This window comes from Cryptomeria japonica, chromosome 3, assembly GCF_030272615.1.
Source record: "Cryptomeria japonica chromosome 3, Sugi_1.0, whole genome shotgun sequence".
Taxonomy (NCBI): Eukaryota; Viridiplantae; Streptophyta; class Pinopsida; order Cupressales; family Cupressaceae; genus Cryptomeria; species Cryptomeria japonica.
This window is the reverse complement of record NC_081407.1, coordinates 318,179,905-318,324,083: the sequence shown is the minus strand read 5'-3', so window position 1 is coordinate 318,324,083 and position 144,179 is coordinate 318,179,905. Positions and strand designations below refer to the sequence as shown.

The window sequence follows — 144,179 nt, the reverse complement described above, 5'->3', positions numbered from 1 at the left end:
GAGGAGAATTTCACAGTTAAATCTTCATACAACCTAAATGGTATAATCTATTTTGGAAAAACACTTGTATTAATTAAGATGTAAAGAAACCTTATTTGAAAAAATCAAATAGTTGCAAATGGAAATGGAACCAAAATTGTTATCGTTTTACAAGATATTGCTAAACTTGACCTTATCTTGAAGAATCTCAAATTCCGTACTCATCTTTTGTGAATGTTTAATGAAACTTAGCTTTGAAGATGAAATAAGTTATAATTTATTTCTTACCTTAACATGAGTTTTTGAGATATCTATGCCATGATCTCTTAGAAAGTTAAACACCAATTTTAATTGAGGGAAAATCTAGGAGCAAACCTTAGCTATCTTCTAAGAATTTGAAATTTTTAAGGTTATTATTTGTAGAAAATATCCAAGGGTAAAGTTAACATAGCTTCAAGTGGAAGGAATAGTTAGTTATCTCTTTATATTCTTGCAAAGGATTTGGCATTAGCCCAAAAACAAGTAAAAGAAGATTGATTAGAATTATTTAGGAGCTTTACTTATATTGGTTAATTAGCAAGAAATTAGACTCCCTCCTAATCTTACGTTCAAACTTTGGTAATTAAAAGTAATGTGGTTATTTTGAAGCCTATTATTAAATAGTTGTTCCCTTCAAACAAGTAAGCGTTAAATTCGTCTTGCTAACATTTAATTTTCTTTCAAGTAATTTAGTACCTTTACAGTATTGTGATTCATATTTAAAGTAAGATAAATAATGTGGTTATTCTCAAGCTTATTATTAAATATTTTTTCCCTTCAACAAGTAAATGTTAATTTCTTTTTCCAAAGTCTTGTTATTTAATCATTTAATTTTCTTTCAATCAATTTAGTATCTTTCGAGCATTATGATTCATACTTAAAGTGTGATGGTCATTTTTATATGCTATCTTCTATAAGTATCATAGTTTTCAAGCGAATAGTACTTTCATGCATTTAGTTCAAGTTTTAGAATTTTAATTATTATTATAGTTTTCTTTCAAGAAAATACTATTCCAAAGTAGATGATTTGTTTATGTTCCTTGCAATTACACAAAAAATTAATATCTTAGTTTAAATTTTAAGAAATAATTCCTTGCATATTATAGCTTCATCTTCATGGTTGTATTAGTATGTTGCTTTACTTAAGATTCATGAATTCAAAGTTAAATTCCTAGTTAGGCAACTAAACAAGAGGAGTTGAAACCAAAAACCTCAGCAGCGTTCAGTATCTACGTTGCCTCTAGGTCACGCTTACAGGTAATGTCATTGTGTTGAACTACTGCACTTAACGCCTAATAAAGCTGCAACAATGACGTCTCTGGTATCGTCCCTCTAAATCGTCGGGGAGAAATAAGGGTCATTTGGAAGCTAAAATCCAAGGGGCAGGTAATCCCCCTTGGATCGATAATCTAAAAAGATAAATCTTAAATGAATTTACATCCGCTCAGTTAAACCTTAGAAAATCCCATTTAGGCCACAAGTAGAGGGCCACCTTGAGCCTTTTTGCTATAAAGCTACCATCATGGGTAGCAACTGTAGAGAAACTGTCTCGGACATTGACCCTAGAAAGGGTTGTGTACCCACCAAACAGTTTACATTAAACCATAGCTAGAAACCAAAACTACATACTTTACGCCTTGATCTCGTGTCGAAACGGGTATGTAGGCAGTCTAGGGACAAAGTTGTCCCTTGTACTCAGGCGTTCGAGGATGGAGATTCGGATTTGGTTATGGGTGAGTAGTTGGGTCTCGAATCTCCTTGGTCTTTAAATCAAATGGTGCAAATACTAATTGAAAGGTTAAAATTAATTCAATGCATACTCAGAAGGAATTCTGCATGGATTCACTTGACTTCCCGAGGCTTTAGGCTAAATTCTAAGGCGGAACTCAAGCTTGTTTATGTAATTATTTTTATACTCCTAAGGACGGCGACCTCGGTGCACTCCTAGTAGGGGAGTGTAGTGTTTAGAGAGTGGCTCAAGACCCGGATGGTCTTGATGAGTCTAAAGTCTCTGGCCAGAGCATATCCTATTCTTATGAATAGATGCCTACCCAATTTGGGTAGATGCCTATCCTGGATTGGATAGACCAATATTTATATATAAAAAAAAATCAGTTCAAATTTTGTGTTAAGTTGAGTGGGTTATTACATTTTCAAACTAAGATATGGGATCATGATAGGTTAACATTATGGGGAAAAATTTATACAAGAATATGTCATTTGTAAACTTATTATCACCTAAAAAATAGTTCAATTAAAATGATTCCAATATTTAAAGTAAAAAAATATGTGTGTACGATTTTCACCAAGACAAATATAAATTGTAAGACATTGCTTGATAAATACACAAACAAAGATAATAAGATTGAAAGAAAAAATATATATTTTAATGCAAGATCATTGAAATTTTGTATAAGAGGTGAATCATTTGCTATTAAATTTATCCCAAAAGACAAGGATTACATAAATCTTGTAAAAGAAAGAAAATTTTAATATTACAAACACATATTTGAATCTCTTTTCACCACCACATCGTATACAAGTGAGCCTTTTATTGCATGCAAATGAACTAATCGGAGATAGCATCAAAACAAGACTACCTCAAGCCAAATACATGCAAACCTCAAAAAGATTTATGTGATGTGTTGACAAATGGAATGTGGTTGCTTGTCAAACTAGTAGAATAATAGTCTAATGAAAGTGTATTGATAGAAAATGGGACAACATAATGATATGATTAAGGAAGGTTAGATAGAAAATGAAGCAACATAAGGCTATGATAAGAGTAGATTATCAAATGGGATGAGAGGCCTTCAACTTATACGTTATCTAAGATGAAAATCAAGATCCAAGATGCACTGGTTGATGGATTCCTAGGATTTGAGGAAGATAAGGCATTCATTAAAGTTGAAATCTTGTGACAAGTGGCACATGAGATGTAAGAGATAGGTATAAAAAATGGAGGGATCATAATTGATGAGAACTTTCAAGAAAAATGGATTGGAGAAGTGTCAGAATGAAATTAATTGGAAAAGGTGGCTACGGGTTCAATGGTGGCGATTGGACATAGGAAATTGAGGATGGATAAGATTTGGTGGGATATTTAAAAAAGTCATCTTGGGAGTCAAGATTTGTTTTCTAAATTTGGAAAGATTTCTCTCATTACACATTCTCAAGAAGGTGGGGAATTTAAAATTGAGATTAATTGAAAAGGGGATCGTCATCACATGTGCACATTAATAAGGATTAATTACACTGATTAGTTGATTTAGTTGGATAATTTGGGGGATAATGTTGAATTAATTAAATAAATATGATTTTTTTTAATTAAGGTAGAGGATAAAGGTGAGCATTTAAGAGGGATAAATTAAATGATTGATTAATTAATTAAAAAATTATTATTTATTTAATTGGCTAGTAGTTTAAAGTCAAATGTGGTAGGGTATGAGCTAATTTAGGTATCTACATTTTTTACCTCTTTGATATAACATAATGACTATAAGAAATATTTTTTCAAAGAACAATGAAATATAGTACATAGGAAGGGATGAGTACTAGTGTCATTATGCCCTATTTGTTGGAAGGATAATCACGATGGAGTTTGGTATGCCTCCTTGAGAGGACAAGTGGATTCAAGAACACATGTGTGCTCTAAAAATGAATAGGAGGACTAGAGGATGAAGGATAAGAGGACATAGGAGAAGATGGCAAGAAGGAGATAGAGAAGATGAAGAGATGGATAAAGGGGGAGAATGGATGATAATCATGCTACATTGGTATAATCAACCTTGGTTTGATATCGTACTTGACATTATGCACTAAGATACAAAGGACCAATATGACAATATTTCAAGTATGCGATCAAAAAGTCAAATACAAAAATATGCCCTATGACACCATGATATGAAACACCATGATCGCCATGTGCCAATATGGTGCAAAGACCATGATAAAGAAAACAATGATAACACACAAGAAACAAACAAGCATGCACAACAAAATAAGTCAGGTTAAAAAATCTATTGATTGATAATGATGAGGATAAAAAAGTTAATGATAAGAAAAATACATATTCCAAGTATTGTTTTTTTAATGATAAGAATGAAATGATGATTGAAAATGATGCATCCCTATGATGATAATTGGATTGAAGTGCACCAATAGATTATAAACTGATTTGGATCAAAATTGATTGATGCTTTTGGACGATGTGTTAGATTACAAAATTGAATTGTATGGATTAGGATTGAGTGTATTGGATAGATTGGATTGGGATGCTTAAATTAAAGAGACATGGGGAGGATAAATGGATTAGATGAGATGAAATTGAATGGAATGTAGTTGATGTGATGGTGAGGATAGTAGAATAAATAGGAACCAATGACTAGGTAGAACCAAGGTTTGGTAAAGGATGAAAGGATGGAAGGATTACTTAAATAGGAGACATATATGGAGTGAGTAGATGGACGATGATGAGAGATGAGGAATAAAAATTATTCATGCAGGATTTAGGATGTGATCACCAAGGATTATTCCACATAGTAATAACATGTTTTTTTTCGAAATACAAAGTTTGATAATGATATGTAGGCAATGACTTTATAGTAAATGGTGTGTGACCAAACAATGAATATGTCAAGAATTTTCCAAAGAATAGTTTAATTTTGTCTCCTATTCCTTATCAAGATCAAGGTGGGTAGGGGAGACGAAGGGAAACGATATGGATGGTAATTTCATGACAAAAGATATAATTGATGAAACAACTTTCCCCTAAGTGTAACTGTATACATAGATAATTGATCTTACACGTGACACTTTTTTGCCATTTTTTCATCATGGTACTTACCCAAGGCACCACGAGAAGTACTAGTGTCATTATGCCCTATTTCTCTTTACTTTTTTTTTAGATTTTTGGATTTTTCATTTTTATCTACTTTTTCGGTAATATTGATGTTTAGATGAACTTTAAATTTTTTTGTGCTAGTGCAATGGTATGCCAATAGTGACCTAAACAGATGATTTTCCTTGTCAATATAACGACACTTGTCTATAATCTATGGATGTTATTGTGATACTTTATGATATTGGGGTTTGTCTTGCCCAAATATGCATATTGTAATAGAGAACCATGAGAGTCCTTATGATAAAGTGTTGGCAAGACATAGTGGATTTGTGAAGTAGGATTTTTAGATTTTAATGAGATGTTCAATTGTGGTAATGGATGCTATATGTGGATGGATTATTTTTCATTTTAGATATAGGATTTTTTATTGCCAAACTTGGGATGGTGGATGGTGGAGTTTAGATTTTAGATTAAGATTTTGTTTGGAACCAACATTTGTATACATCTCAAACATGATGGAATCGATGACCATTTTGAAGGAGGTGGACACTTGTTATATGTGGGAGTGTTTTCTCTTGTGGCTCCACATTTTAATTGACTCTTTTTTAATACTTGGCTTTGTTTGCTCCAGTTTCTCCACTTGGATGTAAGTGTATGCGAGAAAAGCGGGTCGATAGAACTCAATATGTGAAAAACGGAGCTCTAGGGAGCCTTGCTCACACACCCACAGGACTTCTTGGTGCAAGCTATGGAGTTATGAAGTATAACTCAGCTTCCCAAGGATGGTTCCATGGTTCTCTATCTTGCACGGTCCCTCAAACCAATGTTTTTGCTCTGAGATCATTGAGCAAAATGGTTTAGGGATGGAAAATGCAAGAACGAGGGATGCTTTTGTTGATTTTAAGATGAAATGAATCCTAAGCTATGCATGATTCTAGAAATGCAATAAACTAGCTATAAGATGACAAGATTAGTAAACAATACTATCCTAGCATGCTATATTAGTTCATGATTTAAGCTAAATGATAAGGAACATACTCTAAATGTGCATATTTAGATTAATTCCTATTGAAAAGAGAAGCTAAATGATGAGCATATAAAATATGAAAGTTTGAATGGATTTAAGTATAAGTGAGATGCTAAAGTCTTGGATGATCTTAAAATGGAGGAATGAGAGCTCTATTTATAGCAAAAATAGGGCAATGGATGGCCAGGATTGAAAGAGGCAATCAAGGGCCAAGTTTGAAAGTTGAGAATCCATGTTTGCAATTGGCACCAATGAAATGGTGACAATTGTCAACATAAGACTGGGTTGAGAGGAGAGGTAGGAAGCATTAAATGCTTGAGAAGACCTCATGGTTACCCTAGGGGTTAAGGGTTAAGGTTAAGTTAAGATTACCCATTGGATAAAGCTTTTACCCAAAGGATAAACTCTTGTGCAAAGGTTTAAGGATAACCATGGTCAAAGCAATAAATGCTTGATGAGACCCTTGGGTTACATGGAGGTTGAGTTTATGGAAATTCTTTAACCATGTAAGAAGGTTTGAGTTAACCATTAATGGTTATGAAGACTTTGGGGACAAATTTGTAAGAGTCCTTCCAAATTTGGGGGCTTTCAACAAGTTAGCTTGTTGAATGGATAAAGGCTTTAATGCCTTTTGAAGACTTTACTCCAAATTTGAGAAGTGACCTACTCAAATTTAGGGGAAAGGGATAATGGATGGGTTTTGGGTTAATTGATTAGGTTTAGAAGAATTCTAGAAGAATTAGGAATGGGATTTAGGATGCAAGTGGGAGGTGTAGGAAAATGCAAGTGGGTGAGGGAAAATAGGTTTTATTTAAAATAAATTGCTTTATTTCAATTTGGTTGAAATTAAATAAATTAGATTTATTTAATTTAGGATAACTATTTTAATTAAATTTGAATTTAATTAAAAAGTGGATAGGGGCTTTAATTGAATAAAATGAATTATCCTATTAAATGGTATAGTGAATTTAATTGAGTAATTTACTTAATTTAAATAGAGGAATGCGGATAATTTAATTAAATTGGATTTAATTAAACATAGAAATGAACATAAAATATTCATTTAGGAATATGGTCATTTTTATACATCTACATTTTGCCCCTCTTTGAAGTGACGTGTGTGCACATGTTATTTCAAATAAAATGGTGTGTCATCGTGATTTTATGGTCGATGTTATTTTTATGATTTTTAAGTCGTGCCCCAGATTTGATGTGTGATGCCCCAGATTCGATATTTGATGGTGATGCCCCCTCGGGAGATGAATCAATATTTTGAAAATTTTGATTTGATTGGATGATTTGCATTTGGTGTGTATGATTTTGGCTATGTGAAACGTTTAAATTGATTCATCTCTCGATAATTTACACGCTTTAGGGTATAGGGGAGACCGCGAGCAAATTACATGCCCATTTCCCTAACCCTAATTTCATTTTTCTCCTATAAAAGGGGAAAAGTGCTTTGATTTGATTCATTTGTGCATTGTTGACTTTTGAGAAAGAGATTTTGGAGAGAAGTCAAAATGCCCATTCCGAATTCCAGGCATCATTTTGAGCGCGTTCGGAGGTATCAGAGACCTGCCGCATATGGACCACTAGTAAGTCAACCTTTTTGACCCTTTCTTGATTTTTTATTTTGTCGTTTTGGTCATTTTTTTGGAATTTTTCACGCGGGGTTCACGGTTTAGCGCATAGGGGTCTTAGATTGGCGCATACGAAAACTGTTGTAGTGCATGGGGTTTTAAATTTTGGGTGCATCCGAACTTTTAGGGTAGCGCATCTGTTTTCTAAGTTAGCGCCTTGAGTTTCTAGGTTAGCGCATGGTATTGGATTAGCTTATTAGGGACACTAGGTAGCACAGAAAGTGAAAAGGTTAGCGCGTCAGGCTCACCTAGCGCATAGGCTGCTTAGAGGCTCGCATGTGTAAGGGGAAGTAGCGCATAGATTAGATCTAGCGCAGAGGGTTAAATAAGTAGCGCGGACGTAGGATAAATTAGCGCATAGAGTGAGTCTAGCGCATAGGGTGGATAGGATAGCGCATGGAGAAAACAGTTTAGCGCATGGATGGGTTTTAGCGCGTAGACAATCTATTTTAGTGCATCAGGAAAAATTGGTGAGATAGGGCGATTTTGCGAATGAGACAAAGTGATAGGACAAGGCCAGTTTTGTCAGGATAGGTGTAATTTGTGCATTGTTGTGTCTGTTGTCATGGTGTTTTTTAGTTTGTCCAATATGGGTGTGGATATAACTTGTTTTGATTTGCGATATTTCAAGTTATGCATGGGTATTAATGTGTTGTTTTGATCAGAGTATGATTTGTTTTTGCACTGTGTTTCAAGTTCATTGTGTGAAGCCTGATTTGTGTTACAAGCTGATATGGGTTGGAAACTTGATTTGTTTTTCAAGCCGATATGAGTTGGAAACTTGAGTTGTTTTACAGGCTGATATGGGTGGGAAACTTGAGTTGTTTTACAAGTTTATGCAATGTGGAGACTTGAGTTGTTTTACAAGTTTTGATATGGTTTTTGATAACTTGAGTTGTTTTACAAGTTGATATGGAATGATATGATGTTGAACTTGATTAGATGAGCAAATTGTTTCATGTTTTTTATGTGATTTTGATTTGGATATCTTTGGTTTGATGTGGAAACTGATATTGGACTTGGTTTGTTGTTTGACAGGAGCGATTGGGAGTGGTTTAGTCATGGGAGCGGTTTCCTAGACCTTGGACATTGATACCATGTTTGGCACAAGCTGACCTTGACATTATTGAGAGATGCAGCCTTACTTCCCTATTGGATATGCCTCGATTCACTGTGAACCGGGGTTTACTCACAGCGCTTGCAGAGAGGTGGCACAGCGATACGAACACATTTCACTTTGCCATGGGTGAGATGACAGTCATGCCAGAGGACTGTTACAAGATCCTGCGCATACCAGTAGTAGGTTCACTACTACCTTACAAGCAGTCGGAGGAGGGCGGGACAGAGGCACTTCGCCGTATATTCCAAGATGAGACAGTTTGTGGATATGAGATCCCCTGGCAGGAGTTCCTGGACTTGGATTATGCACCTCTCCCATCAGTATTGGCAGGGTTTATAGGTGGCTTTCTATGTCCCGAACGCAAGTCGAAGGGACTATCTGTGGGATGGGGGCTGGTTTTAGAGGATATGGTGACACAAGGTCGCAGGTTCACGTGGGGGTTGGCTATGCTAGCCCATCTATACAAAGATTTGCACGAGGTGGTATACCTAGGTTACGGCAGTTTATCAGCTGGCGTGACGCTGCTACAGGTATGGTGCTGGGAGCACATTCCCGCAGCTAGGCCATTAGCAGACAGAGATAGGCCCGTTGGACTTGCCTATGCATACGGTTATAGGGGTCTAGTTGTCCAGTGGAAGCTGGGCAAATTGGAGCATTGAAGGAGGGTTTTGGACGACATTGATACGGTCACTTGGCAACCGTATACAGGTTGTGAGGTATGGGCGGAGGACGGGCTGGAGATGCCCTATGTTTTTATGACTCGATACCTGATAGGGAGGACCCCGTTTGTGATCGAGAGATTCGTGGTCACCAGAGTTTTGCGGCAGTTTGGTCGACAGCAGGGTATACCACAGGGGGCCTGCTTGTATGCGCGCCGAAGGCAGGACATACCAGACTGGGGTCCGACTATTGACAGTGCAGCGGCTATAGAGGAGTTTGTGAGCCTAGTGGGCTAGATATGGGATTATGCCCCAGATATTTTGGATGTTGCAATGACAGATGAGTTCGCGAGATTGTTCATCGCGCGGGCAGTGGCGAGGATATCAGATCTGGAGGAGATGCGACCTTTGTTTGATGATGATGAGGACGAGGGAGGTGGAGATGATGAGGATGATGGAGATGGTGGAGGAGGACGACGAGGGAGAGGAGATCGGAGGAGGAGAGGAGATAGAGGGAGGAGAGGAGATAGAGGGTTGGAGAGAGCAGTTAGACAAGTTGTGATGGATAGAGGGAGAGGCGGGTTGACCATTGGAGCAGGTGGTGAGGGGATGGTGGGGGAGGTTATAGCTGCAGTAGGAGGGACTGACGAGGTGACATGGCCAGTTCAGAGGAGGAGGACTGATGTGCTACCGCCTCCAGCACCGAGGACAGGCAGAGGGAGAGGGGATACCGCTTCACAGGTACCCCTACGAGTCCGGATCCCTACTCATGTGGAGGATGCACAGATTAGGACCCTATAGATGACGGTACAGCAGCTATAGGCACAGCTATTGACACATCAGCGGCAGATTGCTCAGCTGACCACTGAGCGAGACACGAAGAAAGAGCGGCGGGGTCGAGCGGAGGAGCTTGCAGCGAGTGTGAAGAGAACAGCAGCAAGTGGTCTGATGAGAGACACCTTGAGAGAGCTTTCTTTGAGAGCTCAGGAGGTGGAGTACTACCATTGTCATTATGAGGCTGCGGTACCTAGGGATCGTCGAGTACAGAGCTTTACATAGTTGAGATCTAGTCGATCTTGAGAGACCGGGTCGCGGTCAAAGAGCCGAGGTGTGATAGGGCCATCGAGACATGATCCTCCTGGAGATCCAGGAGCGGGGAATTTTGTAGCGAGACCATCTCCGTCAGGAGATAGTCATACTTGAGAGATGTTGTCTTTGTTGTATTTTGATCATTGTATTTGTTTGTACTGGGCACAGATATGACAGATTTTGTACATTTTGATCATTTTTGAGATATATATATATATATATATATACGACACCATTTTCTTTGATCATGTGGTGTGTTATGTGGATGCATGTTCTATGTGTTCTTTCTTTACTTTATGATAATGCAATGCTTAGATAGATGATATGATGCATGATGTATGATGTATGCTTTGATATACTGTGAGATGTATCTTGAAAATGAGATGTATGATAATGATATGTTGTGAGATGTATCTTGAAAATGATATGTATGATAATGATGTGTAGCTAATGCAAAATGATATGTAACTATTTGTAAAATGATAATGCAACTATGTTAAAATGATATGCAACTTATGTTAAAATGATATGCAACTATGTTTTTGGAGCATCCTCATTCTGCATTTGCCATCCTGATATAACCATATGTTATTTGCTTTTGAGACAAGTATCATCATTGAGCATTGATTTGTTTGGGATATGTTGAAAATTTATACAAGCACAATGGTATAATTGAACCATAATGCCTGAGAAAAATTTACATGATGTTCGATTTTGCAAGATAGCACAAACGTAAAGGTATAATTGAACCAGGACGACCTGAGTGCGGATTGCGTATAAACAAACAAGATTAAACCATTTGTATGCGTGAAGTGGAATCATGCCTTCAGTGATATTCGATGTATCACATCTCAAGACAAGTATTCACAGAGTACAAATGATCGCCTCCCAGACAGAAGACTAAGAAAATATTGGAGTTGCCCCATGATCTCTAGCTTTGAAGCTTTGAGTGAGAAAATGCAGAGAATCCAATAATTGAAAAAGTTCAAATGCAAAAAGAGTCAAGATTTTATGCTATAATGCAACATTTATTACTTCATAAAATCATCCATCTTTGGTATTTCTTGTGATGCTTTGTTTTTGCTTTTGCGATGAAGTTTAGCTTTGGTCGTTGGATGCGATGTTTCTGAGTTTTGCAAATAGTTTTGATGTCTTGAATGTGTTGCAAGTTTTGACGATTCATTGCCTCTAGCTGAGTGTGCCTCTTGACGTGAATATGTACAGCGATTTCCAAGCCATAGTGGAAGGTGGTAAAAGGATATATGGATAGACCAGGATAGTGACTACGCTAAGTATGTCCTGAATAGATATTTGCTAAGTGTCGGGTGATGGCCGATAGTGTTTTACGGCAAAGATAAGGATGTGGATATAGATAGAGGAGCCGTCCTCTCACAATAGCGCCTGTTACCAGGTTTTCACCAGTTGCTTTTATTGTACCTTTTTATTTGCTTTTTCTGGACTTTGCTTTTTCCGTGCATTTAGACTACTCAAGTGTAGTATTTCTTCAGGTGAATGTTGTTAGTTGGTTCTTTGAGCACATCTCCTTCTAAGGTTGTGAGCTGATAGGTACCTGATCCATAGACTGATATGATGACATAGGGACCCAACCAGTTAGGTTCAAACTTCCCTTTCTTTTCTCGATCTTGTTGATTTCTTGGATTTTCTTTGAGGACTAGGTCACCAACTTTGAAGTTGCGAGGGATGACCTTGTGATTGTAGCTCCTGCACATGCGTTGCTGATATGCTTTGAGATGAGTGTAAGCATGCTGATGTCTTTCATCTAATAGTTCTAGTTCTTGCAGTCGGTTGACCCGATACTCTTCATCTAGGATTAAGCCTTTTAGAGAGACTCTGAGAGATGGAATTTCTACCTCCAATGGTAAAATAGCTTCGGATCCATAGACCAATGAGAAAGGTGTTGCTCCTGTAGGTGTACGGATGCTGGTTCTGTATGCCCAAAGTGTTGGATTGAGTTGGATATGCCAATCTTTGCCTGCATCATTGACTATTTTCTTGAGAATCTTCAGTATTGTTTTGTTGGATGCTTTTGCTTAACCATTTCCCTGTGGGTAATATGGTGTAGAGAACCGATGTTGTATTTTGAATTGTTCACATAGTTCTCGGACATCTTGGTTTTTGAATGGGCGTCCATTATCGGTGATGATGGAACTTGGAATACCATATCTGCAGATCAAATAGTTTAGGATAAAAGACGCAATTTGTTTTCCAGTCACTGTGGTCATTGGGACTGCTTCTATCCACTTGGTAAAATAGTATGTTGCAGTTATAATGAACTTGTGTCCATTTGAAGATGAAGGATGAATTTTGCCAGCCAAGTCTAACCCCCACTAACAAAAGGGCCAGGATGTTGTAAATGGCTGCAGTTCCTGTGCTGGCACATGTATCAGATTGCCATGGATCTAGCATTTAGGACACTTCTTGGCGAAGTGGTAAGAATCTTTCTCCATTGTAGGCCAGTAGTATCCCATCTTTAGAAGCCTTTTAGCAAGAGTAGTCCCACTTTAATGTGTTCCACAAATACCTTCGTGAAGCTCGTGTAAAGCGGAATCAGAATCATTACGATCAAGGCAACGAAGAAGAGTACCATCTAGACCTTGACGGTACAAAGTGTCAGTGGTAAGGGTATAACGGGTAGCTTGTCGGATAAAATTACGTTTCTGGTTACGGGATTGGTCAATGGGTAAGATGTTGTTCTTGAGATAATCATATATCGGTCCATACAAAGGGGAATCCGAACCAGTTAAGGCGTAGATGACATGGGATTCAGAGTGGTCATTGGCTGGGGAGAACAGTTGCTCTACCAGAAACTCATAACGACTCTGTTGCTCTGGAATTTGTAGTAATGAAGCGATAGTAGCCATGGCATCGGCTGCTTTGTTGTTCAACCTTGGTATTTTCTCGAAGGTGATGTGTACAAAATACTGTTTGAATTCATCCACCATTCGTTTGTAGGGTAGTAGCTTGTCATCCTTTGTCTGATAGTCATCGTTGATCTGATTGACGACTAGTTGTGAATCCCCATAGACCATTAACTCTGTGATTTTCCATTCTACGGCTATTTTGATGCCTATAACCAATGCCTCATATTCAACCACATTATTCGTGCATGGGAACATAAGCCTATATGATCTTGGTATAGTCTGTCCTTCAGGAGTGATGAATAGAACCTGAACTGTGTTGTGTGTAGGATCCATCAAAGTATAGGGTCCATTGCATGGTAGAAATAGCAAGAACGTCCCTGTCCGGAAATTCAATCTCCATAGTTTGTTTTCCTGGTAGCGGTGCTTCAACTAATTGATCTGCAATTGCTTGTCCTTTGATGGCTCTTCTTTCTGTGTATTGGATGTCGAATTCACTAAGAATCATGACCCATTTAGCCAATCATCCAGTAAGAGCTGCTTTGCTGAGTAGATATTTGAGAGGATCAATTTTTGCTACTAGCTTAATGGTGTGTGCTAGCATATAATGTCGGAACTTCTGAGATGTGAAGACCACTGTTAGACAAGCCTTCTCAATGAATGTGTAGTTGAGTTCATAGCCATTCAATGTCATGTTGATGTAGTAGATGGCTCGTTCCTTTCCTTGTTGATCTTCTTGTGCCAATAGTGCCCCCAGCGATATATCTGTTGTTGAGATATATAGTATAAGGGGCTTTCCTACGACTGGTGGTACTAGAACTGGTGGATTTATTAGGTACTTTTTGATTTGATAAAAAGATTCTGCACACTTGGTCTCCCATCTGAAAGGTACATTTTTATGGAGCAAATGATTGAATGGTAGACTTTTATCAGCTAATTGAGCGATGAATCGCCTGATTGATTGAAGTCATCCTTGTAGAGATCTAAGTTGACTGATATTCTTTGGTGGTGGCATTTCCATAATGGCTTGTACCTTTGCTGGATCTACTTCAATACCCTTAGCTGAGACAATGTAGCCTAGTAATTTTCCTGATGTAACCCTGAAGACACACTTCTTAGGGTTGATCCTGACTTGGAATTTCTCCAATCAATCAAAGATCTTTGTTAGGATGTCGAGATGTTCTGCTCTAGTGAAGGATTTAGCTAGTAAATCATCCACGTAGTCTTCCATAAATGTGTGCATCATGTCATGAAAGATTGTTGTCATTGCTCTCTGATAAGTAGCCCCTGCATTCTTTAAGCCAAAAGGCATAACATTCCAACAGTATGTGCCCCAAGGACAGGTGAACGCGGTTTTATCTTGATCTTCTAGGGCTATTTTGATATGATTATAGCCTAAGAAATCATCCATTAGTGAGAGCATTGCATGGCCCGCTGTGAGGTCTACAATTATGTCGATGTTGGGCAGAGGAAAGTCGTCTTTTGGATAGGCTTTGTTGACATCTCTAAAATCATTGCAGATTCTGATATTGTCGTCTAGTTTTGATACTGGTACTATATTGGAAATCCATTCTGCATAGTCAATGGGTCGGATGAATCCAACATCAAATAGTTTCTTCAATTCAGCTTTGACCATGAGTGCCACCTGGGGATTCATCTTTTGTAGCTTTTGTTTGACTGGTTTAACTCCTGGAGAGATGGACAAGTGATGCATGATTAAGTGTGGATCTACTCCGGGCATATCAGCATATGGCCAAGCAAAGTTAATTTGCTTTTCTTTAAAGAAAATGATAAATGCTAATCATTCCTCCTCTGTCAGAGATTCTGCAAGGTCTATATTTTTGACTGCTTATGTGGTACCAATGTTGATTGATTGAGTGGGCTCAATCAATATGGGTGATCGCTCATGAAAGTGCTCTGGAAGAGTGTAAAGTTTCCCATCTTTAGGTGCCTGGAAAAGGTTTTCACCCTCAGATACGTCCTTTATTTTTACTTTTTTGTGATCTAGAGCTGCCATTGATTGGTTTTCAGCGTTAGATCTTTTACTTGGTTCATTTTTGCGACTGAGAGACTTGGCACTCCCTGATTTGCAGATATCGTTACTTTGTTCGTTGGTAGAGCCTGTCTCCGAATTAACACTACATAGGTAATGGATAATAGATTCATCGTCTGGAAAAATTGTTATATCATGTATTTCGGGTTCGTCCCAGTTAATGAGGTTAGGAAAGACAAGCGGTAAGGAATCGTTCGGTGGATCAAGTTCTGCTACTGTAAGTGTCAAGATAGAGGTTTCATCGTGATTGGTCTTGGTTTTAAAGAAGTCAAGGATTTCGTCGAGGTCTTCGATGGTATTATCTTCCATATAGACTTGTTCATAATGCTTTTGTTCACTTTCCTTGGTGTCATAGATATGTTGTGGTCCAAATTCAAGAGGTCTATCTTTTGCGTTATGTTCTTCTTGAGAAAGTGGTACGGCGCTAGTATTATTAGGGATATCTATAGTAGTATTTGAGCAGGTACCCCATTCATATTCATTGGAATCAGTCTCTGAGGCATCATCCTAGATTCTATCACTGCTGTAAACAGGTATGTTGTATGGTGAAAATAGATTTTTGATGATGGATACCATTTTGGTAGTTTTTGTTGATTTAGTGTCAGATCTTGCTTCTACTTTCTGTATTTGTTCATAAATTGTGCCCCCTTGGGGAGGAACAATGGTATCAAGAGATGATATTATCAGTTCTTGAGATATTGGTGTTTGAAGATGAGCTATTGCTGCAGATATGGCCTTCTTGTGGCTTAGAAGCTTTTGCAGATGTAACTTATGTTCTTGACATTCACGTGCCCTGCAGATTGTTTCTGCTGACTCAAATAGTGCTTCCTGTCAGGATTCTTCTTTGTACTTCTTCTTTGCTTTCCATTGAGGTTTTGTAGTTATGCGTGGCGTCTTTCTTAATAGGAAAGTGAATTTACAACCTAATCTGGTTTTGTCTCTATTGGGTTGTGAAGGAAGATCTATGGGTTCAGTGACTCCTTCTTTGCGTTTTCTAATATGCCCTTTACCGTCATATCCCATTTGCTGCATGATTAAGTATCATTTTCCATATAGGTGTGTTGGTAGAACAATGTCCAGAGCAGCTGCTCTATTATCTTCTTCCTCATCTTTGTATAACCAGCTAAGAATGTCCTTATCTTCTGATTCATGTGCTAGAGTCCCTAGTTGAATGAAGGTACCATCAAATTTGGTGATGGGCTGAGTTACCAAATGCGTTGACATAGTAGGCAATCCATGAGATCTGGTTGATTTTGGTAATTTGGCCAAACACAGGGGTTCCAAAGAGTATTCTCCCATACCTTGGTCTTTGATTTGCATTTGCTGCTTGAAATCTCCAGATAATGAGTTGGGCTTTGCTGTCTGTAGATCTGATGTTGAGGATCGTTGCTTTTCTCTATTATGAGGAACTAAACTGTCTTAGGTTGCCCCCATTGCATTACAATGTTGAAAGGGGTTGTGATCAGCAGATATGGAGATCTCTTGTCCGTCATAAGGAAATTTGACACACTGGTGATACGTAGAAGGCACTGCTTGTATTTCATGTATCCAAGGTCGCCCTAACAAAATATTGTAGGTGAGATCTATGTCTAAGACCTGACACATAGTATCCTTTTGCACTAGTCCAACTTGAATGGGTAACATCACGGTTCCTTTAGACGACCTTTCCTCATCATCATATGCCTTTATGGTAATCTTCTTACGGGGATCAATAGACTCTTCTAAGAAGCCTAATGCACGGATAAGCTTTAAAGTACATATATTAAGTCCACCTCCTCCATCTATTAAGACTCTTTTTACTCGATGTTTACAAACAATGACTTCAATATGGAGAGGAGTGTTGTGCGGATGACCCAAGGAAGTATTATCATGCTCTAAGAAGGTGAGATTATGAGGTCCTTTCATATGGGCGACCATGGCTTGAAATTTGTCTGCATCCAGATCTTGAGGTACATTGGTTTCCAATAGCACTTGTTCCAATATGTTTTTGTGAAATGGGTGATAGTTTCAGCATTTCTAGTATAGATATCTGAGCTGGAGTTTTGCGTAGTTGGCTAACCAGGTCATATTGGATTTTTGATGTAGTAGTTGTAGGTGCGGTATGTCCTTTTAAGACATATTTCAGAGTTCGGGTTGTTACATTGACGGATTCATGATCACGATGATCTCGGATGGTGATGACATTTACCTGATGATATTCAGCTAATATGTGATTTATGGTGTTATTGTAGATATGGTTGATATGAGCTTCGTGTGTATCATTCAAGGTTGAAGCTCCATCTTTGTTGTAATTTGGAAGAGGATTTTTAAAGGCCTCATGATCACCATTTGTTTTGAGACTATCTACCGTTAAGTCACATTGATCAATCATGTCTTGCACAATGTTTTTCAATCGCATGCAATCGTTCGTCAGATGACCCTTGTTACGATGGAAATCACAATAGTGTGAATCATTCCACCAAGGTGGTTTGATTTGGGGTTCATAGTTGCTGATTGAAGGCAATGAGAGAATCTTGTTTGCCAGAAGTTCTCTAAATGCTAATTCTAGTGATTGCCCCAGTGGTGTGAAGACACGCTTTTGGAAATTGTTCGTGTTGTCGCGTGAATTGTTGTTAGGTCCTGGATTCATGTTTTTGCTTTGAGTATCGTTGGTGTTGTTTGTGTTGAGTTGTCCTTGATTGGTGTTTGGTGCATATGTGTTAGCGTTTGGATTAGCACCTTTAGGATTTTTCGTAGCCTGAGGATTTCCGAATAATGCAAGCACTAGTTGCTTAGATTTTGGATCATGCGTTTCATTGTTACCTTCATTTTTGTTTCGAGTCCAGAATCGAGACTTGTCCAAGTTGTTGTTGTTCTGGTTATTGTAGTTTGATGAGTTTGTTCCTTCCTTGAAGAATTTGAGTGTTCCCTTTTTGACACATGCTTCCTCTACTTGAATGTCATTTTCAATCAATTTAGCAAAAGACGATATGCATTGGATTTTGAGCCTGTAACTCATTTCACCATTCAAGTTATCGATGAAGATTTCCATTTTCTCCTTTTCGAGAATATCTCGAGGATATCATGATACCATACGTCGCCAGCATTGAAGGAATATCATGAATGTTTCGTTGTTCTTTTGTTTGGTGTTGCAGACGTCTAGCATGGTTATAGTGTGTTGAATGTTATAGGAGTATTGTGTTATGAACTTGTTAACCAATTCATGAAATGATCTGACAAGTGGCGTAATTTTGGATAGCCATTCCATTGTTTGCCCTCCCAAGCTTCTTGGGAATAACCTCATCAGATAGGTGTCATCATGAGCAAACTCAAGACTCATGGTACAGAATTCTCTGACATGATCACGGGGATCACTTTTTCCATCAAACTTGTCAAATTTAGGCACATTTGAGTTTGGAGGAAAAGGGATAATGTGCAATCTCCTGTGAAAAGGATAAGGACAGATTTCGTTTAAAGAGTACCGTATTGTTGTCCCTTGTTGCATGTCTAGCATTTTTCTTTGCAACATTTGCATTTGTTGAGTAAGGGCAGCCAAAGGCACATTGTTTTGCCAAGGGAAAGGTTCTTCCCTTGTATTGATCCTAGGTTGAAACGGTGTTTGGAACGGTATGTTTTGCTTGGGAATGTATTGTCTTGGTGTATGTTGCTCTGGTACGTTTTGATCCAGGATGTTTTGCATTGGTGTATGTTGCTCTGGTATGTTTTGATCCGGGATGTTTTGTTCAGGGTCACGTGCTTCCCTTTCCTATTGTCGTTCTTGATATTCGTAATACTGAGGTTGTGTTCTAAATACATCTGTGTCAAGGTTTTCAGGAAGTTTTACTCCTTTACTTGTGAGCATGAGCAAATATTTTTCTTTGTCATTTTCCATGAGCCTTTCTACAAGCTTTTGGAATGAAGCGCTTTCCTGACATTCCTAAAGAAGCTCTTCAGAAATTTCAGTATCCTCTAATTGTGGACCCTCAAAAGGATTTGACAACCTTTGATTCATACTAGACTCTGTGTGTGTCTCGTTTTGTCGGTTTTGTTGAGAGCGAGTAATAGGCATTTTAGTAGAAACTTTCAGTGACGAAGGGGACAAAATCCTCTTCAATATGTTGCTCGAGGGTTGGTGGTTCTGGTTGGGGTGTGTTATAAGTGATACACTCGTCGGGTAAGAATACTAGATTGATCCTTCCTCCATGGTTTATGATTTTATTAAAAGCGGATTTTTGACAATATGCCCTAGTCTTTAAGGCTCTTTGTCAAATTCGTTGGATTTGTTTTGGATATAATGTTTAACGTGATGAAGGAATACTTGATGAGATTTGAAGAGTTGACGATTGATGTATAAAAACTTATTTCTCTTGATGAATTTGGAAAAACTAGGTTGTTGTTTCTTCAACGTGATGTTACGATAAAGATTATTTCTTCTCAGAATATGGGGATTAGTCATGCATAAGTGATCAATGGTTTCCTTTGATTTGTTTGGATTCAGTTGATCTTGTTTTGAAAATTCAAGTCTTACTCTATCAAAATGAAGGTTTAGATGCCCCTTCACGACAAAGTGTCTCAAATGATATGGATAAAAGCCTCCCGATATGGAGACTTGATTTGACAACCTGAAATATTTTAAACAAGTGTTTTTGAGATGAAATCAGTAGGATGGTAAAGGATTCTTTTGACACTCGTGATGAGGTTTCCGGATTATGATAGGATAGATATGTTTTACCGTGCGATCAGTTTCAGATTTTTACAACGTTTGTTTTGACACAAACTTGGCTCAAGAAATAGCTTTTAAAGTTTTGTTTTTGCTACTCTGCTTTCATGAAAAATGATGTTGATGGAAAAAGGCTTCTGAAAATGTTTTAAAATTTTTTAAAATTCCTCATTATTTTGCCCCCTGCTTTTTTGATTTTGGTCACGCGCTAAAACAGAGATAGGATGCGCTACCAAATTTACTTCACGTGCTAAAATAAGGACCACACGCGCTAGGCTTCCCCCAAGCACGCGCTAAAGTTTTGACTGTTTAAAATTTTGTTTTCTTTGTTTTGAAAAGTTATGCGCTAGTATGGGTCTGTGACGCGCTAACTGTTAAACCCGATGCGCTAAAGTTTGGTTTCCACGCGCTAAGCTGATGCTTCAACGTGCTAGACTGTTTTCTCGATGCACTAATTGTTTAACATTGTTTTGGACTCTGGATAAAACGCTATTGTTTTGAACAGACACGCTAACTTGATGCTTGGATGCGCTAACAGAAATACTCTACGTGCTAAGGAGTTGTCCCCACGCGCTAATCTGCCCTGATTTTTCCTTTGATTGGTTTTTCTGCAATTTTTGGATTTGATTGTGAGTTTTTCAGCTTTTATGGATGATTTTCTGAAGTAGTAAATGCAAGTACAGCACAAAGAAGACAACCATTTTTGCTTAATCTAACAAAAAATGTATGTTCTGTGAGGATGTGTTCAAATCCTCAATGTTTTAACAAGTTTGGATACGAAAAATACACTTCAGAAAGACTCTTTATTCAAAGGTCATAAATAACATCATAGCCCACTAGTCTCGATACTCCGTCAGCTCAAAGAGTCGTGTCACCCTCTAGAGGGCACCCGTTTTTTTGCCTTTTGCCAAAAATTAACCCAAAGTGAATTGCTTCACAATTGAGTAGTTATCTTGGGAGATATATGGTGAGTAATCTTGGGGGCGGATTCTTCCCCACCCTTGCACTATGATGTTATAAATGTCTGGTTACTGACTCGGTTCAAAGTTTCTATTTCTATGGCTTGTAATCAGGCTTCCTATTCGGTCGTCAGTGATAAACTCCCTCACGAGGCTTCCCAACCTTTAGAACAAAGGCTTTACGTATCTCAAGGATACTGGGGGAAGGCTAATCGTTGTGCGCAACCATTGAAAAGGACTTTCGTCACTTTCCACTTTTGATTATAGTGGGTTGGAACACTTGGCGTCAAAGTCGTTCCCCACTTAGGTCGTTCCCTTCACACCGGCCATAAACGGTTGTAAGAGTTGATTCCAACTCCTCGAGAAGGCAGGCCTGCTAAAGGATGTAAATGCTTGAAGTAAAGAAAGCTTTTAAGAGTGGTTTGGCTTTTTGATCACCCAGTTAAGGGGAGAGCATATACCTTCCACTTTCGAGACAAGGCAAACAAGGTTCCTTTTAAGCCCTCAATTCAGTGATTTGCTAACCTCTACCTAGAGATGTTGCTCCAGAAAAGCATGGTGTTAATTTTACTTCTCCAAATCAGTGATTATTTAATCTAAGGAAATAACCGAGTCAACAAAGCAAAAGGTTCGTTTTGGTCAACAAAGAAAAATTGGTAAACAAAAGGGGAATTACTTCCCTCTTTGATTGCAACAACTTTTTAGGTGAGGTTCTTTCCTTTGCACAAAAATTTGAAGATGAATCCTTTTATACACCAAAGGATAGTGAGGTTCTTTTTATAGCTCTATTTTTGCAAAAAGAAAATTTTGTCTTGTTCTTTTTAGAGCCAAAAAAATAGGTTTTCTCCTATGAAAGCAAGAAATGTTCGGTTTAGTGATTCTTTTTATAGCCCAAAGGAAATAAGTGAGTTTAATTCTCTTAAGAATAGAAGAAGTTTAAAAATTTAAACTAACTTACTAAGTTAGTGAAAATCCTAACTATCTTAAATTTTTAAAATTTAAGCTCCCATCTGCAACAAATTTTGTTAGAATCCTGCAAGAAGACAAGTTGAAAATGTTAGATGGTTGGTGGACTTCAACAAGTCTATTTTCTTATTCCCGGTTACAGATTTTGGAACTTTGATTTCTGTCTATTTTTGGATGCGCTACAGAACAAACTGTATGCGCTACATAATAGTCGTGATGCGCTAAAAGAAGTCTTCAACGCGCTACACTATTTTCGGGATGCGCTACTCGATGTGCCGAAAGCGCTGCTCTATTTTTCTCCCATGCCGAGACCTATAGGAAAAATTTAATATGCTTATGCGCTAATAAACGAACTTGACGCGCTAGGTGATGGACTCCATGCGCTGAACAATGAACTGGATGCGCTAAGCTGTTAACTGGATGCGCTAGGGAATGATTTCCACGCGCTGATTTTCATTTTCCGCGGACCTGCAAAAGTGGATATATTTCAAAACTGATTAGATATATGGGGTAAGGCCCCATGGTGGGCGCCAAAAATGTATGCGGGAAAAGCGGGTCGATAGAACTCAATATGTGAAAAACGGAGTCTTGCTCACACACCCACAGGACTTCTTGGTGCAAGCTATGGAGTTATGAAGTATAACTCAGCTTCCCAAGGATGGTTCCATGGTTCTCTATCTTGCACGGTCCCTCAAACCAATGTTTTTGCTCTGAGATCATTGAGCAAAATGGTTTAGGGATGGCAAATGCAAGAACGAGGGATGCTTTTGTTGATTTTAAGATGAAATGAATCCTAAGCTATGCATGATTCTAGAAATGCAATAAACTAGCTATAAGATGACAAGATTAGTAAACAATACTATCCTAGCATGCTATATTAGTTCATGATTTAAGCTAAATGATAAGGAACATACTCTAAATGTGCATATTTAGATTAATTCCTATTGAAAAGAGAAGCTAAATGATGAGCATATAAAATATGAAAGTTTGAATGGATTTAAGTATAAGTGAGATGCTAAAGTCTTGGATGACCTTAAAATGGAGGAATGAGAGCTCTATTTATAGCAAAAATAGGGCAATGGATGGCCAGGATTGAAAGAGGCAATCAAGGGCCAAGTTTGAAAGTTGAGAATCCATGTTTGCAATTGGCACCAATGAAATGGTGACAATTGTCAACATAAGACTGGGTTGAGAGGAGAGGTAGGAAGCATTAAATGCTTGAGAAGACCTCATGGTTACCCTAGGGGTTAAGGGTTAAGGTTAAGTTAAGATTACCCATTGGATAAAGCTTTTACCCAAAGGATAAACTCTTGTGCAAAGGTTTAAGGATAACCATGGTCAAAGCAATAAATGCTTGATGAGACCCTTGGGTTACATGGAGGTTGAGTTTATGGAAATTCTTTAACCATGTAAGAAGGTTTGAGTTAACCATTAATGGTTATGAAGACTTTGGGGACAAATTTGTAAGAGTCCTTCCAAATTTGGGGGCTTTCAACAAGTTAGCTTGTTGAATGGATAAAGGCTTTAATGCCTTTTGAAGACTTTACTCCAAATTTGAGAAGTGACCTCCTCAAATTTAGGGGAAAGGGATAATGGATGGGTTTTGGGTTAATTGATTAGATTTAGAAGAATTCTAGAAGAATTAGGAATTGGATTTAGGATGCAAGTGGGAGGTGTAGGAAAATGCAAGTGGGTGAGGGAAAATAGGTTTTATTTAAAATAAATTGTTTTATTTCAATTTGGTTGCAATTAAATAAATTAGATTTATTTAATTTAGGATAACTATTTTAATTAAATTTGAATTTAATTAAAAAGTGGATAGGGGCTTTAATTGAATAAAATGAATTATCCTATTAAATGGTATACTGAATTTAATTGAGTAATTTACTTAATTTAAATAGAGGAATGCGGATAATTTAATTAAATTGGATTTAATTAAACATAGAAATGAACATAAAATATTCATTTAGGAATATGGTCATTTTTATACGTCTACAGTAAGGATTTAATGGATTCTAACATTTTATTTTGATATTTTTCTTTATGATACTTTTGTTGTCAATGGTCTCATTGTTGGGTTTAAATAATTGGTAATGAGATTTTACGGTGTAGATGGAAGGAGTGTTGGCATAAAGCTTATAGTAAGGTGTACCAGTTATCCAACCCTGATGTCGTGAACACCATTTAGTGGACCTTATCTTGGAGGTACCCATTTCCCTTTAAGTTGGTCTTGTTTGTAGGAGGACCAAGGCGTGGGGTGCCCTAGTCTGAACCAAGATGCCCCAAAATGCCCTAGTCTCCCTTAAACATGCCCCAATTTGAAATATGGAAGGCCCTTTATCTCCCCAATGGCTTTTGGTCCTTATGGCTACACGTGACCATTGAAGGTTGGCCTAATTGGTAATTTACCTAGGGAACCATATATAAATACATCCTATCAATTTATTTTGGCATTACTCATATACCCCATCATTCATGCATCTGTGAAGCATTCATCATCAAGCATCTTCAAATATTTAAGGCTACATTTCATCCTTCGAGCATTGTGGAGCAAAGTTACATCAATCTTCATGCGAGCATGTGCGTGTGATTAGGGTTTTTCATGTTCATGTGTTTGGCATGCCATTACATTCAACATTTTTTATTACATTCAAAGAGAATTGCATAGATCTGAGGTATATCTCCTTAATATTTATTTTAGTATTTGCATTATTTCATTCAAGATTAATTCCTAAACCAGAGTTTAACTTAGGCAAATCCATGTCCATAACATCTTTCTATCTTTCTATGTGCAATAAATAGGTGGAGGAGTTGTACTCGAGAATTTTGATAGAGCCGACAATGACAAACAAGTTCAACCTTCAATGAAGGAATATTCGGAGGATTGGACCGGATCTATGCTATCTAGTCCCAAAAAAATCGGGTTAAACTTCTAGGCCTGATAGGTTTCGAATATATTATTTTTCCCACATCTCAGTTGGTGGCTCTATGAGATATCTATAGCATTCTGTATCCATCAATTTACTCCAATTATCCCTCATTTTGCCCTAATTTCATAATAATCATCCAATTTTCAAATAGAAAGAAGGAGACAAACAAACCAGCAAATCTTATAAGAATTTTTAGCCTTTTTCTTATTTGGATTATGGCTAGATGTATTGGATTCACCCTTCTTTCAATGTATGTTTTATTTGGTTAGTTAATGGTTTTATTAACACCATTACATTTTGGTGAAGCTCACTTCTTTCTTGTTTATTTTTTACTTATTGTCTTAGATCTTATTTATATGTACTTTAACATTTAAATTTGCGCTATAGATCATATTTACAATTGAATTGCATAAATTTAGAGGTTGATTTCATAAAAACCCTAATTTATATTTTAAATTTGACTTGTGAGTTGCATAACTGTGTTTCAAAACTGATTTTTCATAATTTCCATTGCATGTAGTGAGTGTACATTGCTTCAGTTACATGACATATGAGTTTATTATTTGATCATAAGTGCATGTGGATTTCTTGTCTTATTTTGCTAGTTCAATTTCAAGCTACATTTAAAATGTTCATGATGTTCCCTTTAATACATATGATGGTAACTCAGTTCTCCCTTTCATTCATAGCTATGATTTGCCCTCTCCCAAAATTGGTCCCACCAATGAGGGCACATTGGTGCAAGAAGATAATATGAACACTTCTTTCAAAGATCCCCCTCCTAAAGATGAAGCTTTGGAGAATGTTGTTCATCCTTCTCCTAAAATGTACCTCTCCCATAAGGATTATTTGGTGCAACAGGATGATGTTGTAGCTACCTTCCCTAGTAATGCAATACCTTCTTCTCATTTCAATGGTCTTCTCCCTATAGATTAAGCATTAATGATTTATGATTGCCCATTCCCTAAAGTTTATCTTAATCATAAAGATACCTTAGAGCAAGAGGATGATACCATTACCCATCATTATAATTTTTACAATGCTCTCACTCCCAAAAATGAAGATAAAATCAATGCCATTTATTTTCTTGAGAAGCCTAAGGTTGTCGTCCACCTTCATCAATATTACACTCAAACTCAACAAAAACCAAAAATTGTTGTTAAGGGTGGAGTGAATCACCAACCCAATTATCGTGCAATGCCTTACACATATAATAACAAAGTGTTTAGTTTGGAAGCCAACAAAAACATACAAATTGAAGCACAATATACTTTTTTAGTTCCTACAATATTTTCTCCAATTTGGATGAATAAACCATCTCCTACTAAAGATGTTCCTAAACAGGAACTCTTGGAGGATGATTGGGGGTCATTAGATTGTGTACCTTCTTTTGCAGCAAATCTAAGATGTATGAATTTGATACTCAAAATTTTTATCATAACACATGTGTCTAGATGTTGATTGGGCCTCTCTGAACTTAAATCCAATTTCATCTAAGAATAAACCCTCTCTTCTGAACATTTTAACACCTATAGCTGATCCTACACATGGATACAATGGAAATGTTTTAGGATGTGTACAACAAAATCTTGAAAGTCATGAGAAATCACACTTTTCCAATGAAGAGCTACGTTTCCAATCTCTTCCTTTGTCAACATCCCCTCCCCCGTTGTCTAGTGAATCCATGTCTTCTTATTCCAATATGGCATTACAACAAGATAATGTTTTGTTTGAGCTCCTTCACACTAATTTAATTTATCTTCTTTGGCTTAAACTAAGAAGGAAATGCATACATCATCTTGAAAAATCTACTATTTGAAACTATCATCAAATCTATGGTCATTCTACTAATAAATGTCAATATTCACAAACTAAAATATAATAATATATTGATCTATATATCAAAAAAGTAACATGTGACAATGAATATCATGTTTCTTATGATCATTTCAAATAACATTCAATTTTATATTATGTTGACTCTCAATATGTGATATTGATAGCTTACCTATTGGGGGCTCATTGTCATTCATTGTGGTATAATTTCAGGTGCAATCATACTGAGTGAGAAACATAATATTCTATATATTCTTGTCTCTATGCTAGGGGAACAAGAATAATTTTCTCTCCCTTTCCTCTTTCTAAGGATTCACCTTTTCTTTTATGAGTTGTATTTTTCATAACATGATGACCTTTCTTGCATATAATTCTCCTTTATAAGGTAAAATCGGTGTATGTCAGACTTATGGATCCACCATACACCAAAAAGGGAAAGGCAAACAAAAAGCAAAGTGAACCTATAGGCCCGCCATACACTAAGAAGTGCAATTGATAAAATAGTGTAGGGAGGACCTATAGGGCCGCCTTACACCAAAATAGGGAATGATAAACAAACAAAGTGTAGGATGGACCTACAAGTTCAACCTACACTAGGGATTGGATTAATTAATGTAGGTCCGGCCTACAGGCCTACCATACACCACAATAGCGAAGAGCTAAAGAAAGAGTGGAGTTCAGGTTTGTAAACCCGAACACCAGCAAAGGTTGGTGTGGTTTAGGTTTACAAACTATAACCCCACCCCTAAGGTTCAACATACAAAAAAAATCAGAGCATTGCTCATGTTTACCAACCCAAGAAAAAACATGTATATGGTGTTGTTCGGACCGATAAACCCAAATAGCACCAAAGGTTAAGTACGCAATGTCGTTCAAACAAAGTGCTATCAAAGAAAATGATAGATTAAGAAGGGTATTCGAGTTGGTGAACCCAAATACCACCATACTTTGGTGTGGTTTGGGTTCACCAACTCGAATAACACCATACATTTTGGGAAAAACAAAAAGAGTTTTGAGATTTGATTGTCATTCACAAGCAATAAGAATGTGGCTATGGTTTCTCAAGCTCGAACTGCATACCATAGGACAGTTATCAAAAGGAAAAAACAAAACTCTAGAAAATGAAAGAATAAGAACTCACCCTTGCTGCCCTGCAAATACAGAGTAGATAGAAGCTTTTACAAAATCGCCCTTAAGCCGAAATAATAAGACAACAAGGAAATGTAGGTAAAAGAAATAAAAAACAAGGTAAAATAACTCCTAATCAGATTAGAACAAGCAGCATTAATATCACTTAAAGTGTCATCAATAGGTGCAAGTCAGGTTTGTAAAACTGTTTTGCACTTATTATTGACAAGGTGCATTTCGGGTTTACAAACCCAATTTGCACCTAGTGCAAAAAGGAAAGGCATAGAGAGGGGTGTAAATCAAGTCTATGAACCTGATTTGCACCTAGAGTCTAAAATGGTGTAAGTCAGGTTTATAGGGCTAATTTACACCTAGAACTCAAAAGGAAGATAACCTGGGTATGGCGACAATCACGTGCGAGATAACAAAGTCATCTCGAGATGAGTACATAGACCAATTAAACCACAAATGGGCCAAAAATTTGTGCAGTTACGCCAATTTTTCCACATGTCTAAATTGGGGATAACAAGATATAGCAAATTTTATAAAAAATTCCCATAGTAGAGTTTTTAGTTATTTTTCACTTTCAATGTTACGCCCTTAGTCTTAGAGTATACATTGGTTATGAGTAGTTGACCTATGGATACCTTAACTCTAAATTAAGTCATTTTATCATTATTATATTTTTATCATATTATTTAGGTCATCCTAGGGCCTATATATTATTATCTAGAAGTTATCTTGGGTGATATCCTAGAATGGTATATATGAGAGGTAGTGAGTCTTATTTCATGGTCAGATTGCTAATTGTATTATCATTAGATATAAATTAGATTTTTTTCCATTGGATGGGCTTATTAATCTCATGTATTATAAAGTATTTGTAGCATATTTTATATTGTCTTCATATTTTGTGCAATACATTTCATAACAAGTGGTATTAGAGCATGATCTTACCATTGTGAAGGCTATTCATTTTCTCAAATTCGGAGGTCATTTTGGGAAGCACACATCTTTTAAATTTAAGATATTTATTTGTCTAACTGTTAAAAGGTTTTCAATAGTATATTGAAGAATTTTCAGTTTATATTTCAAAGGGATTGGAGCACAATTGAGCAATTTATTGTAGAATTAGTTTTGTACCAAAAGTATTTGGGAAGTGCACATATATCCAAAATCTTATTTAATTTTTCCCATTTTCTTTCAATTTTTCAAGAATACATAGAGGAAGATAAAATTCAAATCTCGTAGGAGTTGGAATCTAATTTAGTGACTTATTATAAAATTAGGGTTTCCAATTATTTCTCTTTTAAGATTACAAATCTACTAAATTATTGGAGATTTTTTGGGTAAGTGTTATTTTAGTCTTAGTAAGTTATAATAAATTTTTTAAATTATTTAAATTCAATTTGTATAATTTATTCCAAATTTATTATTTTCCATAATGATAGGGCCTTCAACAAGAGGCAGAAAGAATGGTGCCCCATTGGGAAAATATCTTGATAAGGATGAGGTGATAAAGCAAGACATTAATCCTAATGTGAAAAGCATCAAGGTTAAGGAAGAAATATCGTTGAAGATGATGTTAAAGGTGGATATGCATCGATTTCTATGTACATGTTCATTTGTGAAATATTTTGATTTTTTACATTTAGCTTATTGCTACTTCATCGTGATATTAAAGCCATAAACTATAAATTCCTTCTCATTTTTTGAATCTCACTCTGAGCCTTATAATTAGTGTTTTGTAGAGCCAAATAGATACCAACATTAACTCTAGAGGGTACAAGAACAAATTAAAATTGCCTATCATTTTATCATTTTTAAACAAACATCTTTCTCCTTTCTTGTACCTAAACAATTATAAAAATCATTATATAATCGTTTAGTCATATGTGTACAAATGATTGTCTTCTACTAAATTTCTATTTTGCATTTAGTTTTGGTTTGGTAAAAAAATTGTCATGCAAAGTGCGATGAAAAACGTGCGTGCTAAACTAAAGGGCTAAAAAGAAAGCTAATTAACCAAACAAGCACAAGAAACCATACACCTCAAGATTAGAATGATAAATGAAAATGAAATCCAAATGAAATAGCAAATGCAAATCAAAATCTCACTTAGATTTGATAGTTCCTCGATTTTTATGTGTGCTCATGACGTTGATTCAGATGCTTGATTGTGCTCCATGATTTGATGAAGATGATAATGAAAATGATAATGGATTTGATGAAAATGATAATGGATATGGTGAGAGATAATTTCGGCAGAGTGACTATATGGATATGAAAAGGTGGATGATTTGGTCTAAAATGAGGGGGATTAAATAGGAGATGAGAAGAAGGAGAGGGGAGGTAAAAAGGAGACACTTGTCCTCCAAAAAGGACATGTGGCTCATCTAGAAAGAAAAGGAGTGTCATGTGTCCATGAGGCCACATGTCTATTTTGGGCAAAGCCACCCAAAAATAGGAAGAGTGACATGTGTCCCTAAGGACACATGTCTATTTCGGGAAACGCCACCTAAAATAGGATATTTTCCCCAAAAGGGGGAAAAGTGGTTAGGATGTGCACACATGTGTGGGAGGTTAGAATCCCGATAGGATAAGGTTAGTTGGAGGGTTGACTAGACTAGGGAAGTGGATTGGAAGGATAGAGTTGGTTAGGATAGGATTGGAGAGAGGTTAGGGAGAAAGTGATTAAAATGTAGGATCCATGTGCTCAAATAGGATTTGAGTCTAATTAATTAATCCATGGGGATTTTGGGAAAAGGGACATTTTATTAATTAAAGGTAATTAATCAAATGGGATGGTAAAAAGGGGATTAATTAACTAGGTTAATTAATTAGGAGGAAACGGGTTGGGGAGTTAATTAATTAGGAGGAATGGGATAGTGAATTAATTAATTAGAAGAAAACGATTTAAATTTGACCAAATTAATTAAGCAAATTTAGGTGTCTACAGCAAATAGTAGACAAACAAGTATTTTCTAGGAATTTTTCAATGATTGATCCATAATTTTTATGGTTAACTTCCACTACATAGATTTTCACCAAGTGTTGCATCAATTTTTTTTGTTTACTTCCAATCAATATAATTTCACCAAGTGTTGCATCAATTAATTCTACAACCACGTAATTTTTTACGACGTTTTTTCTAAAATCTTCAACCAACATTCTATTTTTTTTACAAGTTTTGCATCTCCTCTACTATTTAAATATTCATGTTTGCTATAATTTTTTCCTCCATTGTAAGGTACTAATAGATTTCGATTGGTTTGGAAGAAAAATCATCAAACTCTTTTCTTCTGTCACTCAACTTTTGAATATGTTCGCACCTCAAATTATTCGTCTTTTGTATTGTTAGTTTTTTTCGTTGTATTTTGTCACTGAAAAAATCTAATTTTTTCACAACCTATATGAAGACTTTAAATTTTAGATTGCACACAAACATTGAAGTCTAGATTTGTAAGTTGGACACATTCTAATCTACAAGTAGATTTTGAAGTCTAACTTGGAAGAAAACTCTAAAGTTTTTGCAACTAGATTCCAAAGTTTGACCTACAACCAAACACAAAAGTATAAATTGCAAGTGAAATATTAATTTTAGAATTATACAAGGCTTCCAAATCTAAACTATTGTGGACTTCTAAACACCAACACAACCTATTGTTGTGGAATTTTAGACTTTATTGTAACTTTGTGTGACTTACCTACTATATAGACTTTCAAACTCCACAACACACTTGTAGTTCTTTAATTTTATGTAATTTATAAATATGATGCACCTATGTAGCACTCAAAACTCTTGAACCATGTTGCAACTTTGTATTTTTCACCAATTTTTTTGTCTTCCAAGTGAATATTGTACTATATTTTGCGTGTGATTTTTTAACCTACACACCTATATTTTCAAACATTGCAAAATCATGATGTATTCTAAATACTTGATTTAGGCTTTTAAGTTTGCAACAATTATAAATCAACATGTTAATTCATTTATTTTTATGGGGACTACTTTTACAAAACTAATCAAATTTGTGGAGTTTGAAAGTCTTAATTTCAAGTTTATCTTTGTGTTTCATTATGGATCTTGGAATTGATCTCATAACTCCACACATATATCACACTTGGAAGCTTAAAGTTCAACATCTTCAATATAAAGGTCCGGAAAATGTTGAGTGAACAAAAAATATAATTTACAAGGGAATATGAGTCATTTATTTGTTGAAACAAATAAGATGAAGTAATGAGAATAATCTTCAATTTTATCTTGTAAGTTGCACATCACATAATAAATGTGGGATAAATAAAATGATTTTTTGTGATAGTAAATGAATTTTACACTCTTCAATTGGATTTTGAATTAACAACCCTATCTTCAATTCCTTCATTTCAAAACTTCATGCTTCTAGTTTCTCATCTTGAAGGTTATGGCATATAAAAACTAGATAAAGAATGTGTTGCCTTGATTCTATCAAAGTTAAATGGCTCATATAAGGTCATATCTTCGACCTTTTTACTCTATAGCGGATGTTCTTGGTGTCAAATTTAAGATGTATACTTTTGAGAAATTTTGGGAACAATCTAAGTTGTTCTCCATGGATTCAATCAGTTATTTATAAAATTAAACATTGATGACACAAATATCTAAAGGTAAAGGAGAGAGTTATCCAATACCTAAGATAGATCAACTTCAACAAGCGAGAATTCCTCCAAGAAGAAGACCAAATTTGATACATAAGACAATTCTTCTCAACCAAGTATGATAAAGAACAAAATTAGAGGATGATGTACTAATTGAGGACTACAAAATAATAACATAAAAAAAAATCATCAAAATATTGCAACCTTAGAAGAGGACATGAAGAAACATGGCATTAGTATTCCCAAATCTAGCAAGGGTCAAGTAATTGTAGCTAAATTTTTAGATTCATACACAAAAATTTGAATATTTGACTTAGGAACCTCTCATCATATGACCAACTCATATGATATACTTGTGACTCTTCATAAGAACTCTACTTCTCATATTGCAATGGGTAAGCCTACGTAGATTCCAATTTTGGTGTCAAATATTGTGAAATTGACATATGGTTGCCTTGAGGATGTTCTTTGTGTTCCTCAACTTTTTGCTTAAATTCTTTGTATATACTAGATTTTGTCAAGGTTGTGTCCTTGGAAAAAATCAGATTAAGAACACTTTCCAAAGGGTAAGGCTCATCATGCTACAACATTACTTGAGATAGCTAATAGTGACTACATATCATTACCAACTCCGTTTTAAGGATTTAAGTGTGTTCTGACCTTCATTGGTAATAATTACATCATATGAATGTATATTTTCTTAAGTACAAGTGTTATGTCTTCACTGCTTTCAGGATATTTAGGATGTTCATGAGAAGTAATCAACTTCTTTTATTTAGCATATCTATTAAAATAATGGGGGAAGTATGTGAACCAATCCCTTCATGATCATTGCACTAAGCAAGGCATACATAATTAGTATTTGATTACATATAGTCCTATTTAAAATAATCATTCAAAGAAATAAGAAATTGTCATGCTTTAAACACAATCTATCGCCCCATCTTTTTGGGCTAAAGCGATCAATTGTGCCAAATACATTAAAAAATGCTCTCACTACAAGGTAGTTTATAATACTATTATAGGGTAGGCTTTGTCTACTATCAAGCTTAATGTTTCCTTCTTTAAGATATTCAAGTGTCTCTTTGGCATTCAGACTAGATGGTTGGAATAAGGCAATGGAGAAGAAGAGACAACCATTCATTTTGTTGGCTATTATGAGGACATGGAAGCTTATAAATTGTTTGATCCAACCACTAGAGATGCTACCTTTATAAATATTTTTAGTTTGATGATTTTTTCATATTGATGGGTCCTTTATCTAGTCTTTTTTTATTTTATTGGCACATCCACCCCCTCCTACTTGTGTTTTACCAAAATAGGCCCAAAATATTATTAAGGAATTTAGACCTTTAGTTAGTGATCTTATGATTTCATAGTACACTCACTCATAGAATTATAGAACCGGTCTTATAAGTCATGATATATCTATAGATCCACAACTTTTTCAAAGGCTTCCAATTTTCTAGGGTGGGATTGTGATATGACAAATGAGTATTCTTTTTTTTTCAAAATCACACATGGGATTTGTGGTGGACATATGTTGTCATTGATGTCAAATGAGTGTTATCTCTAAAGTCAAAATAATATCAGTTGTGATAGTTGTCTCTATTAGAGGACTTGCTAAAGAACTAAAGGAACTACTAATTGTGAATAAGATACTCAAATCTCAACTGCCAAGATTTGATCCCAAGATGATTGCAATTAAAGAATCAAAATATTTGAACAAGTTGTGAAAACTAAAGAGACCAAAAAGATGGAGCATAATTAGGATTTGTGAGGAAAACCACCTTTTGATTGACTCTCTTCTAAATTATGATATTTGGTCTTGATTTCTAATATGATATGAAATAGGACCTATAACCCCTGCTATTGAATGCATTCAAGTCTTTTGGTAGAATAGGGGATTCAAAAGACAAGCACCAAGAGGAAAAGGATTCAATACAAGATTCATTCATTCTTTTATTCTTATTGTTTTAATTATAATCATTTTGGTCAAAAGGTTATGGATTGTAGGAAAGAACCAATAAGAAGAAATAATTTTCTTAGTAGAAATGTGGTTTGTCCATTATTTGACTTCAATATCATTTTTCATAAGTGCAACAACTTTGGACACATTACTCTAATAGGGAAAAATTAGGGTTTCACCCAATGATGTAGTAAATCCGCTAATTTTTGCTTAGGGACCAATTACATTAAAGAGGGGTGAATCCAATAGATCTAGCCTCAATCCAACAAGGATAAGGCTAAGAATTCTGATTAAATTCATCGGTTGGATTTTGATTCCCTCTTTTTAAGTTGAATTGTGAAAATGCTAAAATTAGGTAAATGTGCTAAAATTGAAGCAATTATGCATAAACAGTAAGCTACAATCGTCAAACAGGGATATGAACCTGGATCTAAGTAATATGTGAGTGTTTGAATATGTTCCCAAAAGATCGACCTAAATTATCGAGACTAGAGTGTTGATCATTCTGGTCTTTCGAACTTTTCACTATCCGAAAGGGAACTTGTTCGTCTCAATGAATAATGTCCATCCTAAAAATTGCAGCTCTATACCTATTCCTGCACATGGTAGAGAAGGGAAAATGGTTGGGAATAGGGGTTTTCCTTAGGTCAAACCCCGATTTTGGAATTAATCATGAAATAGAATTCAAATGTAAATGAATTGCTATAATAGAAATGATTTCATTTTGATGGAAATCCTAAGAATGTCTGGTACACTAATGATATACCTTTTTATGAAGTTTTGTTTGCCTTCACAAGGAATTAGGGTTTCATGCAGTCTTCATAAAACATAGAACATGAATGTCATCTCTAATGCCTGAATCTTTACTTGACTTTTGCTCCAATGCTTGAAAGAAGACTGGTTGCTTGCTCACTTGAATTTGAATGAATGCTTTGATTGATCGGATGTTGGATTGAACGAATGTATATCAAAATGAGATGGGAAGGCCTCCTTTCATACATGCTTGGTCCAAAAACAAATTATTTTTTTGACATGAGTCGACATGGCATCTAGGTTCTGGCCTGTTTCAAGTTACCATTGAGAGGACCCAAAATAGGCCCTAATTGGGAGGACTAGAGCAAGGGTTCTCTGGGCCTTGAGGACCAAGGCATGGGAACTATGGTCTTGACCAATTAAGGACTCATAATTTTGGGGAAAAAAGTGTAGGTGTTGAAAATATTGAGTTTGGTGCATGGTGTGACCAAATCAGGGCTCCAATCAGGCCTTGGGGGACAAATGCCAAGGTGAGGGCTTGTTGTCACAAAATTTTGCACTCTTGCTAAACACTAGTGCTCACCAACCTTGTGAAACATGGAAACAACCTCCAAGTGTGGGACCTTGTGCATGTGAGGTTGAATCTCAGCATAAGGTCGACTTCCTTTCCAATTAGAGTGCAATGTTGGACCAACTCAACACTTGTAAAGCTTAATCTACTGATCTAGAGGGGAAAATGGAGAAAGAATGTTGAAAGGGAAAAGAGGCGATACACCCAGATTGAAGTGGTCTTCCCTTGCCTATGACTACACAAGACATCAATAAGAATCCTCCCAAAATACATAGATTTCTACCTTAATCAATTCCCAAAAACACAAACGAAGATTAGGATCCATAAGATGTTGAAAGGAAAGATGGGTTCACAAGGAAACATCTCTAAGATATTAATACAGTCATATGACCAAGAAATAGATAAAGAAAAAAAATCAAACACAAGGCAAGATAATTTGCACAAGGAATTTGAATCAGAAAAGGAGGTAAAAGAGCAAATTTTATTGATCTGCAAAGGTAAGGCTAAATTACATATACAAAAGAACATAAATGCTATATCAGAATGAAGGGAGAAGACCTTGAGAATATGTTACAGAATTTCCTTTATAGCTCTAGCATAACTCTGATTTACATGGAGTTCAAAAACCCTAGCCAACTAGGGTTAGGTTACAGTGGAAAGAAATCATATTTGGTCTGATTTTGGGTGTCTAAAAGTGATTTTGAAGCCAAAAATAATTGTTACAATCAAAAAGGGCATGAAATCCTTAAAATTTGGGCAGCACTGCAACTGGGATGGCATCAAAACATACTGTGCCAGGAAAGAATATCAATTATGTACAATAAATATGCATGGCAACCTTAGGAAACATTTTTAGTGGCTAGAAAGAGTAATGGTGATCATCTTGCAGCATATGGAAGTGGTTGGAGCACAATCAAATCCGATTTGGGTCACCGATGAGGTCTACATTCAATTTGACTTGATAGGTTGGCAACCACCATGAAAACCCATTAAAATTTGAATACATCCTCAGGTTTTAATCTGGACCGTTGGACCCTCCCCTCATACAAAATATCAGATGGTAGAGATACACCCAAAGTCCTTAAAAAGACCCCCAACGTTCAAATAAAAAACCACCCTCGATCCCACTGATTGGACTAGACACATGGCAAGATCTCGTGGGATCACAACCAAGCCCAAAATGGTTGCAAAGAAGCCACGAAGATGTGACCTAACACCCACCTAACCGTTAGCCACAAATCACAAGTTCGTCGCCTAAAATAGCATTTGTTTCTGACAACCACGATGATGCGGCTTGGCATCTAACAGTAGCCTCCAATGGTTCAATTGTAGTGTCACAAGGTTAATCAAAGGTTAACCTTAACAGTTGTGAACCCTACAATCAAGAAGCCAATGTGACAATCCTTCCCACCTGTTGATAGCAAGTAAAATGGGGCTAGTTCCAGGATAAACAAAGGGGGGTTCAACCGGTGAGTTTAAGTGACATGACCACCTGAGTCGGTTGGAGGAAAAGACTAAGGCCAAAAAAATAGCTAAGGAAAGAAGCCTTAAGGGTTTAGATTTTTAGGCCTTGAGGGGTTAACCTGGAAGGATGTTTAATCCATTGATGATCTCTCAAATTAGTTGTAACTGATGGCTTCAAGGATGACAAAAAAAATGTCAACAAGACCCAAATGAGGATAAAATTTCAAGGGATTACAATTTAGGATGCTACATTTACCCTCCACATTAGCGGGATTATGAGACTAAGCATACTCTCACTAGAGTACAAAGGTATGTATTGAAAACTTTAATCAATACATCAAAGGGACAAGACACACTAAGCCCCCAAGGGACTTTAGGATCTTACTACTTCAACGTCAAGATAAAAGTGGCATCATAAGAAAGAGGAAAGAGAGAGAGAATCATGACTGTTAACCTAGTAAGGTTCACTTACTATGAGTCATGAAAAAGAAAAATACCAAATTACAAAGCAAAAGGCTCAATTTGCGAAGTGACTTGAGTATCAAGAGATGTGACAATGTGTTTATAAAGTGAAACATTGAGTGGATGTATGCTCCCATGTTAAAGCGATTATATACACCTTATTGGGAGCAATTGCTTTAAGGTAGCATGCATCCAAAGACTAGCACGTTACTACAATGATATGCCCCCAAGAAAGGACAAATCAAAGGATAATGGTCACAAAACATAGAACACATAGGGAATCCACTAACTCTAGGGTTAGTATGCTCTTATGATAAAAAGATGTATATCATAAAATATATTTGTATTGAACTGACCTCATCCCCCAAAGGTAGTGGAACCACAAGCACATTGGAAGAGGGAACATGTGTCTTTTGAGTCAACATGGAAGAGACCAAAAGAGATCTCAACTCTTTGCATCGTCCCCAAGTAGGAAACACAAGGGACAACAAATGAAAGAATTGAGATAGAAATAGAAGAATGTCACGACAGATTTGGTCTCTTTATTACCTTGAACCAATAGAGTGATATTGGTAATCCAAAGAGAGCCTAACATAACTAAAAAACACATCACAAGGGAAACACATTATGAACAAGCAAGAGAGGAGAGATAAAATCCATGGCTCAAATGAAGCTAATCAAGCAAGTCATCGACCTCCCAATCTTGTTGAAGGTTTCTTTTAGTTTTAGCCAAGGGTTGTGAAGGTTTAGGTTCAATGGACATGGGTTTCTTTTCTTCCTTTAAAGGAGGAGAAATGGGAGAAGGTCTACTAGGTTAAAAAATAGGAGATGTCGAGTGCTTCCCTTTTTTAGAAGGTCTACTAGGTTGAAAAATAGGAGCAACTTTGATCACGATAGATACAGCTACTGCAAGTTCCAAACAAGGACCATGCTCTAATGATGAGTCACTTTGTTTGTCACTAGGAGCTAGGATTAATGCTTTTGAAAATTGTTTAGATAAATCATTGTCAACATCAACAAGCTCTTATTCATCATTGGAATCATTATCATCAACATTGTTAGCATGAACATCACTTTCATCCATTTCTTCATCAAGATTAGTAAAATAAGGATTTCTAATGTCAGTAGAACATGAACCATCATCTTTCTTAAGCATTTTTAATCTTGGTGAATTAGGTTGAACTTCCTCCCTAGGGTTAGGCAAAGGCTGGACAAATAGGACCAAGTCAATATTTGGTGTCTTTGGGGAGGAAATATGTTGAGAAGAAAGTTCACAAGCCTGAGAACGACATCTTTGTTGGTGTACTCTCCCACAATGATTTCTTCTAGTTTTAGCCAAGGGTTGTGAAGGTTTAGGATTAATCGACATGGGTTTCTTTTCTTTCTTTAAAGGAGGACAAATGGGATATGGTCTACTAGGTTGAAAAATAGGAGATGTCGAGTGCTTCCTTTTTTCAGAAGGTCTATTAGGTTGAAAAATAGGAGCAACTTCAAGCACGATAGATGGAGCTACTGCAAGTTCCAAACAAGGACCATGCTCTAATGATGAGTCACTTTGTTTGTCACTAGGAGCTAGGATTAATGCTTCTAAAAATTGTTTAGATAAATCATTGTCAACATCAACAAGCTCTTATTCATCATTGGAATCATTATCATCAACATTGTTAGCATGAACATTATTTTCATCCATTTCTTCATCAAGATTAATAAAAATAGGATTTCTAATATCAATAGAACATGAACCATCATCTTTCTTAAGCATTTTTAATCTTGGTGAATTAGGTTTAACTTCCTCCCTAGGGTTAGGCGAAGGCTGGACAAATAGGACCAAGTCAATATTTGGTATCTTTGGGGAGGAAATAGGTTGAGAATAAAGTTCACAAGCCTGAGAACAACATATTTGTAGGCATTCTCTCACACAACAATTTCTTTTAGTTTTAGCCAAGGGTTGTGAAGGTTTAGGATCAATGGACATGGGTTTCTTTTCTTCCTTTAAAGAAGGAGAAATGGGAGAAGGCCCACATAGGTTGAAAAATAGGAGATGTCTTGGTATGAGAAGATTGATTGTTTTTTGCTTGCTTTTGGTTTCACTCAATGCCACTCAAATCACGTAGTATATATTCAAATACATAGATATGATATTTTGATGCTATTTTTGAATTTAGATGATTTAATTATCACTAGTATCTCTTCATGCATGCTTCAAGAGATTCAACACACTTTGATAAAGCACTTTGACATTATCGATCTTAAGATTTTGTATTAATTGCTTGGTCTTTAGGCCTTACAATATACTGTGGGGATTTCCATATAGTAGAAAATTTGTGTCATTGACTTGCTTCATTGATTTAGCTAGTTAATTGTAATCCTACTTGAACACTATTTCAATTTGGTGTCACTTTGACCACCACTTGCACCACACCTAGTGTTGATGCTACTTTGTGCAATAGTTATTTTGTAGTCTTTTGTATTTGACCCAAACTCATCTTAGTATCACCTTCATTGTTGGGCTTGTCTCTCTCCTTTTCAAGAATCCTAATGACAATTATTGGAATGTAGCCAAGTGTAGTTAGATGTATATTTGGGTAACCATGCATTCTAGCATTCAATACATCAAGATCTTTTCAAATAGTAGGCTTCACTAACTCAAATTGGATAGGTGATCTTGACTCATGGAAGTCCACTTCAAAAAAAAATTCCTTGGTTCTAGTCCAATTGTATTGTCTGGCAAGAAGAAAGTTTATCTTACATTATCATCAACTAATGCTAAATATCAAGGTATAGTACTTGCTAACTAAAAGGTTGGATGACTTTCACAGCTTATGATAGAGTTGTGAATCATCCTATTTTTATTAGTCTTATAACCAAAGTGTCATTCCTATTTCATGTAATCCATTGGAGCATCAAAGGATGAAGCTTAATGGGATACAAATGCATTTTATTTGACAACACATCCATGATGATGTTCTCTCAAAGTATGTTTCTATGCAAAAGGAATTTGTAAGCATCATCTTTGACCTTTAGCATCACCTCACTATCTTGAGTCATATTCTTGGGGTGAAAGAAGTACATGGGGGGTCACAATTCCTTCCTTTATATAGGCTCTCTTTTTTGGAGAGATTTTTTTGCACATGTTTTTTCTCCTTTCCTTTGTTTATCAAGGACTTCTATTTTTACATGAGTACCTCATGAGACCTAGTGTTCAAGCCTCATTCTTTAGTGATTACCTTTCTCCCTAAGTATCTCTTAAAGGGTAGTAATATAAAAAATATTATTACCTGTCTAGTTCACTTTTATAAAATAGACCCATCCACACTAACTTAAGCTTAATAAGAGCTTTTAAAAAAAAAAATTCTAAACTCACAGGGACTCTACAAATGTCCTCACACGTAAGTGTTCTACATGTGACACTTCTTAGAGGGTTCCTTAGTAGTCTACTACTAATTTTCCTATTTTTGCTTGTCTTACATATACAATAAGTTTATTATATATTATTTTATTCTTTTGTGATGGCTTTTAGCATTATTCTATGCATACTCATTTGTGATATTTTGGCTTTTGTATTTATTTTATTATTTCTCAAATAGAAGTAGTTGAGCAAGTGCATTTTAAATGTCTCCTCGCATTTGTGGTGGAGCTGATTGTCCCCACTATAGCTCATCATTTAAATTTTAGTGACTCAATATAAGAGTCATCTAAACTACCTTCTTTTTCTAAGAAAAATTTAAAGTTCTTTCTAGCTCAACAAAAACCAATTGGGGAGTTGACGTTACCTTGTAAGCTTGGGACTACTTATCAAAAAATGTGTCTCATTTATTGGAATGAGTGGAACAAGAAGACGATATGCATTCACATCTTCACAATAATTGACAAAGATACAAGGACAACCCTTTCTTTCCATTTCTTTAAATGTATCATCTAGGATACGTGCCCAAGCATTGCATCTTATAATTTGGAATCTAAACTATTAGGCTTAACACCAAATCATTTTTTCTTAAAGAGTAAAATCTTACATTACTAAGTAGGGAGTGCAATTTTCAATGTAATTTGCACACTAAACTATTTCATCCCAAAATTGAGGCAAGTATTTAGTATATACCATGTAATTTTTCATTTATTTATGTGTCATTTTTGTGCTCAAATACACAATTCTTTTGGGGGATGTAATGCTTAGATAGAAGGTAATCATCTATTTATTGATAAACTCTCCTCTATCATATATTATAAGTTGTTGAATATTTCTCTCTAATAAGTTTTCAACAAGGGATTTAGAAGTTTAGAAGTGCACAAAAAATTAATTGTGTTTCAAAAAGTATATTGAAGATCTATAAAATAAATCATCAATAAATATAAGCACATATGTATGTTTATGAAAAGAAACATTTAGGGAGGACATAAGATCAACATGAACAAATTGTAATCTATAACTTGCCCTTTCCGATTTGCCTTTGAGAAATGGATCTTTGTGTTGTTTATCAAGTGCATAACCTAAACAAACACCATCTATGACCAATGGCCATTTTATAATTACTAATATTTTGCAATAAGTGATCATTTGTGTGAAGGTTGACTAGATGCAAAGTTGTCAAATTTGTACAACCTTTCTTGGTGATCAACCTTGTCAATGACTACAATAGTTGATTGTCTTTGATATTTTTTATAACATTTATAGGCACAAACTTGATAGTTTTCCTTCACCTAATTATATGATGTAATAAATACTTAGCAATTCATAGATATGAATGGAAAATGGAGAAATTTATTAAAGATATTATTTATCTCAATGCACCAATCACCATCAATTATGAGGACTAGAGTTATGCACAAGCAATAAGGCTTTGGTCAAGATTGTCAAAAAGTGACCCATTATATCTCAATGGTAAGGGGTTCCTAAATCAACAAAGACCCCACAAAGGACAAGGTGAGAGGACAACATTTGTTATTGGTAGCAACCACTAAGTTCTAGGTTTGAAACTTACTTGTAGAAAAAATAAAATTGCAATACATACTTGAATGTATACAAAAAATAAATAAAAGACTACAAATTATTATTTTTAAACTAGTAGACTACACGAAGTGATACTTTAATAGCTCAGACACCACATTTAATTTTTTTGTTCCCTAGAAGCATTGTAGCTACCATAAAACATTCATCCACATGCATAAATGTAATACAATAAATCAACAAAAATTATTAACATGACATAGATTTAGAACATGGATAGCATTACTACCACTTTTTATTAAAAATATTTGGCTTTGAATTCTCTAGAACTACAATAACTCTCTTCCACAATGATACCTCAACCATTAGCTCACAATGCTCTTATGTAGACAAAGTAGAAGTTACAAACAATATTTGGAGAGTAGTTGTCTAAAAGAATAGATCTACTTCAGAAATGTTGACTAGTAAAACACTACTTAAAAAGTTAAATAAGTAAAATGTTCAAATGCATCTACTTAAGAGAGAACTTTACTATTAATAGTGGAAGTCAGTCGAGTCAATAACTTGATTAATATGCCTCTACAAATAGCGTGTAAATGTATTATCCATAAATTATTATAATGAATATCCAAGTGCATCTTAAAACAATAAGTGTATGAGTAATTAAACACACTAACAAATTGTGAGCTGAAACAATTTGAATCTTGATGGTAAAATAAGCTTGGCTCCAAAAGTTAGGGCATGGAAGGTTCCTTCCTCAACTACATGATAAATTAGAGATATTATTCATACCAATTGCTTGATGATAGTTAACTACAATGGTTTCCATTATGCATTCAAGTATGAATAAGATGTTGCAATGGATGGTACAAAAGCATATTTGGATGTCATTACTTATGGTTAAAACATTAGTTTTCATTTTTCAAATAGTAGCAATAAACCTGAAGTTCTTGTCTAGATAGCTTGAGAGACATCTTTTAACATTCACAACTCAAATAGAGAATGTTAAACACGATAAATGGAAGACAAGTCTCTAACCTCTCAAGCATTGCCTCGATAATAACATTAAAGCTTTTGGGACAAATTTTCAAATTTATGGCTAGGCTAGCAATAATGAATAGACTAAGAGATTGATTAATCCAACATCTTTAAGGTTGTGAAGGACTACTATGATGTCCCAAAGAATTTCAAGGAGGTGAAAAGTGCATCCTATCTTATAAGATTATTTTAGTGAATAAAAAAAAATGATTTTGATGATTTGAGTATATGATGCTATCACAAATGACTATGTTAGTCTGGATTGGATACCCCTATTGAAAATCATTATTACTAAGAGTTCAGTGTCAAACTAGGGACAAATTATAGGAAGGAATCTTGATAAATACTTCTAACTTGCCAAGCAAGGAGGTAAGTTCGTCATGTATTTGTGTTTTATTAAAGCTCTTTTTCCTTTTTTTCAATTCACCTTTCAATTCTTTCCTAACTAATCCCTAATGAGATTTACATTTGTGTGTAATATTTGCACATATTCTTTATGGACACAAATACCAAGCCTATCATACTAGTATATACATTTTCTCTTATCTACAATAAATGGGATTATGCATGGAACTAAAATTTCTTAAATTTGTTATCTACTAATAGAGGAAATTAAGAAGCTAGCTAGCTAAAACTTTAGGTCTTCTTTCACAACCACTAGGATTTAGGGAGCTCTAATGGCACCCCAAACACTACATTAATATGCTTTTAAGGAGCCTCTAGTAATGAGGTAAGTTATCAATTTGTGTATGGTATGTTAACTGTTTTAAGGAGTAAGAACATTAATATGTTTCCTAATTTGTTGATTGCCTTATATATCCACAAGTTTCAAATATTCAAATATTCCCATCCATGGAAGTTCGATTGTTGGCATGTCAATTCTCCATTTTGAGTGCAATGTTGACAGGACATGGTATCTATAAAATACAATTAGAAATTATTTTAAAGATTCAATCGAGTAGAATCAAACTTGTTTATGAACACTTAATGCTAGAAATTGATGTATGTAATTTTAATGTATAGAGATATTAGTACTTGAAAATGTGAAAAAATATGGCATCTAAATTAAAAAAATCTACCTTAAGAGCAATGGGGAAGTTATCTTCCTTAACAAGAGAAAATCTGAAGAACCCCTACCTTAGAGTCCACATAAGGAGAGTGCAAGAGAAATTAAGACCTTAATTATTATTAACTCAATAATAGTGTTGTCTAGTGTGTGCATATTTCATAGGTCACTCCACTTGTGCTAAGGGGTCTCATTCTTGAATTTAATTATTGATTATCAAGAGGCATTCAAGTGTCATTTTGACCCTAAGTTCAATATATTTGATGAACTTCACAAAATAAATGGACTAATCAAGATCACCTCTTAAAAAAAGTTCAACTCCTCAGTGGCATCCTTTCCTTTTTATCTCTATTTTGGAAGGGAAGTAAGATATCTAGGATGGAACTCCCCACATTGCAAAGAATAGATAGAATCCAAGTGTACATAAAGTTGGTTATTAGGGAGATACAAGAAGTTTAAAAAGACCTTGAAATAGTGGAGGCAAATCTTATGAAACATTTGGTTATTGACTATTGACTGAACTCAAATTCTACTTGACAATCAAAGTAAAATCTACCAAATCTTCTTAAGCTTTGTTGGAAGTAGCTTAGGTGCAATAAAAAAGTCAACTACTATAACCAAGCCCTACAAAACCATTTGATCATTTCCTCCACCTATTTCAAGGTAGCTTAAGTGCAATTAAAAAAGTCAATTACTATAACCAAGCCCTACAAAACCATTTGATCGTTTCCTCCACCTTTTTCAAGGTTGGTAAGCCTTTTTCAAGGTTGTTAAGTCTTGCAATTAAAGATTAATATTGATTTTGTTTTAAAACCAACCTTTTTCAAGGTTGGTAAGTCTTGCAATTAAAGATAAATATTGATTTTGTTTTAAATCAATTTCAAGTTCATTTTGAGTCAAATTGTTATTCTTTGGAAGCAAATCCATGGTTTGATGGAAGGGATTGTCAAAAAATTATTTTAATGTGTTTCTTAATCTCAAATACTATGAAATGGATTATGAACATGTATTGACTTAAGAAAAACTATTTAAATGTGTTTCTTATTTCAAGAAATATCACAAACTTGATTAAAATTTAATAGTCTCGTACTTAAGTTTAAGGCTTACAAAAATCTTATTGAATTAAGAAAAATTTAAGCAGCATTAAACTACACTACTAGCTTATTACTATTTATTTTGTGGTTTACATTGTTAGCTCTTCACTATGATACCTTGGGCAATCTATAATATCTTTGGTCGCAACCGTTGTCCCATTATAAGTTCATTTTGAAAAATTATTATTATTTTGAAGCAAATCAGTCTTTTAGTGGAAGAGATTATGAACATGTGTCGATTTAAGCAAACTTATTTTAATTTGTTTCTTAATTTCAAGAAATATTAAAAATTTGGTTTAAACTCGATAGTACTAAAATTTAAAGCTTAAAAAAAATCTTGCTGGATTAGCACTGTTTTAAATAGTTTTGAACGCCGCTATTAGCCTAATTACTATTTATTCTGTGGTGTACATTGTTAGCTCCAACCTATGATACCTTTAGTGATCTATAATGTCTTTGGTTGTAACTAATTTGAAAGATTTGTTTTCTAGATACCCTTCCTCATTTTTTTCATGTTTTAGGGGTCAACCTACTAAACTATGTTGTGTAAATTGTTTCCATTTGCTCTTTTACCTGTTTTGGGTTTAAGTTACCCAACAATAGAGCCTATAATTCAGCTGTCTAGAATGTGTGCCGTCTGTAGTCAATCGCTAGATGTAAATAAAGTGCAATATACAATATCATATGATTCCTCTCATTTCAAATGTTGTTTTTATCCAAAACCCAAGACTTATCAGAAAAAAAATAACAGGGAATACAGTAGTTAATTTCAATCAGACAAATATGATTCTTTTATTCAAAAATGCATGATAAATGTAATCTATTGATCGTTCTAATGATCCGTTCAAGTTTTGATGAAATAAATTTGAATTGTTAACCGAGTAACTCCCCTCTGAGAAACCATTTTTAAGGGTCAACCTTGTTAGTGAAATCCTTGCAAAAGGTAAAGCTAATGTAAAACACATCAGACAAAGTAGCATATAGGATCAAGCAGCAAATTCAATCCTTAAAGGCATAATTCTTTTTGAGGAATTATTGATTCATCCAGATTAGGGCTTCAAGAAAAAAATTGAAAAGTTCTTTGAAAATACAACCGATTCAAGTTGGAAACAACATATAACATGTATAAACAGATAAGCTATTATTTTACACTAGCTGAGAGCCGCAGTAAGCTAAAGAATCTCGGAACAAAGCACAATGATATCATTGAGGACCAATGCATTATTACTCTTCCTAGGGATATTAGCCAGACCTAGAATGAGCACAAAACAGTCTATCTAAACAACATATATATAACTAAATAGACCTGCAAGTTGTGTACAGTTAGGTCCTTTGTTTAACTCCATAATAATGGCTTTTGGTGTTGCAAATTATATCAATGAAAAACCAAACCAATGAAGCATAACAAACATTGAAACTCGATAATTAAAGGACGTGTGAATAGAATGTTGTACATCTCCAATGATTAGCTAGTCATCTATAGGCACATTTGAATGAACAATAAATAGCTTGTTCCAGTTGGACAAAGCATTTAGAACTTCTTTAATTTGTTTTCAACAATGAATAGAGAGTCATCGGCAGCTTTTAAAATCTTAGTAGAACTTGTCCTGAACTTGTAAGGGAACTTTACAAGATTTAGATACAAAGTATACAAAAAATATTGCCTTGAAAAAACTTAGAAGAAACTGCTGAACTGACTTGTAAGGGAACCTTTCAGATTTGAATACAAACCATACAAAGAATATTGCCTCAAATTGCTTACTTCATACCAGGAATTCAACACTGCATCATGCTTATCTGTGCCTGAAAAAGCTACTTGTATACCAAGACTGCAATCAACTGAACCTCCCTTGCTTTTGCAAGTAGAAAGTCTAATTGCACAAGCTTGGTTCTTATAACAGACAAGTGATGAATTTCCACTGCAAGAATCACAGTTGTCTGATTTCCAGTATAAATTTTGCAGTCTCCCTTTGTTGAACTCAAGTGCCTGATAAAAGGAAATTCCAGAGATGTTGAAGTTTCCCTTAAAACAAAATTACAACATCCGGCTGTGATAGATAAGTTTACATACCAATGTGAAGCTTGTAATTATAATATTTGAGTCTGCAACAAAACGTGGAATAGACCTTGCTGCATATTTATGTCCAGCAAACGCTACCATATACCCATATTGTTCCTGCATCTCCAATCACAATAGATCAAATTATTGTACTTGAGAAAGATTAAGCATACATAAGCATGAATAACAAAACTTCAGTTTTTGTAAAATGAATTGTTTCCTACAGAGATTTTGGAAAAGGAATGGTCATCTGAATAGATTTTGATTATTGTTATTAATGGAATATACACAACAATAAAAACATGAATGTAATGTAGAACAAAATGTAATAAGCCATCTATTCCATATCTTCTTGCCGGTCAAGAAAAGGCATACTAGAAGGTATTTTGGCATGGCAATACAAGAAATTTCCCAAGATTATAATAAAGCAGATAAAACACTGGGACAGTAGCGTTATAAGTGCCTACGGCAAGTGTCCTGAGAGCAATCAGAGGTTATCAAGGCCACAGACTCTACATACAAATATTCAAATAAAGATTCCACAGACAAAATTCAATAAGAGTAAAATTAAAATAATACATAAACAAGACAGTTAAGGCAATCAAGATCTAAGAAAAAAAAAGAAATTGAATTTAAAACTTACACCTTTGATGAAAAGATGAGTGCCATGAGCAGCTAAAATTTGCAAAGAAACGAGTTTCTACAATGAATGGCCTTTCACTTGCAAAAATATTTCTTTGTAAAATATTTAATGTAAAACTTTGTCAATTGGCCTTAACAGGACTGTAAAGATTGCTGAACCTGGTACAGGTTCCAGTTCCAGTTTGCTAGTTTGGTTCGCTGATTTGTTTAAAAGAAATTGGGAGTTTGGTCTCCTTGATTCAGCTGCATACACAAAATCAACCCAACAAGCTGACAAGACTGCCTACTCTAATACCACTGTAATGATCCTTAGCTGTTAGGTTACACACAATCACCTCTACAACGTATACAATTTACTTAGTCCTCCTTAATGAAAAGAAATTTGAACAAACAAGATTATTTCGAAATCACCTTTTAGTTCTATAATTCACATCTACAGTTAAATAGAAATTTATTTCAAAATAACACTTGTCACCTTATGTCCTAAGTCACACGATGCGGCAATTTTCATGGATGAAGTTCGAATTTAATCGAATTTAATCGAATTTCCTCTATAAAGCACTGCTATCCGCCTCTAAACACAACTCAGCTGGTCGTGGGTATTCTTTGTATATACTTTGTATCTATTGGGTCATGGGTATCTGCAACTGCTGGGTCGCCCTCGGATTTTCTCCAACAAGGGTCGCTATTCTGATAATTTATTAGAAGTATACATATATTTAAAGATAAACAAAATTATAGAAGGCGAATTTTATCCGAATTTTTTTTCGAATTTTTCCCTTGTCAAATTTCATCCGAATTTCATGGCTGTCGAATTCGAATTCGAACCTTGTGTTATGTCTGCAAAGGAGTCTCAATCATACAACAGAGCTGAAATTTCAATGTTAATAAAGGAGCATAAGTCTACTTAAATAAAAGTTACAAACAATTTATCCGACTGAGTGATATACACCATCATCCATTCACTTTAGGGTGACCACTACTAGGAAGCAGGACAAACAAGAAGGTGCAGTTCCAGGTTATTAGCAAAGCACAGTCCCAAAATTGTTACCAGCAACACATAAGTCATAGTGCCAGCTCCCTACAATTAGATCTACCATCTTCCAAGTGATTGAAATTGAGAGCCAACATAATGATGGGATATAGGTATATCACTCAGTCGGATAAATTGTTTGTAACTTTTATTTAAGTAGACTTATGCTCCTTTATTAACATCAAATATCGAATATCTTGGTAATCATTCTCTCTGTCATTACTTTTCATAATATCGTATTAGAGCCCCAATTTTGAAGGAACCTCGGGATCGATTACAGAGAATTTATCAAAAGGGCTTGTACACATTTGTACGGTGCCATATGGACCTACCAACGAAAAATATCAGATTTCTTTCTTGACATTTTGGCAGATTTTTCAATAAATTCATGGGCATTCATTCTAAAGTTTTGGCAAATCAAATTTTTTTGATAAGTTTGTAAGAAATGTTCGGTGGATTTTTAACAGATTCATGGGATTATTTTACCTGAAATTCAAATGCTTTTCCTGAAGATTTTTCAACCCATATTTTAACAAAAATTTGTGGGTTTTTTCAGTTACAAATTCATGGGTTTTTCTGGATTAAAATTGCAAGAATTTTTTTCTCTAAAAATCATGGGTTTAATATGGAGGAATATTGTCAGCATTTTTCTGTTTGTTCATTGTTGATTCATGTGGATTTTTTTCAAGAAATCACACCAAGTTTCTTCCAAAAAAATTGCACAATTTTTTGCATAAAATTGTGGGCAACTCTGTTGCTCAAATTTTTGGACAATTTTTTCAAAAAGAAGTGTCATTTTTCACTATTTTTCTTGCTCATGAATGGTTTTGTTCTCATCTATGACGGCATGAAAAAGAAAATCGAGGGTTTTTCTATCATTCCAGCAAAATACAACTAGTTTGCAAACTATTTGATGGAATTTTTTGATGATTTTTCCAGCAAAAATTGTGATTTTCTGCATCTTTCCAACAATGTTTATGGTTTTAGGCAAGTTTCTAATTTTTTCAGAATTGTTGTGAAGATTACTGAATAAAATTGTGGTACTTTATCAGACACCTAGAGTTTTAATCTATTTTTGTAATGACCCCTATTGGGGTATACCTGATTTTTGCCCAAAGTAACAATTCCAACAGCATAATTTGTTTACAAATAGTATTCTATAATTAAAACATCTAATAAATAGTGAACTTTTAAAAGTAAATAAGCAATTAACATTTGAGAAATAATAGACAATATCTCCTATTTGGATCCATTCTATAGTTTCCACTTCAAACAACCAACCATAGTAGGGATTGGAGGGGAGAGCATGATAGGGCGCCAAAAAACAGTTTGCCACAACTAAGCCCAAGGGCACAGAACATCCAACCAAGACAATTCGACCCTTGGCCCACAAGTGGCAGGAACTCCCACCCATACAACATGGGCTGGTGTGCTTACATTGTGGGAATCGGTCTGCTGCCTCTCCCTAACATGTTTCCTTCTAATCAATATATGATTGATTGTAGGGAAATAAATAGATTAATTTACTAATTATAGTTATATAAATAAATTAGCAAATCCCATTAATAACTGGCTCAAAGATATATGAGAGATTATATATTAGACAATATATTCAACCACATTGCATACCAATCACCTGCTAGATCACAGGTCTGTTGTTTACTGAATGCAGATTATACATATAAGATCTGATTTGGTTCGATTGAATGAATTCCTTTGATTGTATGATTTGAGGTGTTGGTGAGTGATGATTAAGAGATTGTTGATTAGATGGTTGATGAGTGATGATGTAATGAATGTTGGTTTGGTTGAAATTTATGCTGATTTGATAGAGTGGTTTGCTGATTGATTGCTTGCTTGGTTTGATAATTGATGATTGCTTTTGTGGGTTCACGAGTGATGATTAATAAGCAATCCTTGAATGATTGGAATGGTCTCATTTATACTTCATTGGTGAAAGGGTGACCAACTTTCATAAGACTTGAACCACCACCCTCCATTGCTGCCCTTTGAGAGTAATTAATTATTTCCCAAATTGATCTCTCTCGGACATCCTCCTCAAATGAAACCTTCTTCCCTTTATATCTTCCAATGTGAGGGAGAGTCACACCTCTTCATTATGTTTTCCCTTTGCAAGGGACACCAACCTTTCACAATTACCAATCCTTTGAAAGAGTACAACCCTTCACAATTTCTGCCCATTGAGTAACAACCTTTCACTGTTACCACCCTTTGAAAGGGTTACAACCCTTCATTATTTCTGCCCATTCCTTTCTACTTCCATCAATCCTTGTTTCACACGCTCCATTCTTTCTTTCTTCCTCCATATCCCCTTTCAAATGAGGTTCTCTTCTCCCTTTTATATCTCATGTTTGAGGGAGTCACAACTTTTCATTTCATGCCTTCTAACCATTCATTAAACTTATTAAATTTTGATTTTATTCTTCTATATTTTTATTTTTATTTTACTTTTTATTCTTTTATACTTAATTTTATTATTATTATTTATTATTAAATCCTATTTCAAAAAACATTTCTAGAAAATAGTGGTGTTTTCAATCATTTTATTTTACCCTTTTTTTTTCAAAAAACGTGGATGTTCAGAAATTTCTGCATTATTTTCAGTAATTTTTATTGCAGATTTTTTTCAATAATTAGCTGTTTAGTTTTGGCAAATTTTTTCCTATGAATTTTTTAAGTCTTCTTTTCAAATTAATGGGTTTTTCATTTTCTGTGTTTTTGGAGTATGGGAAGGATGGCTTCATTGACCAACATCAAGTTGGAAGGCAGCCATAAGTTCACTGGGAAATATTACAATACCTCAAAATATTTATAGGTGCCTCAATCAAGTAGTCCTTGGTATTGACACCCAGCCAACAATTGTAGTAAATACCAGGACAAATACGATGAGCATAATCACGAAGCAATTATGCTCATTATGTTATCCATCACAAAGGAAATGCTTCTAAAATTTCCTTTGAGGTAAATCTTCTACAAAGGATTTGGACACGCCTGCAAGATTCACACAAGACATCAGATAAAGGCAGGGCATTGTTCCTGAAGAATATATTGTTCTCGATCATGATGGACAAGAAGGTGTCTTTGCAAGATCATTTGATGAAGATCAAAGACATTCACGATCAATTAGCTGAGATTGGTCACACCGTGGAAGAATAAGACTTGAAGATTATACTGTTGAAAAGCTTATACCAGTCTTATCAGTGGTTCATAGAAACACTCAACATCACATGTACCAATGTTGACTTGAATTTCAATGACATATTGAACAAACTCTTACAGCAGGACAAATGGAAGCAATTTGGCAGCAGCTATGACTCATCGAGTGTGGAACATGGCAGCAGCTATGACTCATCGAGTGTGGAACAAGCCTTTGCAACCAAGGACAAAGGCAAAAGCAATTGGCCTTGCGAGAAAGGTCAAGCATAGAATGAAGACACTTCAAAGAATCTGAATGTCAAATGTCATTATTACGGTAAACTTGGTCATGTGAAGAGGCAGAAAAAGATTGGTTGATCAGCAATCCAACCAAGGAGGGTCTCCGCTAGAGGCTTGTGTCGCATAACATTCTAAGCAGGAGTCAACCTTCTACGCTTTTTGACCAATAGATTATTTCAATTTTTAAAATATTTTTGGTGTAGTCAACAAATAGACAATTATTGTAATAATTACTTAGTTATAATGGTCAAGTAAGTTGTTAGGATAGGCTTTAGGAGTATTTTTTATTCTTTTAGTTGTCATATGCTTTTCTTAGTTGTCATCTGCTTTACTTAGTTGTCAATCTTATGCTTATCAAATAAATCAATTTTAACTCTTATTTAAAGAGACATTCGCTCCTTTGTTAACATCGAATATTGAATATCTTGGTAATCATTCTCTGTCATCAACACTAGAAGCCAACTATGGAAGCCATCAGTCATCCCTTAGAATCTCATACAAGATATCACTCTGGGAATTTGAACTCAAGTCTCCACAATGAAAACCTAATTATTTAACCGATTGAACTAAATGTCATGTCCCCTCTTTGAAACTAGAGACTTTGACCAAATGCCATTATCGATAGACATACCTCAGTGAATAAGGAGTAGTGAATAAGCCTATAATATATGACAACTGTAGAGAAATTGTTATTGATGTCAAAGAATTGGCACCTACTCATAGCAGCAAATATGAAGAAAACTAATGAATAAATACTATATATATATATATATTCTACAATACAGAATACATATGCTCTTTGAAGACTTAGCTATACATATTCTACAGTCGGCAGTATATAAAGAGACAACACTACATGATCTCAATCTGTTATGGCAGCGAATATATATACAGACAACAGAAAAGAGTATAGTCTCAGAATGACAATAACAGTAAATAAATACAGTAAATACACTCAGCATCAATAATATAATAATATAATATTATAAAATATTATATTATCAGATTGCAGAAACTATAATATATATACAACATCAAAACTAGAAATAAATATGATAATATTATTAAGCATTGTGTAAAGGATATTCAAATATTTCCTCTTGCTAACCGACAAAGGTATGTTGACCAGTTCCAAAGATACCATGGCCAATAGAACTCATATTTGGACAAGCCAGTAAACACGTAAGTCACATATGGACAGAAATATGAAAAACATATTTTGAAAAGACTAGTTACAAAATGACTCCATGAAGAGATATGTTTGTGAATTGATGCGATTTACTTCAGACATGTGTTGCGATTCCTTAAAGAAAGGATACGACTATATTAAAAAGGTCATTCACATCTAAAACAATTGAAATTGCTATACTATGATATAACAACAGAATTAGTAAATAAGTTAAGATTTATTAACTTGGTGAAATCAGTTCAGTATATTCATAAAAATTAATATAAAGATGTGACCTTTCGATGAAGGGATATGAGTGCTATATATATAAAAGGAACAGATCAGATCAGAACGGTTATGAAGTTACAGGCAGTAACATCCTTGTTCTGGATGGTATGCGTGGGGAGGTATGCTCAATATGTATGCCTAATATATGAAGCCCGATAATGTTATTATGTAGAATTTAATAATGATATAAATAAATATAGATAATAATATACTACTTATAATTATAACATTATCTGATATTTGTTCTACATTAATATATATATAAATAATATCTAAAAAAATAAATAAAACTATATAAATATATATTAATATAAATGTATATATACATATATATTACCAGTGATGCTGAATCCATCAAATATATATATATATATATATATATATCAAGGAACACTGGTACTATTAAATATATTAAATCTGTGGTATATGAACAATGCTTACATTGAAGTGACAATAATATAAATAAGATAAACAAATAAGACAATTCAGATTGATAATTATGAAATATCAAAGACATCAATAATATGTTCTTAAACTGTCCTAAATCACAACCAGTTCTATACCTTCTATTCCCCAAGGGAGATGGGTGCTGCTAGGGAGGGGCGGAGTAAATCTATCCGATAGGAAGCCCCAAGGGTTAAAGACTCCTCCTGAAATCTGGACTGCAGGCCCCATGGGTGAATGGACTGAGTTTGGTAATCTGGGTTAACCTTAAGAGTTGGTGTCAAGCGCCCTAGGCAGCCAAGCCCTCTTCTGGGGGAAAAGGGGCCGGAATAGTTTAAGTTTAGGTATAGTTTTGAGAAGTTATGTTATAAGACATTAGTTAGTTTACTTAATTAATTGTCAATTAATTAAATTAAGGAAATGACATGCAGAATTCAAAGAAAAACCGGATAATTATCAGATTTAGTCTTGAATTTCTACCATTAATTCTGGCTATATCAGAAACAGGCTACGGTTAAAAAGTTTATATAATTAGTTTTAGAAGATTTATTTTAGGCACCATGAAAATCTCATACAAAAACCCTTTATTATACTATTATTTTTTATCAAGAAACTACGAGATTATGCAATAATAGCATCTTGCAAGTTTAATCCGACCTTTGTTCACATGTTTTCTTACTTGAATTGCTGAATTGATATCTATTTTTATGTCACCCTGAGTTCCCGGGATAGGGACAGCAAGAGACAGTGAGACGCATTTCCAGGACAGCAATATTTTTGCCAATTTTGGGGACAGCTATATAAAATATAGGAAAAATTTAAAAAATATACGAAAGTTTTAAATAGTCATATGAAAACATGCATATATACATTATATTCATATGAAAACATGGATAAAGATGGATAAAGCATGTATATATACATTATATACCCTTAACTTATAACATTTGTGTTCAATTGATGCCCTTGTTTGACCACTAATATTGATGTTATTGATTAGTCTACACAAGCCGTTCCCATTGATGTTCATTTCCAGCCCAAGCATGTGAGTTTGAAGGAGTATGAGTGGTTTCCAGCCTGAAAAGTATGGTCCAGTACAGGTTATACCTATTCACCAGATCTGCTGGGTATGATTCCCTGCATTTCTTGACCCCTTTGTTGCTGTTTGGTGGTGCTAGTGGTGTATGTTACTGCTAGATAATTTTGGGAGGTGTCCTTTGATGTTTTGGGAAGGTGTTTGATGAAATTTGTAGCTGTTTTGACCTGCAATTAAGTTTGAGCTTTACACAAGGAAATCCAGACTTGACATTGATCATTCCAGCATTTGTTTGCGAGGAGTTCATTGTTTATTTCTGGTTGGAGGATATTATGATAGTATTCTATAACTATTATGAACTGCAACCACTTCTTTATGCACTACCAAGTTCTGCGTGTTTGTGAAATTGATCACCAAGCTGTTGTTCATATTTCTGAGTGCTTTTCGCTATGATCCAGACCTGTTTACCCTTCATATCAGTGAAAAGTCCAATGTTGCAGACCTGCAACCACTTTTTTGTGCACTACCAAGTTCAGAGTGTTTGTGAAATTTATTAACAAGCTGCTGTTCATTATTTTGAAGTGCTTTTGGCAGTGATTCAGACATGTTTGCCCCACATATCAGTGAAAAATCCAGTGTTGTAGACCTATAATCCCTTTCATATGCATTACCAAGTTCCGGGTGTTTGTGAAATTGAGTTGTGTTTGCTGCCCAAATCTGTTGCAGCACCCATCTCCAGTGTTTTCCAGAACATTTCTAGGGAAATTGCAATTTTGGGGGATGGGGGGAACATCCCCTAGCCATCCTCGCGTCACCAAAATGTCCCTTGTACAGGGACAGTAAATTTTAGCCCAAGTACACATCCCCAAGTAACCTTGTAATTTTGATGGATATTATTCATTGGCATGGTATTGCGAGTAAATGAGATCGATTTACTGTTTGATTTCTGATCAAGAAAAGAAAGTTAATCTATTATAATTGAATTGTACACACATCTGTGATCATTTAGTAGAATACATTATTCTTTGTCTAATTGAAAATTTGAACTTATCTTTTTGCAATGAACTTGTAATGTCCCCTATTTATACACTGTCAATTCCAAAAGCAACATCTATGTTACTACCTTTTATCACTATTAATGAGCATAACTAACTAATTCTTTGTAATATAACTTATGATGCCATTAAAACCATGCCTAAACCCAAACCAGTCTGACCCCATTCCCAGAAGAGGGCTTGGCTGCCTAGGGCGCTTGACACCACCTCCTTAATGTAGCCCAGATTACCAGAACTCAGTCCATTCACCCTTGAGGCCTGCAGCCCAGATTTCAAGAGGAGTCCTTTCACCCTTGGGCCTTTCTATTGAAGTGGTTTTACTCTGCCCTTCCCTAGCAGCACCCATCTCCCTTGGGGAATAGAAGGATTAGAATAGATTTATGACCTAGGACAAAGGTATGGCAATATCACTTTGTACTGTGGATGTATATTATGACTGTCATACATATTGCAGTCTACATTAATATTACTATTAAATTCTGCATAAGAACTTTATCAGGCTTCATATATTAAACATGTATATTAAGCACATCCCCATGCATACCACCAAGAACAAGGATATTACTGCCTGTAACTTAGTAACAGTTCTGATCTGATCTGATCAATGGTGATGTCACTGGATGCTTTTGTTTCCTTTCCTTTATATCTCTCAATGTGAGGGAGAGGTCACACCTCTTCATTATGGATGTCCTTTGGCAAGAGACACACCCTTTCAACATTTGCACCCTTTGAAAGAGTGCAACTCTTCATTTCTTGTTTAAATCAGATTTGCACTTCTCATTCCCAATTATCCCCCCTTTCAAATGAGTTCTCTTCTCCCTTTTATACATCACATTTGGAGGAGTAACAACTTATCATTTCATGCCTTTTGACCATTCATTAACTTCAATAAAATTTTCATTATATTATTTTATATTTTGTTTTAATTTTTATTTTTATTTTTTTGTATTTTAATTTTATTATCATTATTTATTATTAAATTATATTTCAAAGTGGGGACATTACAGAACTTCATTTCATTGTGGTGTCCACGTCAATACATGTTTATCATCTTTTCAGTCAATGCATAAATATATGTGGAAGGATAGTTTACAATTCTCTGAGGAACAAAATTCTTTCTCCTAACCCTCTAAACTTTTGATATTTTTTTAGGCTATTTGTAGATTAGTATTGATAGAATGGATTTTCTATTCAATGTAATTTTAACCTTCTCACTGTTATAGAAAATAATAGTCTTTCAAGAGAACTCAAAGCATTGGTAAACTAGGATAATGGTTAGTTAATCAGAACATTGTAGCCCTTGTAACAAACATAACATTTTGCATGCTCAATCAATCCAGGAACAACCGCTTGTAAACTATATCAAGGCCTTGGGAAGATTAAATAATCTTCTTTCGAGCAGAGTGTGCTTAGAATTCCACTTTCACTAGTGGTGTGTTTAAAGCCACATCAACACTACTATTTTGAAAACCCTGCAAGTGACAAGTTTGCAAAGAATCCATTCTTTATGAGGCACAACCAAAGATAGGAGTCAACCTTGATGTCTCACAAAAGGTTTTGATGGAAGGGAGGAGACCTACTCGAATAGAGTGGTATCAAGGTAAAAGTCAAACTTCATGGCCAATAGAAGGTTGCAATAGAGAAAGGGAAACAATAAACTCAAACCTGGGCAGAGAATGCATTTATGCCAAAAAGTTGGAATTATAGCGCATTCATAATCTTGTGCAAAATGTTAGACCAAGAAATTATAGGAAGACTAACATCTTCAAATTGAGCTCAAATATTATCATTGTAGAATATAATGATTCGCTAAAGAAGAAAAACCTAAGTCTAATGTATGCCCTAATTATACTCTAAATGAATGCTAACCTGTCAGATTTAGTCATCATTACTAATTCTTAAGAAAAAGGAAAGATCACATTTATTAGCTAAAAAAAGATTAATCTAATCCTGTGAACTCCATCCTAAGTATGATAAGAGCACATGGTTCAGCTGTCAAGGAGATCTATATTAACTTTTAATATTATTGATATATATATTCATTATTCAAAAGGGTTACTCAATCGATGAAAGCATTGGGATCTCATTGTGGAGAGCCAAGTTCAAATCCCCAAAGCGACATCTGAGGTCGAATTCCAAGTGCTGACTCTTGGACTATATTTTTTATTTCTTTAACTATATATGTATAAAAAATTATATATTGATATTGATAGTGTTTATTTCTTTAACTATATTCGAAAAAGTTATTAAATACTATAGATATAAAAAAAAATTAAATGTAAATACTATCAATAGTTATTAAACTATCAATAGATATTTGCAAATAACTAATAGATTTCTATTAGCAACCAATAACTACAGAAATTAGAATTGATAAATAATTTAGTGATATTATTTTATAGTGTGGAGCTCACTGCCCATGAGATTTTCATTATTGATGTGGTCACTTCATTGTTCACCTTATATTGATATTGTCGACAAGCAATCACTCTATTTGTTCCGTGGGGAAACAATGCTGGATCGGATAGCAAAGTAAGAATGGTATGACAAATGCAGCAGCAAGGGATTTTAATCACCTGACTAAAAGGAGAGGGAAAAATGCTTGTTTTTGAGTCCTGACTAAAAAGTAGATAGAGTTCAGCCTCTCTATCTTCATTTTTATTAGTGGAAATCAACTTCCACACAATCCAGTTGTATCCAATGCCCACATTTTTCAAATGTGACAGGAATAAGGTCTAGCAGAATAAAACTCACAAAGTTGCATTCAAATAAATCTCGTCTGCCATCATCTGAAATTTTTCTTCCCTCCTGCAGTAGCTAAAATTCATGATATAAGTTTATAACCGAAAAATGATGCCATTTAAGGTTCTTCTCAGTCCACAAGTTGAAAAGAAACTTTCAGAAAATGCATGCATTGCTGGAATCACTCAAGGTTTGCTCCAAAAATGCCACATAAACACTGGAATTGGTCAGGTCCAACAGGATAAAATCAGAAATGTTTCTGGTAGAATATGCATGTACACTCGTCAAATCAACAATCGTTTTGGACCAGAATATGATTCTTTGATGTTTTCTACTCAGAATTGAAGTCTATATGTGCTGATTCAGTAAAATAGAATTAAAAGTGGATTCACTGGTTGTGTTGGTCCTTAATGGATAAATTGATTCACTTGGCGGATGAGGCCCCTGGTTTGTGGCCTCTCCAGCTTGGGCCAGACTAAAAATTCCTAAATTACCAATCAGAAAATATATATTTATAAAATAATCTAATTAATAATAAACATATTATGTTATTATAAATATTAGTCTTTCCTACGATTCCTATGTTTTCTGCAACACCAAAACCTCACTTTTTCTGATCAAAATCTTCATTCTTCAGAGAAATAACAATAATGCTAGGGAATCTGACCAGTGTATATGATGCAGGCTGTGAAGATGAAAACAAGAATAATTATATTCTTGTATCTTTTTATTTAATTTCTTCTCTATTTTTAGAAACTCCATACAGCACTCAGCAGAAACTCACAAACATTTATGAAAACTTGATAGAATCCACCACCACCCCACCCACACCACTTCCTCTGCTCTCTAGCAAGCCCAAGGCATCTGCGATATACAAATTAAGACATTTTTGATCCCCAACTCACTAAATTTAAGATAAGAAAATGTTCATCTAAGTAAACAAAAATAATATCAGCTGTTTTAACAGTCTATCTTACCTCCAATACCATGTAAATATTTCTTCTTTCTTCCAAGATCAACCATTTGTACATGTCATCATGTTGTTTGTTTGTTCAAAGCTTTTAAAAAAATCAAAATTGGTATCATGACATAGTAATACTTTGGCAGGCATGAGGAATCTCCGGTATCTCCAGTACAGTTGAGGGACATCCAGGCATCCCCAACCTGCCCCAGGGACATCAGAGAGACCCTCCCGTGTTCCCTGCAAAGGGAGGTGCACCCAAGGCATCCCCTGCTTCTACATGGATGTTTCAGGTCGCTTCCACCCCTACAGGTGGCAGTAGGGGGGAGCTGGGGAGATGCTCCATCCCCATTCCCAAGTATCCAAAAATGTCGCAGCCTCAGAAATTTCACTTTTTAGGGGGCTGGGTGTGCACGAAAAGTCCCCTGGGAGTTGGTTATTTATAGTCAACTGCCAAATGAAAATTGAATTGCAATATACAGCATCATTATATTGTCTTCCGACACCTTTCTCATTTGAAATGCAATTTATTTCTTTCCCAAACTTGAAGTAATATAAGAATAACAGTAACATAATAGGCACTTTCAATCTGTTGGTTGTAATTAGGGCTGGCGGATTCCAATTGCCTTGGGCAACATTGGAATCCGCCCCCTTAATATAGAGCTAGACCTATTACCTCACAGCACTAAGGATTGCACGCCACACTCAAACTAAACTCGCCTCCTTGATAGGGCCGACCCTATCAAAGTAAATTAAAAGGGAAATCAATAAGTAATATGGATTAAAATATAAAGGAGGCCGACATGTTTGGGAAACATATGTCTCCTATAAATGCAACACTTTCCTCTCATTAGCACAATCAAGTTCTTCAAGTTGATGAAATAATCTTCGGTGAAAAGTGAATCTCATACTTATGCATTTAGCAATATCAAATCTTCTATTTGGTGGCAGCGAACTTCATAAGGATGACAGTAGATCCCAAACAGCGAACAGCGAAACTCATATGTAGCAGCAGATCCAAAATAGGAGAGTGCGAACTTGATCAATTGGCAGCAGACTTCAAATTGAGGGCAGCGAACTCCTTTAGAGACTGCATATCATCATCAAAATATCAAAGACTCCATTAAAGGATTGTGATCAGATAAGGAGAACTGTAAACTAACTATTCTTTCCTCATAGTGGCTGCAACTCCAGATAAGTGTGTAATGCTCAATTGAATTCTAAATCATAAATCAGATCTGAGGATCCTTTGGCTGGGTTTTTCCTCCTAGGAGGTTTTCCCAGGGTAACTGTGCATTGTCTTTAGCATTTCATTTCCTTCATTATGCTTAAAGTCTGGAAAACCATAAATTAATTAACCTAATTCTAATTTTCTGAGTTTTATCCAATCTGAAAGTACTAAAAATAACACATTCAACCTGATATATATAATTCCTTCTATTCAAAGATGCATAATACATCTTATCTATTGACGGTTCCAGAGATGAGCGATTTGTTTTACTCCTTGTGCATTTCAAGCCCCTCTTAATGTGTTTAGACCTCACCTTTGGCTCTTCCTTGGAACACATTTGCCAGGAGATCATTATTTTACTTGGAAATAAAACAAGTGGAGCTTCTCAACAAGTGCAATAATGCACCAAAGTCAATCCTTTTTAAAATGTTTATATATAACCATGAAAATAAGATTAGTCAACAAACTAACGAAGATGACAATAAGACGAAATTTTCTAAGCGATGAGTTTCAATCCTTAACGTTACCATGCTGCCCTACATCATATTCCAGTATAGCCCAGGCAATGCCCAATTGGATACTCCAAACCCTCTTGCTGCATCTGCAAGAGTCAGAATATTGAGATTTGACCTATGATTTCTCTAGTTATTTGGACCAATCCTCACGCTATCACAATTCCCTGCTGGAGAATTTCTCCCTAGTTAGCTAGGTCATTATAATAAGTGCAGGTTAGTAATTAAGCTCTACGTCTTGGAATCTTATAATCAAAATCCTACAATCTTAACCTGCATTAACTTGCCGGGAGAATGAGTAAAACGCCTATTGCGCACCAAGAGTGACTCAATTCTACTGACATTGTTTTCGGTTCCTAAGAATCTGAGCACACAAAGCCTTTAAGAATTTTCTCAGAAAACTAAGATTTGGGGTTTCTAGCAAAATCATACGGGCTACGAATACCCATTAATGAGAGCAGATCTGATCTAACGAAAAGAAAAACGAAAAATACCGGGGAGAAGGAGCCGCTCGTGGTGTTGATGGTGAGAAGCGAAATCTGGTCAACCTTGGGCCTAAACACGGCCGCCTGAGACGACTTGGACGACAACGCCAAACGCTTATCACAGGGCGACAGCTCCACATTGTTCGAGAAAAACGATTCCCTGGTCGCAAAGGCTAGACCAAACGTAAATCCATCCTTCTTCTGCACCAGTGTGTCTGAGCATGGACTGAATACCCTATTGTTATCATCTGCCATGACAAATTCTATCATTAACACACAAACAATTGCAATTGCAACAGCATGAATCCCCATTCTCTTGCCCATCGTGCCACAAATCTGGAGCTCAATTGAACTGTTGAAACTTTCTTCTCTGGAAAAGGGTTTTAAATTTGGAAAGTACGATTTAGAAATTGTTTTTAGAAATTGTTTTTCCAGGGAAAGTATGATTTAGAAATTGTTTTTAGAAATTGTTTTTCCAGCACTGATTTGATGCTCCTTCGTAAGCAAGCATAGTGAGCGAGCAAGGGGGCTGAGCACAGTTGTATATTTTCTTTTAAAAGTTTTTAAAAATAATTAGGAACTAACTTGTGGGTTCCACTTCCGGGTGCTTACACTCCAGTTCGCCGCGTTCTTTTTTCAATTGTAGGCTTCGGTGACATTGTAGAAGAACGAAACACCTTTTACATAAACCATAATCTTAAATTTTTTACTTAGATTTGTAAATCTGGCCTAAACAAATCTATGTATATAGATTTTTTTTTTTTAATTGGAGAAATTTTGGTTTTTAGTTCGGTTTTAATTAGAGAGACCATTTACAAAGGATTACTTTTCACTGGGTCAGTTTAACAAAGACAAAAGACTTAAAATATAGTGGTCCAACGAAGATTTGAATCTTGATGGTCGTCTTACCAACCAAGTGTTTTTACTATATTACTAAACATCCAAAGATGATATACATAAATTAAATTAATGCTAGGTGTGGAAATAACAATTAATAATTAATTTTATTAAAAAATAAATGTTAAAGAATGATTGATATATTTAGTTTAGATTTAAAAATGAATAATTTAATAAATCTATTGAAACTTAGATGTTTTAGGATTATAATTGATTAATTGATGTCTTACAATTAAAATATTTTGTCAATTTTTTACAAGTACAAATCTTATTTTTCAACTTTAAATTCAGTTTGGTACAATGTGGACTTTCATTTCTTATTTCACCCAATTCACCAATTTCTACTCTATTATGAACATTGGCAATGTCTAAAAATGCCTTTAGAGGGTTGTTAGAAGTAGAGAACAAGTTATGAGAAGTCCGCCTCCAAAAATAGACAAGCTTTATGACCATATCAATGATTTTAAAAATAGCAAACTTTAGATATATAAATACACTAGACAAGCGATGAAAAATTAGGTTATTTTTAGGTGTTCCAATTGAAGCGTAGATAGCATGCTCCTTTAATGTGAATGACATTTGTTGATGATCTCAATGATAATAAATAAAGGAATGATATTTGTTGATGATCTCAATGATAATAAATGAATACAATTGTATACCTTTAAATATAGGAATGTAGTAATTAATCGTGAAAGCATGTGTTTATTTTGTCAAGGTATGAAATTAATGGATGACAATTGGTCAAAATTTTAATTTATATTTTTTAAAAATAAGGGTCAAATCCACATGAGAAAGATTAATCTTTCACCTACATTATTGTGTTGTGAGATGATAAAGGTAAAATATAAGTGGATAACAACTATGTCGAAATGGATGCATGAATAGGTGTATATGGATAAGGCGTTGTGTAAGTATGTAAATGGATGAATAATGATATAAGGAAATGAATTTAACTTCACACAAGAGTAGATCATTTATTGAGAATCTAAATGTATTGAGTCATTCACCCGGAATGGACACAAAACCAAACGAAAAATGTTATGGTTATGCAAATTTCATCGTTATAAAACTATCTACGCTAATAAATTAATATAATCAAATTAAATGTGACTCCCCATTTTTCACTATTCAAATATTTAAAATTTTGACTAGTAACAATTTTGATTTGACAAGGAAATGTATTAATATTTTAATGTACTTATATTTTTTGGTGTATTTTATGTTATTATGGATTATCATTTGCATCTATTTTTCATTTTATGATAGTTGGATATATATTTGTAAGTTGATATTGGTGTCTTGTATTAATCTATTGAAGCATATGTGTTGTGTGTGATGTTGATTTAATGTGTATATCATGTAAACTAATGCATTGTTTGATTCTTTGTGCTTTGTGTAAGTTTCATCCCTAATCAAGAAGAGGCATCATGAGGATGGACATTCTTACACCAACATAGCATCACAGATAGAGAATAGACCTATGTGTAGATTATTCATTCAATACATGCATTTTTTGGTTAATCAACAATGTACTAAAGTTAAAATAGTTATTTTTAATGGATAAATACAACTGCGATGGTAGGATAAGTCAACAAGAACAAGCGACTAGTGAAGATGACAAATACCAAGAGATCCTAAAAGATTCTCATTTTGACTTTAATCTTTAGTCACTTATATACATATTTGATTTTTTATTTGATGCGTCTCAATCCTTAACCCCTACCATGTTACCCTAGATCATGAATATTCTTCTATACCATAGGTAGTGCCCAATTGGATAGCACAAACCCTTGTGTTATATATCTACAAAGTTGATAATATTGAGATTTGACATTTCACAAAAGTAGAGTGATTCGTTGTATGATTATGACTATTTTTTTTCTTGTTTGAGAATTCATCCCCAAATTATTAGTCATTTTGATAAGTGTGGGATAATATTTAAGTTGTATAGCTTATAATCTCAAAATAAAAATCCTACAATGTTAACTTGCATCAAAACAAGGAGAATAAATCAAACATGTGGTATACATGGAAAGTAACTTGGTTCTCATGAAAATAAGTACATAGATGAGCATTTGGGCTTACTTAGCATGAAGCTTGTCAAAATGAATACCCCTAGTCATTTCCCTTCTAACCTTAAAATATTGATCCATCAAAAAACATTTTGAATCTAACAAGGGTGTGATCTATAGATAAGGTGTCAGTGGCACACCTCATGGATATAGAGGTACTAAAAGTGCAAATCAGCAAAGCCCAACTAAGGGGAAACAACTATTTTGCAAGTAATATTGATCCAATAGCTTTAGTCAAGATGCAAGTTAGTGATGCAATGTATAAATATTATACTTCATATAGATAATCACCCAATCTTAAATCTAGAAAAAGTGATGGCTTTTGAATAGGAAAAGGTCACTAAAAAAGATTTGATTTGTAAGTTCAATAATGTATGGCTCAATCTTACTAACATATATGCATGGATTTTGAAATCATGACCCTCTAATATTAAATATAAGATTGAAAATTTTCCTAGCAATAAGGTGTTTTTAGTAATGTTGCATCAATCAATAAAGGATGGATCTTATATTTTAGGAAAAGGGCCTAACTTCTAGAGGGAAAAATTATAGGCCAAACCTTGGTTTCTAGATTTTAATCCAATTACTCAATCCTTTTCAATTTTTTTAGTTTGGGTTAGATAGTTTTATGTCTCCTTCACTTTTGGGTCGATGCTTACTTTCAAGGCTTAGGAAACTTATTGGGCCAATTTTGTAATTGGATTTAAAGATGGATGGATTGATTCACTCAAACTTTGCAAGTTCTCAAGGGAGTTAAATATTTCTAAGGGGCTTCCAAAGGAAATATAGTTGCAAGTAGAACATAGAATATGGAAACAAATTTTGGCTTATGAGAATATGCCCTTTTTATCCAAAAATAAAATAAAATTTTGTAGGTAGGTTGTATATAGGTTCTAAAGAAGGAGGAAAGGGTATTGTCTCACACTCTTGAGTGATAAATTCAATAAACAAAACTCTTTTTTTATCACTAACTTTTTCAAAATATAAAGATGATGAAAATGTTCTTAATGGACAAAAATTAGCAATCATATGAAATTTGTGAAAATCAATTTCATAGCATATGATTTTTAGATCTCATAATAAAAATAGTAAATTTAATTTTGTAATTTGTTTTTATTTGATATGCTTATGGATTTAACCATCTAAGATTTTTTCATTATTATATTTTGGATGATATTCCACGATCTATCATCTTTTCTCTTCTAACTGCTTGATCATGATGATGGAACATGAAAAGTCCTTCACAATTAAATCTACACATATATCAAACTTATCATTACAACTTCACACGGATTTCATTAGGCTTAAATCTTTAATATGTTCACTTGAAAGAGGGGCCATATATCAATTTCATGACATTTTGAGTCCCTGAAATATGAGCTGAGATGATATTCTAAAAAAATTCCTAGAAAACCAAGAATTGAGCTTTTTGACCAAATCATTTGGAATATGATTAGAATTGACCTTAACGACCTGAGTTGACCTAGATGCATGGAGAACTTGTGCCCCTGAAAAAGAGGTCATAGTGGAAAACTTGTGTTCTTGAAAGAGAGATCACAAATTCAAATCCTATTGAAATAAGATATGTATGCTTCGTTTGTAACATAATAAAACGCCTCTAGCAAAGAATACAAGATAGAGAATATTGCTAAGAATCTTTACTTCTATCTTTCTTTCTTTCTTTTACCTATTTATGAGAGCAGATCTGAGTAAATGGAAAGAAAAAAAAAGGAATACCGGTGAGAAGCCGTTGGTGGTGTTAATGGTGAGGAGCGAAATCTGGTCGACCTGGGGCCTGAACACGGCCACCTGAGACGCCGTGGACGACAACGCCAAACGCGTATCACAGGGCGACAACTCCACATTGTTCATGTAAAACGATCCACTGCCCGCGAAGGCTACACCAAATGTAAACCCATCCTTCCTCTGCACCACTGTGTCTTCACATGGACTGAATACCCCGTTTGTATCTGTTGCCCCGCAAAACTCCATTGCTACAAACAAAATCACTGCAATTGCAGCACTGCGGATTCCCATCATCGTGCCCATCAGACCCTTCCTCAATAGCGAAACAGATTTTGCAGTTCAATTCAACTGGGTCTGAGACTTTCTTCTCTGAAAAAGGATCTCAATTCTTTATTATTTATCCAAGACGACTCGGAACGGTATGATTCGAAAATCGGAACAACTGCGTTCAGATGTTTTTAAAAATCAGTTTAAAAATTGGTTGTATACCTTGGATGTCTATTTGCCCACCCTCAAGTTCACAACTGATTGAACAAGCACCTCTAGGATATCCTGAAGGTAATATTGAAATGTTTAGTTTTATGATGCTTAAGTATGCTTTTTAATTTTGATTTGTATGAATATTTATTATGTCGAGAGGCATCTACAATGACATCAAAATATCGTAAACAAAAATCTATTTTTTTATGTCAAGAGGGCAGACTTTGCAGATTATTATTTTCTATTATAAGATATCTCTCAGCATATTTTACATATATTTTTAAAATATAGATATATTGGTTCCTGTCAAGTGACATATCTAGTTTTATATATGGTTGACTATGCTTTTTATTAATTTTGATTTGTATAAACATTTATTGTAGAGTATGTTTTATTAGACTTTTTTAACAATTTTCAATAATACAATAGAATTTAACTTTTATATTTGTTATTGGTAAGAAAATAATGTTTATGATTTGTTAAAATAAGAAATTATATATTTGTTTTACAAAATTTGTTTAATCTTTATAATTTTATTTCTATTTTTTTAATTATTATATTCTTTTGAAGATTCAAAATAGCCACATATTATGTGGAGAAAATGGTAGAATTGGTGGCTAAATTTTTCAATGCCCTTCAAATTAAAATTAAGATCATATATATTTTCCATAGAAAGAATTTCATAAGTGCCTTTTTTTTTCTTTATATGTGATATTGTGCTTAAGCAAAATGAATTTGACATTAATTTCTCTTTTTAAATTGTTGCTATTCATATACATTAAAAAATGTTGCCAACCAAAATCATAATGTCCATTTTATTAGTTATGTAAATTCAGAAATAAAATTTAAATTCTTGGTAAGGATCTCTAATTTTCCATTGTTTTAAGTTTGATTATTGATTGTCCACCTCCAAAGATAGGCATTGTAATTGTAGTGATTTGTTACATCTTTATTTTTTAAGGATAACTTAAAGATTATTTTTTATTTTTTTATTTTATAGTGTGCAATTAATTTCGCATACCTAAATCTGTTATAATGAGAGCAATTGCAAGTGAGTTTTTTTTTTTACCAATATTGTATACATTTTATTTTGTTCTAAAGTAGCAATTAAAAGATAATGTAAGTTTTATAATTTAAAGTGATAAGAAAGTATAAGGCAATGTATATAATATTTGATATAAAAAATTGAACAATAAGAACTTATATTAATCTAATTTTTTAAAAATTACTTACACCATTTTTAGCTTAAAACTCATATAGTTTAAACTCATATTATTAGATTGACCCATTCATGGGTTCCCCGAGGTTAATCCTTTGTGTGCTTCCATTGATGGGAAGATGGTGAAATGGTCAAAACTGGAGAAGGGGTGGGTGAAAATAAATTTCAATGGGGCCTCAAAAGGTAATCCAGGGACTTCAGGTGTGGGATGTGTGGCATGTGATGATGAAGAGAAGATCCTCTTCACGGGTGTAAGAAGGCTTCAAGATGGAACCAATAATGAGGCGGAGGCTCAAGCGACTTTACTTGCAATTGATCTGGCAGTAAACATGAAGGCAACGAAGGTACATCTGGAGGGTGACTCCCAAATTGTAGTCAATGCTTTGATCAAAGGCAATACATCGTGTTGGAAGTTGAATAAATACATACACATTATTAGTGGAAAGCTTAAATCTTTCCAAGACTTTTGTATCTCTCATGTGAAAAGAGGAGGAAATGTCATTGTTGACGGCCTTTCAAATGAAGCGTGTGAGATCGCGATTGTAAATAAGACATAGTGAGATGGAGTTAAGGTTTCCTGCCAAGTTGGTACGCCTACAATTTTAAATTTCATGTATGTCGGTCAGTATTTCATATGAGTAAGGTCGTGTATTAATGCGCATTTATGGTGGAATGCTTTTTGAAATGGCGACGATGGTGGAGTGTGTTACTTTTAATTCTATTTCTGGTATTCTTGTGCATTTAATGAGAATAGTATGTAAGTTGGTGAAGGTAACTGGTTTTGACAGACCTCGTCAGAATTTTCTCTGCAATTTTTTTTCCTACGAACACCAAAATGGAAGCAAATTTTACTCTACAGTCCTCCAAGCTAATGCCAGCTTTTTGGGGACCCATCCCACTGAAAAAGCTCGAGAAGATGTTTCTTGCAAAAGACCCGTTGTTTTTTAAGGCAATTCAATTGGTCCTAGGTGAGGAGATGGCGGTTATCGGCCATAGATATAGATGCAGAGCAAACATTTACTCTCTCATCATGGCTTGGGGATTGGAGTTGGGCTACTCATACGCGGATGTGAGAAAAGTTCTAAAGAAGATCATTTCACAGGAGTATCTATTAAATATGGAGTCCTTATTGGAATGGGTCGTGTCGGGTTGGGGCTTCAATCTCTCTAACGAAATCCTAGAGGAAAATGTGGATTTGCGGGTGAGGCACTCTCGAATCCAATTCCTTTGTCGTTGCAAGGAAGCTCGAGTCCGTTTTAGGGATGATGCGAGACGAGGCTAGGAAGGGCTCGTGGTCTGTGCCCAGATAATAGAAATCGAAGATGTAATTCGTCAGTGGGGTGGGAAGGTGAGGATGGTGGAAGAGATGAGATGCAGGAGGCCGATTACGAGATAGCTATCGGCAGAATTGGCAAGGCAGGGTGTAGTGGGTGGTGTGGCTGGTGGGTTTGGTGACGTGACAGGAGGATCGAATTCACATGGGTTAGCGGTTGAAGGTGCAGAAAGGACAACTGGAGACTCACATGCCTCGGCTGGAGCAACTGTGAAGAAAGAGAGATAAGGAATTCCCTGGATCAGGGTACTTTTGGGCGCCTCGCTTTGTTTAGATAGAATTTTATTTGAAAAACTTGAATTTTTCGTTTTATGTTATAAACGATTTGAACAATTCGGCCAGATTTTTTATTGGCATGATGTAATGATGAACTTTTGCTGTTGATGATGTGGGGGTGGGGTAGGGTTTGAGTGGTATACTGTTTTGGGAAACTATGGTTTTAGATGGGAGGTTTGGATGGTTTTTGTGGGTGGTTTGGAGAAGTGGTTTGTTTTTGGAAATTTTGATGTAGATGTACCTTTTAGTCTTAACTAATAAAATATAATTATTACCGATCCAAAAAAAATTAATTTAGATTGAAATAATGTATAACTTTTTTAAGCCATACTATATGTTCAATTTAAATATGATTAAAAAATAGAATCAAATGTATATATAATTTAATTTAAAATATTAAACAATAAAAAATAATATATATTTAAATTAAAAAATTAATTGTACATTTTTACTTTAAACATGTTTACATTACTTAAATAATATTAAAAAACTAAACACCTCTTTCCATGATGAGCGATGGAAATGTTAAGTAATACAAGAAATGGGTATTGTGTTCTCTAAATTTTCATACTAATATCATTAGAAGTCACCATATCATCTTCAAAGACAAAGGGCAAGGTAGATCCAAATATAAGAAAGTGATTGGAGGTCTATAAATGACACTAGTTCATCTTTTTTATATATGTTTATATTTGAAAAATAATGTTTGGCTATAGCAAATTTTTTCAAGATTATTGTTGCTACTGTAATTTTAATAATAAATAAATAATATAAGAATCTAATAATCATAAGTGTAAATAATTATAGTTTTAAGATCACATGATGGATGATGAAATTTTATTTGTTCCATGTATCTTGGCATTAAGATCTTAAAATCTTTAAAATAATTATGATCAATAATATGTTGAAATTATATTTAACACCAAAAAAATATACATAATACTTTAAATTGAGCTTTTCAATTCCATGCCTATATAGAGTGACAACCCAACAAAGCATAGACTAATGATAGAAATAATTGTAATTTACAATTAAAAAATTAAAGATAATTATTAACCATATGCATACAAAAATTATAAAATCTATTTTCAATTTGCAATTATAAATGATTTTTTATTATATTCAAAACATCTATTTCATAATAGAATTTAAGGTTATATTTTTTTTTTGCGAATATATCTATTCAAGCTAAAAATTGTATGCATATTTTTTATAAGAGTAAAATTTGGGTTTTTGAAATGGTCCAAACTTTTTATAAAATATGTCAAGTGACATGAATATCGTGACCCACGAGATATGAGATAAAAAAAGTTAAATCAATTAGCAAAGAGATAGTTAAGCACTAGCAAAACGAACAAGTCAAGACCAAAAAAATAGGAATCTAAAACCCAAGATAATAGGTCAATAACTACACAATGTTATATCCTAATCTAGTCAGTTATACACCCTTAAAATCTAAGCATGCAAAATAGAAACTAGGAAGATCCCTCTTCCTCCTTTGAAGAAACATGTAAGACAATTTATTATTCAAATCAATTGATTAAGGGTGGACGTAATCTAGCATCAACCCTTCAAACTATGAGGACATAGGTACAATCATATATGACATTAAGACCACCAAAATATGGGAGCCACCATCGTATGCAATAAGGGAATCACACATCATAGAAGGAGCAACTACATTTGACCTAACAGGGGGAAAACATTAGTTGATACTAGAGTTTCGCTAACTAAAGAGGAAGGTGCATAAAGGCAAATGCCTCCACATCCATAATGTGGTCCACCCTTACAAATATCTTAAGAGATACATCACCCTCAAAGATAGAATCTTCCATTATGAAGTGTTCAATGAGGTCATTTTTGCACCAAGTAGTTGCATCCATCTCCAAGCAATGAGGGTAGGAGCAATTCAAAGTGAGGTGCTTGAGAGAAAAATGTCTTCTAAAATTGAATGGAAGATCTTTGTAATCAATCAATTGGGCCTAATTACCATTTTCCACCATCAAGATAATAGCACCAAGAAAAGCATTGGAGACATCTACCCAAAATTTGAGCATAGGTAGTGCATATAAAATATGAGGAAGTTTGATGCAGGGGCATCCCTGGTTCATAGCAATCTTGCATCAACCAAAAATAGTTTCCTTTCTATTTTGCTTTTTGTTTGCAGTTTTAGTTTTCCTTTCTGTGTGTCCCGGTTTTGGCTCACCAGATCCTGTGGAGTTGGATTCTACTTGAAGACTTGATCATCTTTCTTGATTTTAGACCATGTCGCATTTGGATCATTTTTCGGCAAGATATCGCTATCAATTTCCTTGACCGATTGGTAGTTCTTGTTATCGGTTGCCTGGACCTATTTTTGGTGATCTACTGGAACCCCTTCCGAAGCTTGCGGAGCCTTGAGCGTTGATTTCAATGTTCCTTGGCGTGTGGTCGACCTTTTCCCACAATCTACTTTTCATCCTTTGGATTTTTTGAAGGAATCTCTTGGTGAAGGTCGACCTTGTTTATATTGCATGTTAGGTCTTTCGGGTTTTGATCCCTTTTGGGCCAACTAGATCCTTTGGATCGATATATATAATTGTAATTGTGCATTATAAAGTAATCAATCAGAGAATCAAGTAGCTAGACTATGCGTAGAAGATAGATCTCAAGATTCAAGGTCCTGGTTGTTACCAGTTGGTTGTAATCAATTTTCATGCAATAAAACAATCTGTTCTGCATTGCCTCCATCATATCTTTGTGTTTTCGTTGTGTTTACTCTTGCTGACCGGTCCAAATTGATCTCTTTGAGGTCCCTCCTCACCAGTGACTGCTTCAAGTGGTATCAAAGCGAAGTTTTATTCTGGAGGTTGAGTGTCCTGAAATTTTGTTGTAGGGTGGTGGATTGCGGATCCAACCTGCAACTGCAAAGGACTAGTATGAATGATGGCGCGAAGAAGAGCTAGGAATGGTGGAGCGCATGGGAATGCAAACCTTGTTGTGATGGAGATGTTGTGAGGTATAGTAGCCCAGTTGGAAGTCGTGGAGACAACCCAGAGAAGAGGCCAACATACTGAAGGTGTAAGTGAAGATGAAGGAGAAGAAGCCTTGACAAAACAAGCAAACATATCGGCAGTTGATCAGGATGAGGAAAGGTTTTTGAGGGTTTTGAGTAGGGCGAATACTAAACCTCATTTCACCCCACCAAAATATGATGGGAAGTTAGATTCAGATGAATTGATGGATAGGATCTCAGAGATGGAGAAGTATTTTAATTTTGAAAACACTGCAGAAGAGAGGACGGTGAAATATGCATGTACTCGGTTGAAAGGTCATGCATCTCTTTGGTGGGAGCATTTGCAAGTTGATAGACAAAGAAGAGGTAACGAGAAAATTAAGACATGGGATCGGATGATTGCTAAGTTGAAGTCAAAGTTTGTGTCAGCAAATTATCAAGTTGATATGTTTCGGAAGTTGCAAAAATTTGAGACAGAAGGAATCTAGTGTGAAGGAGTACACCAAAGCATTTTACAAGTTGAATATCAGATCTGGACATGTTGATGATGAAGTTGAACAAGTTGCAAGATATTTGAATGGATTGCGGATGTCTATACAAGATGAACTCAGTTTGATCAAATTGGAGAGTGTTGAAGAGGCTTACCAGTATACCCTAAAGGCATAAGAGAAGTTAAACAAAAGACATGAGCAGAGGCAAATAGGCAAAGGTGGAAGGTTTACTGGAGGAAGAGGATATAGCGAAGGAAGACGAACCAGTACAGATCAAAGCAAGGTCAAGGAAGTGAACAAAGAAGGTAATTCATACCAAAAGGATGATAGAATTTTCTACTGGAGGACAGAACCAGATGGTTACCAGAATGAGAATTTTGGAAGACAAGACAAGAGGACATTTAGAGGAACCTACTTATAGTGTGGAGGAGGACATCGTGCATTCGAGTGTAAGAAGACATAAACTACCGGAAGAGTAACAATTATGGAAGAAAACCCCACCAAATCAGACAATAAATCGGAAGATGGAGAACTGTTGGTGATGAGGTGAGCTTTATGTCATACAGGAGGAGATGAAGAGCCCTTGCAGAGGAAGAATCTATTCAAGACCAGATGTAAGCTATATGGTAAGTGTTGTAAAGTTGTTATTGATAGTGGTAGTTCAAATAATCTTGTTTTAGAAGAAATAGTGAATAAGTTGAAATTGGAGAGATTTAAACACCCTAAGCCTTATCAGATAGCATGGATTCAGGATGAACATAAATTGTTGGTAAGTGAACAATGTTTGGTGAAATTGAAAATTGGAAATTATCATGATGAAGTCTTGTGTGATATTATGCATATGGATATTTGTCATCTTTTGTTGGGTAGACCTTGGAAGTTTGATAGACAGGCACTACATGATGGGAGGAAGAATACATACACTATTGTGGTCAATGAGATGACACAAACCTTGTCACCTTTGGAGGAACCTTTGAAGAACGAAGTTTGTACGAATGCTAGAATCTATTCGGTAGATGGAAGGAAATTCCTGGATGGATTGAGACACAAGAATGTGTGTTTTGCCTTAATTCCTAAGAGGATAGAGAAACAGGAATTGGAAGGAGAACACCCATAAGAGATAAAAGATTTGCTAGTAGAATATGAAGACACCATTTAAGATAATATACCTAATGGATTGCCACCTGTGAGAAGTATTAGTCATTGCATTGACTTGGTTCCCGGAGCTAGTGTGCCTAACAAAGTTGCACACCAGTTGACACTGACAGAGAATGAAGAACTGAATAGACAAGTGCGGGAGTTGTTGGATAAAGGTTTGATCAGGGAGAGTTCGAACCCTTGTACAGTACCAGCAGTATTAACACCTAAGAAGAATAGAGAATGGAGAATGTGTACTAATTCCAAAGCAATAAACAAGGTCACGGTGAAATACCGGTTTCCTTTGCCTAGGATGGATGACATAATGGATTGTTTGAGTGGAGCAAAATACTTTACAAAGATAGATTTGAAGAGTGGATATCATCAAATTGGGATCAGAGAAGGTGATGAGTGGAAGACAACATTTAAGACAAACGAAGGACTGTATGAATGGTTGGTGATGCCTTTTAGATTGACTAATGCACCGAGTACTTTCATGAGGCTAATGAATGAGGTATTGAAGAAATTATTGGGTAAGTTTGTTATTGTGTATTTGGATGACATTCTAATTTTAAGTAGGACAAAAGAGGAGCATTTGTTGCAGTCAAGGCAAGTTTTGCAAAGGTTGAGAGAAGAGAAGTTGTTGATCAATATCAAGAAGTGTACTTTCACGAAGGATGAATTAGTCTATTTGGGATTTGTGATATCTGAGGATGGTTTGAAGATGGACCATGAGAAAGTGAAAGCAATTGTTGAATGGCCTACACTGGAAAGCATTGGAGAGGTAAGATCATTTCATGGATTAGCTAGTTTTTACCGAAAGTTTATCAGAAATTTTAGTTCAGTTTGTAACCCTATGACTGAGACCATGAGAGGAGATCAAAAGGAATTCAAGTGGACCGTCGGAGCAAACAAAAGTTTTGAACTGTTGAAGCAGAAAGTGACTGAGTAGCCTGTGTTAGCTTTATCGGATTTCAATAAAGTATTTTAAGTGGAATGTGATGCAAGTGGAACAATAATAGGAGTAGTCTTGAGTCAGGAAGGGAGAGCAGTAGCTTATTTCAGTGAGAAATTGAATGATGCCCGAAGGAGATATTCAGTGTATGATTAGGAGTTTTATGCCTTAGTTCCAACCTTGAAGAAATGGAGACATTACTTGTTGCCTAAGGAGTTTGTGTTGTATATAGATCATCAAGCTTTGCAGTATTTGAACAGTCAGAGTAAGTTGAATCAGAGACATATGAGATGGGTATAATTCTTGTAGAGTTACACCTTTATGTTGAAGCATAGAAGTGGGAAATCTAACAAATTTGCCGATGCATTGAGTAGGAGAAGGAACTTGGTAACAGAGATGAGAGTGACAGTGTTAGGATTTGAAGATTTGAAGACCTTGTATAATGATGACCCAAATTTTGTAGAACCTTGGAAAGCATGCAGAGAACCGGTTATGGTAGATAGAAGAAAGTGGTTGGATTACTTCATTCAGGATGTGATGTTATTAAGAGGATTTCAGTTGTGAATACCTAAGAGTTTTACGAGGGAGAATTTGATAAAGGAGAAACACAGTGGAGGACTAGCTAGACATTTTGGCATTGACAAAACAGTAGCATTGGTGAGTGAACAATACTTTTGGCCCTATATTCATAAGGATGTTAAGAGATATGTGCATAGTTGTAGAGTTTGTCAAGTTGCAAAGGATAGTAGTCAGAATGTGGGATTGTATAAACCTTTGACAATACCGGTAAGACCTTGGGAGGATATAAGCTTGGATTTTGTACTTAGATTGCCTAAGACACCGAGAGGGAATGATTCTATATTTGTGATAGTGGATAGATTCTCGAAGATGGCTCATTTCATACCTTGTAAGAAGACATCAGATGCATTGCATGTAGCAAACCTATTTTTCAAGGAAGTGATGAGATTGCATGGATTACCTAAGATCATAGTTTCAGATAGAGTTACTAAGTTTGTTGGCTATTTTTGGAGAACACTTTGGAAGAAGATGAAAACAAATTTGAAGTTTAGTTCTACTTTTCATCCACAAATTGATGGACAAACAAAAGTTATTAATTGGAGTTTGGGAAACTTGTTGAGATGTTTAGTGGGAGATAAAACTGGAAGTTGGGATTCGATCCTTGCACAAGCAGAGTTTGCCTACAACAATTCAATGAATAGAAGTACGGGAAGAACACCTTTTGAGATTGTTACCAGAGTGCATCCTAGAGGTATATCAGAATTGAGAGACATTAGCAGTGAAGACCAGAAAAGTTCTAAAGAAGAAGACTCTGCAGATCACATGGCAGCATTGCATATTCAGGTTAAGCAACATTTGAAAGACATGAACAACAAGTATAAGGAGAAGGCAAATAAGAAGAAAAGACATAAGGAATTTGAAGTTGGTGATAAAGTGATAGTATATTTGAGAAAAGAGAGATTCCTAGTTGGAGCTTATAACAAGTTGCAGATGAAGAAGTTTGGACCTTGTAGGATTTTGAGGAAGTTTAGTTCTGGAAATGTATATGAAGTGGAGTTACTGGATAGTCTAAGTATTTCACCTGTGTTTAACATTGCAGATCTTCATGAGTATCATGAACCAGTATTAAGTGAGGACAGTGTTGCAGACTCGGGGAAACAGTTGCCCCATAAGGAATTAGATCAAATTGAAGAGATTTTGGATAGTAGGATTGGGCGTAGTACCCGGAGCAGACAGTATAAGGAATATCTTGTGAAGTGGAAGGACAGACCAGTTGAAGATTCATCTTGGATTTCTCAGGTAGAGGTAGACCGCCTTGGTTTCCCTCTGACCTCGACAAAGTGAGAGGGTCACTTTTTTTTCAATAACCCCAGATGTCTGATGCAGGAGCATCCCCGGTTCATAGCAATCTTGCATCAACCAAAAACATTTTCCTTTCTATTTTGCTTTTTGTTTGCACTTTTAGTTTTCCTTTCTATGTGTCCCAATTTTGGCTCACCTGATCCTGTGGAGTTGGATTCTACTTGAAGACTTGATCATCTTTCTTTCTTTCAGACCACATCGCGTTTGGATCATTTTTCGACAAGATATCGCTATCGGTTTCCTTGACCAGTTGGCAGTCTTGTTACCGGTTGTCTGGACCTATTTTTGGTGATCTATCAGAACCCCTTTCGAAGCTTGCAGAGCCTTGGACGTTGATTCCAATGTTCCTTGGCGTGTGGCAGACCTTTTCCTGCGATCTACGTTTCATCCTTTGGATTTTTTGAAGGAATCTCTTGGCGGAGGCCAACCTTGTTTATTTTGCATGTTAGGTATTGTTCTTCGGGTTTTTATCCCTTTTGGGCCGACTGGATCCTTTGGATTGATATATATATATATATATATATATATATATATATATATATATATATATATATATATATATATATATATATATATATATATAATTATAATTATGCATTAAAATGTAATCAATCAGAGAATCAAGTAGCTAGACTGTGTGTAGAAGATAGATCTCAAGATTCAAGGTCCCAGTTGTGACCTATTCTGTATATTCTACCAGGCCTGTGAGTTGGTATGTTGTAACCTGGTTGTTATCGGTTCGTTGTGATTAATTTTCATGCAATAAAACAATCTGTTCTGCATTGTCTCCATCATATATTTTTGTTTCTATTATGTTTACTCTTGCTGACCGGTCCGGATTGATCTCTTTGAGGTCCCTCCTCACCGGTGACTACTTCAAAGTTACTTGTGAAATTGACCAGTATCATTTTCAATGGATTCAAAATATGAGTTTCTCTAGAATTGCATAGGGATATTAGGAAGTTTGACCTAAATGAGAAAGACATTGATCGATTTAATGAGTGGTTGAAGGGAGAATGAAGGCCTAATCAAGATGGAGGGTTAACCCACATCCAACACCTACCATCTAATATTACCTAGACACCATCAATAGATTAAAAGGATATGATAAATAATCACAGGCTTAAGTAGGAATAAAGTCTAATCTTGTCCATCATGAGTAGTCTTTAAGAATCCAATTTACCCATTTATTTAGATTGGGAAGAGAAGCTAGCAACTATTAAGATCTACATGTCAAACCATTATTAGCATAATCATATCAATCACTTCCTACTTGAATATGAGAACAAGGGAGGATTATGTAAGGGGAAGATGACTATGTAAGTGACTAGTGGTTCGACATCCCTCAATAAAGTCAAAAGGGACCCTCTTCCCAACAAATTTCTATAAGCATAGTAACAAACCATGCAAAACATTGCAGGGCAAACCATTGCAACACCATGAGTCAAAATAGATCAAATTGAGGCATCACAACACTATAAGTAGCCACAACACAATAGGAGCCCCATCCAAACAAGCTATTTAGGATAAGACCATAGATCTAGACATATATAGGAGCGAAAATTGAATCGTCTATCAAAGGGGATGCTAACAAAACCCCATTAAAAACTTTGAAAAACACACAAATCCCAGGGGCCACAAGGTTCGGTGTCAACATAAATAAATGGATGATATATGTATTTTTTAGCTTGTGGTGTATTCATATTTTTCATTGCAACCATATCAATAATTGAAGAAGTTTTTATTATTTAACAATTTCCTCTTTTTTTAGAGTGGTAACTCCCTTGTATGATAAATATTTTATTTTCAAGGTATTTTTTACCTAAAATACTAAAAGATAAAACTAACTAAATAAATAATGATTTTTCAAGAAATCCTAGCAAGAAGCATACGAGAGTTGACTTAAATTTCATACACCTAATGGAAATGATTTATAAATAATTTCACCATAAAAGAAAGATACTATTTCATCAAAAGTTTACAGTGAAATAAAGAAGGGATGATGTTTCACAAATATTAACTTATGATAAGATAGGTTTTTATAAAAATAGTTTTTAGTCCACTATTTCTAAATTATAACTTATACACCTTTAATATTACACAGTTAATAAAATTTATTTGATCTAAGGCATTTTCTTTACTAAAACAAGGGAATATAAAAACATATATCAATTTAACATACAAGAAATCAACAATAGTACTTAGAAAACACCATGATGTGATAATCTATGTATTTTTTATTTCTTTATAAAATTAAACAACTCCAAAACCCTTTTATAAAATTGTGAAAATGAAAAAAGTTCCCTCAAAATACAACTTAGCATCACACATAGAGGCTATTTCCCTAATAAATAACTTATAACTACTTTTTTATTTACAACTTTAATAAATTTAAAATATTTCCTTTTCATTATAAATTCATAAATAAAATGAGTATATTAATTTATATAAATGACTAATTTATAATTCAAAGATAGAAATAAAATCTCTTTTTTCTTGAGGAGCTACTTCTTATCACCTCGAACTTTTCTAAAGAAGACATCCCTTTATAGACTCTAAATTGTTTCATTTCCAATGGAATTAATTTAGATCCTAGAATGATGGTGCTAAGAAATCTCATTTTTTAAGTTTCTAAGCTCTTTATTATTTCTTATAATTCTATTTAATAATTAAATATTATAGTTGACATTAATGATAATTTTTTAGTATATCAATAATTTATTTTTTAAATACTTCTTCCAAGACCACATTTTTGAAATTATGTTTGACTATTTGAATATCTTCTATAGCTTAGTTGTCTTCTTTCATTATATGTACTTCAAAAGCTTGATAGGATGCAGTAATATCGTACTTGATTTTGATCAAACTATTTCAGTAGCTTTTTTAGCTCCAAGATGGTTTGCTTGATAATTATATTTTCTATTAAATTCTTTTTAGCAATGTTAATTCATCATAATCCTACAATTTTAATTAGAATTTTCTCAAAAGCTATTGTTTTGACATCAAATTTCTTCATTTCTTCTAAATCCATCCAAATGAAAGCCACCATAAAGTGTCCTCTTTACCAACCAATGCAATGTTGTCATTTAACTCTTCACTTTGTTATCAACTTGCTAGCATGAAATTATTTCTTCTTTAATGAATAACATACATTCTAGCATAATTTGTTCAACCCATTCTTTTGAGACTTTTCATTATGCTTTATAGCTTATCTTATCTATTACGTCTTTATCAACACCTCATCTATTCACATTATCTAAAGTTGATTAAGGCATGTACTTAATGACAAACTAGATGTATTCATCTATGATAGAATTGATGTATGTTGTCAAGGTTTGGACTTGTTCCTCTAGTTGTTCTCTAGTCACTTTCTCATTTCTATTCTTTGTACTAATTTTATAATTGAGATCTAAAATTTACAAATATCACCCTCTAAGTAGAGGGGCTAAGCTCAATATGAGTAACTTGATATACAGTCCTAGTCACTTTATATTCTCCTTTATCACCAATATTTTGAGTGACCTCCACATACTCATTTCTAAAGGAATAAATACCATTAATCCAAAAGCAGTGTGAACATTTATAAGGTTTTAGAAAGTACAATGCAACAAATTAGTCATGTATTAAAGTTAGGATGAGTCATCTTGTTCTACTTCCCTTTCTCAGATACCATCCCCTTTAACCACTAAGAAAAGGAAATAACATTTTGAGGACTAGAAATTACTAAGGGGACAATTTGAAGGAAGAGTAGCCTTAAGGAATATTATCATCAACTTGATATGGGATTAGAGGAGGGGTTTACAAATATCAATATTTTGAATTAGAGAAGGTAGGGATGGTGAAGAGGTGAAAATTTGGGATTTGGTAGAGATTAAAATATGAGACAATTATATATTCAACTCACAGAGCTTTCCCTTGTGAATTTTGAGGAGCTTGTGGTGTTGTTTTCTTGTAATTTTGATAAGTATCTTCTTAGACATGAAATTTTCAAATTTACCTCCTTTTTAGGGTTTTCTCAATTCCCTCCTCCAATTACACAACATAGTGTTGGTTTCCAAAATTGTTGCCACACTCCCTAGAACCAAATCTTACTCATAGGGCTAGGGTTGTCATCATGCATGTGAATTATCCTGTCAAGAGACTATGAAAGGTTGAAGGAAAGCTCTACGAGACTAGATTATATCTCTTGTGCTTTAATCTTAGCTTAGACTTGGGAGGTCTTTCATATGGGTATACCTCAACAAGTATCGATATCACATAAAATGAACAATAATCAAATAAAGATAGCCAAACCCAACTTGATTCCTTGTTCCCAAGGGCTAACGTTGAACTAAGAACTAGCATACTTACATTTTAAAAAACATATGTAACATATGCAAAGAGATACCAAATTTCAAAATATTTAACATTTATTTCTCTCCCTACACAATATATACATAGTTGCATACATATATAGTGTTGCATTAAGAGACTAAATAAAAACTCGTAGAAATAATAAATAGAGGATAATTTTGTATCAACAATTATAATTTTCTTGTGCTAGAGGTGACATTTATAGCGGACAAATACAATCTCATCAAACCTATGCATCCTGTATTATTCTCACAATTTGAAGTGTTGTATGTTTCACTTAAAAAACACATAATTTTTTTGCATTGTGTCAATGAATTAAAATAAAATAAGTTGTGAAATGTTAATTTTTTTCAACAAAATACAAAAAGAAATCAATTGTGAGGACTTTGAAAAGAAGCACCGGTAAGAAACTTATAGATTATAATGATAGACCAAATTAGAGTAACAAGAGGAATGTCGATCAAAGAAGAGAAAACATGGTCATGTTAGCATATGCACAGGCACAAAAGAGCCATGGGGTTCACATGGATAGAGTGCAACAAGATTGTAGATGACTCAATTGCATTCAAATTTGAGTTGCGGTGTTGTAGAGGCTTCAAGGTGGTCTTGTTCTTAGCAGGGGCTTCCAAATAGTCTATATTCAATGATCAACTCCTCTTTGTTTTGGGGGAAAGCATTGTGCTTGTGTTGCTTGATAGTATGATGCCAAATCAAATTTGTTTGAAAAATGAATAAAAACAAGAACCAATTTGTGCTCCTTTGGAAAATGAAGATCTTTTCCTCAAAAATCACTATCTTCTTCCTTTCATTCCAGGCACATTAAACACTTTGTTTGCCTCTGATTTTTGAAATGGAAGCCAAGTCTTGATAGAAATAATATTTTATCTTTCAACACTCCATAAGATGCTTGTGAAGATCCAAACTACACAGACATAAAAAATCTTGAACATACAAAAAGAAAATTCTTTTTTTGGTGATGCGGGATTGCTTGTGAGCCCGAATGCTCTTGCATAAAAGACTAGAATTTTAAGAAAAACAAAGCACAATTAATTAATAATTACAAATCCTAAGTAAAGAAATCAAGAGGATAGTTCTAAATGGTCAACAAATAGATCCTTACATCGAAGATAAATAGTTGATCTGTCAAAAAATCACATTTTCATCATTGAAGTTGAAACCTATAAGTAAAATTAAGCTATGCAATGAAGACCTAATTCATCCTAATGAACATGTTTTCTCACCCTAAAAAAAGTGACAAACTCACAATTAAAAATAAAAAAAGAAAATAAAAAAAGGGTCCTAAAAAGTTAATAATTTAGAGCATGGAGTCCTAACTTCGAAACATGGTTGATATCATGATAATCACATTGTTTATATTTTTTTGTCTCATTTTTGGGCTCTTATATTTCTTTTTTCATTTTTTGGGTACTTATATTGTTGTCTCATCGAGGGGGGCTTCCTAAAATATCTCAACATGTTGATAAATTTTAGGAGTTTTTATATGCATGAGGTCCCATATATTTTTTTAATAATGAATACAATTAACAAATTTAAGCTTCGAACATTTTCAACTATAAAGAGGTTTATTTGTTTATAAAATGCCTATAATTTTTTTAACTATTTGAGATTTATTTGTCTTAATGGAGATAAAGTTGTAAAGCCTATAAGAGAGTTAGACTTGTCATTTCTGCCTTCTTCATTTCGATCTTTATCCTATTAAAGGTGATGATGAGCTTTATCAACTTCTCATGAATCCTCTTGGTGAGTATATTATACCAAGAATCATTTGTCAAGATATTTACATGTTTGTCCCCAATGTCTCTGAAAGTATCACGCTCCACAATGTGGTGTTTTTTTTATTCCACTATCTTGATAATGAAAAAAAACACATCCTTTCTTCTCATGCTTCTTTCAACATTTCAAATTGTCTCATTTCACATTGAAATTAATGAGAGATAGTTCTTAATCAAGTGATAAGAAATTTGGCTTTCCATGGCATACTAGCCCTTAAGTATGATTTTTGATGATGATCATGTATGTGGGATTGAACACTTCAACATGATAATTCTTCTTCCTCCCTAACACTTTACCCCATCTACATTTGACAAACTTATCCACAACAAAATCCTTTTTTTCTATGCTTTTCATGGGACATGTATTCAAAAAGATATTGCATTTTTTCATCCACTATTGTTTTGTTTCGTCGAAATCTTCTTTTCCCAACTCTAAATATATTCAAAAAGTATAAACTTAATTGTCTTTTGTTCGTTTCACTTTATCATTTTCATAAAATGTATAAAAGTACATTTAGCTTTGAATTTAAGTTTTAAATTCATGTTTACAAGAAAAGAGTTTTGAAGATCTAGAGAAGTTCAAGTTCATTCCAACATTGGCACATAGGCACTAGCGAAGGTGTCATCGTGATCTCTAGTGTTGTTGTAAGTAGAGTAGAACAAGTATTTACAACATGGCACACAATCCTTCACACCTTCTTCCACCAGGTTTTCTTTTATTTTTTGATTTCGCAATTATAGACAACTCACAATAATCTAGTATTATTTGCATCACAAGGAATATGTGTTGTGATGGTTGGCATAGAGCTAATAGATAGGTGCATAGGATCAAAGGCATGGGTGACCATAAAAGGCAACAAGGAGCTCATTGGGACTCTTAGGGGCTTTGACATTTATGTCAACATGGTTCTCAAAGATGTCACATAATAGTTAGTCACTTTCACACCTTCATTTTTTTCTTTTCTTTTAAATGCTTGTCAATTTGCTTATATTTGTGGGTATTGTTGTGGTAGCAACAAAAATAGAATGATAAAACTCTCTTAGAGATTTGATATCAATGGAGTGTAATCATTTCTACCACAATTAGGGTTTTGATTGAGAAATCCTTGTTCTTTTTGAGGTATAATGGATATTAACCAAATTCTAATTTGGTGTAGGAGACTTATGTCGTGGAAATGGTAGCAGATGGTTTTCTATTTTCCTTATATATTGTCAAGTTTTGTTTACATTTGGTGGAGCTAATTTTATGATATTGACAATAACTAAAAGTTTATTTCTTTCAACTACTGACTTTGTTGCTAGTCTTTCTTTTGTTGCTTGTAGGACCTTAATTTTTACCAATCCTCGTAAAAATTGGGGAAGGTTATGAGTATTTATTGAAGCATAGGGAATGCCTTTGAAGGGGTTGTTTTGTGGGATAATATTATATCATATTATTATGCAAAGTATGCTTACACCACACTCCAAATATTAAAACCTTTGTAATGCTCACTGTAACCCATTAAACATTGGTTAAGTTCTTAAAGTCTCCCCTTTTACTATTATATCACAACCTTGTTGAGTATGTCATCACATTAATGCAAGGTCTCTATATTCAACTTCAACTCCCACCCCTCTCAACTTGTATTTTAATGAAAAAAGAAAAAAAAATAGAGAAAAAGTATTTTTTAAATTTACAGACATTTTAATTATATATAGATATAGAGAGTAACAAAAATGAGAGTTTATGCCATCAATTTTGTAATATGGATTTTGTCATAAATTGCATTGCATAATTCATACTACATAGTACATAATTATACATGATAACTAGTGGAGGTGTCATCATGATCTCCATTGTTGTTGTAAGTAGAGTAGAACAAATCTTTACAACATGGCACACAATCCTTCACACCTTCTTCTATCAGGTTTTCTTTTATTTGTTGTTTTCACAGTTATGGTAGCAAACGAAACAAAATGGTCATTTTTAAATGCAAAGATGCAGTTGGTATTATGGATGACTTTGTCATGTGTTGCATTGGTTTTGTCATTGATGTCAACACTTATCTTCTTGGATGTTTACATTATGTTCACCAGTATGGTTAGTGGCTTATGCACAGTCACCGATATGTGTTCACCAACAAGTTATATTGTTCACCGACAACGATGATGACTTGTTATCATTTGGAGATCATTTGGTTATGTCGAAAACATGGACTAGAAGTTTGGATTTGGTGTTTTGCTTATTGGTCTAATCGGGTTGACAAATTTGCCTTTATCGACAGATAGGTCTAGGTTATGGACCGGTACTCCAAATCAACACGACACGTTATGGAGATTGTTTATTGATTGGATATTGTGGTAAATGTATTGAGTCGACATGTTGTATCGCATCAAGACTTATTTGTAATATCTTTAGTGAGCCGACCTATACATTTGGTCTTAGGTTTTGTATAAATGATTGTAAAATCTTATTGAAGATCAAGATGTGGATGTGGATATGGTCTGAGTGTATTCGAATATTGAAGAGCGAAAATAAGCAAATCCTTATGCGAATCACACAGACATTATTTGAAGGTTGAAGGAAGGTTATGAAGGTGTTTTGACACTCATGTTTAGAGCTTAACCGGTATTGAATCCAGCATTGGAGATGCTATTTTGAGCAGTACATTATCCTTGGATTTAACCATCCAATTGTGTAGTCAGTGTGACTCCTATTTTGTGATTGAGCAATGAGCTCTAGGCAGTTGGCATTTCTACATGTGCAAACCCCATTTGTATACACATACTATCTGCAGTAGTATCATCTGATTGTGGGTAAGGTTTCCCACTGTGGTTTTTCCCTTACCGGGTTTCCACGTCAAAATCTTTGTGTTATGTGTTGTGGATGTTATTTCTCTTTATGTTTTATGCATTAAGTTAAACCGGTACTGCTACATCTGTTAATTTGTTTTACCGACATTTAAGTTTAAGTTGGAATAATTTGCATTTGGATTACAATTTATTAACAACAGGTTCACAACTGATTCACCCCCCCCCCCTCTCAGTTGTCCTTCCCGGGACCTAACAAATGCCACTTTTGACAACCAAAGAGGAAAAACTAACTTTTTAAACAAAATGAAAGTGTAAAAGGTCAATTGAAGACAAAAGGCAAATATAGGGAGCAAATGGAAGGTTCTAAATGATAAAAAATTGGAGCTTTACCTTGGAGACACATGGTCGATCAAACATAATCACGTTAAATGCTTTAAGCCACCACTTTTGACAATAATCAAATCACCAGTGTGAATGCATGTTATACACATAAACAAAGTGAAAAATTATAATTAAAGGGGAAAAACTAAAGTTTTAAGAAAACAAAGCACAATTGATTAGCAAATGACAAGTGCTAAGTAAACGACATAAGATGAAGGTTCTAAATGGTCAACAAATAGATCCTTACCTTAGAGATACATGGTTGATATCATAAAATCAAATTTTCAATATCTAAGTTGCCACTTATAAGTATAATCAAGTTATGCAACGAACACCTAACTCATCCTAGTAAATATGTTTTCTCTACCTAAACAAAGTGACAAACTCATAATCAAAAAAGAAAAAACAAAGAAAAAAGGGTTCTAAATAGTTAGTAAAGAGTATGGAGCCTTAACTTGGAAACTTGGTCGATATCATGAAAGTCACATTTTTATGTCTTGTTGGCTCATTTTTGGGATCTTCTATTTTAACTTTTTTCATTTTTTGGGTACTTAAGTTGTTTTCTCATGGAAGGGGGCTTCCTAAAATATCTCAACATGTTATTGAGAATTTTTAGGAGTTTTTATAAGTATGAGGTCCCACATAATTTTTAATAGTGAACATAATAAAAAAATTTAAGTTCCAAATATTTTCAACTATAAGAGATTTATTTGTCTTAACAAAGATAGAAGTTGTAAAGCTTATTGGATATCTAGTCTTATCATTTTTGCTTTCTTCATTTCAATCTTTCTCCTATTCAAAGTGATGACGAGCTCTCCTAACTTCTCAAGAGTCCTCTTGGTGATTACATTAGACCAAGAATCAATTGTTAAGATATTTACATGTCTATCCTTACATGCTTCTTGACGATAATCATATGTAAAATTAAACACTTCAATATAATACTTTTTCTTTCTCCCTGCAATCATATTCACTTTGACAAAATTATGCATAACAAAAACCTTTATGAAACATGCATTCATAAAAATATTCCATTTGCTCACCAGTTAAATATTTTGCTTGATATATTCTATTTCCTTATCCATTGAATCCAAATTTTCTTTCCTTAACTTGAAATTTCATAAAAAGACTACCTTGGACCATATAAATTTAATTTCTTTTCATTCATTTCACTTATCATTTTCAAAAGCGTGTAAGTTGCAAATTTAGCTTTGAATGTAAGTTGCAAATTTCGCTTCATGTTTACAAGAAAGGATATTTGAAGATCCATAGAAGTTCAAGTTCTTGCCAACAGTGGCGCAAAGACGCTAGTGAAGGTGTCATCGTGATCTCCATTGTTGTTGTAAGCAGAGCAGAACAGGTCTTTGCAAGATGGCTCACAATCCTTCACACCTTCTTCCATCAGGTTTTCTTTTGTTTTATGTTTTCACGGTTATAGACAGCTCTTAGCAATCCAGTATGGTTTGCATAAGGAATGTGCTGTGGTGGTGGGTGCAGAGCTAATAGACAGGTGCATAGGATCAAAGATATGGGTGATCATGAAAGGCGACAAGGAGCTCGTTGGCACTCTTAGGGGCTTCGACGTTTATGTCAACATGGTTCTGGAAGATGTCACAGAATAGTTAGTCACTTTCACACCTTCAAATATGTTTTTCTCTTTTAAATGCTTGTCAATTTGGTTGTATTTGTGGGTCTTGTTGTGGTAGCAAGTAAGCCAGAATGATGAAAGGCTCTTGGAGATTTGATATCACGAGTGCCATCATTTCAACCGCAATTAGGGTTTTGATTGATAAATCCTCGTTCTTGTTGAAATATAACGGCTGTTTTCACTCTTAACCAAATGCTAATTTGTTGTACGAGACCTATCTTGTGGAAACCGTAGCAGATGGCTTTCCATTTTCCTTCTATATCGCCGTGCTGTTTAGGTTTAGTGGAGCCAATTTTATAATACCGGTAGAGCCGAAAGTCTGTTTCATTCAAATGCTGGCTTTGCTGCTGGCCTTTTTGTTGTTGCTTGTAGGACCCTTTTTTTCCTTAATTTTGGTAATAGTTGGGGGATGTTATGAGTATTTTAATGAAGCATGTAGAATGCCTTTGAAGGTATTCTTCCGGATAATCTTAGATGATATTATTATACGAAGTATGCTTCGACCACATTCCTTAGATTAAATCCTCAGAAATGCTTACTGTATCCCATTAAATTCTGGTCAGGTTCTTAGAGTCTCTCCTTTTACCATTACATCACAACCTCGTTGACTATGGCATCTCATTAATTCAAGGTCTCTGTAATCAAATTCAACTCCCACCCTCTCCGCCTCTTTTGTAATGAGAAAATGTAGAAAACAGAGAAAAAACTGTTATCTAAATTTAAAGACATTTTGATTGTATATAGATATAGAGAGTGAATAAAAATGAGAGTTTATACCTTGAATTGTCATTAATTGCACTGCACAATGCATACTGCATAGTACATAATTATAAATGATAATTATATATAATAATTTCAAAATCTATATTAAAATAAAAAAACATCAAGTGAAAATGCTGAAAACAATTCTCTTTAGGATTAAGATTAGGATTTTTTTGGATTAAAAAAGTCCTAACCCGATCCTTAAATGCTAAATTTTTGTTTTTCAACATTTAGGGTTGGGAGCTAGGCTCTTTTATGCTAAAAAATGGCATATTCTTTTGATCCAAAAGGATTTTGAAAACATACAAAAATAGGAAAACAGGAATAGAGAACAAGTTTTAGATTCAAGGACAAGTGTTTGGTAGTGTTGAAGACTATACTAGATACAAATGACAACGGAAGTGAGCTTGAACCTATACCATAACATGGGTGCGCTACTGTCCACGCTTGTGCCGATAATAAATCTTGGGATTCAAATTGCACAATCATCAATTTAGCATCTAGTGTTTGTTGATCTTTACCTAGGGCTCGAAAAAAGTCAACTATGCATTAGAAAAAACTATAAATAAAACTTGTTTGAGAGCATTCAATCATCGATAGTCAGAGAAGTTGGAATTGGTGTATTTTTGTTCTTGTAGGAGAAATAAGCAAAAGTAGACGGCAAGATTGCTCACTTGTTATAATAATCTCTTTGCAATGTAATAAAGGAGGTTAGCAAGGCACTCTGTCACTACCAAAACTGATTTTTTCTCCACATTGAGGCTTTTTTCAGATAAATCCATGCGTTGTGAGTTGTTTCATGTTTATTTATGTTCAAAGCATAGTAATTATTCTCTTAACAATACGATCTTTTCATTTGCAAAGCAAGTGGGAGATTATTAAATATCCTAACTGATTTTTTAAACTCCAAAGTAGAGTTTATAGGTTAATTTTTGTATCGAAGCGGTTTTAATCATTTATAGATTTATGAAAGGATTTTGCATGATTGTAACAAGAGCTACAAGTTCAATCATGCAGGATTTGAATGCATGTGTCACAACATTAAAATGCCACATTAAAGGAATAATAAAAAAATTAAGAATGAAATCACAGAAAATCAGGAATGATTTAGGCAACAACAAGAGCACATGAGTAGGCAACAAGGTAAAATGGAAGATGAACAAACTTTCATCCGTGAGTTGCTTAAAGTAATAGCAAATAAATTTTGTATTATCATGGATGATATGAAAGAAGATTTTTTAAATGAACCTAATATAGAGTCATAAATTTTTTGTCTATTTAAGATTGAAAGAAAAGTAGAAATTAAGCATTTGAATGGACAAATTAATGCAGAAATATTAGAGACATGGATTAAGTTGTTGGAAGTCTATTTTAGTTGTGCAAAACTAAATGGAGCTCAAAGGGTTAATTTTGTATGTCTTAAGATGATTGATCATGCGCTTGAATGATGGGAGGCATATGTTGCAAATTGTAAAAAAAGAAAAAGTCAATAGTTGATAAATGGGAAGAACTCATAGAATTAATAAGAAGATATTTCTATCTTGTAGGACACAAGGCAGATCAAAAAATAAAATGGATGTATCACAAGCAACAGAGTGGTCACATTGTACAGAATTAGACCATGGAATTCTAGCAATAGGCTATGGTGAATGGCATGGATCTTGAAGAGGAGAATATGATGAGAAAAAATCGTGAACTCTATAGTCACATACAAAGGAGGGTGGTTACCACTAATCCAAAGGACTTGGATGAGGCATTTGTCCAAGTATACTATGTAGAGGAGGAGTAGAAGATTTATGAGGGAGATTCAATTAAATTCAAAAGGAAATATAAAAAAAATGGAAAACAAAGAAAGCGAATACAATAGTGCACAAAGAGGATGACAACAATGATATAAAGGACACAACAAATCATTGTAGTCATTGCAATTTAGATGGGCATGTAAATTCAAAATGTTGGAAACTTCATTTTGAACTAAATCCCAAGAATAAGGGTAAAGAAATGATACAAAGAAACCTATGCTTACTATTTATAAAGGTGAAATGGAAATATAAGATGGTTCAAATATAAATGATGAACTTGGATGCATGACCACTAAGGAAAATGAATTTGAAGAGATGAAAACACTTTTTGTCTTGGAATTACACGCTAAAAGAAACAAAATTAATGCTTGGCTAGATCTAGGGTTTCACCATATAATCTTATTTCAAAAAATTTGGTTAAAAGCCTTGGGATTAAAATGGAGGAGCATCCACATCCATACTCATTAGGATGGGTTAAAAGAGCTGTAGAGCTACAAGCAAACAAAATTGTAAAGTAAAAATTGGGATAAATCCACAATACATAGATGAGATAGAGGCCGATGACATTCCCCTTGATGCTTTTGATAATGTTCTCGTTACTCCATATCGTTATGTAGGAGTTGCTATAGTCATGAGAAGAGCTAATATGTATAGATGGGTCAAAGATGGGGTCAAATATATAATCAAAGGACACTAGAGTGGGGCCAAAGTAGCTACGACAAGTGCCAACCAAGCAATCAAATAAATTGAAAATACTAAACAATTTTTCTTACTTTTGCTAAAAGATAAGAATGAAGATGGGATTAGCATTTCAATTGTGACTAATTCAAAATTGGAAGGCTTTGATGAAGTCTTGTCATCTTCTCAAGAAGTGTTTGTAGAATAGAAGGGTTGCCACTGAGTATGAGATTTAACTTCTATCAAAATATGCTTTACCAAACGTTGGCTTGTATAGGCAATCCTTATTGGAGAGTAACTAGATCAAGAGGTAGCCACAAGAGTTATTGGAGTAAGTGGTGATTTGCCCTAGCGTTTCACCTTGTGGGTCACACATAGTGATGGTGTGGAAGAAAGGTGGTTCTTGAAGAATGTGCATATATTATTGGGCTTTTAATAAAGTTACTATTGAGAATAGATGTTCCCGCTTGAGGATAGATGACTTGCTAGTTCAACCTAGACATGTTAAGTATTTTACTAAGTTGGATCTTAAGTTTGGTTACCATTAGGTGCAATGAAAGAAGAGAACAGTTGGAAAACTGCTTTTAAAACAAAGAAAGGACTTTATAAATGTTTAGTATTTCCTTTTGGCTTGAGTAATGTGCTTGCTACTTTTATGAGAATAATGAATTCTGTTTTATGGGAATACACATACAACTTTGTGATAGTCTATCTAGATGATATTTGAATATTTAGTACTACATGGGAAGAACATTTAATCCACATTAGGCAAGCCTTGCAAAGGTTAAAAGAACAACTATTATGCAATTTAAAGAAATGTGAATTTGACAAAGAATCATGGGTATATTTAGGGCATGTTGTAGGAGAAGGAGAATTAATATTTAGACCCATCTAAAGTTGAAACAATTGTAAATGGGTCTACACCAAGAGTACCACAGAAACTAGGAGTTTTGTAGGGGCTTCACAATTCATGAGAAAGTTTATTCCTTCATTTTTCCTATATAGCCGCACCTTTACATCAAATTGCATCAGAAGGGAGGAACTTTAATTGGTGTAATGAACAAAATGAAGTATTTGAAACATTAAAGTATTAAATGATTCATGCTTCTTAGGCAGAAACAGGTGCTAGTGATATATGCAATGGGCACCATCTTGCTTTAAGGTGGCAAACCTATATGTTATTATTCAGAGGTAATCACTTAGCAGTTAAGGTTATGCAAGTTATTTTGTCACCTTGATCTGTATTCTGACGCCCGGATAGGTAGCAAACTGTTTCAAACAGTTGAGATAGGTGTGATGTCCTTCTACACCTACTCTCTACTTCTTTTACAAGGCACAGCTACCTTCTAAATATTTGCAATGAATTATAACTATGGATGCTTTTAACCAGAAAGCAATTAAAAGTAGAGCTTTTAACTAGAAAGCAATCAAAGGCAGAAGACTAAACTATTTAAAAGAAATAAATGGAGAATCTTCCAATCGATTCTCACTCATGCGTAACTTTGGAAATCAAAACATTACTGTCATTCAATATCTATGCAAAGATAAACACTTCATGATGATAGAACAAGTAAGGATAAATCAGTTATTCTAATATTCCATCACAGAAAGCAGAAACAGAGATGCATTCAACATACGAAGAATGAATTACGCAAGTTATGATAAATAATTATTTGTGTTAGTTCACACTTTTAAAAATGGAGCCACCGTTTTTCTGTTAAAGAGACTATTGTGCATCATCAACCTCTACAATATTTGCAAGCACAAAGTAAATAACAACGAACATGACATTGCAAATTAATGGGTTTTCTTCAACAATTTAATTTGGTAAGCAAGCAAGAGAGTATTAAATTTTTTAATTGATTTTTAAATTCCAACATAGGGTTTTTTGATCATTTATATTTATATTTTTAAACAAATAAGAAGAATTTATTAAAAAAATAAATCTAAACCTAAAAGATGAAATGTCAAAACAAGTTTTTGGATATTGTTGAATGCTAGCTTGAAATCAAGATGAAACTCTACAGTTTGCATCCTACAGCCACATAAATCTTCAAATCCAGCTCAAAGAGTTTTTGATTCCTCCAACTTATCCATGCAAATGCAGAAAGAAATTAAAAAAACATTATAAAGTCCTGAAAATCACCAGATCCAGCTTGAAAATGTTTGGATTCCTCCAAAAATACCATCCAAATGTGAAGGAAAAACAACAAAAACAACATTTGTTTGTCCAAAAAATTGTCCCAACTCGTAAAGGACTGGTCAAATTCATGATTTTTTATGTACTGGATGAGTTTGTTCCATTTCTTTTTAATTTGTTGGTAAAAGTTGTCAAAAAATTGCATGTTGAGTCACTGTTTAAATCATGATTTCCATTGTCGAAAAAAGGGCGAAATTTCTGGTTCTTGATTACTTGCAATTTCTTATGATTTTTTTGCAGTTTTTCTATGTTCCTTGGGGATGTGTTGCAACATATTTTGACATGTTCTTATACTGGAAACGTTCTGGGGATACCTTGGTAATGTCCCTCCACCATCCTAAGTCAAACTTATTTTCCTCTGATGTCTTGAGAATGTGGGGACCTAATGGGGATGGTCGGCCATCCCTGAATGGCCTCGGATGTCAGTGACATCTCTTGACTGTCCAAGGGGATGGCCAGCCATCCCTTTGCAGTTCCACTTAAATTAAAAAAAAATAAACGCCCAAAACAAATTAAAAAATATTTTATTCTTCTTTAGGGGGCCCACACCACTCTCATACCTAAATGAGAGATTTTGGTCTGCAAAACAGCAGAGTGTCCAGATCCTTTAAGTTGCGTGGTAGTCACACATTTTAGGGTTGACTTTGCAAGATTTGAAGACGGTTTTTAGCCATTTTAGTTAGCAACATATCAGGGCTTCATGATAAAATCAGGCAAAATAATACCTAGGACTTTAAGCATTATTTTTACCTCTCAAGGTGATGTTTCAGTCACAAGAGGGTGCCTTTGTATTCCTCGAAACGACAGTTTTTAGTTGTTTTTGTGGGATTGCAGGTTTACATCTAACGACAAAGATTTTGGTCTTATTGATGCAACCTCGTTTCCAATCTCAATACAAAGTTAGGAACATGTTGTCGCTTGTGTCAACCACTACAATCACGGGATAAAGGAGATAGGCTCATTGGTTGCATAAGTTCTTGTCAAGCTCAGGGGTAGCAGCATACTTTCTATGTTTTTTTGTCATTTTGTAGTTAGAACTGCAGCCATTGGGCATTTTATTTAAAGGTTATCTATTAAGGATATATATTGTATATGATGAATGCCTTATCAATGTTATCATATGAATATTTGAAATTTTCTTATATTTTTAAATTTCCCCATTTTTCAAAAGCCACCCCCTGCCATCCCCTAAAATGGCCTCTAATAAATCCGTTCTTGGAACGTATCTTCCAAATGCCGCCCTAGAAGCTTGGTGGAACATAACAGTTTTTGCTTCTATAACCAAGAAACCTACGAGAGCTGATAGAGGACCTGAATTTTATCTATTGAATTGTAGAAAGGTTTATGATCCATGCTAATGGTGTCTGTTATGCTCATGCAATTTATTTAGCTTAAATGTGCTACAGAGGAGAAAATTCAAAAGAAATATCAAGTATTGAATGCTCACAAAATGGTTTGACTGGGAAGTGAAGATGTCCTTTATAAGATAACAAACTACATATAAATTTGGAAACCTATCTTAAGAGGGGTCGCTATATTGTAATGATGACTTTTGAAGGCAAGTTTCTTGGAAGCCTGCTATGAAGGGGTATGGGGTAGTCTCATCTGAAATCATATTGCCTTTCAAAAGATGTGAAAAATCTGGGAGAAAACTTCTGAAAAAAAGTTTAGAATTTAACTTTCATGAACTCATTGATGGAAACGGCATTATTCTAAATCTCATTTTTAAGTGATTTTAATCAATCTTTAATGAATACTGTGACTCAAAGAAACTTTCAAAATGTGTAATGCTTGAAATCATGGGTGAAATATATCATTTTTCTGCATATAAACAAGGCTGACAATGTTCTCCAAGGATTACTATAATGTAATATTAGTTTCTCGGTTGAAGTGGTCTTTGGTTATCTACTGTGCATTAATATTTAATAAGATCATGGTTTTTACCTTGTTTGTTATCTACTGCCCATACCCAAGGAGGTTATGGTTTTTACCTAGAGGAAATTTTTAAATTAAATTTTCTGATGGTGGTTGAACATGGTCAATCTTCTCTTCATCTCCTCTTGATGTGAGTTATGTTTATAATGTATATAGGTGGGAGTTTTTTATCTAATTTATGTAAGTATTACCATAATGATATTTTTCATAAACAGACTAAGTCAGGCCTTAGCCAAAAAGGATTGTAATTTGGGATTCCAGATTGAGCTACAAGTCCTTCATGTTGGACGGCCTTGTAAATCTCATTGCCTTATAACTTTAATTTGATTTTTTGATCTATTGGCCAATCCGCCTATCTGCAAAAGTCACTATTGGTTCCCCCTTTTGTTTGGCAGTTAGCGGTAGCTGTAAGGCATCTAAGCCAAAAGTTTTCTAGTCATGCAAAAAAAAGCAACAACAAATCCTGTTGTACACCCAGACGCAATGTGGTCTGAGGAGTATATTATGGTATATTTTGTCCTCAGGTCTATGGTTTGCATCGTAATGTATTAAGAGGATGATGTTTAGGGTACTCATGTTTATGTTAAAATGTAATTAGGGTTTGAAAGGCCTGCAAGGTTTGAAAATAAATTTCCAAGGGTTTCCTAGGTGAATTTCTGTCTCTCTTACATAGCTACAAGACTCTGACTTGCCTCGGACTCAGCAAGCTGATTTTTTACTCGGATTAAGACTCAGCGCCTAGACTCAGCAATTTCGAAATAATAAATAAACCTTAAAGAGACAATAACCTCATCAAATAGAAGCTACTTTGATCACATATACAAGTATACATCGATCAAATACCTATAAACACAAATTTTAGTTGAAGGAAATAACACATTTAGATATACAAATATTATCAAATGTATACAAAACTCATGGAATATGAAATCCATGGCATCAAGACAAATAATCAAAACAAAAATTATATGGCTTAGAGGAGGTTACATTACTCATTACAACATCACATCAAGTCATGTATTGGCGTCTAAGATAGGTCCTGGATGATGATGTAACCATGATATTTGATCGTTTCTCAATGACTTGTGTGTATATTCAATTGAAGACTTTGTTATTAATTATTTTTAAGGCTTCAAGACTGCATGATTTGTTGACAAGTTCATTAACAAAGAGGAGTACTTAAGTAAAAAGATTAATTTTTTTGTTCTATTTTGACTCTAGCTAGGATACCAATAGATGGGATTCTTCTATGAGTTTTCTATGCAAGAAGCTCATTAACAAAGAGGGTTATGTTCTATTTTGACTCTAGCTAGGATACCAATAGATGGGATTCTTCTATACGTTTTCTATGCAAGACATGATGATACATTTTGTGTTTTGAAAATGGCCTTTCTTGCCCACTATGACTTAACTTGTATTCAGCAGTACAAGGACTGTAGCATGCGAATTTCGACTATGGCGGTCCTTGTATACTAAACAAGTTGTCCAATGTATGAAACAAGATAATCATGGATTGTGGCTTTGACTGTGAATATGCAGAGATTTGCATCAAGGAATATGCTTTTTGTAGATTTTTATGATCATGATTCATCATTGGCCTATTACTTGCTTAGACTTATAGTTTGATGTGGGGGGGGGGGGGGGCGCAACACCAAAATGTGGTTGAGTGTTAGCTGTCATGCCCAGTCTAAAACCCTATTCACAGTCAACAAACCAATCGCAACACCATTAAATACCTAGGCCTGGGCGATACATGGCATGAGGGTCAACTAGGGCAGGAGGAAGTGTATTGTCCCCTACTAGGAGGCTGCCAATTCCTAAAGAGCAACTTACATTACTACTTATTATGCTACATTAATTACATATATAATAACTATGGTTGCTCATAGTACAACTGATATTGTCCTTATTCAAGCTCTAATCTTAATCCCTTTTAATTCTCAACCTTCGTTGGGGATTTACTTGTCTAGGGCCCAATGGCACCACCTCCATAATGCAGCCCAGATTTCAGGAACATCAGTCCATTCACCCTTGGGGCTCATAATGCAGCCCAGATTTCAGGATCATTAGTCCATTTACCCTTGGGGCTCATCTATTTTTGGGATGGATTTACTCCACCTCTCCCTAACAACACCACACCTCTCCTTATGAAGGGAAGAATTAGAATTGATTAAGTATTTAGACTCTGAATATATTGATATCTCATTGTACTATGAATGTATTTAAAATTATGTATGTCTGTCATACATATTGCAGTCTATATTAATATTACTATTAAATTCTGCAAGAACATTATCAGGCTTCATATATTAAGCATACACGGTAAGCACATCCCCATGCATACCACCAAGAACAAGGATGTGTTCTGATCTGATCTGATCAATGGTGATGTCACTGGATGTTTTTGGCTCCTTTCCTTTATATCTCTCGATGCGAGGGAGAGGTCACACCTCTTCATCATGTATTCCCTTTGGCAAGAGACACCATTAGCACCCTTTGAAAGAGTGCAACTCTTCATTATTTCTGCCCTTTGAAAGGGACACAACCTTTCACAATCAGATCTGCACTTCTTATTTAAATCAGATCCGCACTTCTGATTCCCAAATTATCCCCCCTCAAATGAGGTTCTGTTCTGCCTTTTATATCTCATGTTTGAGGGAGTCGCAACTTTTCATTTTATGTCTTTTGACCTTTCATTAACTTAATTAAATTTTAATTATATTCTTTTATATTTTAGTTTTATTATTAAATTCTATTTCAAAGTGGGGACATTACAGAAGTTAGGGCCGACCTGCAGTAATAACAATGAATTGCTAATAAAAATATATATAGAAATTGCTGTGACTATTTAAGGGCCGACCTAGGGCAACAATAAAATGCAGCATAAATAAATAAAATTAGGCAATGAAATATATATTAGGGCTGACCTGTATAAAAGAGATTAAAAAACCAATAAATAATTATTATTACTAATGCTGGCCGACCCAATCAAAGAGAGGTGACCATTGGATAAAGAGGCATGCTGCGGGATATATAAACAAGTCTTTTGGTGGACATTAGAAAAACCATTTATGGAACATTCTAATTTCTGAGTTCAGAGCAGACATAAAGGAAGACAATGCAGAGGACCAGACCTGAACCATATTTAACCACAGTCAATAATACTCTAGATTAGTGGTATGCATGGAGGAACAGCTGGAGGTCCCATAGACAGCAAGCAGATCTGATCTGAGCCATAATATTCTAATTCCATCTGGGCAAATTACAAGGTAATCTAGAAAAGGGACATTACAAGTGGTATCAGAGCACCATTCCTGCCAGCCTAAGGGAATAGAGAGCAGGTTGTGATCATACCATAGAGATTGTATTTGAAAGAAAAATATGATCAGCAAATAAGAATAAAAATGTCTTTGTGGGCAAGCGTTTGAAGATCCAAATAAGTGTTTTCAAATCTGTTGTGCATCATATTTGTGACCTGCAACAAAGTTCCACGAAGTTGGGTGTGTTGGAAGGTTGTTTTGAGTCTTGACAGTGCTGGGCCTATTCCCTGCATTTTGGCTTCGTCTTGGAGCTGTTATGAGATGCACGGATGAGTTCTACGAGGTTTTAAAATATAGATTTGCCCTGTAACAGATGTGTGACAGATCTGCAATCTGGTATTCTTGCTATACCAGACTTGCAGTGCTCCCTTTCATGCTCCGTATGAAGCTGCAGACATTGAGGTGATGCTGGGAAATTGATTTGTTGATTGTTGGTGGCTGTCATACATTTTTCTGCTACAACAGACTTGAAAAAGGGGGGCCTGGTCATATTTGTGAGCCAGACAAGGGTAAAGAGAAAAAGGTGTGCTACAAATGCAAAGATGAATGGAGACATAGAGACATCTGTAATCCAAAGGACCTTAAGCAGAAAAACTTGTCTTTCAAATGTAAAGAAAGATGGGAACCAGGGCATAAATCTGGGAAGAGAAGCCAAACCCATAATACTGAAGCAATATCCGATAAGGAAACAAGAGTTGAAGCAGAAATCTGGTAAGATGAGGGGAAACGGCTATAGTATTCCTCACTAGGTACACCACCTCATATGAGATGGCGGAAGGTCACATGAGGCCAAGAGGGATGGTATATCTGCTCTTGGGCCTAGGGTAGAGGATCTCTTGGGTACCCTATCATGCTTCCTTATCCTAACCCTTTATGGTTGAACATCATTAATGAAATTAGATATATGACTATCATATGATGGAGTTAAAGTTCCTAACCCTAGTTGGAGGAAATAAGCTAGGGAGATGTAGTTACCCAGCCCCCTAGAACCAAGTTAGATTACCCCAATAGATGGATCTGGTCCTGATTGGATGTTCCTGCCTCGTGTGGGCTAAGTGATGAATCGATTACCCCAAGAGATGGATCTGGTCCTGGTTGGATGTTCCTACCTCTTCTGGTCTTGGTTGGACGTCCCCGCCTCTTGAGGGCTAAGTGATGAATTGATTACCCCAAGAGATGGATTTGGTCCTAGTTGGACATCCCTGCTTCTTGTGGGATAAGTGATGAATTGATTACCCCAAGAGATGGATTTGGTCTTGGTTGGAGGTTCCTGCCCCTTGTGGGCTAAGTGATGAATTGATTACCCCAAGAGATGGATTTGGTCCTAGTTGGACGTTCCTATGTCTTGTAGGCTAAGTGATGAATTGATTACCACAAGAGATGGATCTAGTCTTGGTTGGACATTCCCACGTCTTGTGAGCTAAGTGATGAATTGATTACCGCAAGGGATGGATCTGGTCTCGGTTGGACATTCTTGCTGCTTGTGGGATGTGATGCAAAGGGCCATGACTTGGATATTGCATCATATGGGGCTTAGTTGGGTTGGCCAGTCTACTGGCGTCTTTTCGAGTTCCTATCGAACTAAGCTGTGATTGGTTATAGGTTAATTAGCTAGTCATTATGTTTATTGTAATCTGCCTGTTCACTATGTCTACATATATTCATGTGTGTGCTCTGTGTTTTCATGTGTATGCTTCGTGTTATTATGTGTTGCTCCATGTTTGGCATGTCTACTCCATGAATATCTATGATTACTGTAAATGTATTCCTATCATCATGAAGATTCCTATTTTTGGTTGATCTACAATATGAGAATAACGAGAGTGAACTAAAAGATATGAATTTATTTAGGGTCATAGATGTGTGTCTTGCTTCTAATCCTCATTTTAATATGCAGAAAGACTTACCCTCGCTTCTACTCACAAAGATATCCAATGAGCAAACATATGGCCAACCTAATCAGTTTTTAAAAAATACAAGCTGGCCTTGATCCTTCTCTCTAGAAGAAGAGAGAAAACTTGTCTTAAAATTACAAGCATTGCAAATTCTCAACACCTTGATGAAGCTATTCGTATCAACAACTTGTAATAATTAGAGTAGCGCAGGGGAGGTGATTTATGTCATCAATTTTCATTGAAAGAAAGTTGCAAAGATCAAGCCATCTTCCTATTAAGGAATTAACTTAATCATTCCAATTTGAATATTATTTGAGGACAAGCAATTTTTGGAAGGGTAGACTCTCATGCCCTGTCTAAAACCCTAGTTGCAGCCAACAAACCAATCACAACACCATAAAATATCTAGACCTGGGCGATGCATGGCATGAGCGCCGACAAGGGCAGGAGAAAGTTAGGGCCGACCTGCATTAATAACAACGAATTGCTAATAAAAAATATATATAGAAACTGCTGTGACTATTTAAGGGCCAACCTAGGGCAACAATATAATGCAGCTTTAATAAATAAATTTAGGCAATGAAATATATATGAGGGCCAACCTGCATAAAAGAGATCAAAAAAATAATAAATAATTATTATACTAATGTTTGCTGACCTAATCAAAGAGAGGTGACCATTGGATAAAGAGGCATGTTGAGGGATATATAAACTAGTCTTTTGGTGGACATTAGAAAATCCATTCATGGAACATCATTCTAATTTCTGCTTTCAGAGCAGACATGAAGGTAGACAACGAAGAGGACCAGACCTGAACCGTGTTTATCCACAATCAATAATCCTCTAGATTTGTGGTATGCATGGAGGAACATCAGGAGTTCCCATAGACAGCAACCAGATCTGATCTGAGCCATAATATTCTAATTCCTTGTGGGCAAATTACAAGGTAATCTAGAAAAGGGACATTACATTAGCACCCTTTGTGGGGGTCTGGGGGCAGCACCCCTTGTGGGGGTCTGGGGGTAGCACCCCCAGCGGGGTTCAGGGGTAGCACCCCTTGTGGGGTCCAGGGACAACGCCCCTGATATGTTCCGTGTCATGATACAGGGCCGGGTCAAGGGGTGGATCCCCACCACCAAGCCCAAATGAAGACTTTCATGGCCCACACCATTTTCATATTTTTTAAACATCCTAGATGGGCATGTCATAAACCAAACAAGCATTAAAATTTTTTAAGTTAAAAAAATAAAATTAAAATGGCCAAGTCTGAGGCTTGGAACTCGCTAAGACTTGGTGAGTTTGGTGAGTCTACTAGATTATGACCTGATGGTCGAGTCTCCTAGACTTGGTGAGGATGCTTCGCCTCGGACTCTCCAAGTCTTGGTGAGTTTGGATGAGTCCTGTTTTATCAATTGGATTTCCATGTGTGAATCAATCTCAGGTGTGTAGCTGCCCCCATTTATTGTAAAATGAATATATTAATTTATTTTTAGATGTTGAAGGTTTATTGCTGCGTCCCCTTCAAATTCTACAAGCCTGCAGGTGGGATTAGACCTCAATCAATATTCTTAGCTACCACAATCATGCTGTTAAGTGTTCAAATTGGAGATGAGCCAGGAAATAAATTGCTTGGAGAAGAAGTTGATTGGTTCATATACGAGAATGTTGAATTATAGATTGCCATTTTGGAACAAGAGGATGAAATCAACTCTTAGGGATCTCCTAATTTTGCAACTTATGAAAGAGAGGTCGAGGAAGAGGAAGAGGGTCCTCAACATCTCTGTTGTAATCTATATATTAAATCTCACAATACTATTTAAGGGTGTGGTCAAGGTCCACAAATGGTTGAGTAAATTCGTATTGACATTTACGGTGTAGAGGATTTATGTGCAAGAAGATAAATTATTTTTTGCTTTCTAACATTTCGACAATTTTGCCCATACAATTGATCTCAACTCTTAGGGAGACCCTAATTTTGCAACTCATGAAAGAGAGGTCAAGGAAGAGGAAGGGGCCCCTCAACATTTCTATTGTAATCTATAGATTAAAATTTTACAAAATGATTTTAGGGTGTGGTCAGGGTCAACAAATGGTTGAGTAAATTCATATTAGCATTTAGGTGCAGAGGTTCACGTGCAAGAATATAATTTTTTTTGCTTTTTAATATTCTGACAATGTTGCCTAGACATTGGCAGACAAATGGTTATTTAAATGCTCTAATAATGATTTTGCAGATACATTGACTAAGAGGGGAGATCACAACTAGAATAAGCCATTTCATATTCATGTCTTTTCTAGTAGGGTATGATTGTGGAGAAGTGCACAAAAATATTTCAAGTTTTGGGGCCCAAGGCCAAGCTTTCCTCAACTCTGGTGCAGAAAATATACATTTCCAACTTGCAAGCTGAGATCCATACAAAAGTACTATTATTTGAATCAACTTTCTTGCAAAATGCTATGACTTAAGCAAGGAGAAAAATGTATCAAGGCCCGAGAAAAACTATTATTTTTTTTGAATAAAGGGGTAAAAACTTTATTAATAATTAGAAACAAGCATTACATAAGAAGCCTAGAGTCCCCAAGATCCAGGGGAGAACTACAAGCAAATAAAGTCATCATTTGACTTCATAACTATCCATATCCTCAGCAAGGATCCTATGCAAATCCTGACAGTAATCTTGGGAAAGATGCCCCCAACCCTCAACTTTCCATTCATCACCATGTTCTGAAGCCCACTTAGCCAAACAATCAGCCGCTCTATTCCATTCACGAGGAATGTGGATGAAAGACACCTTATCCATCATGGCACTAATCTGCAAAATCTGGTGAACAATCCCTTCCAGCTGCCAGTTAATCACAACCACCTTTTGCTCAATTAGCAGATTAACAATAATCTGCGAGTCCGATTCGCATATAGCCTTACGCCACCCCAATGCATAAGCTCGCTCTAGAGCATAGAGAATTGATAATCCCTCCATAAAATTATTAGCCTGCTGTCCTTTGTGCACTGAAAAGAAGAAAACCACCTCCCCCAAATGGTCCCTACCAACACCTCCAATCCTAGCAAGACCCGGATTACCCCGAGAGGAGCCATCAGTGTTGATCTTTATGAAATCATCCTGGGGTGGCAACCATCTTCCCACCCTTTGAATCTTCTTCATAGCACGTCTGCCTCTCCTGACACAAGCAGAAACAGGAGACAACTCCTGCAAATCCATCCTACTCACAATCTCAGCCTCTCCTCTTTCTAGAGGAAAATTCACCTCACATTTAGCTTCCATCGTCTCCTGGATCATTCCTATTATTCTATACCACACTTGCTTAACTATCAGCCGGACTTCCCGAAAAATCCTCGGGTTCCTCTCTAACCAGATCTGCCAAAGTATGAAAATGGGACCTATGTGCCACACAATCTGGAGAAAAGAGGACAAAGTAGGAGGCTTACCCATACTGTCCAAAAATCCACCAAAGAATCCTTATGAATACAAGGGTGTTTCCACACCCCCCACCAGTAATGCCAGATTTGCATCGAAAAGGGGCATCTAGAGAAAAACTATTATGGGAACTACTAAGAAATCCAAAAAAATTGATAAGGGTAAGGAAGGGAGAGTTGTGAGTCTTCATCTAAATATCCTATCTTCCAAATTCCATATTGTTGCCATAAGTGTTCTCAATCTTGGAGTAAGGACTGTTTTTAACCCCCCCAAAATTCTGCATGGTGACTATCCAAGTTTGAGGTTGAACTTGAGAAAGATGATGCTGTTGAACAACCTGAGAATGCATGTGAACATGAATAACAAGCCATATAAGGTTTAGAAACAAGGAAGTTGTCAATATCTCTTGCTGCCATGATAGGGTCAGATCATCTTGATATCTTTACATTTTTTTTTATATTAAAAGACTAGAGTTTATTAATGGTAAGCGCTGGTAGCACACTTGGAATTTTGCTTAAAAAGTAAGTCTTTGTCTCGACACATATGAAAGCTTCCCAATCCAAGTCCCATAGTACTAGGATATTCATGTTTAGTAGTGACATACAATGTTGTATAGACTAATGCGACCACACCCTTGAGGGCAAGTTTTCTTGTGGTGAACTTTGGAGGAGAGGATGATGTTTTGAGTGTCCAAGGAGAGTTTGACTCTTAGATTGCAAAAAGTATGAAAAAAGGGCATTTTAGCTTTATTGCTCATTTTTACTGTATGGATGTTAACTCCTCTGATCAGCAAACTCAAATCCTTGAAAGTTAAAAGCGGCTGCATAAATTGTGGGTAGCATCCAAAGAGCTCCCAAAAAGTTTTTGATTGGATAAGGGATTGGAGCATATAATTTAATTAGACCCTACCAAATGTTATGCTAGTTTCTCCTTTCATTTATGAATATTTTCAGAAATCAGAGATGAAGTGATTAATGTAGGAAACATTAGAGACTCAAGCTATTGTCCCTAGTAAGAGCCCCCGTGTCAAGCTTGTTTTCTTGGCCAAGAAGAATTATGTGTCTTATTAACTCTTTCAATTATAGAATTTTAAGTCACATTACAAACAAGAACAAATTCCTCCCGACCACGATTCATGATTTTCTTGATAAGCTCCATGGGGCCAAGCATTTTCCAAGATTTATGCAAGGTTAGGGAATAGGCAGATCTCAATACGATTGTAGGATTAAGAGATTACAAACTTCTGAACTCATCAGCGGTACTATTAGTTTAGAGTCATGCTAGTCAATAATGCAATGCTTCTACCACATTCCATCCATTGAAGTAGAAGGTATATAATAGGTTTCTCTGCAAGATTGTTCTTGATTTCTTTTAAAATATTTTGGTTTACAACAAAAAACTAGAAGAACATTTGTGACATATGGATACTGTACTTCAAATATTATCCAGGGAAAGGTAGTATACAGAGGAATTTAAGTTTCAATTTGCCAAGCAATCCCTAGAAGTTTTTTTGCAAACTCTACAAAGATAAAGGCCACATGTGATGGTCTTGTGTGGAAAACTTTCGGGAAATTTTATGGTTTCCAAAGAACAATAGGCCTTTACTACAATTTTGGTAGGAATTTCTCTTCAATAGCCTACCTTAGACAGACCTCCGTAAAAGGAACACTTAATGTGCAATGACCCACAAAATGAGATCCCTGAACTTTTTTGGAGGGGTGAAACTTGTGATCAAAGCACATATTAAGTCTTTTAGATCAAATTCATCTCTAATGAATTCCAAAGATACTCATTAATGTCTAGGGAAACGGATTGACTCACATGTTTCATTAAAAGCCCATGCTTGTTTGTGGATTTGGTTAGAACTGACCCTGACACATGAAATTCAATGTGTTCTTGAGTTATAGGTATAGGTAACTAACAGACTGCCTCCAGAATCCAAGATCCCCATCAAGTGTCACTTGATCAAATGAGATTTAAACAGTTGTCAACTGTTATCTGACTGATCCAAAAACAGTACAGTAGCTAAATGTCACTCAGCCAATGTAAGCATCTTGCATTGGGTCAAGTGCCAATTGATTAGGTCCAATACTCATGCATGAATCAAATGTTACTTGATCATCATGACAATCCTCATTGTTAAGTGTCATTTGAGCAATGTTGGACAGGGAGGCTACAAGACTTCTCTCGATGATTAACCACCATATCTGTTGATATAGGACTGTATTACAGCCCCATTGGAGAATTTGTCACAGCCTTCACATTTAAACAGTATATTTCTTTCACCATAATTCCCTTTGCTTTATATTTCACATCTGCAGGGTATCCATTGTTCGATTAAGGGTTTAGGGTTATACATTGTGGGCCAGGAGGTGGAATTGTCCTTCCATGCTCTTGGGCTTGATCAAGGAGGATGGCCAGCCATCAAGGTGAACTGAGGAACGGAAAGGTAACTGACCCTCCATGTTCTCAGCAAGTCAAGGACAGTCAGCCTTGGGAATTGCCAGTGTGCAAACACTTAAAAAGAAATTCATGATGTGATTTGCTATGAGGAATGTGCTATGATGTATTGATTCCAATATTATTGAAGTTATGATTTATTGATCTAGATATTATGATGTTTTTATGTATGGATTTGAATATTATCATGATATCAGCTCTTAGTAAATGATATTGTTTGCAAGCCTGATATCTGGAATATCCCAAAAGAAACATTACATAACACAACCAAATCAATAGCTCTACATTTCAAATTTATTCATGTTTTTGAGTCAGATCAATCATAGCTACATGACTTAAATTTAGCAATATTTTGACAAGGAAGAAGAAAGACATTTTGCTTGACACTTGACAAAACTCAGTGAAAACATTGGGAATTACTTGGGAAAGAGCTGACAAGTGATAGTTAATGGCCTGTTCCTACATTTTCTTTTCTCATCTCCTCCTCCTATTACGTTCCTTTTTGTTGCCTCCGGTCAATTTTAAATCAGGATACTGGAAAGTGACACTATCTCAGTAATATTGTGTACACTGTATACAGCAACAATTGCCTTGATGTAGAGCTTATTTTGTCATTTTTATTTGCTTAATTGGCTTTAAGATGCCCGATTAGATCCTATGTGATGCTGTTAGGGCCCACCCAGACTTTAGATAAGTTTGGGATTAATTATTGCCCTTCGTGGTTGTGCCTTGTGGCATCATGGGCTTATGGGGTGGTTAAAAAGTCGGCCCAGTATTATCTGATCATAATTCTATTTTAATGTTAGCAACACAAAGGCAATAAAATAATGTATAGGTAAATTATAGGTACAAGCAGCCAATAAAATAGATTTTAAAGAAACAGAAATTGCTTTCCAAGTTACCTTGAAAGAAGAAATTGTTGAGTATAATAAAATTACTAACCAATTCTATGTCAGGTAGTGATACAGTACCTCTGACTGATGTAAGAAGTATTTCTAGTTACACGGTACCTTACCATTACAATCTAAAAGCTTTAAAAAAACCAAAAATTCAGTGATTAGTATTTAAATATCGTGTTGGCTTGACTTTTGTATATATTTCATATTATTTTTTAGCGAGGAAACATTTCTGTAATTACTAATTATTTATTCTTAAAGTTTATGCCTCTCAATGCCTCGACATAGAGGCCATCTCTTCTTTGTCTGACAAATTAAAACAAGAGGGTTTTAGTACGAGCGCATGCATCGCAAAGCACTAGAGCATATCAGAAAGATTCCTTAGAGTTTTTCTGCCCCATTTGGTAATGTCCCCTTTCAGGATCACCCTATAATTTATCCTAGAATCACAAATTCAAATAAACACAGACAATTATTGAAGATACATTTCATAAGGTCAACCATTACTAGGATTTTTAGAGTATATATCCATAATCATTTTAATTGTAGAACACATCTAACTTGTTATTAGGGTTCAACCATAATGGAGTTTGGATAAGGAGACATGATAGGATGCCCAAGAGATCCTCTACCCTAGGCCCAAGAGTGGATTACCATCCCTCTTGGCCTCATGTGGCCTTTTGCCATCCAGATGAGGTGGTGTACCTAGTGAGGTGTCCTATAACTGTTCCCCTTCATCATGTCATCCTATTCACTTCCCTATGATTGGACTCCTTAGTCCAATGGTCAACCATGATAGAGGGTTGAGGTGCAATTACAATAGGGCGTCCTGAAAGTCCTTCCCTTCTAAGCCCAAGGGTGGGGCACTCTTTGCACCCCCTTGGCCTCATGGGACCACCGGTCATCCACCATGAGGTGACATACTTAGAAGAGGACCTCACAACTGCTTCCCCTCCTTGTATTTTCTTACTATCCTTATCATGTTTCATTGCAGCATTTAAACCAACATAAAGAATCGCACAGTATTGCCTGTATTCTACATATACAAGAGATCGCATAATAATATCATATTCCTAAACTGCATACACATTGTTCATAAGGTAGTAATTATAAATAAGATTCATTATGCTGCCTATCACAAGAATTTCATACCAAATCCCAGTTATAATATTAAACCTCTGTATGCCTGAATCTGGTTATCTATATCAGATCTGATCCTCTTCATTGTCTTCCTTTATATCTGCTCTAAATTCAGAAATTAGAATGATGTTCAATAAATTCTCCTTGATTTATTCAGATTATAAGTATTCGAATTTCTGATCTGGTTCTTTATTCCATTCTGCACCTGCTCCTCCATCCCAGTATATTTCTCTTCACAAATACCTCTTATCCCCTCACCAAGGTAGGCAGCCTCTTGAAGGGAGATGCTGTTTCCAAATGAGATGACCCTTCATTATTTTATACCCCTTTCAATGAACACTTGGGCGCTCCATAAGGGTTAGGCCTTGAAGATTTATTATTTAAATTGAGATTAAAAACCCCAAGGTGGGCACTAAACACCAAGGGTCGGCCAACCATGAGTTGGCTCTTACAGCATATGATTATTTCTTAATCAGCCATTGATCAGGTCGGCCCTCCTACTGCTCTTAATCAGGCTGGCCTGAGATTTATTCGTTTATATTTTATTTATATAGAGCCTCGTAATAGGCGATTAACCCAATAAATCGGCCTTCTTATTTCTTGTCTATTTGAGTCAGCCCAGCCCTAGTAAATTGCTAATTGGTTTTAGCTGTAAACATTTTTTTATTATATAGCTTACCTCTTTCTTACAGGGGAGTGTGATGTCCCCTTCTAGTTGACATCTGTCAGCTGAGTAGATTAGCTTATCACTGACCCTCATAGGCTGATGAGGTTGGGTAGAGGGTCCTCCAGAGTTTGATTCACCACCTTTAGAGCAAGCACTCCAGGTCTGGTCTTCGTTTGAGGTCTCCAAGACTCCGTTTGAGATACTTTCTATTTTTAGCAGTCCTGCTATTTATAGCTAGTAGGTTGGGCAAGGACAGATTATCGTTTGGTAGTCTCCAGTTCAGACGGCAGGCATTTCTGATGAATACTTAGAGAGATATTAATATTTAATTATTTTTAATTAAATATTAAATGGCGAACTTTAATGTTTTAATGTTTTAAAAAGTCACTTTAAGTTATAACTTAAGTGAGGGTCTATTTCTCATCAGATGGGGCCAGTTTTTATATTAAATGGAAGATGATTTATTTTTGACACTTCAATAGTAAAAAATAAATAATAAAAGTTAAAACATCATTAAAGGCCAAGTCGCACCTTTCTTGGGAATCGCGCCAACCCTAAATGGAGAAGATTAAAGAAGATTTTAGGTCTTCTTTTTCATTATGCTAAGTTTTGATATTTTTGTTTGGAGCTCTGAGGAGTTTTGGCCTAGGGTTTCAGCAGAAGATTCCTCTGCAGTGATCAGAGGTATCGGTACGGGAAAACGTGGGATTCTTGTGCAACAGCATCAGAGGTTGTGAAATATCAGCTGATCTTGCTCTTTCAGTTGGTTTCATCCAGAAACCAAGATTGGACAGATTGGACAGGGGTTTATTAATTTTTATGCAAAAGATTGATTGCAGCCGCAGAGTCAGAACAGAGGCAGGAATAAGTGTGTGACAGATGGGGGTTTTGTGCATGTACAGCTTGCTGATCTGCGTACCTTTCTTCCTTGAAAGGGTACGATTTTTGCTGAGGAGTCCAAAAATTCCGAAACAAATGCCAAAAGGGATGCCTTGCCAATGTCTTTCCATCGGGCTAACATGTGAGTATTTCGGGTCAGTTTAAAATAAATTGCAGCTTGCTGTCATAAAATCTGTGCATGACCAGCAATAGGAAAATAAGGGTTTTAACAGAATATACTGGTATTTATCAGTTCTTCTCTAGCTTCTTGTTATATTTATTTGAGTATTAAATAAATCATGAACGGATGTAATGAGGGTTTGATCAGTGTTGTTGAATATAAATTGATTTCCGGCAAATACCATTCGTTGCTTTTTGCGCTTAAGATTGTCAAAATTCTCTTTTCTGTCATTATTTGCAAAGAACACACTTGAAACGCAACAGGTTCAGCAAAACGTTAGTTGTCTTAGTTGAGGGCCTTTTGAGGTTCTTACAGTGGTATCAGAGCTAAATCCTGCCATCCTAAGGGTTTAGCAATTAAGTGGTATCAAAGCTAAATCTTGCCATCCTAAGGGTTTAGCAATTACATGTAGTCGCAGGAAACGGGTTCACACAGGTATTACACACGTAGTAGAGCCTTTCGTGAAGGAGAACAGAGTTTTAACAGGCAGTCAGATACCATGGGTGAAAGGCATACAAGTAGTCCAACCAGAGGTCACAGAGCTGAGGATGAGGAGACAAGAGAATTATTTAGGACTATGGCCACTGAGCAGCAGCAGGTTGCTCAGGCTTTACAGGCACTCACCACCATGATGGAGCGTATGAATCCTCCAAACCGAAACAATCAAGAACCAGAGGACAATAGGAGTGTAGCCAATATTCATAGACCTCACAGGGTAGCTACATGCATAGTTGACAGGCCTTCAAGGCCTAATTTTTTGGCAGAAGAACTTGAGGATGTTGCCAGAGCTGAGGCAGAACCTGTCTTTGTTGATAATGTTATGACGGTACATGATGAGTGGAGTCTTCTTCCACTTGATGTGAGGCAGAATCTGAATTTTGATCAGTTCATGAGGCAAAAACGGGAGGTAGAGAGGAATAGGCAAGAGAGGAGGCCTCGTTCCCAACATAGAGATCTTGAGTTTGCCACAAGCAAGCTCACCCTACCTTATTATGATGGCAGCGGTGCAGTTACAGCTAGATCTTGGATCCATAAACTGGATACATACTTCACACTAAGACCCATGATTGAAAGGGATGCAATTAAGTTTGCAACCTTACACTTGGACGGTACTGCACACAAGTGGTGGCATAATGGACTCATCACTCTCCAACATGATGAGATTACCACCTACCAGGAGTTCGCTGATTTGTTAGTTGAGAGGTTTGATAAGAAAGACCCTGAGTCATACTTCCGAGAGTTAGCACAGCTGAAACAAACAGGGAACTTGGAGGTGTATGTTTCAGAGTTTTTGAAGCTGTCATGCATGGTAAATAACATGTCAAATCAGTGATTAGTAGTGTTGTTTATAGAGGGACTCATGGAGCCTTTGAGAGGCTGGGTAAAGGCATTTGATCCCCCAACACTTCCACTCGCCATTAAGAAGGCACGGAGTATGGATGTGACAACCACTCAAAATAAATTTGGGACAAAAGGATCAACATCTTTCAAATATAATAGGAATTTCAGCAAAGGGAAAGAAAAATTAGACTTTAGAAATGATTACAAGCCAAAGCCAACAGCCCCTCCCTTAGATTGGGAGACACTTAACGATTTAAGGCAAAAGAAACTCTGTTTTTATTGCAAGGGTCCATATGATGCCAACCATGACTGTCCTTTGAGGCCTAAGGGCAGGGCAAACAGAGTAATGTGGGCATATTATGAAGATTCTGAATCTGATCATGAAGGTCAGCGTGCTGGTTATGAGAATTTAGAGGCTGAAGATGACACACAGGGTCCTTCGAGATTGGACAAAATGGATGCAGAAGGTGATGAGCACCTTAAGGAGGCACTTCTCACGAGTATTCAGTAGGAAGGGTCATTTAGAATGAGAGGAGTACTTGCTGGTCAGAAAGTTATTACACTGCTAGATACCGGAGCCACACATAACTTTATTGATGCCAGGTTGGTGGAGAAGAGAGGAATCCAAACAGAGGAGTTTGAGGGCATTTGTGTGAGGGTGGTAGATGGTTACACTTTAAAGTGTAATAGGATGATCACACAACTCCCATTACGTGTAAACAATTATGAATTCAAGACTGATTTCTATGTGGTTCAGATGGGAGACACAGATTTGGTCCTTGGTATGAAGTGGTTGCATGAACTAGGCAAGTTTACACTTGACTTGCAGGAGATGGAGATGTCTTTCACCATTGATGAGAAAACACATGTGCTGAAAGCGATTAAGGACAGCAATTTCAAAATGATTACACTCAGGCGGATGGAGAGGCTTGTACGCCATGATCAGACTGAGTGGGCAGCAGAGTGTATGATCATGCCCATACAGCAGGATGCTCAAAAAGTTGAATATCATCCGGACATTCAGATATTGAGAACCAAACATAGCAAGGTTTTCAGTGACATACCATCAGGGAGGCCACAAGATAGGGGTTTTGAGCACATCATTGAGCTAGAGGAGGGAGCGAAGCTAGTAATGATTACTCCATATAGACATCCGAAGCGCCTGAAAGATGAAATAGAGAAAACCATACAGGAACTTCTGGCCATGGGACATATTCGGCCTAGTAAGTCCCCCTTTGCTTCTTCAGTTGTTTTGGTGAAGAAGAAGGATGGCACATTGCGGATGTGTATTGATTACAGGGTCCTTAATAAGCGGACGATCAAAAACAGATATCCCATCCCGCGTATTTATTGATTACAGGGTCCTTAATAAGTGGACAATTAAAAACAGATATCCCATCCCGCATATTGATGAGCTCATAGATGAATTACATGGGGCCTGTTATTTTTCAAAGATTGATTTGAGATCAGGCTATCACCAGATCAGTGTTTGTGAGCAGGATATTGAGAAGACTGCTTTTTGTTGTCATTATGGACATTTTGAGTTTGTGGTTATGCCATTTGGGCTAACCAATGCTCCTGCTACTTTCCAGTCCACAATGAACAAAGTCTTCAGACATCAGTTGAGGAAATCAGTATTGGTGTTCTTTGATGATATACTGGTTTACAGTCGTACTTGGGAGGAGCACCTCAGTCACCTAGATACAGTTTTGAGCATTCTGAGCAGGGAGTCCTTGTATGCCAAGGAATCCAAATGTGACCTTGGAATGACTGAGTTATTGTACTTGGGCCATATTATCAGTGCAGAGGGAGTGCGGATGGATCCTGAGAAGATCTGTGCTATTGTAGATTGGCCTACTCCAGTGAACCTCACTCAGTTGCGTGGGTTCTTGGGCCTATGTGGTTTCTACTGCTGTTTTGTTAATGATTATTCATGCCATGCGGCACCTTTGACAGACTTGATGAAAAAGGTTGCCTTCTTATGGACTCCTGAGGCCCAGGAGTGTTTTGAGAGGTTCAAGGAGCTCATGACTTCATGTCCAATACTTGCTACACCTGACTTCTCGAAGTCATTTGAGTTACAATGTGATGCCTCTGGTGAGGGCATTGGGGCGGTGCTTATGCAGGACAAGCACCCTATTGCTTATGAGAGTAGGAAACTCCGTGGACCTGAGAGAATTTATAGCATTTATGATATGGAAATGTTGGCCATAATGCATGCACTGGCCAAGTTTAGATAGTACTTAGTGGGCAGCAAGTTCTGCATTAAGACTGACCACAATAGTTTGAGACATTTCCTTGGGCAGCGTGACTTAAATGACAAGCAACAAAAGTGGGTCAGCAAACTTTAGGCTTACAACTTTGATATTTCCTATATCAAAGGCACACAGAATGTAGTTGCAGATGCCTTGTCATGTCGTCCCCACCTGAATTCTATGGTCCAGATAGCGGAGGATTGGTGGCATATTATAGTGGCAGAGTACGCCAAAGATAGCTGGACTACAGGTGTGATAGAGGGGTCAGTTGTGGACAGCAGGTATACAGTTGTAAATGAATTGATCATTTACAAGAGGAGAGTGTACTTGATCCCAGGATCGGAGTTGAGGAGTAGGGTACTGCGGTTCTGTCATGATGAACTGATAGCAGGACATCCCGGGTTTTTCAAAACCTACACACAGGTGCGTGAGCGCTTCACGTGGAAAGGGCTCAAGGTGGATGTTCTATAGTATGTTAGAGAGTGCCCTGTTTGTCAGCAGAATAAACAGGAGCATACATACCCTGCTGGTTTACTTCAGCCACTTCCAATTCCTGACAGGAAGTGGGAATGTTTGTCTATGGATTTCATCACAGGGTTACCAAGAGCGCAGGGACGTGATTGCATATTTGTGGTTGTGGATCGTTTGACGAAGTATGCTCACTTCTATCCGATCACCACCACTTATTCAGCTATTCAGGTAGTAGAGTTATTCTTCAGGGAGGTATTCAGATTACATGGGTTGCCTCGGACTATTGTCAATGATAGGGACACGTGGTTTTTGAGCCACTTTTGGCAGGAGCTTTTCAGACTCTGTGGGACCGATCTTACACTGAGCACCAGTTACCACCCTCAGACTGATGGCCAGACTGAGATAGTTAACAAATGGGTGGAGGGATACCTCAGGAACTATATTTCAGGGCAGCAAAAGGCATGGGTGAAGTGGATTTACCTCTGTGAGTACTGTTACAATACCACTCACCACATGTCCATTCAGATGACTCCATTTACAGCACTGTACGGGTATGAACCTCCCAGTCTCATTGACTTATTGCTGAGTGACAGTAGGGTGCCTAGTGCGGGAGACATGATACAGGAGAGTCAGGACATTGTGAAGACTCTTAAGGAAAATATAGACAAGGCACAAAATCAGCAAAAACAATATGCTGATCAGAAGAGGACAGAGAGGTCATTTGAGGTAGGAGACATGGTGTATTTGATGTTGCAGCCTTATCAACAGTCTACTCTCAGGAGGAGTGGAGCAGAGAAGCTCAAGCCTCGATATTATGGCCCTTTTAGAGTAACCAGGCATATAGGTGAGGTGGCTTATGAGTTGGATTTACCGGCAGATAGCAGAGTACACAATGTGTTTCATGTGTCACGTCTCAAAAAGGCGTTGGGACACCGTGTTGTTCCTTCCACGGTCTTACCACCCCTGGATGATGAGGGAAAGTTGATACTCGTACCTGAGGCTATCATTGAGTTCAGGGAGAGGAATTTCAGGAGACGAACTATCACAAAATACCTGGTGAAATGGAAGGATTTGCCGGTAGAGGATGCTACTTGGGAGAGCGAGGAGATTTTACAGCATCCGGAGTTGAGATTGCTTGAGGACAAGCAATTTCGGGAGGGGCGGACTGTGATGTCCCCTTCTAGTTGACATCTGTCAGCTGAGTAGATTAGCCTATCACTGACCCTCGTAGGCTGATGAGGTTGGGTAGAGGGTCCTCCAGAGTTTGATTCACCACCTTCAGAGCAAGCACTCCAGGTCTGGTCTTCGTTTGAGGTCTCCAAGACTCCATTTGAGATACTTTCCATTTTTAGCAGTCCTGCTATTTATAGCCAGTAGGTTGGGCAAGGACAGATTATGGTTTGGCAGTCTCCAGTTCAGACGGCAGGCATTTCTGATGAATATTTAGAGAGATTAATTTTTTAATGTTTTAAAAAGTCACTTTAAGTTATAACTTAAGTGAGGGTATATTTCTCATCAGATGGGGCCAGTTTTTATATTAAATGGAAGATGATTTATTTTTGACACTTCAATAGTCAAAAATAAATAATAAAAGTTAACATCATTAAAGGCCAAGTCGCACCTTTCTTGGGAATCGTGCCAACCCTAAATGGAGAAGATTAAAGAAGATTTTAGGTCTTCTTTTTCATTATGCTAAGTTTTGATATTTTTGTTTGGAGCTCTGAGAGGAGTTTTGGCCTAGGGTTTCAGTAGAAGATTCTTTTGCAGTGATCAGAGGTATCGGTACAGGAAAACGTGGGATTCTTGTGCAACAGCATCAGAGGCTGTGAAATATCAACTGATCTTTCTCTTTCAGTTGGTTTCATCCAGAAACCAAGATTGGACAGATTGGAAAGGGGTTTATTAATTTTTATGCAAAAGATTGATTGCAGCCGCAGAGTCAGAACAGAGGCAGGAATAAGTGTGTGACAGATGGGGGTTTTGTGCATGTACGGCTTGCTGATCTGCGTACCTTTCTTCCTTGAAAGGGTACGATTTTTGCTGAGGAGGAGTCCAAAAATTCCGAAACAAATGCTAGAAGGGACGCCTTGCCAATGTCTTTCCATCAGGCTAACATGCGAGTATTTCGGGTCAGTTTAAAATAAATTGCAGCTTGCTGTCATAAAATCTGTGCATGACCAGCAATAGGAAAATAAGGGTTTTAACAGAATATACTGGTATTTATCAGTTCTTCTCTAGCTTGTTGTTATATTTATTTGAGTATTAAATAAATGATGAACGGATGAAATGAGGGTTTGATGAGTGTTGTTGAATATAAATTGATTTCCAGCAAATACCATTAGTTGCTTTTTGTGCTTAAGATTGTCAAAATTCTATTTGCTGTCATTATTTGCAAAGAACACACTTGAAACGCAACAGGTTCAGCAAAACGTTAGTTGTCTCAGTTGAGGGCCTTTTGAGGTTCTTACAGGGAGGCGCATGACACATTTCGATTGTGTATGGGCATGCTAGCAATATTACTTCTTTTTCAGAGCTTAATTATGTTGCTTTGCTGCTGTTAAATCATATATGAAGTGCTATGGGGTTGTGGAGTATCAAGGTTTGAAGAAACTTGTGGCTAAATTCTTTTGTGATATCAAAACCCTTGTACCTGATTCCCTAGGCCAGATCTAATTTGTTTGTACTTGTTGGGTGCTCTCGGGGTAAGTTGCTGCTCTTTCAGTGATTAGCATGTATTTCTAAATTTCTAACTATCCTGAATTGTTGCTCTTGAATACATTAGCTTCCTTGAAATTCTTCCCACAGGCAATGGCTTGTTGACCAAGTATTTGAATGCTTGCTTGTCTATAGATTTCTCAAATGGTGTGGCCAGTATATAATACATGATTTTTTGTAGAGCATAGAGCATTGCTAATTCTTCCGGTTATGTTGTAATGTAATTTCTTTTTGCTGGAGACAACATGCGACTTGCAAAGTGTATAGGGTGAAAATATACTCTCATGGCTGTGCTAATAGGCTCTATTACTGCTCCAGTACCCATCCCTTAAGCATCAATCTGAACATGAACGGCTTTGACCAATCTGAAAGACTAGTATATGGGCATAATGAATTTTTCTTTGAAGAATATATATATATATATATATATATATATATATATATTTTGCTGTGGTGTATCCACAGATGAATTTCGTATGATACCTAGTGTCTCATAAAGGTTGTCCGACTTGTTGGTGGATTCAAGTTCAATATTACACACTCTTTGTTTGAGCTACAAGATTCCGTCACTGCATACAATATATCCTAGTATTCACCAAATAGGGTGGTAAATAAACATTTCTTGAGATAAGAGCAAGTCCCATTGCCCTAGCTATTTTTAACATTAATTTAAAATTTGGAAAAATGCTCTTTTAATGATGGATGTACATCCATATAATCCAAATACACTTAGAGGAATTCATGAGTGAAGTCCCTAAAGGCTACAAGTGATTACTACAATTTTGGAGAACACAACTAGAGCATGTTTAAGTCCAAAAGGCATTACGTTAGAGGAAAATTATCCCCTTTCCATTTCACAAATGATGTCTTTGCATGGTCCTTTTGAACAATTAGTACTTGATGATAGCCACTAAATCTGTTTGTAAAAGACTAGACTGTATCAGCTACAACAACATCCAAAGTTTCAATAGTGAAAAGAGCATGGAGTGGTTCATTAATAGAAGCTTCATTTAAAGTCTAAATGCCTCTAGACAATAATTTGCAATGAACCATGGGCACACACCCCCCTCTCTTGGCCAAAATTCTGGCATTTCTACGTTGGATACATCTCTAGGATGTGGGGACTTGGATGGGACATCCCCCCATTGTCCCATTACTCGCTTTGCTAGCTTGGGGATGTTTTCGAGATGTCTCCCTTGCAGAGGGGATGTTTCTTGACGACGGTTCAAGTTCCAAGGATGAGGGGACCAAGGGCCTTAGTTTGGGGACAACAGGGCAATGGTACAATTACACATAGTACTTCAAAATAGTTATAAAAAGATATATAAGGAATTTATAAGAATTACAATTGAAATCTTGGCAAACTAGTAAAACTACTAATTGTAAACTTAAAAGCTGTAATACATTGTAATAATTGCATTAAACATTTGAATTTTGAAGTGAACATTAATAATGAAAATGTCGAGTTTGAAATTTATATTATATTAAAAATTTCATAATAATGATTACAATGACAAATGTTCAAAATAACAAAGTGGAGTGAAGTGTGGCCTCTAATCATCCCCAAACTCCTCATAAGTATAACTACTAGAATCCACATGCTCAATCTCCTCCAAACGAATACCAACCAGCCTTGCCTCTGTAGCATCATCATCAACTTGTGTTGGCTCCTTTGGCTCTACATTCCACCACGATGCTAGAGTCTCCTTGTACATAAGTGTCTTGTGGTCAATGAGATGCAAGACACTATGTACAACCACAAGTTTCTCTGCCCTTCTAGAGGTAAACCTGTTCCTCTAAGGGAGTGGATGAAGGTATATGTAGACCAATTCCTTTTAGTAGTAGAAACCTTAGATAGAAGACAAATGGCTAGAGAGGTAGTCAAAGAAGTCGGTCCATGCATAGTCCACCACAAAATTGGGTCCTCTTGTGCCATAGTTTCCCTAGCCATCTTGGCCTCCTCAAATAACCGTTAAGAGTGTAAAATTTTGTTCGTTTAGTAAGAATGATGCTGGCCTTTGTAGAACCATACATCTTTTGGACAGCCTTCATGAACCCTATCTTCACCCCAACATCTTATATGGGTGTAATTCTACCAAGCCTTTGCATGTACTACTTCAATTTCAATGCATAGGCCACCTTGTTCAAGGGAGTGTTGAGCATCTCCCATCTTTGATGAATGATTGGCTGAATATGTTCATTGTAGAATTGCAATGTGGGGTCGTCACACAAAAATCTTCATTTGGTGAAGCATAGAATCAATGCAATCATACACCTCTCCAAAGCTAGCTGTATTGGCATCCCCATAACTAATCACTTGGAAGATTGGAGAAATGATAGATACAATTTATTTTGCATCACCCCAAAAAACATCACCCTTCACCACATCTTTTCCCCTACTTTACCTTGGATTTGGCCATTGATTCCATTCTATTGTCATAACCATTAGTTGCAATGTGTCTTACAACTAAGCATCCTCTCCAAGAGAATGAAATACAATGCATATCTAGTCTCTATAGGTTTCGAGAATTCCTTCTTAGAGATGGTCTCAAAGAGTGCATGTGAAGTGTGGTGGTTGCAGATAAACATCTACACATCTCTAGCATATTGACAACTATTTTGATCCATTCAATTTTCTCCACGTCCTTGAGTGCTCTATTCATGGCATGCACACAAGGAGTCCACTAAATATGTCTATAAGCTGCCTCAATTAACTTCTTTTCAACTTTGCACCCAGGGTTGCATCTGTCACTACTTGGACCACATTTTGTAGCCCAACCTCCTTTTTAGCATCTTTGAGGATCTGAAATTGAAAATCGACATCCTTGCAATGCCATGAACAATCAACAACCCTAAGAAAAGAAGAGCCCTTTGTAAATGTAACAATGATATTGATGAGTTGATGACACCTAATGTTCATCCACCCATTCATGACTATGTTGCATCTACTTGCGACACAAGATTCCTTCATTGTCTTCATTAAAATATTCATCTTGGAATAGTTCTTAACCAAGATGTTGGTCCTCAATTTTGTCTCCCTTGGTGTGACATATGCTGGTCCCACCCTTGCTATCTCTGTCACCACCTCCTAATAATAAGGAGAGCAAGCCACATGGAATGGAATGCCATTGGCAAAGAAGAATTTGCCAATGACATAATTTCCTCATTCTTTGATTGCACATTGGATAATTATGCCAATGGGTTGGAGCATCACTTGTCATCTTGCATTTCCCCCTAGCCTTTGCTGCCAGTAAATTAGAAGAATTTGGCATATGTGCAATTGGCCTCTACAAAGTAGTAGAAATAGAACCGTGTGTCTCGTGATCCCTCAAACTTCTTAGAGATGAAGAAACAAATGAAGGTGCATTGACCACACTACTTGGACTACTCCATAACTTGGATATGGTTTTATTGATGTAAACTACATTTTCTTGGACTTTTCGGACATGACAGTTCATTTTTCTGGATTTCACATCATATATTTGTTTTTGACTTGTTAAGATTGTGTAAAATGTGGGATGATTTAATCAAACTTCCAAGTGTCAACAAGTTAGATTCGTAGAGCTATTAAATTTATTAGTAAATAATTGGCTTGCCATAAAAATTGGTTAGGTATCTATAAAGTCCACTACTAGGAGTATGCCGGTTTTCCATAATTAAACATACGTCATCATACTTATTAATTCCTTAAATCAAATTATTAAAACTAGAGAACAATTAGTATTCATAATACAATTGATAATTACTATATTTTATCCAAATCCTTCTTTCCTAATCATCAACCCTAACAGAGGATGGAGAATAACTATGTTAGGGCGTTTAGAAAAACCATTCTCTACAAGTAGGCCCAAGGGTTTCAGGAACACCTGTCCATACCACCTTGTGAGACATTAATACTGCCTCTCCCTAACAAATCCAACCAATCCTCATGAGGGGCAATAGAGGATGATTAAGGATTAGGTCATTAATATATTAATTTCTCATGTATTATGAATGTATATGTATATATATGAAATTAAGCATAGCTGTCATATAAATCTGAATTCTCTATATGCAGCATACCAATCTGCTGTTACAAATAATGATTTCAAATAGTTCAATCTGCTGTAATCTAAGTCACAAGGTTCGAATTTGAATTCGAAGTTCGACAGCTTTGAAATTCGAATGAAGTTCGACAGGGAAAAAATTCGAAATGTATAAAATTTGAATTAAATTCGCCATATGTAATTTTTTAAGATATATAAATTAAAAATGTTTAGTTATTATTAAATGTTAATATTTAAAAATAAAAATAAACAAGTAAAATAATATTAAGTTTAAATATATTAAATGTTAATATAAATAAAATAATATTAAATTTTTAATAAATATAAATTATTCAAATATAAAATGTGTTATAAAAAATTATAAACCATAGAAAAAATTTAAATCAACTACATATAAGAAAATTTAAATTCTTCAAAAGAAGTCGCAACAGGAGAGAGCAGTGGGAACGCGACAGGACAGAGCAGTGGGAATGAATGAGAATGACAGGAGAGAGAGCAGTCGTGGAATGAATGAAAGCTAAGCCAAGAACGAACACTACCAAATCTATTGCCCGACAGCCATCACGATTTCGAGCAGACTGATCCTGTGGTGGCATCTCGAGTAAAACATATCCTCTCACCCACTGTTTCTTTGTCATCACGCCTTGAAAAAATATGTAGTGCCCTAGCCGCAAGTAGGAGGAATTTTCTTTTGAAAAAACCTAATACAAAGTGCTCCGTACAAATTTAGCGACGAATTTCAACGAACTTTATACATTTTTTTAATGTTCGCTGAATTTTGAACTTCAACCATGAAATTCGGCAAACCTGGTGACTAAGGCTGTAATTGATGACCTTGCTATGACTGAACTGAGTCTCCAGATGATATCTTATATCAATCTTATCTGCTCCATTGATGGTCTCTCTTGGATGTTGGAATGATCTTTTATATTCCTCCTTCGATGGTGGGAGGTCATGATCTTTCCTCGTAAGTGTGATGGTTGTAGGAGAGGCACCCCTTTGTTGCTATCTCTTCATAATTAGTCCTTGCCTTGGGACGCCTTGTTTCACTTTGATGAACTGTTCCAGCTCTAAACATCATTTCTAAATCTAACTAATTACCAGTTATGAATTAAATGACATCGCTGTTATTGAATGAGGGAGGAGTGACCCCTATAAGCAAGCATTGGTTGACATATATAATAATTCCTATCCTATATGGTCTACTGCAGAGTCGTGGACTAGTCACGAAGTAAATTGCGAAGTCTTACTTTTAGTCAGACAATTTCCAAATTCTGTTTGATGCTGACTGAAATCTCATGGCGGGTACATGACAGTAGCAGTATGAACATATTATCTCTTTCACAGTTCAGAATAACATTGACTAATAAGTTTAGAGAGTTTGTTGCCTAAATGCAAACCTTATGTTTTTCATATTTCATTAGTCTTCAATAACAAATTATAAGATTTTCTTTCAGTAATTTTTTAACTTGCAAGATTTCCTTACTTTTTTTGTCATCCCTTTTTTTGTAGTGAAATAACATCCGAAGGCCGAAGGATTACAAAGCTTGATCAAATTTTGCTTAATGGAAACAATATTGCTATTGTAAGTTGAATTGAAATTTAGCATATTTAACATATGTGCCTTTTAATTCAAAGTTGTTGCCATAGAATATCTGTTTCTTCTGTTGCAGTGTTGTGCTTGAATGGGTTGATGGCTAATTATCTTTTGTTCTCAATACCAGCTTGTTCCTGGTGGTGGACCTGAATGAAGATGAGCATAAGTTTTAGCTCTGTAGAGTAATTTTCAAAGCATAGCAGAGCTTTTTTGAGATATGGATGGAAGTAGTTGGTCAAGGAAAATTTGCCTTTGATGCCTTTGTCATAAATGATGATAGCAAATACATCTTTGAGTTGAAGTTTCTTTGATTTTTAAAAGGAAACAAGGTCAATTAATTTATCTGTATGTTAAGAAAGTTAACTTTAATGTAAATTGCAAATGATTGCCCCCAGTGTTCATACTTTTCTTGCTAGAAGTGTTTTTTTGTTTACTGTGGCAAGCTTGATCTTCAAATTTGGTGAATTCGAAGGGGTCTTATGAAAGATAAAACATTGGGTTGGTTAGTAACACAATATAGAAATGAATGTTGGATAGCAACAATATGGATAAAGAGAGAAGCTAGCTTTGTTACATGGATGAATCAAGATGTATGTTCCATTTTGGGATTGTTGAGATTGCAATATCTTGGTACTGGCAAATGTACTGGCAAATACAGAACTAAAGCATTATAGTTTTGGATATCATATATAATAATATAAACATTGACATAAACATTTATATACATCCAAATATCTTAAGAAGAGGGGGTTATATGATTTCAAATGACATTTTAGATGGTGGTGATATTACTCTTAATAGACTTCAACTGTGAACAAGAGTTGGGAATATGGTTACATGCAGCAGTGATTGTTGCTTAATCAGCTTAGTATAAGATCATCTTGTAAATATTGCTTGGCAAAATGATCATCAATCACATACAATCCAAACAAGTGCAATGAAAAATGTAGATACCACAGAAAGCTTATACAATGGGGACGATTATGGATTTATGTCTGAGGTGTTTTTATTCAATATTCTTATTATGCGATGTTAGTGTCTTTGGTCAATTGCAATTGTCTATTATTTTGAAGGTTAGATTCCTATGGATCATATCACCGATTTACAAATTTTCGATGCTAGTCAAATTGAAGCATGGGTTTGGAGGAAGGAGTGGGGAATGACCATGATCTTGGTGACAAGTGCTGCAAATGTTTTTTGGAGTGGGGGTGGAAGGCAAGGGCCGAGAGAGAGAGCGAGAGAATCTCAATTACAATGATGGAAAAATCAAGTATGAGGGCAGTATTTGAAGGAATGGGTTAGTTGGCCTGGCGGAAGGTACGAGTAAGAGTGTTGTGGAGAATATAATTTCAGGGTCAACAAACAAGTTATAATCATCAATGGAAATACAGCAGATAGACTGCAAAAGGATATGATACTTGTTATGTCACCCTTCCAAGATTAAACTTGTAAGCCGACTGATGACTGGTTGGGGGATATCTAACTTGTAAGATGATTAAAGATTGGTTGGAGGTAGCAAAACACTTAGCTGGCTTTGTGTTGTTGGAGGTGGCAGCAATGTAGATGGAATGCGAGGAGCTGGTTGAAGAGGATGCTTTGCCTCTGTTGGATGATACTAGTTGCATACATGGATAGCTCCAGGAGGACCATTGAGTTCCATGTCACTGTGAATTATGTTTGTTAGCTTTGCCCATGGGCTTTGTCAGTTGTATTTTTTGATATTACGTTAGTCTTTGATAGTTTGTTTGTTTTAATGGTAAGAGAAGTGAAAAATCTTTCTCGTTCAAAGGGCATCCATTTTAAGATTTTCCAAAGAAAATTTGAACCAAACGTTTAAGTACTATTGAATTGGACGTATGCTAAGGCTTTAACTATTATGTTGAACTTTTTTCATTGTTAACTTTGTGACAGAATTTTTGGGCATGAAACATCGTGTTTTGCTTCTATTTAATAAAATAACATATCCTTATGGTTTATTTAAATTTTTATGAAATATCATTATATAATAATAAATAATATCACTGTGAAAAAACATTTGTATTCTTCCATAATGTGTTTATCGTGACGATATGGTTTCACCCGCCAATGGGGGTGATAAAATCAAACTAAGATGGTGCTGCAAAAAGAAATGTTGGCTGAATTGTTGTTGGTGGAATTTATAGCGATGTTAATTGCTTGAATTTGTTGGTTTGTGTAATAGATGTGGGTAATAGTTCTGATGATCAAGTTGATGCTTTTAAAGATATTCTAAGGTAACAAGGGGATTGAAGAACGTGAGAGTCACTGGCAATTACCATATTCTTATTTATCTTACTGGGTGAAAATTGAATCTGAACATCTAAATGCAATAATGGAAGATGCATAATAATTGCTGGCTAGTAAAATGCAGTGTCTCCTTTGTCAACATCTGATGGAAATAAAATAGAGTAGAAGATTTGTGGCTAATAGAAGTCATTGTTTCATCTGAAGCTGTTTATGTCAAGTTTTGGGAGGGCTTATTTCATAATCCCCCCTTCTATTGTGGTTTCTTACAACCTAAGCCCCTTATCAAGTCCAGCCCTAAATTGAAATTTTAAAAGGGCACATGTTAAATCATGCATAGGTGGCTTATGAAGCATGTAAATATATCTGCACTTTTTCAACTCTTTACCTGTAAAGTTTGAAATTGGAGAATTTAATGTGCCATTTTCATCTAATAAGCTGCTTCTTTTAGTTATAAGATTCTAGCCCCCTGCTCCTTTCCCTTCTTTTTTGTGTAGTGGTCATAATTGAAAGGGAAAATGTATTTTCCCTTCAATTGTTTTGTATTTGTACTAAAATTAATTCAATTTGAATAGTGTTTTTCAATAATCTCTAAGGTTCATCTTTGTCTAGAGTTTGAGTGGTCGCATGACCATACTAAATCTTTGAAATGGTTTTGGGTGAGCGGCGAGTCTCTAATTTGTAAGTCGAGCTGTTTATTGTTAGTTGTCTTGCTGCCTTGGTTTGAGTTTTTTTTTTTTTCAAATTTAGGGTCACTCATTTCAGTTTTAATATTGGTTAGACTTTTGTGTTTTTATACTTGTTAATGTCTAGGGAAGAGGTCCTAGTAGTTGAGCACATTTCAATTGTTGTGATAGTAGTTGTTGATTTAATATCCATACTTGTTGATTTAGTGTCCAATTTTTTTGACAACATTGTACCAATAGTTGTGACTTTAAAGTAGTTATTGCTATGATTACTACCCATAATTAAATGAAATGTACCCTTAGTTGTCAAAAGCAACCAATCATGTGATGCCACATCAACTGCACAAGTATGGGGGCCTCCTTTGCACAACTATTGGTCTCACCTTGTTTATTTGGGCTGTTTTGGACACTGTTGTGACGTTTTCACACATCACCCCATTGCAAATGGGGACCCCCTACTTTTTAGGCCCTCCCGGTCTTTTGGCTTGCATTTTTGGGTCTTTTCGTAGCAGTCTTGTCAGTCTCTTTGCTTTGCAAGTGTTTGGGGGTCATATTGATTAAATTTGTTTTTCGTTTGAGCAAATTTGGTTAAATCTAGGACTTGTTTTGTTAATTTTAGGGTTCTGCCTTTAGTCCTATATTTTAGGGGTTTCTTTTAGGGTTTTGGAAAAAATAAACTTAGAACTGGAATCAGGACCCTTCAAGGAACCTCTTAGTAAAATTTGAGTGAATTTTGAGCACTTACTATTTTTATTAAGTTTCACTACCTCTCGGATAGGTTTAATTTTGCCAAAAATCAAGCTTACCATTTTTAGTAATTTCTATTTTTAATAAGTTTCTATTTTTAGTAAGTGCTTTCCTGACCTATTTTGCCCAAACCTTGACATTTTGAAACACCTACTATTTGGGAAAATCTATTTTTGGCAGGTTCTTCACAGGAAAACACTAAAAATTGAACATCCTTGAAGATGCTGAAGACCGAACGCTCCTGAAGATCATTTCTAAATCCGGAAGAGTCAGAAGACAGACAAGTTGGATCAAAAAAATGGTTAAGCTTGGAACTCCTATTCCATAAGAGGAAAGCAGGCAAAATCATTCAAGTCTAGAAATTCACATCAATCCACCAATGTCATCCTGGTCCGAAAAAGATATGAAATTTCACTAAGTTTGAAAATTATCTTCCAAAATCTAGGATTTGCATTATGATTACTAGGGACCTGAAACCACTCTCAAACATCCTGACAATATATATGAAATATAACTTAAAGTATAAGAACTTATACTTAAATGTTATATTTCATATATATATTCTGATAAAGGAAAATTCCTCCCTGGTCAAAATTCCTTCCTCCTAGCAAAAATCCGCCCAAGACATTTGCATGGCGCCAAAGTAAGGTCAACATGGAAAATGGAAAATATTGTGAATTCTATGACAAGGTCAAAAATCCACCCAAGAAGGTCATAGGGCACCAGACTGACATGACCTTGGAATTCATAGAAATGCATTGAATCCTTGGCAAACACAAAATTCTGCCCTACTCCTCAGGAAGGTGCCAAAGTGGAAGTGTCATGGAAGGAAGGAAAAGTTGTGAATTCCTTCTCTTGGGTAAAGTAGCGCCCAAGAGAGGGAAAGAGTGCCAAATTCACATGGTCTTGGAATTCATAGTGAATCAAGGAATTCCTTGCTAAAGTCAAAATTGCGCCTAAGCACTGTGGAGGGCGCCAAAATGGTATGCTCATGGAAAATGAACAAAATGATGAATTCCTTCCTTAGGTGAAAATTCTGCCCTAAGACATGGAAGGGCGCCAAAGTGAAGTGCTCCTGGAAAAGTTGAAAGATGCAAGAATCCATGCCTAGGTGGAATTTGCCCCCTATTCTTCAGGAGGGCGCCAAGACATGATGACCAAGGAAGATTGCAAAATGAAGAAGTTCCTTGCCTTGTGAAGAATTGCGCCCTAGACCAAGGAGGAGCATTAAATAGAGGTAAGGATGGAAAATAGGGAGAAAGGATGAATTCCTTATCTTGAAGGAAATTCCGCCCAAGAATTTGACAAGGGCACCAAATAAAGGAAGACAAGAAATAGTGAATTCTTTCCCTGGACAACACCCAAAGTGAAACAAAGACACCTAAACACACAAGGCATGAAAAATCTTAAAAAGCCAAATTCTATGACAGGAAAGAATCAACGCCCTGGAAAGGTATTGAAATCGCTAAGGCAAGGATGAAATGATGAATTCCACCATGCAAAGTGAATTCCACAACCAAGCTGGAAAACTGAGGAAATTGTCTAAGGCATGAAAATCCAAGGGTCAAGGAAGAATGGAAAAGAGGAAATCCCCTTGAGAATTTTTTTGAAATTTCCATTTTTGGACACCAAATCTTATCAGAATCTAAAAATTCTTGCAGATTTGAAATCATGAGAGAATTCTCTCTCTCCTGTACCAAAACCCTAAAATTTTGGAAATTCCTAAAAATAGGAGATGGTGAAAATTGATGGAAAACCTTCTCCAAGCAAGGAAAGTTGAAGAGACTTCAAGAAAATTCTTCCTAAATCAAATTTTCTCTCTCCAACAATTCTAGATGTGCAGGAGCAGATATGCGACAACAGGGTCCACTTGCATGGCGAGGATCTATTGAACGCATGGCAGTATGGTAACGCATTCATTGCTTGAATATTTGAACAAATGGTGACCCGATCATTGCATGAAGAATTAATGGAGCATCTTTCACATGCAGTTGTCACATTTATGGCATTATGGCAGATTCCTTCTGCATGCAGTCGTCACGTTCAGGAGATGATGGTGCATTTATGGCATCATGGGCGATTTCTGCATGAGGGTACATTCATTGCATAGTGGACACTTTTTAAATGTAATGGTTAATTAATGTTTTGTGGGTGCCATTTTTGGCAGGATTGTAATTAATTGTATATGGGCTTTATGGGGTATTTATTGTTGATTCCCACCTTGTTGCATCTTGAGTGGGGAATCTTATAGGGTGAAACCCTAATTAGGGTTTGCATGTAATCATGGCTTGAGGCCTATATAAAGGGGTGACCCCCTCATTTGTAAAAAGAGGGAGACCTTGTATGTAATTGTTGCGATACATTTTGAGATAATAACAGTGAAACATTGTTCTTTGATGGTGTCCACTTCAATTATTTTTTCCAAGTTTGCATGGTTTCACCTTCCTCACTTAGAGTAGAAGTAGTATAGTGCTTTGATTTCAATGGAGAATGTAATGGTGTTTGATGAATTTCCATGGTTCATACTTTTTGCATCTTGCTGATTGTAAGTTGCAGTGTAAAGTTAGCCTAGACCCCCTAAATTTGTGCTAAGTTCGATTGTGGATGGTCGTTTGGATGTTTTTGGGTATTCAAATGTACTTTCTCGATTTGAAAATCCTCTAGCATCCCCAGGAGATTGCACCAGTTCATGTGGAGTTGTTGTTGATCTTGGCGAAGCAGAGCTTGGTTTATTTGGAATTTGTCCACCGAAGCACTATTCATTGTTATCACTGCCCTTAGGAGTAGATTTAGATCCTTCTAAACCCTTTCCCTTTTACTTTTAGTTCATTTTAGTCCGTTTGAAGCAACAACATGGCAGAATTGCCATATCCGATGATGGAGTTCCAACCACAACAAAGAAGTGAAAGAATGATGCAAAAGTAAGGCCCCTTGGATTTCCAGTAATCACATCTGCCAACTTAGTCACATCCGTAGCATAAAGGAACCTTGGAGTCGATTGTTTGAACTTCTTGCAATCTTAGCATGCAATCGCACTTTGATCAAGAGAGAGTGAAGTGATCGTTAGGCAACTTTATTCTGTGTTCGACGTAGTCATAAAAACACGTCAATAGACACCTTGGCAAAAAACATGCTAATGTGGCATCATATTTGATGATTTGGCCCTAAAATGTTAGTTATAAGTAGGGGACTTGCCAAATAAGCTCTTGTAAGAAAATGGAATCATTTGAAATTTCCATGTAAGATTTTGAGAAGCACGAAGTTAGGGTGCACAACTAGTGGATCCTCTCCCTTGTTACCCTTAGCTTTTAAAATTATATGAAGGCAAATCTTTGACATTTGTTTAGTACCTCTAGGATAATATAATCCCTTGTTTCGAGTATTTTGGTGGTTAAGGTATATTGTCCTTAGCTTATAAAGTTAAATGAAGCAATATTTTGCCCTTTTGGATAGTACCTCTCAGATAAATATAATACTTCTTTTTGAGTGTTTTGGTTGGTGAGAGTATTCTTGAGCATGACATGGAACAAAAACATATGATCTTCTAGTTGATACACCCACATTACTAGATCTTCATTAACTTCAAAGGACTTTAACCTTTTTAGCTGTTTGAAATCTGTTTGATATGTTAATTTAAGGAATTAAAGAGGTTATGTCTTTAAGATAGACAAAGGAAAGGGACTAACCAAGTACCCTTTAACAAACCCAACCAGATGCTTGCATGTACTCCTATCTAGTAAAGAGAAATATTAAAATTAGTGAGTGATGGGTGTAATAACAATGGTGAAAATGAGGCAAATTTCATAAATTTATTGGAGTTTCATAACCATATGTACGATGTGATTCATAATGATTACATTTAAGTTTGGTTTAAAAATTACATCTATGTAGGTTTGGAAGTGGATCATAAGAGTATTGTGATGGTGATAAGTCATGTAGAAAAAACTATGTAGGGTGTTGACATGACTTCGGGATGTCACATTGTTTGTGATGTTATTTATAACCATTTAGTAACTGCCATAATGCCTATGATTGAAACCTCTTATTAGATTAGTTCATGATACAAAAAGAAAGATAAGCCATTGGAGAGCCGACCATTGCTTGAAGGAGAGCAGTGACTACTTATAGCACCTTAATTGTGGTTGCAATTTTTGGCCAATAATATGAACATTTCATTGTACTTGCCCTTTTTTAATTTTATAATTGAAGAGCAAGTACAATGAAATGTTGAAGAGCCAATTGAGGTTGAATCAAAGTCCCAAAGTAAATGGTTGGAATGCTACTTGCAATTGAGATAGTTGTAAGACAAACTAAAACTAAATCCTATTTATGGTTGTATTTCCACCTAAATGGCAACATCCCCATTTTGCTTTGTCTCTAGGTTCATTGTTTAATCACATGGAAGTAGACAATTGAGAATATAATGATATATAGACTTCTACATGCAGTCTTATGAAGGTGAATTAAATATAGAAGGCTATACTACTTTCTTCTCTTTTAATTATGAGGGTCATCTCTTCCATTGCAAAATATATTTTGTAGTAGAGACCTTCTAATTGCTCCACTCTTGTCATGGGTTGGTAAGTTTAGCTACTTGGTGGTGGAATGCCCATCCCAAACACTTAACTATTGGTGACTTTTTTTTACTGATGGTAGGGCTCTTGTGGTCCCTCTAGAGTGTGATGGGCATGCTATGTTGGTGGTAATTCCTTCTTAGTTGGTTTTAAGTCATTGCCTTCTTCTATTGAGGGAACACCTTTTCCTAGTCCTATCTCGATCGTTCCTTTTGCTAAAATTTATTCTCGTAAAAAGTGTTTTGGTGTTGTCCCTTAAATATCTTAGGATTCTGTGTCACTTGTGTCTTCTTTGGTAGGACACTCTTTTTCTCAACAAATGGTGGAGTAAGTTGAGGTGATGGTAAAGGATTCTCCTCTCCTTTCCCTCCTATTTGAGAATTTGGAAAATAGTGTCTGAGAAAAATTTCCAAAGAAGGATGACATGTCTTCTTAAATATGGTCTCTTTTCTAATACATATTACAAAATGTAATTGGTAAAAAATGAATTGTATTAACAAAATGATCAATCAATCATTAAATAGAATTACAACAACGATGTTTCTAAAAAGAAATAGTCGTAAATATAAATAAACTAAAACCAACTAAATATCTACATAATATTACATATTTGACCATTAATAATAAAGAATATTATTTTAATACCCTCCCTTAATAGTCAATCTATCAACAACACCAAGCTGCCCCCTAAATTTAGTAAACTTATCTAGGTCGAGAGACTTGGTGAGGATGTCTGTAGTCTGATCCGCAGTTGGAACATACTGCAACTGAACTGAGTTGCCTTCAACAAGCTTCTGAATAAAATGACAATGAGCGTCCACATGCTTGGTTCTTTCATGGAAGATGGGATTTTTGGCAATTTTGAGCACTCCCTGATTATCACAGAATAAGGGAGTTGGACTAGCTTGAGATATCTACATTTCTGCAAGCATCCGACAAAGCCAAACTGTCTCACAAGCTGCCTTAACTGCTCCTTGATACTCTACTTCTGTCGAGGAGAGAGCCACTGCCTGCTACTTTTTACTAGTCCATGTGACTGCACCGGATCCAAAACTAAACACATCCAAATGTTGATTTCATGTCATTGACCGAACATGCCCAATCTGAATTTGTGTAGCCACTAGGTCTAGGATTGTGACTCCGAGTGTAAAGAAGTCCATAATTAGAGGTTCCCTTCACATAACATAGTACACGCTTCACTGGTACCCAATGATCAGCCTTGGGGGCTGTCATGAAGCATGCATTGTAGCTCACTGCAAAACTAAGATCAGGTCTAATGGAAGTGAGATAGATGAGACTACCCACTAGTTGCCTAAATTGTGTTTTATCTACAGGAGGAGAATCATACTTGGCTGACAATTTTAGTCTTGTCTCCATAGGCGTGGAAGTAGGTTTACAATCCTGCATTCGAAACCTATCAAGCAAGTTCCTAGCATACTTAGACTGAGAAATAAAAATGCTACCATTAGTCTGCCAAACCTCAACACCTAAATAATAATGGAGAAGCCTCAAATCTGTCATATCAAAAGCCTTGCATAGGTCTAGTTTGATTTCTATAATCAAATGTGCTGAACTGCAAGTAATGATCAAGTCATCCACATAGACAACAAGAAAGAGAACATCATCACTAGAGTGTTTGATATACAAATTACTGTGAGAAGGACTACACTAAAAACCATGAGCAACCAAGTATTGATCAATCTTGATGTACCACGCTCGAGGATCCTGCTTGAGTCCATAGAATGCTTTCACGAGTCTACATACTTGATGTTCTTTGCCGACAACCTTGAAATCGAGAGGCTGTGTCGTATAGACTTCTTCCTGCAACTCACCATTGAGGAAGGCACTCTTAACATCCATCTGATGGACTTTCCATCCAAACTGAGTTGCAATAGTGAGAAGAAGACGAATTTTACTCATCTTGGCAGTAGGAGCAAAGGTCTCCTCATAATCAACACCCTCTCGCTGTGTGAATCCTCGAGCAATTAATCTGGCCTTGTATTTATCTAAGGTACCATCTGCATGATACTTGACCTTATACACCCATTTGCAGCTAATGGGCTTCTTCCCTGAAGGAAGATTATAGAGAACCCAGGTGTTGTTCTTTAGAAAGCTTTGTTATTCTGCATCCATGGCCTGTTCCTACTCTGGAATCCCTTTTGCCTCTGTATAGGTCTGAGGCTCATAAATACTATGAATGTTGGCCATGAGAGAAAAGTTAAATGTTTTTTGTTGCTTGCCCTTATTTCTGGAAGATCTACCTTCAATGAGCTGATCAGGACGAAGATCACTGATGGTATTAGCTCACCATTTAGGCAGGAGAGTATAAGTACCAACATCAGATGCAGGAGGAATAACTGGAACTGGAGGTGGAACAGATCTAGGTGGATGATTAACATCATCCGAAGGAAATTCAGGTAGTGCATCATCAAATTCTGAATTTGCATCATCCCTCCCATCATATGAACCAAATGGAAGATGGACACCTAATCAGAAGCCTTCAAAGGGTGATCCTCAAAATGCTTCCCAAACAAAGAAAGCTGAAAAGGTCCTTGTTCTTCATCAAAGACAACATCATGACTAAAGATGAGACAATCAATGTCTACATCAATCAACTGATAAGCCTTATGGTTGTCACTGTACCCTGTAAACATAAGCTTCTGACTCTTGGAATCCAACTTGGAGCGCTTGGCATCTGGAATCCATATATATGTGAGAGAGCCAAAAACTTTCAGATGATTGATCCTGGGTTTGTGACCAGTCCAGGCTTCCTCAGGAGTCTTCCCCTTAATAGCATGAGTGGGAGACCTATTAAGGAGATAGACTGCATTAAACACTGCTTCTGCCCAATACTTCTTAGGAACATTTCTGTGTTCCAACATTGACCTAGCCATTTCTATAATGGCATGGTTGCGATGTTCTACAACACCATTTTGCTAAGGGGTGTATGGTGTGGTTAATTAACGTTTTATGCCATGTGTATCACAAAAAGTGGAGAAAGTAGTAGAACAAAACTCTTCGTCATTATTAGACCTAAGAGTAATAATAGAACAACTAGATTCTTTTTCTACTAAGGCCTTAAATTTTTAAAATACAAGAAACACATCTGGTTTCTGTTTAAGAAAGTACACCCACATCTTACAACTGAAATCATTAACAACAAGTAAGAAATACTTGCACCTAGTAACAAGAGGAGTATTCATTCGACCACATACATCAACGTGGACCAATAGTAGTACCTTAGATGCTTGCCACGAGTCACCATCCTTGAATGGTGTCATGTGCTGCTTCCCAGCCCAACAAGCTTCATAAACTCATTGATTATGAGTTTGAATTTCAGGTAGGCCATGTACTAAATCTTCCCGAACAAGATGAGCAAGGTAGTGAATGTTCAGGTGACCATATCGTTGATGCCATAGACTGGTGATAGAGGATGATTTAGCTAAGAAGGGATGCTCAAGAGAATCACCCATATCCACAACTCAATAAAGACCATGATCCTCAATGCCAACAACTACAGTAGTGCGAGATGCACGATCAACAATTGAACACTTGCGAGCACTGAATATCACATCAAGATGAGGAGAACACCCCATAATTTGACTCTCAGAGAGAAGGTTCAGTTCCATGCCAGGAACGTAGTATACATTGAAGAATATGAGATTCCTCCCACTAGACTGTATCTGAATGTTTCCCTTGCCGACAATGGTATACTCTTCACCTCCTCCAAAAATAACCGAATCAGTATAAGGAGAGAATTGTGTAAACCAATCACGCCTGTGAGTGAAATGCTGAGAAGCACTAGAATCCATATACTAGGCAGAAGATTTCACATGGTTGGCAAGTCTTTTAGCCATGAAGGCATAAAAGGAAGACTCTTTCTACTCTGTGTGCTCAACGACATTGGCTTTGGGTTGAGACCCCCCTGCTTCCGCTGTTCGAAAGCTATCCGATTGTGACAATCTTTGATAATATGGCCACATTTAGGACAATAGTTGTATTGAACCTTCTTCTTCGAACCATCCTGAGATTGACTGGAGCCCTTCTATTGAGATGACTGAGAGGACTGAGCTTTTCCTTTATCCTTGTGAAAGGATTTGGCTGCAAAGGCTTGCTCCGAGGAGGATGAAGTGACACCGCTACCAAACTGTTGTTTCCAACAATCATGCAGCAAAAGTTTGGTGCACAACTCTAAAAATTTCAAATCAACATTCGTAGACGTAATGTTGAGATTCTCTATGAAGTGCTAGTAGCACTTTGGTAGACTCTTCAGGGTTATGACTACCATATCCTCTTACTCCATTTTCCGACCAATAGCTTTGAGCTGATATCAAATGTCCTTAATCTTTGTGAGATGTTCTTGTAAGGACATACGTTCATCCATCATGATGGAAAACAACTGGTTCTTTAGGAAGAATGCTCGACTGTTGTTAGATGTCTCATGCAACTCCTTTAGATGCTGATTTGGCGGAAGGAATCCGAGGTAATTGATCATCTGTGACAGAGATCTTAAGGAGCATGACAACTTCTCAATTGTGGTCATCAAACTTGTCCTAATCTGCTCCAACTGCAAAAGGACGAGATGCTTTTTCCAAAACAAGGTTATCAAGGTGGTGGTATTTAAAAATAGTCAACACGTGTTGCTTCCAGGTGTTATAATTTTTGCCATTAAATCACTGACTGCCTTCCAACATTAAGTTGGTCAATGATGCCATATTGCACATTTCCTGATGCATAGAAAACAAGAAAATCTGAAAGGGCGTAAATCTAAGATAGAGGCAGAATCAAGTATAGACTTTGAAAAAAACAAAGTACAGTTGGCATGGATTTCGAGAAATTTTTTTTGGCTGACCCAAAAAAATCTGACTTAGACTCAAAAGAGCTCTCGAAAAACCCACAAGGAATTTGTAATCAGAATAATTTTTCGATTGGAAATGAAGGGTCAAAACCCTAGCCAAAGTTGCAGAAACCCTAGGTCGTAAAAAAACTAGAGAAAAAATCCCATCGCCAGATTAAAAAAATCACGTTGGGCGTCAACAAAAAACCGTGTCTTACAGAAATAAATCGTGAATTGAGGTACCAAAAAAATATCTCAGAAAAACTTGAAGGAGCCATTGTGAAATTTGCAGAGGAGAAAATGGCAAAAAATGGCGTGCAAAGAAGTGAGACATTAGGCAGAAGATAGAGAATCACGCCACAGAAAACACCCTTGGCAAAAAATCATGAGCCAGAACAGAGAGGGGATCACGCAAATAAAGGACACGAAAATCTGTAGAAAAAAAATGTGTCGCGCAAACTAGAGACCAAAAAAAATCGCGGAGGATGTTAATTAAAACGTGAGAAAAAATCCCGCCAAAACCATCACACGAATAGGTCACGGGTCATGAGCAGAAATCCGCTCGTTTAGAGAAAGAATCGTGACGGGTGTGAGATAGAAATCATACCAAAGAGTCGAAGATAATGCAGAGAAGAAGTTTGAAAAATTGATTTTATGAAATTATTAATTTTTCGAGCAAAAAAATTATTTTCACTACTCTAATACCATATTACAAAATGTAACTGGTGAAAAATGAATTGTATTAACAAATTGATCAATCAATCATTAAATAGAATTACAACAACGATGTTTCTAAAAAGAAACAATCGTAAATACAAATAAACTAAAACCAACTAAATATTTACATAATATTACATATCTGACGATTGATAATAAAGAATATTATTCTAATAATACACATGTTTTGAGTATGCATCTTGCCAAGTGAGGGCCAATTGTTGTTTAGCCTATTGTTCCTTTGGACGGTTGTGCTTTGTTTTTTTTTGTGGGGTTGTTGTGGAGTAGCTTTGTTGTCATTCCATTGTTGTCTAGCTTTTGTGTTGGTTTATGTTTGTTGTAAAGAGTTCCAAAGCCCCTTCACAACACATTTTACTCATATAATCAAAAGCTTTTTGGCTTATTTTTATTGTATTTGTATATATGAAAGTAACTAATCACATGTGTTTGCCTGTTTAATCTATATCCCATAATATTTTTTAGGATGAGGTACCCACATAAAGACATGTAGGTATGTATGTATGCATACACACAATGATAATCTTGTGTTCATCAAGAGCAAACACATGTAAACATAAATAAATGTGATCCTATGCCACACACACACACACACACCCACACACACACACACACACACACACACACACACACACACACACACACACACACACACACACACAGTTTATCAAGAATGCATGCACATCTATCCACCATGATGATCATTTGTTCATCAAGAGAAAATGGACACATATGAACACCATGATGTTCCCACTGATACTATTTTTATCAAGAATGCATGCACATCCACCCACCATGATGATCCTATGTTTATCAAGAAAACTTACACATACATATGAACACCATGATGTTTCCATTGATATCACCATGATGTTCCCATTGATATCACGATTTCAAGTTTAGGATATAGCGAGAATAATAAATAGTGTGGGCACAATATCTCAACGATGCATTGTTTGGAGAACATCATAATATATCAAGTAAATTGTTGTATCTAACTCCCCAAGGTATCTTTGGGATCAATTATAACTTTAATAGAAAATTATCATATTAGGAATCAAGAAAGGTGTGTTTTAGATTTTATCCCTTCAAGCCATGAGTTTCATTTTAGAGAGTAATCTGAACATTCAAACCATGTGCGCACCCATCGTCTTCAATTTCATAGTTGTAAGTGCAAAAGGGATAGTGGTAATTGTGAGTGACAATGCAAATGATGAACGAGTTATAAAATGCGTATAAGGTTTCATAAGTGATTTGGGAATTCTTGTGGGTCCTCAATGCCCCTTTTTACTATTTTTTGACAAAAATAAGTTTTTTTGAATAAAATAGAACACATCATTGAGTTCCCTAGAAAACAAGGGATGACTATAGAACACACATCTTAGAGAAATGGTGGAAATGGGGACGTGGGGTTTAAGGTTAAAGGTACATCCTTATGTATTCCTACATGGAATCTAACTAATAAGAACTTCAAGAATATGGATAGTTTAGAATCCCATCTCAGTGTAGAAGGGAGAAATATATGTGAAGAAGAGGTGTATTTGCATTAAAGTAGGCCAAGTATCTCAATCCAATGTTAAATTAGTTTCAATAAACAATTTAGTGGAAAAGATCTAAAAAAGATCCAAAGTAGTATTCAAATGGATGATCCAGGAAGTTTAGTGTTGCACCCTATGAGTATCACCTAGATGTGATGAGTGAGAAGTGTACCATTCATAGTCACAAGAGAGGTTTTTGTGAACTTTATTATTATGGATCAATAAAGTTAATCAAAACCACACAACTAAATCTTAATAAACTATCAAAAAATAGAAAAATATCAAAATCTTGAGCCAAATTTAAGCATCCATTGAATGTTGAAATTTTTATACTACATTGGGTTGCAAATGTTGAGGATGTTTTCTTTCATTCAATGTCAAATGTCAAAATATTACCATCTATCAAAGTTTAGACTCACAAAGGTACGATTGAACAAAGTTAACTTGAGAGACTTTAATGAACTAGTTACCCCTACTTATAAAAATTAAAAAAAACTTGTAATTTAGATGTGTACTTATTCATCATATTATAACCTACCAAGCACGAGTCTAACTTCGTACAAAAGGGTAAAAGGGTTGCTGTTTTCTAGTAGAACCTAATAAATCATTATATGACCAAGATAAGAGAGGAATTGAGGAAGTATGATTTTAAGTATAAATTTAATTATTATTTTGGGTTAATGTAACTAGTACCGAACTTGTACATAAGGGAGATCCGAAATAATTTAAAATATCACCATTAAGGAAACTCTATGGAAAAAGTGGAAGAGTTAGATTGAACTTCAAATAGTCCACAAATATATAGTAGTATGCAACTTAAAGATGATTTCAAACTGATGAAAAGGGACTTGATAGAACTAAACTAATATCTCAAATACTTACAAAATGATTTCTTCTACTAATAGTTTAGACTAGGTTGGGTAGATAGTCTTAATTATACGCTTTTGAGAAAATGTCTAAAAACATACACATAATATCATTAGAGACACATAGAAGCAATTTTTTTTGAGTTTTAAATTTTGAGCATAAAAAATTAATAGTGTGAAATTATTAAATTATTAACTTCACTAATTCATTTTGTTCAACATATTAATTTAATATATATTTTTTAATACAAGAAATGAAATCTTAGATGTGAATAGGGTCCCTCCATTTATAAAGTGGTTCCTATATGTTAGGCATGTTAAGTGGTATTTTAGAAATATGCATGGAGACTTTGTAATATTGGTGTATAGATTATTTAATGAAGATAAAAATCTATTCATTGGTATATGTTGTGATTTTAAAAGATGTTCTAAAAATAGAATAGTTGCATGGATAACAAACGATTTGTTTAACTTAGGTGCTTTTGTCTTTCTTATTTGATAAAAGGAGACCCCAACATTGTAATATCTTTCAATGGCCTTTTTTATGAGTTATAGCAAGTTATTTTTTTTAACAATAGTAGTAGATAAATGATTTTTTTTTCAAGAAAAGGATCACGTTTTTAGTGTAGAATTATTGCCAAATCTTTCATTTTTCAAATCAATAAAGATTTTATCTTTTTTTAAAAGGTGTATCCCCCAAGATGATGTGGTGGTCTAACTTATTGTATGTTTTAAATTTTATGTACTTCTTTGGAATTTGAATAAATGTTGAATGTCGATAATATATATCTAAATGAAAGACCAAATATTGATAGCTAAGGTTACAACACTCAAGCAAGGGCCATTTGAGGCATTGCAACTCTCTTGGGAGTGTAGATTATTGTTGTTAATGATGAGTTAGATTGCTAATTAATTGGGTAGATTAATTGTCGAGTTAATTTCTTTGATTTAGATCGATATACTTATTTTTAATAAATTTTAGCATAAGTTGTGCACCATAAGTTGCAACATAGTTAAAATCTAGTAGAAATAGTCACTCACAACCACTGTTGTGTCAATGACTAGTCCCCCACAATAAGTACTATGTAGATAGATTTACTTTCAACATAGTTATGTTTTCAATTCAATTTATTGCTTTCAATTAATTTCCTATACACAACTGATAGAACCTTAGAGACTGCCTAACTACATGTAATGACCCACCAAAGAATCCATGAGGATATGAGATAAATAGACATAAGAATGCATGGAATAATTTTTTTGAAACATTTAAGTTTAATGTATGCATCTCATAGAAGAACAATAGCCAAAACCTTGAACTTATAACTTGTTGAAATGCAACAATGCACTAACATAAGACTTAAGCCACAAATCGCCTACCAAGAGGAGGGAAAGGTATTGAAACACATTATACAAGGTTATTAAGGTGGTTAGATTCACATAAGAGCATTTAAGAAGTTACAAGACTCTACTTGATGAATGAGACCTTCTCCTAAGTCCGAGGTGTCATAGATGAGCCCCGACAAGCATCAAATTGCATTGAAACACCATTGATACCACTCAAACTCACTCTAAACACCTTCAAGAAACCTCAACGGTTTCGTAGAAACCATGAGACCCAAAAGGCATCTTTGGTGAGATCAAACTAACCCTCCAAACCTCTGAAAATACTGTTAGACTCAATTGCTAGATAGAGGTGCCGATTATGTATCTTGACACCCTCTTAGGACACTAGCACGCCAAAAGGACACTAGCATGGTGTGTTGGAGTCCTCTATGTGCATGAGTGTATTTAACTTGCAATCCAAAATCAATGTTGGAGTCCTTAGTTGACTGGTAATTGCATTGTAGTCCTCCAAATGCACCAGTGTCTAAGGTAGCGAGCAAACCAGTTGAACTATATAAGGTCCCTCGAATACCATAGATGCATTGGTGTGGTCTAAATACATAGACAACACTAGAGTAACGAGAATACTACAATACGGTGTGGAGATGAAGTGACAACCAACACCTCCAGTCACTAGGTGACACCTACAAGAAAGAGCGAAGATCATGTGGACTCTAATCACATCCAACCGACCCTAAAATTCTTGAATAAAACTCTGACACTCTTACAAAGTTCTCAAATACACTTATACCTTGCAAGGCTTTAAAAGGGGATTGCCCCAAACAGACCTAGATTGACTCTAATCCACACAAAACCACTCAAATACTTACAAGAACACATGAAAATGTTGAGAGGGGACATAACATGCTCCAACACACCACAAAACACCTCTAGATTCATTTTAAAAACCAAACAAATGTTCCTATACACTTATCCAATATTACAACAATAACCATGAAGAAGTAGAGCATATCCAATCGTGTCCAATACAAATACTGATACGCGTAAACTATTCAAATCCATATCCAATAACATATGATTAGATTCAACTCCATACACAATGTTCAATTATATAATTACTTCCATAATTATAATGTCTTGAAATTAATATACATAAGTTACATTTACTTGGAAAGGAGAATAAGAAAGCATGTGAGAGAGAGAGAGAGAGAGAGAGAGAGAGAGAGAGAGAGAGAGAGAGAGAGAGAGAGAGAGAGAGAGAGAGAGAGAGAGAGAGAGAGAGAGAGAGAGAGAGAGAGAGAGAGAGAGAGAGAGATGGATAGTATGCACTTGAAGACGATCCTCAAGCCAAGAAAGCTAGTCTACAATGGTGGTTTGCAATGCCACTCGACCATGTGGAACCCTTAGGTCCATTCCATTGTGCTTGTGGAGATAGTCACATGACCTAAACACTCAAACAATATAAACACATGGGGATATATACACTTACACATATGCCAAATAGGAAATAGACTCATCATACATGAATAAATGCTTGCCATACATGAATCATACATGTCATACATGCTCTCAGAGAAACATTAAAGTATCAAGGTGCGATAACAACAATAAGTCACAATCAATGGAAGAGTTGTTACATCCCTATTGTGCCCTAAAATTTTGGTTATGATTCATACTATTTTCTAATACTTTATTCTGCAATGGTGAAATATGAATGCCCTAATTTAATGTGAATTTCATTTTTAAACCCCCATTTAATGTTAATTTCATGTCAATTAATGCCCTAGATTGATGATAAAATTCATGTTCATTTGATGCCCTCATTTGGGGTTAATTTCATGTGCAATTTAGACGGTGATTATGATATTTTAATAGTTAGAGAGAAAATGTATACATATATTCGATGTTTATCTATTTCTTTTGGATCCGTGATTTAATGTGAAGACATACATGGTTGTGAATGTTTAAATTCTTGGCAAGTAATATAATCGTAAAAAAAATGATGGTAATATCATTAATCCATTTGTACTCATTTTGAGTGTGTGTAAAGACTATCGTCCTCTGCAGAAGAAGGGAAAATATCATCGGGTACAAGGAATGAAAAGATAATTCTATGTCTTCCTGAGCCAGTCAGTAAGTACACTGTGTTGTTTTTATATTCCGTCAGCTAGTTTTTGGTCTTGTTAATGTCAATTACCGTTAGACTATCCTATCACCTTGGCCTCTTGTCGCCACTCCACGCTATCCTTGGTCAGCTAAATTTTGGGAAATGACTCGATATGAGTTCATTAATAATTTCTCATTTTTCTAAAAATACATAATTAATTTTTAATTAATTATTTAATAAATTAATTAAAGATATTTCTCCAAAAAGAAAATAACTATAATAACATTTCTTTTTAACGTTATTTTAATTTTTAAATTTAATTCTTAGCAACGTTTATTCCTCAATATAATTAAGCCAACATTAAACAATAATTTATTAATATAGTCTTAAAC

At 35.6% G+C, this 144,179-nt stretch overlaps 2 protein-coding genes across 3 annotated transcripts; one reads left to right on the top strand and one right to left on the bottom strand.

The window, feature by feature from the left end:
- Positions 1-47,244: 47,244 nt before the first annotated feature.
- On the bottom strand, positions 47,245-68,026 carry LOC131035953 (uncharacterized). 2 transcript variants are annotated; one of them, XM_059218276.1, is made up of 3 exons: positions 67,671-68,026; positions 47,921-48,025; positions 47,245-47,836 (listed from the first exon to the last, which is right to left on the bottom strand). In XM_059218276.1, the coding sequence occupies exons 1-3, from the start codon at positions 67,980-67,982 to the stop codon at positions 47,525-47,527; spliced, it is 729 nt and encodes a 242-aa protein (XP_059074259.1). In that variant the 5' UTR covers positions 67,983-68,026; the 3' UTR covers positions 47,245-47,524. The 2 variants fall into 2 exon arrangements, with proteins under 2 accessions (XP_059074259.1, XP_057823724.2); XM_057967741.2 differs by lacking the exon at positions 67,671-68,026 and adding an exon at positions 62,971-63,480.
- Positions 68,027-88,922: 20,896 nt separating this feature from the next.
- Positions 88,923-124,489, top strand: LOC131036024 (sm-like protein LSM5). Its single transcript, XM_057967817.2, has 4 exons — positions 88,923-89,171; positions 89,264-89,387; positions 124,004-124,076; positions 124,216-124,489. Exons 1-4 carry the CDS (start codon positions 89,138-89,140, stop codon positions 124,240-124,242), a joined length of 258 nt encoding a protein of 85 aa, XP_057823800.1. The 5' UTR covers positions 88,923-89,137; the 3' UTR covers positions 124,243-124,489.
- The last annotated feature ends 19,690 nt before the right edge of the window (positions 124,490-144,179 follow it).

What these genes read in the sequence shown, in the direction of transcription:
- LOC131035953 (XM_057967741.2), bottom strand. Translation starts at nt 63,285, where the DNA reads ATGGGCAAGAGAATGGGGATTCATGCTGTTGCAATTGCAATTGTTTGT. An exon ending in CGAGCGGCTCCTTCTCCCCG is followed by an intron (nt 48,026 to 62,970) that starts GTATTTTTCGTT and finishes TTGGAGATGCAG; the next exon opens with GAACAATATGGGTATATGGT. An exon ending in TAATTACAAGCTTCACATTG is followed by an intron (nt 47,837 to 47,920) that starts GTATGTAAACTT and finishes TCCTTTTATCAG; the next exon opens with GCACTTGAGTTCAACAAAGG.
- LOC131036024 (XM_057967817.2), top strand. Translation starts at nt 89,138, where the DNA reads ATGGCTCACAATCCTTCACACCTTCTTCCATCAG. An exon ending in CTGGAAGATGTCACAGAATA is followed by an intron (nt 89,388 to 124,003) that starts GTTAGTCACTTT and finishes CTTTTTTTGTAG; the next exon opens with TGAAATAACATCCGAAGGCC. An exon ending in ATGGAAACAATATTGCTATT is followed by an intron (nt 124,077 to 124,215) that starts GTAAGTTGAATT and finishes TCTCAATACCAG; the next exon opens with CTTGTTCCTGGTGGTGGACC.